Source organism: Squalius cephalus (assembly GCF_949319135.1).
Source record: "Squalius cephalus genome assembly, chromosome: 21".
Classification (NCBI taxonomy): domain Eukaryota; kingdom Metazoa; phylum Chordata; class Actinopteri; order Cypriniformes; family Leuciscidae; genus Squalius; species Squalius cephalus.
This window is the reverse complement of record NC_137142.1, coordinates 8,020,041-8,164,219: the sequence shown is the minus strand read 5'-3', so window position 1 is coordinate 8,164,219 and position 144,179 is coordinate 8,020,041. Positions and strand designations below refer to the sequence as shown.

At 39.0% G+C, this 144,179-nt stretch overlaps 3 protein-coding genes and 1 long non-coding RNA gene across 5 annotated transcripts in view; 2 read left to right on the top strand and 2 right to left on the bottom strand.

Annotated features, from left to right (window-relative positions):
- Positions 1-2,394: 2,394 nt before the first annotated feature.
- Positions 2,395-3,049, bottom strand: LOC307149786. 2 transcript variants are annotated; one of them, XR_013819623.1, is made up of 4 exons: positions 2,939-3,049; positions 2,827-2,842; positions 2,626-2,744; positions 2,395-2,493 (listed from the first exon to the last, which is right to left on the bottom strand). It is a non-coding gene; the product is annotated as an uncharacterized lncRNA (long non-coding RNA). The 2 variants fall into 2 exon arrangements; XR_013819622.1 differs by lacking the exon at positions 2,827-2,842 and having other exon boundaries at positions 2,923-3,049.
- A 42,019-nt stretch (positions 3,050-45,068) lies between these two features.
- myom2b (myomesin 2b) lies at positions 45,069-108,100 on the bottom strand. Its single transcript, XM_079854873.1, has 36 exons — positions 107,977-108,100; positions 106,628-106,731; positions 105,418-105,475; positions 105,035-105,189; positions 104,668-104,754; positions 102,722-102,810; positions 101,754-101,804; positions 101,495-101,659; positions 100,528-100,689; positions 100,201-100,342; positions 96,012-96,211; positions 95,870-95,923; positions 95,000-95,127; positions 92,993-93,176; positions 92,550-92,724; positions 89,139-89,260; positions 85,742-85,929; positions 85,486-85,612; positions 83,752-83,930; positions 83,501-83,615; positions 76,685-76,847; positions 76,412-76,518; positions 76,044-76,088; positions 74,531-74,667; positions 72,654-72,798; positions 72,475-72,537; positions 65,602-65,669; positions 65,378-65,491; positions 64,453-64,540; positions 64,311-64,349; positions 62,919-63,024; positions 61,988-62,151; positions 61,057-61,093; positions 60,884-60,906; positions 60,734-60,789; positions 45,069-47,171 (listed from the first exon to the last, which is right to left on the bottom strand). Exons 2-36 carry the CDS (start codon positions 106,711-106,713, stop codon positions 46,734-46,736), a joined length of 4,260 nt encoding a protein of 1,419 aa, XP_079710999.1. The 5' UTR covers positions 106,714-106,731; positions 107,977-108,100; the 3' UTR covers positions 45,069-46,733.
- A 1,418-nt stretch (positions 108,101-109,518) lies between these two features.
- Positions 109,519-116,378, top strand: rnaset2 (ribonuclease T2). The gene is made up of 10 exons (XM_079854871.1): positions 109,519-109,752; positions 109,908-110,005; positions 110,811-110,865; positions 110,969-111,018; positions 111,566-111,623; positions 111,710-111,774; positions 111,855-111,968; positions 112,693-112,741; positions 113,169-113,243; positions 114,834-116,378. The coding sequence occupies exons 2-10, from the start codon at positions 109,908-109,910 to the stop codon at positions 115,017-115,019; spliced, it is 750 nt and encodes a 249-aa protein (XP_079710997.1). The 5' UTR covers positions 109,519-109,752; the 3' UTR covers positions 115,020-116,378.
- A 23,089-nt stretch (positions 116,379-139,467) lies between these two features.
- The window catches only part of rps6ka2 (ribosomal protein S6 kinase, polypeptide 2), a 74,315-nt gene continuing 69,603 nt past the window's right edge, over positions 139,468-144,179 (top strand). The window contains exon 1 of the mRNA XM_079855137.1: positions 139,468-139,819. Within this exon, the coding sequence (XP_079711263.1) occupies positions 139,721-139,819 (99 nt within the window). The 5' untranslated portion in view covers positions 139,468-139,720. The remainder of the gene's footprint in view (positions 139,820-144,179) is intronic.

Sequence of the window (144,179 nt, the reverse complement as noted above, 5' to 3'; positions counted from 1 at the left end):
CGAACCTGATGTAGGCCTATTATTAAAAATGACATTAAGAATTTTCCAAAAAGCTGCTACAGTTCAGATGCAAATGCACCTTTATTTTTTATTTTAATGATCAACATTTAGAACACATTTTGTTCTAAGCCAGTGCAAATGTAAACAGATTGTTGGTTACTGGCTTCACAGTAAACAGACAACGAGATGCGCGGATGGGCTATTATTTCAACCGCATCACAAAACTCATCCGTCCGCACCAACGTTTTTGACCAATTTTCAAAACAGCACCCGCCCGCCATCCGCTTAATGTATGCATATATTTTTTATTTGATTGGTTAACCGCCCGCCACCCATCCGAAAATATAATTTTTCGTCACGTCACCCGCCCGATCCACGGTTTATCCGCGGAGTCCGCGGCTGTAACCGCCAACCGCGCATCTCTATCAGAATGTAAATAAAATTTGAACTTACAAAACCTTTGCTTTTGTCAAGCTCGTTCTCTGCATTGCTTCTGAACCCGAAATGGTGCCAGATCGCAGCTTTGAGCGTTTCTGGAGTTTTCAAAGCAACCGCTTGCTTAACGTTACTGACGTTGTTTTAATGTCCTTCCACCTCGCGCGCATGCGTGAATTCAATGACGCGGAAAGTTAAAGTTCACGGGGAAAATCGATCCTCTGAGTTACGGATCGATCTTTAGAAATTAATATGAAAATCGATTCAGAATCGGTGAATCGATTTTTTCAACACAGCCCTAGAGGAATGCAAAGAGAACTGTGAAACATTTCAGAGAGAGGAACACATTCCTAAACCTTGCAGACCCCAGAGACGAATCAGATTGCCTGAAAGGTTTAGGGGCTGTTTACACCTGGCCACTTCATGCGTTTTCTCAGATCGGATAGCTATTGGATCGTGAAAAGACCAGGTGTAAATGCCTTCCGAAACGCATTCGAGACGGATTTGAATCCGATCGCTCAAACCACTTCAGGAGGTGGTCTGGGCCACATTCCTGACGAAACTGGACAAGTGTAAATGCATCTGGTTGTTGAAACCACATATGCAAATTGTACTCCTCCCAGAAATGCTAAAAAAATAAACGTGTGAGAGCGTGTTATATGCTATATGTAATGTTATAGCCAGATATGACGACGCTACTTCAACACGCATCACCACAGATGAGAAGCTGGGCATCTCTTCATTAAGCCAACGTGCAAACTATCGCAAATCAAAGTGAAAGTAAGTTGCAGACACTTAACACACAATCATCATCATTAAAAGTAAAGAAACGAAATGATCTTACCAGGGCTGTTGCCGCTCTCTCTTATTGCGGTCTTTGATTTTCAAATTTTAGCTGATGATCAATAAAATGCAGCTCATATCTGTTGCTTTCGGTGACGTGCACTCCATTAAATCTGCATATAGCGCGGGAATTGAAGATCAGATTTAAATCCGTTTCGCAAAAACACATTTATGTGACCAGGTGTAAATGGAATCGTTTTGATAAATCAGATAGCTATCCGATCTGTGAAAACGCATGAAGTGGCTAGGTGTAAACAGCCCCTTAGAGACTATGTTGTTGAGTGACTGATAAAGGCTAGGTTATGTAAGGAGGAAAATAAGTAAAAATCAGATTAAGAGTTATGTTGTGGTGAGGTGCACCTGTTCAGAAAGCATTGCTGATGTTCTATTAAGATGTACAGTGTTACATGTACTTTGAATGTTCTGAACTGTCTTAAGTTGTAAGAAAACGTGAATGAGAACTTGTTTAGTTGGGATAAGTTCATATTCAAGTAGAGGGGGGATGTTGTGTATTGATGCGACGTCATCAACGTCATTACGTACAAAAGTAGAGATAAAGGATGGATGAAGTTAAATCTGGTGTCTGGGTGGTTCGATCCGAAATAACTAGAAAGGTTATAACATTATGGGCAACAACAACTCAACCTGTAAGAAATCGAAAGGACACAAGTACTCGTTCATTCAACTTTCGACCTATAACCCATGTTGAACTTGCAAAACCTACAATCAAATCTGAGATTTCTCAACGGCAATCGGGTGAAAGAGACAAATTTAGCCGTCTAGCCCCATAGACTCCCATTCATTTTGCACTCGCCTGCGAGCGCCCCCAGTGGAACTCTGGTGGAACTACAACCAAAATTCGGTACAATAGGACTTAATAGAGAGTGCCAAGGCTCTCCGTAGACGGGCTCTGATGCAACACCGAGTGAAAACATCTTGACGTAACTAACTCCTCATTCTCTGTCAGTCAGTCTCCTCACTGATATATAACCTAAATTGCATGGGGCACGTTTGTCTATGCAAATACGTGAGAAAACACAAAAATATTAATTAATCTTCCACTAACAAAACTGTAGTTTACTCACAGCATTATAAATGAGGGAATATGTCAGCTTGTATTACATTTTTTATTTAGTTTTTTTCCGTTTGAATGACAGTCGGTGGATGGTAGTCTCATCACTGATAATGATCCAAAATTTGTCGGGACACATTTGTCTAAGCCAAAATGTGAGAAAACATACAGAAATGAATTAATCTTCCACTGAAAAAAAAATATTAATTTTCCACAGACAAATCTGTGGTTTACTCACAGAATAATAAATAAAAGAATATGTCAGCTTGTATTACCTATTTCTTTAATTTTTGCCGCTGTGTGAATTAGTGGAGCCAGTCAGTCTCCTCACTGATAAATATCCAAAATTGCGCGGGACACGTTTGTCTATGTGAAGAAAACTGAAAAACACGAACTGTGAAGAAAAATGTAAAAATGTGAGAAAACGCACAAAAATATAAATTACTTTTCCACTGAAAAAACTGTTGTGTACTCACAGCACAACTACTGCAGCTGATTTAAAAAAAAAATCGGAGTAAATGCAATATCGTGTTGGCTTGACGTTTCTATGAGTGACATAAATCATAACTTACTACAGAAGTAACTTACTTAAGCTAGTCGGTCTTCTTAAAATGAAGAGTCACAACAATACAATGTTAAAACTTATAAAAGTATGAAGGTATTTTTGGTGCAAATCAACTGAACGCCTGTGACAGTGAAATTTGTAGTTGTAGAGAATAGCCACGCATGTGTATCATTAAATTTGAAGTCACAGAGAGAAATGTTTTAAAGTTGCAAACTTGTAGACTTTTTTTTCTCTTCCACAAACACAACACAACAGTTACACCTTCTCAAATTCTTCATTGCAGGTGGACAAATCCTACTCTACAAATCACAAATTAAGAAACTTCACATTTTTGCTACAGTTGCTGCAGTGAATATGGTGCAAAACGCATTCACACACCTGCATCAAAAAATGTTAAGTCACGGACAGATTTTACTCATCCACAAATCAGTATGTGAATTCATCCGATGAGAGTTGCACACTTGTAGAATATTTTCTTGTATATTTTTCTAGCACAAACACAAGTACATAACCATAACTGCTTGAATCTGCTGCGACGAGTCTCAAACACCGTTTTGCACCATTGGTAAATGTGAAATGTGGAGCAAAAGTGAGTTGTGCATCTGTAGAGGCAGTGGGTGGAGCCTACATGAATATTCATGAGTTTCCCGGGCATTACTAATTGTTATCATTTGTTGATTGCAATAAATTAAATAAACCCTCATAAATGTATCTGTGGGCTAACATTTTTTTTTTTTTTTTAAATATATCCTGATGTGATTGTTCTTAAATTCTTGTTCATTTAAATAAGCCAAATCATTTAAGACCACACACAAGCATGAATGTGTTGCTTTAATACATGAGTCCAATTTGGATTACACAAAAGTTGTATGGACAAAAGTGGATAAATTACATTTGGTACACCTAGGTTACTGTAAATGAGAGAAAAAAAAAACACTTAACATTCTTTTACGGAATATAATAAGCAACCAATTTGATGTTCTAAAAGAATTATATTTACAAATATACATACTGGCAAAATAATGTAACAATTTTTTTTTAAATGTTTTGATTGCAAGGTGTGCTTGTGTTGGTTTTGATATAATAATATATACACTACTGTTCAAAAGTTTGGTATCAGTAAGGTTCTAAGGTAAGGTACCTCTAAGTAAGGCACCAAGACACATTTATCTGAAAAACAGTAATATTGTGAAATATTTTTATCAACTGTTTTCTATTTTAATGTTAAAAAAAAAAAAATTCTTGTGATGGCAGAGCTCATTACTCTAGATTGCAGTGTCACACAGCCCTTCAGAAATCATTCTAATACTGATTTGCTGCTCAAGAAACATTTCTGATTATGATCACAGTTGAAAATGGTTGTGCTGCTTAATGAAGTGTGGAAATCATTATGGAGCATATATGTTTCCAGGATTGTTTATGAATAGCAAGTACAAAAGAATAACATTTCTTTAAAATTATCATTTTTTTGTAACATTATAAATGTCTTTGCTGTCATTTGTGATCAATTTAAGGCATCCTTGCTTGCCTCCTACAAAAGTATAACATTTCTTAAATCGTAGTAATCCAAACTTTTGTCATGCAAATCTTAAGTGATGAAAATGCCAGAATGTCATGTTTTAACATTGATCCAACAAAGTTTAAAGGTTTCATTTTTCAAGAGTTCAAATCAGATGTGCCTCTAATTGAAGCCCAATTAAGAACATACATGTTTATGGAACTTTTTGACTTTTAAAAAATGTTGAATGAGTGTTTGTTGTGCAACAAAATAGATCATGCATTTGTATCAATGATCATCATTGTGTATCATCCAGGCACACAGTGCAACACATAAGGTCAAAGAAAGAACATGACAAAGAGAAACATCAGTGTAGTGTGCAAAATGTTTATTTGGACACTGATATGGTTGTGGTGTTATTTCCCAGAGATTATTGCCAGAGATGACACAGTTTTAAAGCTTCATAAGGTAAGGTATCAGAAGAGCTTAGCAATAAATAAATTATATGGTAATGGTTCATGTATTAGGAATATTCTATATCTGCTCTTCTGTTGGAAATAAGTGTTGCATTCAGGTGTTCTGGAATTTTTGGTTTTACGGTAAAAGTGGAACCTTAAACCGTGTGATATTTTTTTGTAAATTTATATTTTGTTTGTAATTTTTTTTTATATTTTTTATTGCAGTGACATTCAACAAATGATAACAAAAGACAGTTTTAAAGCATTGCAATGTACAAAGGAAAAGCACAACGAAATTAACAAGTTGAAGTTTGCTGTGCTTTATATAGGCCTACACGAAGTGAATGCCAGCAATCATTTAGTCATTAACGAATGCACAAAACGTGCAAACTAATAAAAACATTATGAACTTTATGAAATGATACACAATTGTATTTTAAGGTGCCGCTAAAACTATATCTTTTTTAAAATAATCCATTAAACCTGCTGACTCGTGCTGAGAAACGAGGAGCAAGAACTAAAATGATCAGATCCACGCGCATGCCCGGGAAACTCATGAATATTTATGTAGGCTCCGCCCACTGCCTCTACAGATGCACAACTCACTTTTGCTCCACATTTCACATAGATCAATGGTGCAAAACAGAGAGCGTGCAAAACTTGTCACTTGTAAGTGAAAAACAGTGTTTTAACTCGTCGCAGCAGATTCAAGCAGTTGTAATTATGTGTTTGTGCTAGAAAAATATACAAGACATTTGTGAGAAAATATTCTACAAGTGTGCAACTCTCATCGGATGAATTCACATACTGATTTGCGGATGAGTAAAACTTCTCCGTGACTTCACATTTTTTGATGCAGGTGTGTAAATGCATTTCGCACCATATTCACTGCAGCAACTGTAGCAAAAATGTGAGCATACGAGTTTCTTAATTTGTGATTTGTAGAATAGGATTTGTCCACCTGCAATGAAGAATTTGAGAAGGTGTAACTGTTGTGTTGTGTTTGTGGAAGAGAAAAAAAAAGTCTACAAGTGGCCAGCAGCCATGTCACCCTGTAGCCCAAGACTGGTTGCCCACTGAAGCTAAGCAGGGCTGAGCCTGGTCAGTACCTGGATGGGAGACCTCCTGAGAAAACCAGGTTGCTGCTGGAAGAGGTGTTAGTGAGGCCAGTAGGGGGTGCTCACCCTGTGGTCTGTGTGGGTCCTAACACCCCAGTGTAGTGACGGGGACACTATACTGTCAAAGAGCACCGTCCTTCGGATGAGACGTTAAACCGAGGTCCTGACTCTCTGTGGTCATTAAAAATCCCAGGATGTCTTTCGAAAGAGTAGGGGTGTAACCCCGGCATCCTGGCCAAATTTGCCCCTTGGCCTCTGTCCATCATGGCCTCCTAATCATCCCCATATACTGATTGGCTTCATCACTGTCTCCTCTCCACCAGTAAGCTGGTGTGTGGTGGGCGTTCTGGCACAATATGGCTGCCGTCGCATCATCCAGGTGGATGCTGCACATTGGTGGTGGTTGAGGAGATTCCCCCATCTATGTAAAGCGCTTTGAGTGTCGAGAAAAGCGCTATATAAATGTAATGAATTATTATTATTATTATTATTATTAAGTTTGCAACTCTTAAAACATTTCTCTCTGTGACTTCAAATTTACTGATACACATGCGTGGCTATTCTCTACAACTACAAATTTCACTGTCACAGGCCTTCAGTTGATTTGCACCAAAAATACCTTCATAATATGTGCTCTAAAGAGAATGAAGCAGTTTGCTGTGCTTACCTGTTAAAATCTCTTCATGGCCGCCATCCTGTTCCGAGGAGTGTGAGCTGTGTGTGGGGGATGGGCAGACTGAAATAAAGATGCAGGGTTTTTGGTGCTTGAAGGAGAACGCCGTGAAGAAACCTAAATGTAGGCTTCGAATAAAGCTGAAAACTTTAAATGTATTTATTTATGTGTTTATTTCATGAGCTATGAAAACTATAAAAGTATAGGCCTTATACAAAAGTAATTTCTTGAAAAAATTAAATTTAAAAGAAATTAGAACCCCCCCCATTTTTTTTTTCAACCATAAACATAAACTAGATTAAATTAATTAAATTCAACTTAAATGCTTAGAGCTAAAATAACAAATAGGTTATTCATAACTTATTAGGTTTAAGTTATGCTTAATGCATTGCAGTTTTTGAGTTGATATCACATTTTTTAATAAGTTAAATTAACTTAAAAAAATAAGTTAAATGTACTAGTGACTTTCAGTGTTAGGTTTTACAGTGTAGAGAGGTCATCTGCTGTACAATTTTGTGACCCAGCTTTGTACAAAATTTCAAAGTCAAATGGCTGGATGGCTAAAAACCATCTGGTGGTACGAGCATTTGTGTCTCTCATACAGCCCAACCAGGTCAATGCCCTGTGATCAGTCTCAAGTGTGAATTTGCGTCCCACCAGGTAGTATCTTAAAGCGTCCAATGCTCATTTAATTGCCTGACACTCCTTCTCAACTGTAGAATACCTGGATTCACGGGGAAGGAGCTTTCTGCTGATGTAGGCAATCGGTTGGAGCTGCCCTTGACCTTCCTGAAGCGGTACAGCCCCAATGCCATGCTCAGAAGGTCCTGGAAAGCCCTCTCACTGTCCTGAGTCCAGTTAACTTTTTTTGGCTTGTCTTTTTTAGTTAAATCAGTTAGGGTAAAGGCTAGTTCAGAGAAGTTGGGAATAAAATGGATTGCTCAATTCACTGGTTGAAGGTTCAATCACACCAAGGCTCTGCAAGGTCTCCAACTCCTCCTTCATAACTGGCAGAAGTCTTTCTGGGACCCGGTATACTGGCTGACGAATGTGTTTGGGATCTTTGAGAGTGATGTGATGGTGGATAACGCTTGTTCTGCCATGTGTCTCCATAAAGAGTTGGGCTGGGATGCATTGTAGAAGTTCTTGCCTTTGACCATCTTCCTGGTGCTCAAAGTTCAGCTGACTGTTCCCCTGACAACCAGGCAGGTATTGTTCCTCTATTTCCTCTTCTCCTTCACGGATCTCACAAACAAAGCGGTTGCGGTTCCCACTACTTCCTCAGATGTAGGAATATCACTTCTTCACATACCACTTCTTCAAAATGTTAACATTGAAGATTTGCAAGGGCTGGGTCCTGGATGGGATCTCTATCTCATATGTCACAGGACCCACTTTTATGTTGTAGAATAGGTTTATGCTCAACAGTTTATGCTCATTCGTTGGTAACAACAACAAGACCTTTTCACCTGGCTCAGATGTGGGGGATCTAAGGGGTGGGATCTGGCTGTTCGGTCGTACCACTCTTTTTGTCGTTTTTGAGACTGCAGGAGATTTTCTTGTGCAAGGGCTGTTGTCTTCTGCAGATGCTCTCTCATCTTTAGCACGTAGGAGAGAATGTTTTTCTTCTCTTGTTTATCAGTGGCCTCCCAACTCTCCCTCAGTACACCCAGAGGCCCTCTGACATGACGAGCACACAGGAGTTCAAATGGCGAGAACCCTGTAGATGCATGAGGCACCTCCATATATGCAAACAGGAGGAATGGAAGCCACTTGTCCCAGTCCTTGTTCGTGTCAGAAACATACTTCCTCAGCATAGTTTTCAAGGTCTGGTTGAAACGTTCAACAAGACCATCAGTCTGAGGATGGTAAGGGGTGGTTTGTAGGAGTACAATGGCTATTTGCTTAGCTGTGACCTCTCGTAATGGATATGCCTCAGGGTACCTGGTAGCGTAATCGCAAATAACCAAGATAAATCAGTTCCCTATGTGACTCTTTTCCATAGGCCCAACTATGTCAACTCCTATTCGCTTAAAAGGAGTGTCAACTACAGGCAGTGGTATAAGGGGTGCGTAGGCAGGAGTATGGCCAGTAGTGAGCTGGCATTCTGGACAAGATTTACAGAACACCTTAACCTCACAGTACATCTTTGGCCAGTAAAATCTTTTTGCAATTCACATTAATGTCTTCATAAAAGCCAAGTGACCTGCCCAGGGAGTAAAATACCCAAGTTCTAATACCTCCTTCTTGAATGCCTTAGGTACTACCAGCTGCAGTCCGTCTTCCTTACCCTGTCGGTACAAAAGACTATTTTGTACCACAAAAGTCTCACCAAGCAACGACACAGCACCCTCATTTTCCACAGCCTGCTTAAAACATTCAAAACTGTCCTGGCTGGGGCATATAACAAAGACCCGTTGTCTTGGGCTTTTTGAGTGGGCAAAGGGGGCCTAGTATGACCTTGCTCACCACTGTTATAACATACAATAATCTCTCCCTTAAAGGGTATCTAAACCCTAAACCAACTTTTTTTAGTTAATGATTTGTAAGAATGGGGCTTTATTAGTGCTGTTCATTGATTCGAGTAACTTTTTTGACATTTGGGTATAAAGTATTTTAATTCTACAATATATGGTGTAAAAATGTCTGAGTGCTGCCCTCTTCAGGTTGAACGGTGGCTACTGCAGTTGAATTTTCCTATTGGATGTTTGCGGTACTGCGTGACGTAAGCAGGTTCCAGCTCACCACGCCCTTGGTACGAGCTCACCACAGCCTTGGTACGAGCTACCACGCCCTTGGCAGTATAAAAAACATCTTGTTTCGTCAAAACCACTGTAGCGAGTCAGGAGTTGGAATTGCGAATATTGAAAACGATCAGGATAGAGAAATTTAGCATCTATTTAGCATAGCATTTATATAGTTATTTAGATTATTTTGTGTAGCCCAGGTAGTTAATTAGCATAGTTGTTAGTGTAGTATTGTTAGAAGCATAGTTAGTAGCATAGTATTGCATCAGTTAGGATAGCTTCAAGTTAGCATAGATTTATATGTATTTAGTACAGTGGTCAGGATGGTACGATGTAGGTGTTGTGTGGCTGGTTGCAACACCACTGCTGGACTGCATAGCTTTCCAGCAGACTTGGAAATTAGGCGCCAGTGGCTGCATGCACTTGGCCTGGAAGACCGTGAGTTCCCGCCTAGAGCTCAAGTGTGCAACCTGCATTTTACGCGGGATTGCTTCTCCAACGCAATAGAGGTGGAAATGGGCTTCTCCACACAGCTCGCACTGAAAAGCGACGCAGTGCCAAACGCTGCTCCTCCTGCATGGACTCCACCACCGTAGCAGCATCTTGATGTGAGTGATCATATATATGTTATCATAAATCACAATTTATGGTTAGGCTAAAGTTAATCCTCTGGGGTTGACAAACGTGCCGGTGCATTTTGCTGGATTTTTTCACATAGCGGCAAAATATGAATATTCCTACAGAGAACACATGCTATTGACATCAACTCGATAAAACTCATCTAATGTTTTACCACTCAGACACTGGCCCCATTCTCCCTTGCGCGACTGTTTCGCTAGCATCGTCAGATGCCGATCGCGATCGCGATGCGGGAGTAAAGACCGCAGTTTGAGCCAGCGGCTCGAATTGATATGGCTCTGGCCCTGTGTCCACAAACAATTCACCCTCCTCCACTTCAGGTGAAGGTGGGGGAGAAAAGTCCTTGACTTCAAATGACAGCTCTGTTGCAAAGCTACTTGCGTCACTCCAGTCACTCTCCATTTTAGAGTCTGACAGCAGTTGTCAATTAATCCATCACTGCGGGTCTCAGGTGCACGCCCCCCCGCTCAGCCCCGCCCTTGGTTCGTCCCCTCTATCTCTGCTGGGGTCTGCCCACTTTTCCAGCATTTTTCAAATATTGCCAGTGGATGGAGACAGGCTCTGACCAGGGGTTTAGTTACCCTTTAACTGTTGTCTGGGGCATTGTGGCCAATGTTGGGGGTTTAGAATGAATGGGCTTAAAGATTTTAGGGCCACTTTGAGAGTTTGAACCCACCCCCAACCCATCAGACTTACCCTTCGAGGAGTGGAGGATGCCAGCATATCGAGTAGTTCCAGGATCCTACCGTGCAGCAATGTAGGCCTCAACCAATGTTGGAGCCTCTGCACCGGTGTTGGGATCTCTTTCCTTTACCCAAGTCCTCACCTCAGGGTACAACACTCGCAGGTGCTGCTCCAGTACAAGGGACTCCATAATGTTCCTCTTATTACCTTGCTCATAGTGTACCTGTTTGGAGAACAAGTCCTTCAGTCGGATGTAGAGTTCCGTAGGGTTCTCATCAGCAGGGGTACTAAGGGACCGGAATCTCAACCGGTATGTCTCTGCACCGATTTCATTTATTTATTTTTTAATTGCAGCTTTCACTTTGTCATAGTCTCTGGTTTGTGAGGGGTTCATAGCCACAAAAGCACTTCGAGCCTTGCCAGTTAGCAAGGGATTAAGACGAATGGCCCAGTCGCCCCTTGGCCACTGATACATCTCTGCAAGTCTTTCAAAAGTTGTAAGGTAGTGTTCAATATCATCACTGTCCTCCAGCTTGGCTATTTGAGGTTCATGGTCTATCACCTGCTTTGGAGCTCCTTCCGAAGCTCCATGTCTTTTCCACTCCATGTCTAGCTGCATTTGTGTGACCTGGTGGCTGAGGACTTTGTAATTTTGTTCGCAGCGAGAAGCCTCCCTCCCTCTTCTGCCTTTCATCCTGGTCCTTTTGATACTGCATGAATGACTGGAACATTTGTGCCAGCACTGTGATGGCAGCATCTCCCCTAGTGGCTGGGATTTACGCAGGCAGCAATCTCTCCTCGGCAACACCTCCAACAGCACCTTGGTCCATTACTGCATCTGTGCCCTCTACAGGCTGACCCCTCGTTTTGGGTGGCATGTCAGCAGGGCATTACCTTATGCAGGCACGCCACTCACTGGTGGGAGGATCCCACTTCTGACACCATATGTAGGGAGGCCAACCAGTTGGAGTGGAAAAGGGAAATGACGTGCTGTACAAAAAGTTGATGCAAAATCCAAAAAGGGTGTTTTATTGGAAGGTGCTAAAATATTTACAGTGCAGGAGAAAACAAAAATAAATAAAAACTGTACAAAAAAAAGAAAACAGCTACAGTGTGCTAATTTTGGCTAATGGCCCAAGTTCGTAACATTGCTCAGTATTAGATTTCTCTGAGTCCACACTCAGAACTGAAATCCTTTCAGCCAGCAAGCCTAAGAGAAAGAGTTTAACAACAAATTAATTTGCAACAACAACTGTTTCTAAATCACTTTAGGAAAAACAATAAAATGTTGAAAACTATAACAAAACACAGCAGTAACAAACTTTAGACTGATCAAAACAAAAACTCCATAACACATTCCTGATGTGTATACACAGATGTTGATATTGCCAGCAATGCACAGTATCAGTGAAATGGGTGTATGTTTGTATGTTTGTAAGTCCAAGTTTATAGAGTCACCAGGTTAACCTGAGACAGTCAAGCTCAAAATTCACATGTGGTCTAGGAAATTTTTCCACATAAATTACATTTTTACAATGTGTAACAGAAAGAGGGTTAGGATTAGATAGTGGACCTTAACAGAGTGGATTTTTTTTTATTTTATTTTTTTTATTAAAGAAGTTAAATTGAGTAACCTTTATTTATACAGTGCTTTATACAATTCAGATTGTTTCAAAGCAGATTCACAGTGATAAACAGGAAATTAATTAACAATGCACATTTCATCAAATATAAGACAAATCCAGCAATTAGCAGCTCTACACAAGATAATGGTGTTATTCAGTTCAAGTAATTTCACTGTTGATTCAATTCAGTTCAGTAACAGTGCTGATGTTGCAAAATGTATTGTGTACATAAAGATATGGTGGAATCCGGCTTGTCCCATAGATGGTCTGCTTGCGCACATCGAATTGATAAAATAAAATAAAATTCTGAATCAAAACTATAAGGAAACACCAGTAATTTGTTTAGGCTTGGTTTGTAGGGAATAACAAACCTGCACACATATATTCAAACGCACATAACTATAGAACCAATTCTTAATGCGCATGTGACCGCCATCAGCGTTTCTTACAGGATCGCGTTTAAAGTTTGTGTAAAGAGAATGGTGTCTTCTTGGCGGCCCCTAATTTAATAACAAATGATCATTGCGATGGAAGCGAATCAATCAAAACTAACTTTAGCTGTAAAATAACTTTATTAGAGAACCGCTATAAAGCCAAAACATTCTCTGTTACCTTAAATTATACGTTTATTTCTGTAAAGCTGCTTTGAAACAATCTACATTGTTAAAAGCGCTATATAAATGAAGATGACTTGACTTGACTTGACTTTAACCTTGCGCACGAGCAGATCCGTTTGCGTTCTGGAGAAGCGTTCAGTCTTTCGGCTTGCAAATTCTGTCATGTAAATAGCAATACGCCATGGTACGAGCGCAGCTGGCTTTTAAAGGGAATGGGAGATGAGAGTCTGGTTGGTTTATTTCACGTTATGCTCAAAACATAGGATAGGAACAACCCTTTTAGACCATGCGCCGCATGCTGACTGTTTTTCCCGTCGTTAAACTAGCAAAAGTGGATTCGGACACGCCCTAAGTGAAATGCACCGTGCGCTTTAGACCATGCGCTTAGATCGTTAAAATAGAGCCCTCAGTCTTTGGCAAAATGAATGAACATGGTGTGATGTATTCCAGGCTGCATCACAAGTCAGATTGTGGATTTATGTAATTTAAAAAATTTTCATCTAGCTCCTGCTTGAAGATTAGGTCAGGATACGTCACACCTCAAGCCGCTGGCTGCTACTAGCTTGAAAGAGGCACTTTTGACAGAGTTTGAGCAGAGTAGTTTTATTTCAAATAGAAAGGATGTGTGCTCTACATGTGATTGTCAGGGGCTGAGAGACGATTCTGGGTGAGAGAGAGAGGGAGAGTGTGTTCCATTCAGAAACAATCACCCTGTTCTTTTCATCTTTGGAGCCCTGAAAACTGTGGGGCTCAAAGAATAATTCATTTTTTAGAGTTATTTTTATTTTTTATAAAAAATAAAAATAAAAAAAACAGTTTATAATGATTATAAATACTTCAGTGCCCTCCCAAGGCATCATTTAGGTAGTTTGGCATGGAATCCCTTTGTGTATGTGAGAAAATCTGGTGCTCAGTCATACAATACTACAGTCAGTCATATAAACTATTTTTTAAATAATGCCGATTTAGATTTTGTTATTCTCTTTAATTGCAGGCAAACAGACACAGATGAAGAATAGAGTTCCAACATAAAGTTGTAATAATAATAATCCAATTAACAGGCAAACAGGCTGAGCAACACACACTAAAAGCAAACATGAACAGTTACCAACCAACATAGAGTGAAGGTGAGGAACATAAATACACATGTGATGAACTAAATGGAAAAGCTGTGATGATTAGTATCCATAGGAACTAATGAGTGGGGAGAAATTCAAACAAAGGAACACATGTGATGAATGATGAATGAAAATAAACTAAAAGTCCATGAAAACAAAACTAAGAACAAACACAACTGAATGAGTATGATATAAATCCTATAAATAAAAAAGATTTAAAAATAAGGGGAAAAAATGTTAAATCATTGTGTAAGGTTAGCTAGTTGCAATGAATGATCCACACTACAAACTGGAATACAGAAGAGGGTATTTATGTTTATTGTTGATAATACACAATCACATATTCCAAACAGGAATGGTCTTAAATAAGAAATGTTTCAATACTCTTCCTTTCTCATCTCCATCACGATTCTTTCTTTCTTTTTCTCTGTCTCCTTATCTTTCCCTTTATTTCATCCCTCACCAAAGCTGAGCTTTGATTTATAGTCTTTTCATTTTCATCAGTGTCAGTGAAAAAAGTAAACATAGTTTGAACTGATATGTATGTTTTATAAATTATATCTTAGACAAGTAAATTTACTGAAGGCTACCAAGAAAGTTATATAGGCAACTAATTAACTTATTAAATTCGTTCACAATATGTCCACATTCCTTTGTAATCCTATGCTGATGAAAACCGCTTTGTTAATGTTTCTTGTGTCGTCACATTGACAGTTACAAATTAGGCTACATTTTATTAATCGTGTAAATGATAGCCTATATTTTCAAATCAAATGCCTAAATTAGAAATGTATTAGTTTGCATCCCTCATTATTTACAGTATGGCCACACACTTGCACAGAAACGTGTTGTCAGCGCTGCTCTGATGGTTTTGTCAGTAAAATAGTTTAACTTAAAAGCTACATGACGTTTCTCACTAGCAAGGTAATAATGGCGCTTTTGGAGCAGAAACGTACAGTTTTGCTATTAGTAGAGATGCTGCTGCCGAACACTGTTGAGAGAGTCACAGATTCAGGTAATTACATACACATACTGTACATGCTCGCTTAATCTCTCTCTCTCTCTCTCTCTCTCTCTCTCTCTCTCTCTCTCTCTAATAACATCAATAACTGCATTAGTCTGCTATCAGTGGGTCAAGCCTCTGTTACTAGCTCTAAAATTACGTTTTGGAATTAGCATCGGAGGCTTGGGATTATCCTGGACACCTTCCCAGGAAGATGTTCCGGGCACGTCCCACTGGGAGGAGACCCCGGGGAAGACCTAGGACACGCTGAAGAGACTATGTCTCCCGGCTGGCCTGGGAACGCCTCGGTGTCCCCCCGGAAGAGCTAGAGTAAGTGTCTAGGGAGAGGGAAGTCTGGGCATCTCTGCTTAGACTGCTGCCCCCGCGACCTGGCCCCGGATAAGCGGAAGAAGATGGTATGGTATGGTATGGCTTGGGATTAGATGCGTAAGACATTAGTCCAACATACCGTATTTTAAGGACAAGACCCTGAGAAACGTCTTGAAATAAATCATCTGATCAATGTTTTGATGTGTGGAAAAACGTAGTATAAGCAGAATAATTGACTTCGGGCCATTGAATTATTAAAAAATAATGCACACCTGAGGTGCCCGTATTACCACCTCGGGTATGCATTATTTTTCTAATAATTCAATGGCCCGTCGTCAATTATTCCTTACTCATTTCATTATTGCCTATTGTCCGGACCTCGGGGATCTCAATGGTGGGTACACAACCACCCATTAATGGTAAAAATCCACCGACTCCTTTTTATATTCCCCATAAATCAGAAACAGTGTCTCAAAATGAGTTGTTCATGTTTTCTATGTGGTGTCACAGTGGGACAGGCCCCATCCATGACTGGTGAAAGACTCTCCATTAGCATAGCTCCTCCCCTGAGTGAATTGCTCACAGTCCGTCATGTTTGTGTCCTTACTAGTGCTAACACAAGCTATGTAGTAAACAATCTAAATATTCTGTTGTTGCCTGTAATGAACAGGTCTTTGGTGTTTTATGCCCCCAACGTCGCCTTTCAGGCAGCGAGGGGATGGGTAGGTTTAAGGTTGAGGGTAGGGTTAGCTGCCTCTAAGGAGCCATTGGGGGCATAAAACACCATCGAGCGTAATGAACATGAGTCTTCATGTAATCCAGTGAGCCAGTGAAGACGCAGTGGTGTAGTTTTATTTTTGATAGGAATGTGCTAAATACTTACTATTAAGGGACATTGGTACATAGCAGACTGTCGTCACTAAATGACTGGATGTCTATGTGGTGTCCTCAGAATAATGTAGGTTTTGTAGATAATTGGACAAATATTTTAGGTTGAGTCAGGCCATTGACTGTTGTCAGTTCAGAAACTGTTGAAAAGAGATGGTCTCCATCTTTTCTGGGGTTTTTGTCTACTGAAAATCTTTTAGAAAGATTTTGTCAGCTGAACAACTGGCATGTTGTTAAAGGTGCACTATAATAATTACGTTTCATCATTAAAATGTTACAATGTCTAGTAATCTGTTGGGTTACATTATTTAGCGAATAATTTTTTAGTGTTGAGACAGTAGAACTTAGCGGAGTTTCCCGAGCTTCACAACACAGACGATAAAGTCCCACCCACCCAAAGCTGGGCCATGATATTTGGTGGAAGGTGTTTGTCCCAGATCAGTCCAGTGATAATGTGGCCCAAATCCGGCTTGTGACCATAGGGCCACATTTTAAATTTCAATTATTTTTTTAAAGGATTCGTAGATACATTTTTGTTAAAAAAGAGAAATGTATGTATTTCGCAAATGTACTGAGAATAAATGATAATTAAATGCATAATTGAATAACAGAATAATTAAGTGCACTTTAAGGCAGATGACTGAATTAAATTTGATAATTTCAAATGAAATAAATCAAAGATCTCAAAGACAACACTTTAAAATCTTAAGATGTATATGCAGAAGTATATGCTTTTAAAAGTACTTAAGTATCCCCGAAAAATAAAATAAATAAACTAACTAAATAAATAAATAAATAAATGTACTGAAATCATTGAATCAATGAACTTTATAGATCTTGCCTCTCTTTTAGATCTAGTCAAATAATTTCATCAACATCATAGCATATATTTTCATGAGTCGTGGGGAAAAAAAAGCAGTGAATGTTGGATCCATTCTTGTGCCTCAGCTTATCCACAGTCCTCTTCCATTGCTAGAAGAAGACTTACTTGGTTGTAAGGGTAATACTTGCCATCTCCAAGAGGAGAATATGCTGGAAGGAACACCATCCTGAAATGTGGGTGATGTTCAAACCACTGAAATTGGAAATTGTCCCAAACATCTGCAGAATTTGCTCCTGATCACCCTGCGGAAAATGGATTTCATTGAGGCAGTTTAAAAGATGTAGAAGCCTTTCTGTGTTGTGCGGCCCCAAGACAGCGTTGTGTGCCACAACACGGATGGCAGCACTTTAGTCCAGGGACATTGACTGTGGCACGATGTTCATTTTGGGCTGAACGCTCTGTCCAGCTTCTATCAAGGAAAGACCATAATTTATGACATGGTCAATTAGGGTGGCTCTGATTTCATCTGAAACCTGTCTGTACCCTATCCTTCTATCTCTCCTCCCTCCTCTTATACGTTGCTCTCCATTTCCCCTCGGTCCATGTCTTCTTATATTTTCTTGTCTTCTCAGTTATACCATTCCACTCTACCATCTATTCTTCCTTTACTCCTCTTTCTACATCCTCAGCTCTTCTCGCTTCTCTTAAATCCTCAACTCTTTTTGCTCCATCTCCTATTCCTACACCATTTATTCCTTTCCCCTCATCTCTTTCTACCTCTTCCACTGTTCTTCTCCCTCTCAGTATTACCCTTACCCTATCCTCTCCAAAATCTCTCACTCTTACATTTTTTCCCTTTCCCATTCTTCTTCTTTTTATTTTGTTGTCATTTTTATTTTCCCGTTTCCTGTGTTGTGTGTATTATTTGGGGCTAATTGACCGTTCACAAAGACCCGCCCTCTTTAGTTACTGTTTCTAAATCCATGGCGCTTCCACACCACACATCATGTTCTCACGCAGTGAGACAGGACAGACCAGGTTACTTTTGATATGAAACAAAGTCTCAACTTTCAAATTTGTATATTGTATATTTGTATATAAAATACTGTTTTGTAACTCTTTAGTGTGTCGTGACAGATCGCTGTAGCGCCTAGTTAAAGCTGCTTGTAAACTGATCATCTCTTCCTTCTAGTTTATTTATATTTATAGCATCAAATAAACATGAATGAACATCATAAGTAATGTTGTTTTAACCGCAGAAAGACGTCAGTAAACACAGTTTTTCAAGTTCAAGTTCACTGTCAAGATTTGGCAGATTATGATTGGTCAGATCGCCTGTCAATCAAACTCCCGGCTAAGGGTGAATTAAGAACATTCTAAGTGCAACTGAGAATTAAACAAATAACAGAGTTTTGTTTGTTGTGTTTGTAAAAAATGGTGTACAAATGATTGTGATTTTTGCAAAATAATAAAAAGAGAAATTGTTTTTTTTCCTGATATATTAAAGTTTTGGTTGGCTGTATGAACTACTTTGAAAACATTTGAGAATTTTGTGCACAGTGTTTTGAAAAATTGATGCATGTGATTTGCAATTTGCATGAAATTAAAGGGATACTTCAGGATTTAGCATTAAGCTTTGTATTAGTAGAAAACGTGTAGTATTTTCGAATTGCCGTGCTTTCCACCCTCATATCCCCCTGAGAGGAGAGATTTATGTATTTTTTGTCTGGAAAAAATCCTCCGATGACGCAAAAATCGTCATTTTGCGTCATCGGAGGATTTTCTGTCCTGAGGCTAAAGACTACAGCCAGTAGAAGGCGTTGTTCCGCATGTTTTCAGCCCGCCCATACAGGGTGGGATCTCACTCACAGAATGTACACACAGTCAGCCGTCTTTCTTTGGAAGCTAAGCTAGCAGGCTCTTGTTCTGTGGAGAAAGCTGAATAGTAGGAGAAAGCTGAGTAGTAGGAGAAAGATGAGTAAGTAGGGGTTACCATCCTCCTTTTCCCTGACTTGTCCGGCGGGCGAGATCGTTCAAAATGTCCGGGATTCGGCTTTTGCTTTCTGCGGTCGCCATTCATTGTTTACATGCACACCTCTCGTTTCAATCTAACTGAATTCATTCCGATCGGTGAATCTGAATGTAGTGTTTACATGAACGCTAAACAAGTGATCGGTTGATGTGCGTTTTAACATTGCTAAGAAAATTCCCGCACCTCCGTTGCGAGACTGGCGCGTCTCAGTAATGACGCCACCGGCCTCGCGCCGTTCTCCCGCGGCCGTCAGACTCGTCCTGCTTGCCACAGTAAACATGATGAATGGCGACTGTAGAACGCAAAAGCCGAATCCCGGACATTTTGGGCGATCCCGAAATCCCAGGCAGACTCGTCACGGAGACTCACTGGTAGCCTAACCTTGTTTTAAACTGCGCTCTCTTACCAGTAGGCGTGGCCTCCTAGGGCAGCGAAGCAAGTGCATTCTGGGAGTTGTTGTCTTTCATCCACATGAGCCAAAAATACATTTTCTGGCTTTTCTCAGTCTAGAAAGCTCCAAATTAAAATATTTCTTCACATTTCTTCTACATAAATGACCCATTTTAAATACACATTCATCTTTCCAGAGGTGAAGTATCCCTTTAAGGAAAATTTACTACCTGTTTAAGACAATTACAAAGTGTTCAGATCTCTGTGTTAACTTTTTTGAGAACAGTGACATAACGTCTCTGTTATGTATGTAACCCTCATTCCCTGAAGGAGGGAACGGAGACGTAGTCGACGTGTCGCGCATAGGGATCCTGTCATCTTCGAGTATTGATAAAACAAGCCAAAGCACACATTGGCGTGCGAGCTTTGCATCCATGCTCCGCCCTGCAGCGCGGATATAAATATGGAAGTGGATGCACGGACCACTTGTTTTTCGCTGAGAAGCCGAGAGGGGCCCAGAGTCAGTGGTGGTCCAGCAATAGTGGCGATGGGACTACGCCTCCGTTCCCTCCTTCAGGGAACGAGGGTTACATACGTAACCAAGACGTTCCCTTTCAATCGCTCACATTCGACATAGTCGACGTGTCGACTGATTGGGATCCCTATTAGTTCTTCCACTTCCCTTCCACTTCCTGCTCAGCTACTGTTCGGACGCCCTTGCTTACTGCTCTATAGCTTTTACATTTTATATCCTATATTTTTATATTTTATTTCCTTTTATCACCTAATTTTAACTTCAGCAAATCAGCACAGTGCTCATACGACAAAGTTTGGATTACTACAAAAACGCAGAATTCTTTTACCCGACCAGCTTACATTCCGGGAAAGGAAAACACAACTGCCTACAAGGATAAGAGAAAATCAAGAGTTCAAGAGTTTTTATTTGTCATTGGACAGTCTCCTGCACAACGAAATTTGCAAACAGGGCCACCCAGGTACAATATCAACATCTACGATAAAAAACATGTAAAAAAAAATAAAAAAATTAATAAATAAAAAGAAGATTAAATGAACAACAGTAGCAGCATCATTGGCAACAGTAGCAGCATCATTGACAACAGTAACAGCATCATTGATTAAAAATCGTTAACATACACGTGCAGACACACAACAGAACGGCTGTGAGAGTGCAAAGTCAGTCAGTGATCTGCCTCATTTAAAGTTCTGACTGCCCAGGGAAAGAAACTATTCCTCAGCCTGTTGGTCTTACTTTTGAGGGATCTGAACCTCCTCCCTGAGGGCAACATAGTGAACAGGTGGTGGTCGGGGTGAAGATGGTCTTTTACGATCGACCTAGCTTTGGTGAGACATCTGGAGCTGGCGATGGAGTCCAGGGATGGAAGTGGACAGCCAATCACCCTCTCCGCGGTTCTGGTGACCCCCTGTAGTCTCCTTCTGTCAGCCAATGAACAGCCAGCATACCACACAGGGATGGCATGCACCAGTACACTCTCAATTGTGGCTCGATAGAAGGAGACCAACAGATTGGTCTGCAGCCTGTTCCATCTCAGTACCCTCAAGAAATGGAGGCGCTGTTGGGCCTTTTTAACTAGTGTAGTCGTGTTGGCAGCCCACGACAGGTCCCTGGAGATGTGGGTACCGAGGAACTTAAAAGATGACACTCTCTCCACATTGTCACCTTTTATGCAGAGAGGAAGGGGGTCAGCTTTGCTCCTGCGAAAGTCCATGACCACCTCCTTAGTCTTTTTAGTGTTGATTGTAAGGTTATTCCTATCACACCACGCTGTCAGTCGCTGGACCTCGTCTCTGTAGGCCGTGTCATCATCTCCAGTGATGAGTCCTACGAGAGTGGTGTCATCAGCAAATTTTATTATAGTGTTACAAGAGTGTTTGGGAGTGCAGTCAGAGGTGTAAATGGTATACAAGAGGGGGCTCAGCACACAGCCCTGTGGGGAGCCAGTGCTGAGCGTCAGGGTGGATGAACTCCTGTTGCCAATCCTGACAGACTGTGAACGGTTGGTGAGGAAGTCTTTGATCCAGATGCACAAGGTGGAGGGAAAGTCCAAGTCGGCCAGCTTGGTTACGAGGATGTCCGGGATGATGGTATTAAAGGCCGAACTAAAATCAATAAAAAGCATCCTTACTGATGTCCCAGGTTTTTCCAGGTGTTGTAAGGCAGTGTGGAGGGCAGTGGAAATAGCATCCTCGGTAGACCTGTTGGCCTTATAGGCAAACTGGTAGGGGTCGAAGCTATGGGGGAGGCAATCCTTGATGTATTTTAGAACAAGCTTCTCAAAGCATTTTGCCACCACAGGTGTTAGTGCAATTGGTCTGTAGTCATTTAGACTGCTGATGGTGGTGGACTTGGGAATGGGAACTATTATTGCTGATTTCAGGCAGTGTGGGACGGTGGCTTGAGACAGGGAGAGGTTAAATAATTTGGTGAACACAGTAGACAGCTGGTCAGCACAGGCCTTGAGCACCTTCCCAGAAATTCCATCAGGGCCTGCTGCTTTCCTCTGATTCACTGCCCTGAACACATCGCAAACCTGTTGTGCCTGAAGAGTGAGTGTGTGTGGGCCGAGCTCTAAAAGGGGCGTCGTCAAGGATATATGTGTAGTGGAGATGGTTGTGGTTTTCTCAAAACGAGCAAAGAAGTGATTAAGTTCTTCTGCTAATGAGAAAGTTAATCCTGTATTTATACTGTTGCCCTTATAATTTGTAATGCATTTCAGACCTTTCCATACCTGCCTTGGGTCGTTGTCTGAAAGCTGGTCAGACAGCTTATTTGCATAGTCCCGTTTAGCCTCCCTGATACCCCTCTTGAGATCTGCCCTTGCACTGCTGTACATGGCCTGGTCCCCAGATTTATAAGCAGAATTTCGTGCTTTTAGCAGAGACTGGACCTTACCCGTCATCCATGGTTTGCGGTTAGGATAAATCAAAACACGCTTTTCTATGGTAACAGTGTCCATGCAATGAGCGATGTATCCCAATACAGCCTCTGTATGACTCTGTAGGTCCTCATGCTCAAAAACACTCCACTCTGTGAGGGCGAAGCAATCCTTCAGCTGAGCCAGTGCTTCATCAGACAAGGTGTTAATAGTCCTGATGATGGGCTTTGTTTTTCTCCTGAGTGGTATGTAAGCCGGAATAAGGAGCAGGGAGAGATGGTCTGACATACCCAGGTGAGGGAGGGATACGGATCTGTAAGCTTGCTTGATATTTGTATAAACATGATCCAAGATGTTATTACCTCTAGTGGGGCATTTGACATGTTGGACGAATTTAGGCAACACAGTCCTTAAACAAGCTTTATTAAAATCCCCTGCAATGATGTGTACTCCCTCTGGATATATACGCTGCTGTTCAGAAATTAAGTCGTGTAAATAAGCAAGGGCTGAGCTAACATTTGCGGCTGGGGGTATGTAAACCGCAATAATTAGCACTACAGACAGTTCTCTGGGCAAATAAAATGGCCTGCATATGACAGACATTGCCTCTATGTCCGGGGAGCAGACTGTGGTGACAATTTTACTGTTCGTGCACCAATCATTATGAATGTAAATGCACAAACCTCCTCCTTTGCTTTTCCCAGCTGAAGCTGTTCTATCGCTACGGTGCATTGTGCGGCTTGCTAGCTGCACTGAAGCATCGGGGATGTCCTCCCGAAGCCACGTCTCCGTCACAACCAGGACACAACAGTCCCGGACAAATACATTTCCTGCGAGTAGTAATTCCACTTCGTCGATTTTGTTCACAATCGAACGGGCGTTTGTCAGAAAAATGCTGGGGAGCGCTGGTTTAAAGGGCTGCCTCCTTAGCCTGGCTAGCTGGCCTGACCGGCACCCCCGCTTCTGTTTGCGCTCTTTACGCCGCCTGCGCCGCTTCACAGAGCCGACAACAGTCCATAGAGCATCCGCTGGTCTTGTTATCTCCGGTGGGATATTGTTGGATCTCTGGTAGTCATTAGTTATGGGAATCTGGCAATTGTATCCAATGTTGTACAATTCCAGTTGACCAGACGGAGCACACAACAGAGCTTCGTCATGGACACCCTCAGCATACCGGTGAGTCCCATGAAAATAAAGCTAGCGCAAGTTCTGCCAGGGAGACTCAATCATTTACGTCACTAATTGCCTTTTCAACTACCCTATCATTTCCTTGCTGTAGTATAAAAGGGCAGCACTTACTCATATCTGAGTCCGCAGATGCTGTTGCTCCAGCCACCACCTTCCTCCCCACCACCACTAAGACGGATCTTCTCCTCCATCCCCCCCATCACGACCACCCAGGTGTCCACCTTCACCATCCCTAACATCACTAGATGGGCTCTTCTCTCCAACCTGAAGTCTTCAAGACGCCCTCCCTTCCATCCACCCCACCACCACAAGAGGGCCCCCTTCATCGCCTCGGGGGGTGAGCGGCGCCCCTGCCTTCATCTTCAGTCAGCAGTCGCTGATTCAATACCCCTGGAATTCGAGTCATGAACGGGGCCTCCGCCAAAGAATTTGATTGCTTGCTGAGCTTATTAATAAATGTCTATGCTACAGCATTAATTCTCCCGAGTCTTTCTGGCAGAACTAGTGCTCCTCGACAGGTAGAGAAACAAGCCGATCGATGGCACAAACAGGGAGCGAGACCTAAAGGCATTCGAGACATCAGATTGTCACGAGCATCACATATTGCCGCAGTAGCATCCTCTACCCCAGATACAGCTCTGACAAGGATTGCAAACACTGGTCTCCTACCACCGCCTATACATCTTGAGAACAGATTTGAAGTACTAATGAATGTAAATGAGGAATCCCCAAATGTGATGAATGTGATCGAACACAGACTGAATGGGCCAGTAGCTAACACTGATGCTAACTGGCGCTCAAGGTCGAGCAGACAGCGGCACTCAGCTCAGAGCGCAGCCGAGCCCAGGACTCTGATAGTGGGGGACTCCATAATCAGAAACATTAGCAGCATGGATACAACTACGTGCTGCCTTCCACAAGCAACAACTTCTGATATAAACAGGGAACTTCAGAACATTCTGATGAAACATAAGACTGCAAATCGACTCATCATTCATGTGGGGAAGAATGATATTCATAAAGAGCAGTCAGAACTCCTTAAGAAGGATTTCAATGAACTTTTTGAAACACTTAAAAGACTGAAAGTTCAAACATTCATCAGTGGACCACTCCCAGCAAGAGGAGCAAACAGGTTTTCACGGTTGCTTGGGCTAAATACATGGCTGCAAAAAACCTGCAATATAAAAGGAGTAAACTTCATTGACAATTTCAATCTTTTCTGGAGTCAGAGACAACTTTTTCATCGGGATGGCCATCACCCAAACAAACTTGGTTCAAGAGTGTTAAAGGACAATATCTACTTCTCCCTCAATCATCCTTCTGCAGTGTGTGCCAATCCACTCAATCTGAACGGCACACACACACCTGGACACAGTATGAGTGACCACAGGACTTCACTTCAGCAGCAAAATGGACATGCGGTTGACATATCACACAAGGAAAATGATAACACCACTCCGCCACAACAACCTCTGCTCACGGACTCAATCTCAGCTGAGCCCTGCCCACAGAGCTCACCACAGAGAGACATATTAGAACTGCTCGAAGATTCAGCACCCAAGGACGATTTCCTGGAAAATAGCCAGGGAAGCCAGGACAGCATATCACAGCCTCCGATAACACCAGAGCAACAGCCCCTCTCACCAGACACTTTTTCCCTCTCTCCAGCATCGCCACTTCTGTGCTTCTCACAGAAAATGGAAGAACTGGTGTATGCTGGAACCAAACTATCCCACTCTTTTGCTGCAAGCCCCCAGATACCAACCAAAAAACGACAGGCACCATTACCACCCGCACCAAAGCCTGCGGGCCCAGCTCGCCCTCCCCCTCCGGTGAGAGCTCTTCGGCCTCTGCCACAACGCCAGGGCCCACACCCTCCTCCATCTGCTCGAGGTGAACCAAAAACAACTGATACCAGCTCTCAGTGATGTGTGTTGGGTCCCCGCTATGATAACAGTAACTTTCTCAAATGTTTACAGAACAAGCGGGAACCCAGTGTGCCTGTATCTTTCTCTATTGCTGTTCTATTACAAGATAGAAAGTCTAAGGCCTTCAATAGCCGTACAGCAAACCCAACTAATCTGGTGCCTATTACACGTCAAACTAAGATTGATGTGGGGACAAAAAGTAAGACTGTTAAGTTAGCACTTTTAAACATTCGTTCACTTAAAAATAAATCACTTCTAGTCAACTACTTAATAACCACAAACAACCTGGATTTTATGCTTCTAAATGAAACCTGGCTAGAAGACAGCTGCAGTGCAACAATCCTCAATGAAGCAGCCCCTCCTAACTTTACTTTTATGAGTGTCTGCAGAGCTGTTAAGAGAGGTGGGTGTCTAGCTGCTCTTTTTAAAGATATCTATCAATGTAAGCAAATATCATTTGGGAATTACCCTTCTTTCGAATATCTGGGTATTGTGTTAAAAGGTGCTCCACGCATTTTACTTATCATTATTTACAGGCCTCCAAAATACTCTCCAGCCTTTGCTGAGGACTTTACAGAACTGTTATCAACAATTACCTCAGAATTTGACTGTTTTGCCATTGCTGGATATTTTAACATCCACATCGATAGTGCAGAAAACAATATGGCAAAAGAAATCAAAACTGTTTTAAAAACTTTTGATCTGACTCAGCATGTTCATGGACCCACACACAATCGTGGACACACTCTAGATTTACTTATCAGTAAGGGTCAAAACATTTCACTGATTGTTATTAAGGATGTAGCACTGTCTGATCATTTCTACCAGAAAGACTCAGAGAATAAATACTGTGACAATTATCCATTTATTAACAACCAAGCAAGCAATAAGATTCTTTGGCGTAGGCCCCGTCCGTAGCTCGCAATCTGAGGGTCCGGACTCTGCATATCCTGCCTGAAGACCAAGGCAGGGGCGCAGCCGACCCCCTGTGAGGTATGGCAGGGACCATCCTGGTGGTGGTGGGGAGGATGGAGGGAAGGATTTGACTTGGAGGTGGTGGGGAGGATGGTGGCGAATTGGAGCGTCAGCATCTGCGAACTCAAACATGAGTAAGTACCGATCTTTTATACCACAAGTGTTGGAATGTGATTGGATAGATAAAAGGTCAAGTGACGCACCAATTAAGTCTTCCTGGCAGAACTTTATGCTAAAGCTTCCATTTCTGTATTTTCTTTGATATATTGATCTCTCCTGCCACTGAAGCTAGATCTGTGTCTGTCAAGAAGAGATGCTTAAATGAGAACACTAGTGTACTATTTATGAAGGCTATATCCTTAACACCAAGCATATCTGCGAACTCTGTTGATTTTCTCCTTGATTCTTTTAACTCAAAAGTTAAAAGTGTAATTGATGATATTGCTCCTGTGAAAGTCAGGAAGAAGAGTGGCAGACAAAAAGCACCTTGGAGAAACTCAACAGCAGTGCAAAATATGAAAAGACAATGCAGAAAAGCAGAGCGCATGTGGCGGAAGACTAAACTTGTAGTCCATTATAACATCTACAAAGACAGCCTTCATGCTTTCAATATGGAACTAGGCAAAGCTAGAAAGACTTTCTTCTCAAATATTATAAACAGTAATTTAAACAACACATGCACTCTTTTTGCTACTGTAGAGAGACTGACAAACCCCCCAAGCCAGATTCCCAGTGAAATGCTCTCAGACAACAAGTGCAGTGAGTTTGCTTCTCTCTTCTCTGAGAAAATCAATAATATCAGAAAGGTGATCAGCACAACCTTGAGTTGCGCTGGGGTCAGACAGATCAGACCACCTGAGAAAGTAGTTACTATGTCTGATTTCAAAGAAATTGATGGCAAAATTTTGCAAGAAACCCTACAGCACCTTAAAACATCAACCTGCACCCTTGACACACTTCCCACATCTTTTTTCAAAAATGTGTTAAACAGTTTAGAAGCAGATCTTCTAGAAGTGGTAAATGCCTCACTTCTCTCTGGGAGTTTTCCACCCTGAAAACTGCAGTTGTCAAGCCCCTCCTGAAAAAGAGCAATCTGGATAAGACCATATTAAGCAACTATAGACCGATCTCAAATCTTCCCTTCATAGGCAAGATCATTGAAAAAGTTGTCTTCAATCAGCTGAACAAATTCTTGAGCTTGAATGGATCCTTTGACAATTTTCAATCTGGTTTCCGACTGCACCACAGCACAGAGACAGCGCTCATAAAGATAATAAACGATATTCGCTTAAATACTGATTCAGGCAAATTATCAGTGCTGGTACTAATCGACCTCAGAATCATTGTGTTTGGAAACAAAGATGAAGTTCTCAAGGTGAACGCATACCTTCACTCTAGGGGTCAAACAACTAAACATCAAGTGAGGAATCTCGGTGTGACACTAGAGTCAGACCTTAGTTTCAGTAGTCAGGTCAAAGCAATAACTAAATCAGCATACTATCATCTGAAAAATATTGCAAGAATAAGATGCTTTGTTTCCAGACAAGACTTAGAGAAACTTGTGCATGCTTTCATCACCAGCAGGGTGGATTATTGTAATGGACTCCTCACTGGCCTTCCCAAAAAGACCATAAGACAGTTGCAGCTCATACAGAACACTGCCGCCAGGATTCTGAGCAGAACCAGAAAATATGAACATATCACACCAGTCCTCAGGTCTTTACACTGGCTCCCAGTTAAATTTAGGATTGATTTTAAAGTATTATTACTGGTATATAAATCATTCAATGGCCTAGGACCTCAATATATTGCAGATATGCTCACTGAATATAAACCCAACAGATCACTCAGATCATTAGGATCATATCAGCTAGAAATACCAAGGGTTCACTCTAAACATGGCGAGTCCGCTTTTAGCTATTATGCCAGCCGCAGCTGGAACCAGCTTCCAGAAGAGATCAGATGTGCTCCTACTGTAGTCACATTCAAATCCAGACTCAAAACACTTCTGTTTAGCTATGCATTTACTGAATGAGCACTGTGCCGCTGTTCGTCCGACTGTTTGTACTGTACTGTATTTTATTTTATTTTTCTAAACTGTTTTAATTATTCTTATTTCTTTTTATTATCTTAATTTCTTCTATGTAAAGCACTTTGAATTGCCATTGTGTATGAAATGTGCTATATAAATAAACTTGCCTTGCCTTGCCTATTAAAACGCCACTAGTGTTGCCACCTTCCAGTGTCTAGACAAAAGCCTCCTGATCCCCCTGCATTATTGAGGTGGAGATGGGACAGGGCTTAGGCCAGGGAAGTCACTGCTGTTCTGCAAGACCCACTCAGTCAGACTTGTTAACACTGGGAAAGCGTGCCCTTTCGTTGGAAGGAATACGCTGCGGAAGCCACATCCTGCCCATAGGGAGGTAACGTGGGGAATAACACATATGGACTGGGCAATTTACCGGGCAGTACAACATGGAATGTCACTGAGGTGGCTCCAGCCTATAACGGGGGGAGACGCAACTGGTCAGTGACGGCAGAGCAGGCTCTGCCAAGGGAAGACACGGGTGGACACGGTGCAACTTGGGTAAACACACCAAGATGATAGCAAACACTATCCAGTGGGCCAACCTCTGCTTGGAAACAGCCTTCCCTTCTGCTGGTTTCCGTAACAGACAAGAGCTAGTCTGAGGTCCTGAGGCTTTGCATTCTGTCCTGTTATAACCGCAAGGAGCGGAAGGGACAGAGAAAAGCCAGGGCTGGGTCTGCCTCCTCAGAGGCACACTTGCAGGCTCACCACCTGGTCCTGTGTTAAGGGAGAGGTAGGAACCTTGGGCACATATCCAGGCCGGGGTCTCAGGATATCGTGAGAGTTGGCCATTCCGAATTCCAGGCACGATTCGTCGACCGAAAATGTGTGCAGGTCCCCTACCTTCTTGATAGAGGCAAGCAAGCAGGAGATTTGTTTCTTTAAAAACAGGATTTTTAAATCCTTTTTTTTAACTCCGCGATTTTTGCCTGCAGGCTCAAGGGGAGGTCTCTGATTTTAGTAGCACCAGAGAGAAGTCCCAAGAAGTTATAGAGGGGGCGCAAGGCGGATTCAGTCTCCTTACTCCCCTCAGGAACCTGAGGATCAAGTTGTGCTTCCCCACGGATTTGCATCCACTGCATCATGATGTGCGTAAATATAAAGGCAACATACATTTTGAGGGCGGAAGGAGACAGCCCTCGCTCCGACCCATCTTGCAGGAAAGAAAGCACGGAAGTGATTGAATACCTTTGGGGGTCTTCTCGGTGAGAAGAACACCACTCAATGAACAGGTTCCACTTCATAAGCAAGCCTCATTTTTTAGAGGGTGCTCTCGCAGAAGTGATGGTATCTACGATCATTTTGAGGTAGATCACACATGGAGCTTCCAGAAGTCTGACGCGGGTGCCAACGGTGCCCCGTCCCTGAGATGTCTCAGAGGAATGGGTCAGGAAGGGGCTGTCGAGAGGAGCATAAGTTTGCGTGGACCCGTGGATGAATTTACTCTTTTCCCAGTTGACCTGAAGACCCAGCTGGCTATGTAGCACACGAAGGCTGGGACTTTGTACTGAGACTTCGATCCCTCGAATGCAAGAACACAGGCATGGCCTGCGTTGCAGAAGGGTAGAGATCTGAAGTATGTGTCCTTCAGGTCGAACGCTGCAGACCAATCTCAGGGACGGAGCACCTGAAAATGCGTTTCTGCGTTTGCAACTTGAATGGAAGCTTGTAAAGGGCTCGACTCAAGAGACGCAGGTCCAAGATGGCCGTAACTCACCACGTTTCTTGGGTACAATGAAGAACTGGCTTTTTTAGAAGCTCGGTCTTCATATCGTCCTCATGTCGGCTGGAGGGACTGGCTCAATCGCTGACAGACACACATTCGCTGAACACCAAAGTTTAACGAATAGCGCTGAACTTGGGCGGACGTCAGATGAACTGAATCATATAGCCGAGTCTGCTGGTACGGAGGAGCCAGCTGGATCGGTTGGGAGCACTTTCTAGGCTTCTACGGACCAGCTCAGGGGGACCAACGGTACCTACAGACGTACCCGGGGTGAGGCAGAGAGGTAGAGGACAGGGATCCAGCTCGGAAGGCCCGAAGGCGGCCCGAAGCGGGGTCTGAGTGTGTAGTACAACACTTACCTGTCTCCACGGGTCGGCAGGGGGGTGCGTGAGAAGGCGTTTAACCGGGTCCTCTAACCGCACCCAGTTGCCGGCTGGCAACACAAGAGGGGGCTGAGGGGTGCAAGGCTTTACAGGGTTGCACACTGCCAGTCTGGCCCTCTTGGAACCCAGGAACAGAGGAATTTGCTCTTTCTTCAACAATTCGGGTACCGCTGGACTCCGGGGAGCCAGCGGCTGAATGGTAACCAAGCCACAACGGCCGTACCCCGAAGGGCAGGGTCGGTTGTGGTGCGGAGCTCACCTATGAGCGCACGGTCTGGGCTACCCTCGTGCATGTCCATGAGTGCCTTGGCCTGGTAGACCTGTAGCAACGCCATGGCATGCAAAGAGGAAACGGCTTACCCACAGGCTTTGTAAGCTCTGCCCGTAAGAACAGACGAAAACTGACAGGCCTTAGAGGGGAGATGAGGATCCCTCGTCCAAGAGGTAGCAGCTGCCCTACACAGGTGTGTCGTGACAGACTGCTCCACTGAAGGGATAGCCTCGTAACCCTTCGCCGCTCCTCCGTCAAGGGTTGTGAGGAGGGAGGAGCTACTCAGGCAGTTTCTGGCAGAGAAAGGTGCTGTCCACGACCTGGTAAGCTCTCCATGCACTTCAGGAAAGTCTCAGAAAAGTGTCTGACGATCATAAACGACAGGCTCCGTACGATAAAAGGGTATAAGAGCACATAAAAACAGCCAAATATAAAACATAGTAGAGAGTGATAGACGGCATGCCACTCGCACAGGCACCATCTTAAAAATTATCTGAGAGGAAAGAAAGCCAGGATGAGACAACTGAGAAACTATAACAAAAATAGGAGAGATGTAACATTCAAAAGCAAAGATTGAGTATGGTTGCGTAACTTTCCACATTCTAATGCACAGCGTAAATTTAGTGCAAAACTAGCCAAAAAATGGAAAGGTCCTTACCGTATTCTCAAGCAGCTGGGTCCGTTGAACTATCAAATAGCCCTTGAAGACACTGGAGAAGATGTACGTACAGCTCACGTTTGCAATTTAAAAATGCTTTCTGAGTTTTATGTCTGGTGCGTTGCGAAGTTCGACTTAAGCGTTGCACTTCCAGACCAACTGATTTTGAGCTGTTCTGAAGACAAGTCAAAGCTGCTTATCCGCCTATCTTGGTGTCTGAAAATGACCCGCGATACTCTAGTTGCCTTCATACCTGCAAACTTGGTCAGTACCTCTGCGCCGCCATTACACACACTACTACACACGCACACACCCACTCGCATACAGTACATTGCACATTCACACATTCTGTGAGCTTAGTGTTTTGTTTTTCCTAATTGTTGCTGCCCGTTAAAATTGTTGTTTGATGTTGGTGATTTACAACGAAATGAATGTTTACTTTTTTCTCTTTTCTTTTTTTATGGACAATTTGTTAATGAATATGGACACGAATCTGCAAACGTGGATTAGAGTGACGCGTTTTCCTGCACGATTTTCAAAGACTGGATTTCTGGTTATCTACTGCTGTGTTGAACTTTATTTTTAGTTTGTTTTGTTTTATTTTATTTTTTCTCCTTTTGTTAAAAAGGAGTTTGTGTTATTATTATTATTGTTGTTATGAACATTATATAATTGAAGAATAAATCCCATTGTGAACTTAATTTTTCTGGGATTATTATTTTGATTTGTTGTGTAACAGGTGGTTATTTATTTGTGTTTTGCTATCCTGGGTTAATTCAAATTTTGACAGGTTTTAATCCTGTCTGGCGCCCGAAGTTTTTCTTTAAAATAATTTAATTCATGTTAGGGTGGCCACCACCATTACACACTGCTGGACTCGTGCTGTAGAACCACCAGCACCGGGAGAGACTTCCAGAAGAAGCACCGACACACTCGCTCGTTGAATAAATCAACATTCTTCAGAGACACCATCATGAAGACTGATCGGCTCCGAAGCAAAAGACAAGTGGTGCGTGCATCCACTTCCGTATTTATACCCACGCTGCGGGGCGGAGCGTGGATGCAAAGCTCGCACATCAATGTGTGCATTGGCACGTTTTATCAATACTCGACTTATTTAACTTCACGCCAACTTTTGGAGTTTCAATTTTGTATTTAATGATTATGATTATGTTTTTGCCATGATTATGTTTGCTTGCCAAAACATTATTATACAAATCTCCCTGATAATGGCTCCCTAGCAATTAAATTACAACTTATATTGAACATAGAAGAGAGGTAACAGTTTACTGGAATGGTTATAAACGAATAATGGAAAATAAGAGAAATATACAACACAAAAATATATAAAAATACCAAATACTAAGATTATGTGTTGCCAATGGCATATTGGACTAGATAAGGCTCAGGTGTGGCTCAGTTTTGGGGTTTCTGGTTAAAGACTGGTGTGGATATGGTTTAAGGCTGTGAATTAGTACCAAAATTACAATTTGTTCTGGCCCAGTTCAGGGCCGGTTATTCGTTATTAATTACTGAGACTTGTGCCAGTTATGGCCCATGTGTGGCCTTTGTCTTTAATCCAGATCTGGTCCACACAAGGACAGTAATTCATTGCTGTATGTGGGCCGAGTAAAAGCTGGTTGTGGTGTGGGTTCCGAGAAAATTGCTATGTAAACACATGGTTGCAGCCCAGAAATGTCCAGTACAAAGCAATACAAGAAGAAAGTACAGACATAGGGCAATTTCTCTTTAGACACAAACATCACCACACACTTAGTGGATCATAAGCAATGATTTAGAGGATTATTTTCGTGCCTGTGCTTTTTTCTTTCTTTTTGATATTCTGCATAGTGCACCTTTAAACAACAGTACAATCCATTGAACACTCTGTACTTCTCTCCCTCACTGCCTTGTTTTCATTCCTGTCAAAAAACTTAAATATGGCACTATCATGACTAAGGTCCATAAGATCATGAATATGTTTTAAGAAAGTAAAAAGGGTGAATGCTGATTTCATGTTGACTCCTGTAACACTTAATAACACTTCTAGATTACTGTTTAACTTTCTGTAACCTTTAAGTTATGGATCCTGAACAGACCCAACACCAATTGATCAACTAAAGTAAAAGCAGTCACTAGCTCTGCAGATGGTGAGCTCTGAGCACCTGGTGTGGAGGCCCTTTGTTCCTAGAGCGGGAGTGCTGTCAGATTGGAGGGGTCGTAACCAAGGGAGATTGGTCGTAATGGGCACCTAGCCAGGCCCGACATGAGGACAGCTTTTCCACTGGCAGGTGCTGTTAGGTGGCCATTCGGAGTGTGGCTGTGCTGATTGACGCACCCTGGAAGGCACTGCTGTTATTTTGCTCTAGTGCATGGGTGTGGTGGGCTCATGAAGCAGAGTGCTTTTTCTGCCAATAAGACCCCCATTGACCAGTTGTAGCCTAAAAGATTTATGAGCCTACGTTATAATTTTCTGTCAGTACAATAGGACATCTATCTATCTATCTATCTATCTATCTATCTATCTATCTATCTATCTATCTATCTATCTATCTATCTATCTATCTATCTATCTATCTATCTATCTATCTATCACTACTTGTAGGTCTGTTTTTTTATAACATAGTGTGAATAATGTTCATCATCATCATCATCATCATCACCACCACCACACATACTCAATAAAATGTACACTCTCTCATTTGAAGCATTTGAATCAAATTTCAAATTCACAGGTTTGTTCTAAATAAAACAATTCAAATAATTTACACTATTCAAAATTTATTTCGTATTGTCTTTCTTTGTGGCAAAATATTATAATATTTCTTGCTTTAATTTTACTAAATAATTTCTCTTTGTTTTATATCAGCTATATACTGTGAATAATGATGGGGCATTTATGTAAGAATTTATATAAGACCCAAGCGTATTTGATTAAGATGTAGAAATGGGAGAACAATATAAAGGGGTTTTAATACCAGAGGAAAATATACATGTACTACATTTGGCAACCATATGGCTAGTCAATTAAGAAATGCTAATTATATGTACAAGATGTAACATGCATATTTTCTTGGATTCGTCTACAACATCTAAACATGGTATGGCTTATTAAAAACCTCTTGTTTGATTAGCTTTTTCATTATTATTGTTCTCTTTACAGTTTTTCTCAATCACTTTGGCACATTTTTTTAAACAGTCTTAAAATTCTCTAAACTGTAAGTTCAATTGTCAACTGCTTGCTTGAACATCAGAACACTATATGTGTGCAAAAAATGAAGTAACTCACCCAAAACATTTAATTCATGGTTCAAAACCGACTGTAACCTCTGTTCCCTGAAAACAGGGAACGAGACACTGCGTCAATGACGCTATTGGGGAACGCCCTCCATGTGAACCGGTGTCTGAAAAACTATCCAATCACAGCAATCAATATTGACCGGCGACAGCCTATGACGTCACTACTACTGCGACCCAGAAGTATAAAAGGGGCGCTAGAGAACATGTCATCCACTTTCGTCTGAAGGGACTGTTCAGCAGGCATCCCCGAGGCATGGCTAATGCCACAGTGTCTCGTTCCCTGTTCTCAGGGAACAGAGGTTACAGTCGTAACCTAGACGTTCCCTTTCGAAAGGGAACTCTCACTGCGTCGATGACACTACTGGGTAACGATGTACAATCCCACCATGCTGAGAGGAGTGCATGCCAATTATGGCTCGTGAACAAAACATCAGAACTGGCAGTTTCATCTTGAAATGCCATGAACACACTCCCCTGGAAGGGGTTCCTTTAAGGGAATATGGCCGGGGGGTCCGAAGGGAGTCCCGTCCAGTCACTTTCTGAGGGGAACGCCACATGCCACCAGGGAGGCTGACCTGGTCAAATTTACTGACCTAGTCTTGCCAACAACCTGTCTGTTTCCTGAACAGAGTTTCTCACAAAATCCAATAGGGAAAAACAGCAAATAATGGCAGTAGTTCACTCACAAACCGGATCATAGAGACGGGCATCCTGGAGAGTAGAACTCAGCATAGCGCTTGTTAACCCTTGCAAACGAGGGGAGTAACTCTACTCGATCCTGGATCTACACAGTGCTTCAAAGCCCTGTGGATACTGGGCACTCTAAATGGACCCTAATAAGGGGGGTGCCCCCTCTTTGGCTGATCTACCAGGGAGGCCTCGTAAGAGTCCTTCGACCTTCCAACCAGGCTTAGGGAGTTATGTATTCAAACAGAGTGATCCTCAGATAAATTCTGGAACACTATGCTCAACCTGATAAGTACTGATCATCCTCTGGGCTAAAATCAGGGAGGCCCCATGGGCCCTGCAATATGATATTTAATGCCTTTGCAATGCTAAGCATCCAACTCGCATGGGGAGCCGCCTTCAAGGCCTTCAAGGCCTTCAAGGCTATCAACTAGTTGATAGTGAGGATGTATGCAAAGCCATCAGAAGCCTAGGTGCTCTAACAGACATTTATGTGGGCCTGGTTATACTTATTTAACATTGCCAACAGGCAGTGTACTCAGCAGAAGTGTTATCAATCCTTTAAAGCAAGGAGAGTACAATCTTATGCTACCAGAGTATCAAGGAGGCCTACTGTAAGGCCTACAGCTTCGAAAGTCACGGGCGTCAGCCTGGGCAGTGCTTTGGCTCTAAAGGAGCATACTCAACCATCCCAAGTGGGAGGGAGTCACTAATCTGTCTCTACCTGAGCCTGGGTGGTGAAGGGTGATTACATATGAGCTATGGGTAGCAAAGTGCTCTAATTAATGACCCTAACAAGGGTCGAGGCCTATTATCTTGTAATTTTACAAGACAAATTACATTTCTTTACTAAACCCAACGGAATGGAGGCCTCAGTAAGTGGCCAACGACATTCGACTTTATGACTTGAATTCTTATATTCAAGGGGCTCAGAAGAAAAATCCTTTTTTTAACTTAAGGCCTTACTGCCAGCTACCACATTCAATGCTTTAAAGAGCGGAGGCCTGAGCCCACTGCTTCTTACTCTCTGGATAGAAAGACCTGACAACGCCCATAGATATCTGCATGGGAGGCTTTTTGAAGGTAGCCTGCTACCTATGCTGCTATCTACCCTGATACACCACTAGCATTTACACCTAATGCAAAAGGCGGGCCTTGGCTAGTACTAAGAGGCCAGTACTAGGAAAAACTAGATTTACAGGAATGTTTATGTTTAGAAATGTTTAGCAGACCGCCACCAAAAATCCTAGATACTAAGCCTAAGCCAGATGTCGAGGCGGCCCCATGAGGGCTGACACACGAATATTATATGTCTGAAGTTCAGAGCTATAATCTCAAAATAACTCTCAAAAGTGAGAGGAGAACTACTGCTTAGTTAGTTAGTTAGTTAGTTAGTTAGTTTAGCTTTATTATCCCCCATGGGGCAATTTAGTTTACAGCCAGCAGTGGCCTCAGTAGAAAAACTCCCGATAGGGAGGAAACCATCTCACGCAGAAATGTCTGTTTGATGCTCGGATGAACGATGACTATAACATAATTATCATTTGACAAAGTCAAAGCCTGACTTTGTATAATACGGCCATCCTGTTCACTACCACAGATTGGCACTACCCACTATATAAGCCTGCCGACTCTAATCAGAGGACGCCTGTGGAAAGGGTATGCCTAGCCTACCTATATATGGGAACTTCAGGGCCCTATCTCTACTCCTATAAGAACCCTACCAAACACACCCCTTAATGCTTTCTAACAGGGAACCGAGGTCTACTGTACAACCTTACTAAAACTCTTGTAAAGGGAGGAGACCTACAGAGCTCAACCTGCTGCCCGAAGAGCGATGGCCTAAACGACATTCACTAAATGGAGGCCTATCACCATAAAGAGCTCGAAAGAGCGCACTTACTACCAAACCCGACGCCAGACCAACAGAAGGGACCAACAATCAATATCGATATCGATTGCCGTGATAGTTTTTTTATACACCAGTTCATGTGGAGGGTGTTCCCCAATAGTGTCATCGATGCAGTGCGAGGTCCCTTTCGAAAGGGAAATTATTGTGTCAGTAAATTGGACAATGCCAATGCCACGCATTTCTTCAAAAATAGATGTACTGTATGAATACAAATGTATTTTTACAGTACCGCTTTAGCTGCTGCTGTGTAGGCTTGTGATGTTCCTCCATGTTAAATAAAAATAGCAGTGATTGTGCCGGGCAAATCCCATATATATGCTTCCAAATTTGATTGGTTGATTAGTAAGATTGTGCTTACTATTTCAATAAAATGTTAGGCTTTTTGCTAATTTAACAGACATTAACAAACATTCCATGTCAGATATTTATGGAATATACATGCATGATCTGACATATTTTGATAACTAAATGCATCATGTTGCTTGTGATGGCTCACACAATGAAAGAATGTTTAGAAGTTGTGAAGAGTTTAACAATTTTACTGGTAATCAACATCAATTTTGATAAACAATCCATTTGCATTTAGTTATTGTGAAAATTGTAGACAATTGTACTTACTCTTTTGCCAAAACACATGCAATTTTCTCAAATCAATAAGAAATTCTAATCTGATGTGAACAAGAAAGTAATTGTTCAGAGATCTGAATTTATTGTTTTGAGAAAAGAAAGCAAAATCGATTGAGAAAAACTGTAATATTGTATTCATCTGACAATATTTTCTTGGAGTAATAAGTTTACTTATTAAAAAGTTTTCCTAATTTTCTCAGTTTTGTAATTTATATTTAATTACTGGGTCGCTGGATTGTCCAGTGAAGTTCATTCCATAGAGGAACCTAAATTATATGTAAATGTCATGTCATGTTACTGTCTCATGGGTTAATCTCAAGAAGCCTTTAAATACTTTGTTCAGTTCAAGAATAATTTATGAAATTTTACATTATTTATTTGAAAGAATTTTTTTAGACTAACTATACCCAACACTGCTTCCAGTACTGCTAAACAATGTCACAGTTTCACATTACAGTAATGAGAATTTTTGGAGAAAAGAATTCATCAAAATAATGTCACATAATAAAAAATAAAATAAAAAAAAATCTCAACAATCCTAAAAATAGGCTTAATTTTCATATAATATACAATTTATAATGTAAATAATAATATATTCTTCGTCTTCTTCTTTTGATTTTGGAGTGACTGAGACATTTTCTTGACAGGTTTCACCCCAACGCAGTTTTGTGCAGTAATAACGAATTAATTATTTTATAAACCCTGACATTAATTGAGCATTTGAATTGTCTGAGCAGTGCCTGCTGATGTAATGACTTTCCTGTCCCAAATAACACTCATATATGTGCAGCTAAAAATGCTAATTTGAGTCCTTTTAAAAACCTGTTTAATTGACTGAGGTGCTGGTCTAGTTGTCTGTTTATTTGTTCGCTTATCAATCTGCCATTTAATGAAGGCTTTTCTTCCTCTGTCCTGAGTGGATGTTTCATTTTTCAAGTGTTAATTGTTTTGTGGCATTTCTTCTAGGTAAAAACTGAATAAATAACTGATAAGCAAAATGCAGTCATGTTGTAGGCTTCTGTGTTACAAATGGAAAGGTTCGCTGAACCTGAAACTGTAATTTGCATATTATCATGGTCCAAATGGAAATAATTATTTTAAATACTAAATGCTTATTCACAGCTCAGCTTCCCTCCTGGTTATTCTAATCAATGCTTCACAGACTTGAACTTCTTTTTCTTTTTTCTTTTTGCAGAATAAATAATGAATCCATTTGGGTGTACTTTTTCTGTGCATAACCACTGTACGGAGCTCAACAAATATATTTACTCTGATAAAACGACCAAACACAGTTCTTAAGCTTGTGAAATTCTGTATAAATAATTACTATTCCCTCTACGACTTTCAGTTATTCTAAAATAAGAGGACAGAAGGAGAGGAATCTTTTCTCCTGTATGTTGTTTTAGTATCCCCCCGATGTTATTACGGCTGAAAGCATTCTCTAAAGCGCTGAGCAGGGGTTTAGCTTTGGGGGAACCAGAAACCAGAGGCGTGTAAGTGGAACTCAGTTTCTGGCATATTTCCATAGCATTCTGGGATCAAATCCTCTGGATGGCGAGTAGTGTGCACCATTGAACCACTGTTGATTCATTTCAATTGGTTTGAAATTCAGTTTGAAAGCTACTTGTGCTGCACTCAAAATACATTTGTGGACTGGACCAAAACTGTGTGAAGATATTTATATTATATACATTTAATATGATTGCCAATGGTTAACATGAGCATATAAACATAGGGTTTGCCCATACCATGTTGAAAGCGCTCTCAAATTGGAATAGTTCACCCTAAAACAACGATTTATCTAATTTAAGCATTTACTCACACCCTCACGTCATTATCACACTTGTCTTTCCTCTCTGAAATGCGAAATGAGAGCTAGACAAAATGTCTGAGTTTCTGTTCTCTAAAAAGTAGTTGAAAGTAGCATGACAGTACTTCATAAAAGCATGAGCTATATGTCAAGCCTTCTGAAACCATACAATAGCTTTGTGTGAATCACCACACACACACACACACACACACACACACACACACACACACATATATATATATATATATTTATATATATATATACTGCACACTTTACCTTTAAGAATTTAGTATTCCCTATAACATTCTATAATAATTTTGCACATCATTTGAAAATTTATTTCATTATCTATTCATAATTCTCATCATTATTTTCTCATTTTCTCAATTTACTTAATGGCAAGCATTGCTTGGGGCAAGACTGGACCTTTTGAAATCAGTTCTCTTTATGTAGTTAAGAAGGGAAAGTCTATCATTTAGGGATTTGAGTTGATTAATAAATGTTTAATGGTGTGTCGTAGTTGAGAGACAGTTGATTGTCATACACACCTGGAGTCTGGAAAAGGTCTGACTGATTAACAACCAATTTTGTAAAATAAATAAATAAATACAACAAAAATTCCAGTAAATGCAGTAGCCATTCTCATTTGGGAATCTTATGTATTTCATGAATTTGTTCAAGGACAACAAGTTACAAATAAGAAAATGTCATTATATTTCAAATGTGATGGAAAGTGTAAAACCTGAATGCTGCATAACTCTGTGAAGTCAGTCATTTGTCATGCTATGCGGTTGTTATGTGTCATTCTCTTTCACTGTGGGTGAATATCTTCCTTATTTCCTTATTCCTTAAACTCAGTCTTGAAAACCACTCAACACAGAGGACGCCTTTACATTTTACACGTTCTTAGTGCAGAAGGGCAAATAATCACTATCTATTCCTTTCAAACACAAAGAGGACATAAGTCATGATGACACATTATATCAAAAACTACCATTGATTATATCAAAAGACATGCTTGCAGTGTTTCTTTTTATGAAACATTGAACCATCAGGTTTATATCTGACTAAATGAAGATTGGATGTCAGTATATCTGTGGTTCCTGAATAAAATGAATGTGAATTCAATGTTTATCAAATTACTAATTTACAAATGTTACAAATAAATAATTGAACTTTTTTACCTCTGTTTTACTATCAAAATCTTTTAGTGAACTGAGTCAAATATGAACTTATGTATTGCTAAAATGTTAAAATGAGCCCAAAATGGGTAGTAAATAAATTACAAAGTTGCTTTTTTGAAAAGTTCACTGAACAATGTTGAATAAATATTGGATAACTTTTATTTTAGTCACACTACAGCCAAAGCCTCACGCTTTGAGTGCCGCCAAGAAACAGATATACTGAAAGCTTGTAATAAACACTAATAGTCAGGAATAAACTCCATTAAAGCATTTTATTCACTTCTCTCAACTGCCATTTCGGCTTTTTCAGATCCCACTCACCTGTCATCACTCAAGTAATTTTGGTGGAATTCTCATTGAAGTCAGTTTTAAAATACTTGTGTGATGTGCCTGCAGTCTTTCATGTCCATATTCCCAACCCATATAATTGAGTTACTGATTGGTCAAATTAAGCCCGCTTCCTTACTCAACAGTCTCAACCCAGCGTTTGGATTAAAAAAAAATATAACTAAGCATTTTTTTGGAGTGTGATGTGGTGCCATCAACCAATCAAAGCTGTTGTGATATGTAATTAGTCACATGACATTTATGGCTCAGGTTATTAGTTAAAAACAAAACCTTTTCTGTAACTGAGTTCCCGTGAGGGAAGATGGCAGAATTTGAGATGAATGAGAATGCTGAGAATTCCAGGTATTATACGCGTTCACGATCAACAAAGAAAATAACACCTTGCTTCTCAAATCAATTCATGGGGTCTTCTGTGTTAGTTCTCTTACAACAAGCCAAAGAAGAAATTAGAAAATGCCTTCTCTTAGTTATAGCACATGAAACTATACAGTAGGTCTATAACATCTTGAAACATGCACTAAACCTACTGGTCCTTCATGTGTGTGATGATGAAAGCCACGACTGCTCTCTCTGCTCTCTTTAGAACAGCACGTCAAATTCACCAATAGTGTAAGACGCCTGGACAGCAGACGAGAATAAGGCTGGTTGTTAAACAGTGTTTTCTGCAAGATGTAAGTACTTTTAATGCATTTTGTTCCCTTAGATGTACATGCTAAATGCACATAAATATGACCCTTCCATTTGAAAGCATAAGTGGTACATGGGAACGACAGCCATGTGAATTCAGGCCGTAAAAGATAAGAGAGATAGTTTGAAAGGAACTTTTAATTTTTTTTAATGAAACGTGGTGTAGTGTGAACGGCTGACAAGACTCACAGCACTACCGCTCTCATTTCAGGCAGCCCGTTGGTGTTTATAAGAATCTCGACAGTTTCTGTTGGCATGGTTTTTTTTTTTTCCTTTTTCTTTTTTTGCTCAGTGCAGTGGAAGCTAACACATCTTCAAAGCACGCTCACCCACACTCAGATTATCTGCCAGTGAAAATGCTGTGTGCACTCGACAGTGATAACAATAGCAAACTTTCTTTACTTCAAAGTAGTCTCAGATTCTATTATGTATATATATTTTTGTTGTGGGATTCCCAGGGGGCTCTTTAATGAAACACTAGTTATAACTTTTTTCAAATTACATGCTGGTTATTCAGAATGCATTTAGCAGGAAGTAAAATCATTTCAAGATGCTTTTGTGTGTAAAAACACATCAGTGTGACCACTAGATAATTTTTTTTTTTTATAAAAAATAGAATGCTGACATGATTGATATGCCTTGTGTTTTACACAGTGGTATTATTGTTAGTATTATGACTTATTATTAGAGACAAATTTAAGAGAGATTCTTATTATATAGTTGGTAACACTTTAGAGTCCAATTCTCACTAGTTGCTTAATAGCATGCAAATTACTAGGATATTGGCTGTTTATTAGTACAAAGCACATATTAATCCTACCAAATGTAACAACTACCTTACTAACTATTACTAAACAGTAATTTGGAGTTTATTGAGGTTGAAAGTTGTAGTTAATAGTTAGTTAATAATGAGAATTAGACCCTAATCTAAAGTGTGACCAAATTGCTATAGACACACAACTGAACTGATCAAGTTTCTCATCTTCTGTGTACATAGCGACAAAGAATGGATTTGCAAGCATTTGAAATGAATGAATTTCGATGGATTTGTAAGCATTTGCATACTCAGTGTAAGCGCTAGTATATAGTAACCTTTAAACCTAGAATGAAATATTGTGTTAAGTTGGTAAATTTGATTCATTACCTTGAGTCAGTTTAAACCAGTGCTTTCAATTTCAATTAGTCTGTTCAAAACTCGTATTCAATTACATAATGTTCACAGAAGTCCCAATCTGGTATTTTTCATGTATACAATGTTGCAATGAAAATATACATAGTGAAATATTGCCTTTTTATTACTATGCATTGTCATATAGGTGCATAAATGAAAATTACTAAATAAACTAAATTAGAAATGTCTAAGCAACTGTAAGAACTAAAAACCAGCACATGTCAAGTCAAAAATAGTATACCATTTTTTCACACAAAATTTAGAGTAATAGTTTGTTTTGTTTTTTATTTGATTTGATTTTTTTTTTTAAATAAGAATTCCTCGGCTATATTGTCCAGTCTTATCATATATGACTTTGTGTTTGATGTTCCCCAAACTGATTCCTCAGACCCTCTGAACATTACATAGTTTTGTGGTTTGCCTTCTTGATAGAACTCAAAGTCTAAAACTGAGCCCCGTAATCTGGTATTGTGTCTTTTTTTCTTTCATTGGGGTGACAGCAGCTTGCAGAGGTTTCGTAATGGGACATCAGTGCCACCATGTGGTGTTCAGTCTTAAAGATTTGTACTTGGTGGTCAGCCTGCCATGCCAGCTCTGGTCAGCAACAAGACATGCAACAAAGACTCCATTAGAATTCACCGCGAATGATCGATCATGCAGGAATGACATTTCCAAGCCGCGTGTGATATTGTCAATGATTTCTGTTGCATAAAATTATGAACTGATGCGTCTTGTGTCTGGGAAAGGATTTGCTGAGATTGTGAGTTGCCATAGAAATCTGAGTTCAAAGCAAATAATTCCACTGATTAAATTTTCATATTTTAATTAAAGTCACATTTGAAATCAAAACAAGTTAAATTTCCTACATTTTAATTATTCCAATCAAATTCCTATTGAAGTAAACTGATTACTGAAGTAATTCAATCTGAGAAAAAAAAAAAAAAAAAAAAAAAAAAAATGAAACAGTGTCACTGCTTGTTTAAATTATTAAAATGATGATCTCATTATTTAAATATTACAGGAGGAGACAAATTCTGAAAAGAAGCACCAGGAACATAGATACAGTGGCACCAAAAATAATTTGGACAGTTAAGGCACACTTAAAATGTATCTGTGTCTTAACATTCTATAACACAATCAAACAAGATACCAAAACGACCACACACACACACAGACACACACACACACACACACACACACACACACACACACACACACACACACACACACACACACACACACACACACATTTGCTATTTTTCTTTGGCTTGGTATAGTGTCATGTAATGCAACAAAGAGTGGTTTAAGTGTCCAAATACTTTGTGGCCACTGTAAACTAAATGCATTTATTTCAAAAGAAGAAAAAGTGGTTATGATTGGAGATTTGCCAGGCAATACAAATCGCCAAGTCATGCATTGTGAATAAGGAAGTATAGCAGTGCATTCTTGGCAGCAAAACACCTCAAGCTAGGTGTTCCATATACATGAATTGATTTGTGAAGTACAACTGGTCCAAGAACCAAAGAAAAGTGCTGATGCGTTTCAGATGGGGTGGTAGCTTTTCTAATCGCATTCATATTTTACAATAAGTGTGTGTGTGTGTGTGTGTGTGTGTTTGTGTACAATGTAAAGGCAGATATGACACTGGTAGTGATTTCCAACTCTTTTATTAACACAATACCAGCAGAAAAAGGCAAGGATGTGAGATGAGGTTGAGAGGAGCGCTGATGGGCTCATGGCAGCTGCTGGGGGCTAAGTGGAGGTCCTGCACTCTTAGGCCATCCATCCACTCGAGAAAGCAAAAAAGCCTCTGGATTTCAGTTGCTAACTAAAAGAACAGCTTTTAAACAGAGATTTAATAAACTAACATCAAAGCTTTTCCCCCAAGCAAAAGGGAGCCAAAATCATTAGGAGCCCACTCAGCTTAGGCAACCCAGATGACAAACTGTTTCGCACATTTTCTCATGGCACTAAATATAACTCGCCCAACCCTCCTTCACACAAACTTCCTACTCTCTTTCTTTTCATGCTAAATGCTTGCTCATTTTACGATATGACGATGCATTTTTGGAGGAAAATACTACTTTTCTATTGTACTTTTATTATTTGTGCACTATAGTTAAATTACTGTTTGCAAGGCAGCATAATGTTGAAGGGATGCACAATTTATTGCACAATATATCTGTTATGACAGATTTTGGTTTATTTTCTTGATCAATATTGGGTATGTACTGTAGGGTTAGGGTTAGGAATTCAGGTTGATTGGGACATATTTTCCCCAGTCATCTCAATGGCAAAAAGCCACTGAAGAGAGAGCCATTGAAAAAGTCAACCTGAATGCATCCCTAATTGTGCATGTTCATTTTCATCTATTTTTTATGTAAATGTTGCCATCTTCTAACGCTTACTTAAAGTTAATTTTTAATAACACTAACAATTTAATTTTTCATACTTTCAATTACAATATGATGCCTAAATTCACTTGTAAACAACTTTTGAGTTTACTTCAGTGTTTGTTTATTAATTTTTGACACAAAATAGAATTTTACTATCAGCTATTTTTCGTTTATCAGCTATAACATCAATTAGTGAACAGCTTATTGGTATGAGCCAGAATTTGAATATTGGTGCATCCCTGAGGGTTTGTTCTAAACCTCAAAACCTAAGAATTAAACTTTTGCAATTCGTTCAGCCCAAACCGCTTATCGTACAGATGTTTTGTAGAGAATTTTCAGCCAATTTCTGACAGTCTTATTTGCAAAAGACAAAAAGATACCCCCATCCCCTTAACTCACACCATTGGTTGTGCCTAAGTTGCTGTATCAGGCTGGTCAGGATGCTCAAACAAACAGCAACACAGTGTCAAACGTTACTTCCGAATTTCATTCATAATACCCTTATTCAAACGATTACCCTTATTCATGGTCATGAAGTAAGTTTCAAACCAAATGTAATATCTACAGACAGTATGCGATGCAGCTAAAAATTGTTTACACTTTTTAGGGCAATGAAACTATGAATTATTTATTATACATGTCTGTGCATATTATGCTGACAGAAAAAAATGTAACATCAGAAAAATGGCATCACCTTCACTGATTTATACCCATATAATCAACTATGTAAATTTCTGTGTACAGCTGAAAGAAATCAAGATGTGTGCTGAGTGTCATGATGGCAGCATTTTGTTTACATTAAACCAAAACCTAAACTCAAACGTATTTTGCTGCCTTGCAAACACTGATATTTCTTAGTGGAAATGTAAATCTAGTCGTCTTTGTGCTGTTGGGGCAAATGAGAGCAAAGAGCTAGGCCTTTACTTCTTCCTGGTGGGAGTGGGAGACTTCATGCCGCGGGGCGGAGTGGGGGATTTGGCGTTTTGGGGAGGAGCTGGAGACTTGGCCGCAGCAGGTGCAGTGGCAGGGGTGGCAGCCTTGGTGGTGGGAAGTACAATCGGAACTGTGGGAGGCATGATCCTTTTGGGCGTGGGTGTGGGTTTGATTTCTGGAATCTTGTCGCCGTGTTTGTACACGCTGACGATGATGTCCACCGACTCGCCACCATACTTGTTTTGCACCGTCATGGTGTACTTGCCGGAGTCCTCCAGGGATACGCCTTTGATGGTGAGGCTGGCGAACTTGCCCGAGTCCATGGCAATGACGTACTGATCGCTTGGATCTACTTCTTGATCATTCTTAGACCAGCTGACCAGAGGTTTGGGGTCACCGCAGACTGTGCAGGTCAGACTCAGAGTCTGAAAAAAATGAAAACCAAACGAAAGATTTGATAAATGCATATGTAATCCGAAACATTCCCAGAGGAAGTATGTTGTCATTATCACACTAATGGCATAAATATGAGAAACATCATGACTGCATTAAGTAGATGCACATAATTCCGAATGATAGTACGATATTCTGATGGTGAGATGCTAACTAAAAATGCTTATGTATCCCTTAATGATACTAATTCACATGAATATAGGGAGATTATCATTAATAAAGTGGCCATATCATTTTACTGAAACCTTTTGTTTTTAATTGTTATTAATTCAATGAAACATGTATGGTGAGAAATATAGTTCTGAAGAAAGTTTCTAGCCTCTACAAAGATGGTAGTGATAAGCCTTTGTACCCATATAGGTAGAATTTTGCCACTTTTTTTTGAGTGCACATAAATCTAACTTTGTTTTCAGATTTATGTTGCATTTTTTCCAGTTAACATGACATATTTCACAGTAATAGGTATCAACAAAATGGCTCAATAAAAACTAAAATATACAGTACGGTCAAAGCCCTGTGGGGAGCTCTCACTGGAAAACCAGTGTACATGACCTCAGCAGGTCATCATGTGAAAGGTTTCCTTTCCCACATGAGTTCACCTCATCTTTCCTTTAATGGATCTGAGAGCCACTGACCTGCTATGTCTATTTGATCTGAAAGAAAAAAGGATGTCGGGCATTTCCGGCATCAACTATTCAGGCGAATCATAATCCCACCAATATCCTTTCACAGTCAGAATACACCATATTCCCCAAGCTGGATTCATGCTGCTAGCAAGCAACGGATTATGAGGCAGAAGACAATGGACATGGATCTTAGGGAGCGGAGGAGTATGACGCCCTCCAACGCGCACTCCCAGGGTTGAAGAGAAGAGCCGCAGAACAGCACTCACCGGCACGACTGCCTGCGGCAACACAGATCACTAATGCGTTGGCTACAGCCCTCCATGGGCGTCTGAAAGGACTGCTCCATTTGCAATACAAGTTTAGGTCTATTGACAACACTTAAGGCATAATGTAGATTATCACAGAAAGTAATGTTGACTCATTGCTCAGTTTATAATAGCAAACAAAAATCGTGTGTACAGTAAAATTCTTACACTTGGGAGACAGTTACAGTAAGGTACTTATGATGGACATAGTAGTGGATCCTAACCATAAATTTAGGTGGAATCATTTCTGTATTACAGTAAGGCATCTTAAGTCTATGGTGTGAGATGAAATTACCTAATTAAATAAATGATGATCTGAACAATGACACAATTTTCTTGTAAAGCTGCTTTACAGCTCAAATGAACTGTTTGCATCATTGAATCATTTACCTGAATCATTTTTACTTGATCGATTGCTCCTGTCTGCCTTGCTGCTGGTTTGTGTCTGTAAGCTCAGTATAGCTTTCTGTTTTGAATCTCTATTTACTATTATTCCTTGTTGTTTTTATTTACTAAATTTAACTTACTCATCAACATATATTAGATATTATCTAATATTGTCTATCACATTAATCAGACATCACTAGCTTTTAAATAAATCGTTATCACTAGCACAACACGCTAGTATCTAGCTAGCCTGTTACCTGCCATCCGTGCTTGCCGTCTTTATTTCTCGTGCGCACTCGCGCCTTTTAGTGATGTGTCGTTCATGAACGATTCGTTCATTTTGAACAAATCTTTAATATGACTCGGGACTACCGTGTTGACCGCGCATGCGCGCAACATCCCATAGGTTCTGTACATGAAACAGAAATTATTATCGAGTCATCGGGAGTTCGGGTTCAGCTCGGCCGGGTCCTCCGAGTCTTTTGTTCTTCCTGTCAGTCCCATAGAGACTATGCTGTCAGTACCGGAAAGACAAATGATTAGTTCATCAAGTCTTTCGGGTCTGAGTCTTCATTCTTTTGTCACGTGACACGTATCTCGCTACAAATACAACATTAGATTCGTATTATTGACTGTGTGTCTGAATGTATATTGTTTTATATTTAGGAATTAACATACAATTATCAAAATATGGGCCCTATTTTAACGATCTGAAATGCAAGTATCAAGCGCGAAACGCAAGTAACTTTGTGGGCGGGTCTTGGGTGCTGTTGCTACTATTATACCAGTGGGATAAATGACTCTTGCGCCCGACACAAATCTAAAATGGGTTCGTCTGAAGTAGCTTCATTATTCATAGGTGTGGTTTGGGCGTAACGTGAAATAAACCAATCAGAGCGACATCTCACATTCCCTTTAAGAGCAGGCGCGCTTGTTCCATGGTGGATTGCTATTATAACGGCGGATTTGCCAGGCGCACACCAGGAGCGGTTCACAGCCGAGGAGACCGACGTTCTCGTCAGGGCCGTAAAAGACAGAGAAGTGACATTGTATGGGGATGGGAGAAACCCACCCAAATTAGCTTCGGTTAAACAGACGTATAAAAATTTGGGTAAATGTGTAAGCTAGATTTATGCCTATTTTTTCACATCTTCATAGACACAACAATGATTTCCCTCGTGTGTTAATATTTTTCCTTGTAATAATGTATGGTTTTCTAAAAATGAGAACTGCTGCGTCTATGTGTAGATGAGATAAGCAAAGTGCATGCGCGTTATGCACACGCTACATTGATTATGGCCAAGCATGCGCCCTTAAAATAGCATATGAATAACATGCACAACGCACCACTGACTTTAGACTAGGTTTTTCCTGGTCAGTGGCGGAATTGTTTTCTAAACCTGCAAAATAGCACCAGGGAACGTTTGCGCCGGAACACGCCTCCTCTTTGCACTGAACCGCCCCCGGAGCGCAAGTTAATTTCCTAATTTACCGACGTGCGTCTGTGGAGGGAAAAGTCCGCTGTGCGCGGGTGCAAAATAGGAATGATACATGCGTCGGTGTACAAAGTCAATTGCGCTGGGTGCAAGATAGGGCCCAAAATGTGCAATAAACATTATCTGAAAAATAATACATTATCTTTTGTCCCTGTCCTTCTCTTTTTTATTGTTAAATATATATATATATATATATTATATATAATCTAATAATAACAACAACAATTATATATATATATATATATATATATATATATATATATATATATATATATATATACATATATAAATAATAATAACAAGTATAATAATAATAATAATAAAATCACACCACATATGCACAAGAAACATTTAACAATAAAAAAAGAGAAGGACAGGGACAAAAGATGGAACTTTTTTTTATTTTTCAGATAATGTTTATTGCACATATATTTTGATAATTGTATGTTAATTCCTAAATACCAGATACCAGCGGTCACGTGACAAAAGAATGAAGACTCAGACCCGAAAGACTCGATGAACTAATCATTTGTCTTTCTGGTACTGACAGCATAGACTCTATGGGACTGATAGGAAGAACGAAAGACTCAGACTTGGCCGAACCCGATCCAGATGAACTAATCATTTCTCTTTCCGGTACTGACAGCATAGTCTCTATGGGACTGACAGGAAGAACGAAAGACTCGGAGGACCCGGCTGAGCCGAACCCGAACTCCCGATGACTCGAACTCATCATTTCTGTTTCATGTACAGAACCTATGGGATGTTGCGCACATGCGCGGTCAACACAAAATGAACTGGTACTTCAGTGCGTCTCGAAGTTCGAATGGAATAGACGTGATCAATTTGAAGTTGTATAAGAAAGAACGTCTCGGATCAGGAGGTGAGGTCAGGTGAACTAAACAGACTGCATTAGCCTGAACTTAAGACCCAACTAATCAATTAATTTCTATTTCTTATCATTTGGATTTGGCTGCATTACCCAATAGTTTATTTTTGTTTTTTCAAATGTAATCAACATTTTCGTAAGTACTAGATGTGTTGGGCTATTTAACATGACATTTTAATTATATTCTGCTGAAATGAACGAAATGACTCGGAAAAAAGATTAGTTCATTTTGCTGAATGAGATTCAAAGATCCGTGTTGGGCTATTTAACATGACATTTTAATTATATTCTGCTGAAATGAACGAAATGACTCGAAAAAAGATTTGTTCATTTTGCTGAATGAGATTCAAAGATCCGAGTCCGTAAAATGATCCGAACTTCCCACTACTAGCGCCTTTTTAAGAGTCTATCAAACACCCTGTGGTGAGTAGGATCAGTCAACAAACACGGTGAGTAATGTCTTCTCCTGTTATTGTCACTTGCACTTCGTGTCACATGTATAGTATAACATTCTCTGTCAGCAATGAGGGATTTAAATGTGATAAATGCAGGAGATTTCAGAACTAGAGACACACATCCAAACTTTAATCAAGGATAGTAAGAGTGCAAGGGCTTTAGATACTGCTTTGGATGCGACTAGCTTAGTAAACTCTTTACATTGTTCGGTTCCGGCTGAAGAGCCCGTGCAGTAGGGCAGTTAGGTGACCGTGAGACGCTGTAGTCGTGGGACAAAAAAACAGATATAATACAGATGAACAAATGATAAAGCTCGGGTTGCTGAATAATCGATCCCTTCAAAAGCACTTATTGTTAATGACATGATTACAGATTTTAACCTAGATATGCTGTGTTTGACAGAAACCTGGCTAAAACCAGACGATTGCATTACTTTAGTCCACCCCTCAAGATTACTGTTAGTCTCTCTGTTTATCCAAGGTTTACTGCAGACCGCCGGATCCAGGTCGTATCCAGATCTGATGAAGGACCTGTGCCTGGACACGACGACAACGCAGTCCTGAAGTGTAAACTAGTCTCTCCCCTGTAAAGGCCTCTTTCCCTTCCTTTTACCTCTATACAGATAAAAAGTTGTCGGGATAATTCCGTTGATGTGGCTACGTGGAAGCGATAAATAATTCTTTATAATAAATTTTTAAGGCCAGGCAAGTAGTTTGCTGAGAGCTGGTTTGTAAAGAAGGACTACACGGCTGCACACATGTACTGTATATTCAAACGCGCATACCTATAGACTAAACACGTGATGCACGGCGTCTGTGTTTTCACGTGTTAATATATAACCTTATATAAAGGTTAATAAGATAACCTTTTTTTTTTTTTTATTCAAGGCTTGCACCTTGGAATATATTTCAGGGTTTGCGTTCTCGAGCCACCAGGCACTGTTTTGTGCTGATGAGCGGTCCGGAGCGCGTTGAGTGTTTTCTGTTAGAACGGTGTCGTGTAAATGGCCCCTAAGTAAATAACTAATGATATTTGCAACGGAAGTGAATCAATCAATCAAAACTAACTTTAGCTGGACAATAACTTTGTCCTAGAGCTGCTGTAAAGCCAAAACAATCTCTGTTACTGTAATTTCCTATTATCACTGTAAAGCTGCTTTGAAACAATCTATATTGTAAAAAGCGCAATATAAATAAAGGTGACTTGACTTGACTATGTGGCCCAGGTCTTTGGGTAAAGACCTTAACATTTTTAGTAAAGACTATAAATTATTCAGTAAAATGTCTCAGGTTGCGTATGCAACCCATTTCCCTGAGAATGGGAGTGAGGAGCTGCATCATGGAGTTCACGCTATGGGGAACGCCATTACGCCCGTTTCACACATACTCCGTTTGCAGTGCGTATGCAGTGCGTATTTTTTTCCATACCCATGTTAACAGGTTAGAGCTTTCACACTGCACGCAGATGCGGTCTGGCGATACATTCCAGTAGCGGTGCGTATACAGCAGTGCAGCGATCGTTTCCGCACCGAGTCTATTTTTGCTGTGCTGCACGTGCTGAATTAAAGTGACAACGCATGGTTCGTGGTCAAAATGAACAGATTGACATGAAAATATAATAATCTCACCATAAATGCATTTGATTAAATAAAATGTAGTAATCTCACCATAAATGTATTTAATTTAATTCTACTATTTTTCACAGTCATCTTTTTTACTTTAAGACTATAGAACTTTAAGACTATTTTACTTTAAGACTATTCCGTAAAGCACAGAAAACTACAATTTACCTCAACAAGACGTCATAATGAACAACACTCGTCTCATTCATGGAGGTGGAAAAACAAGTTCTTTGTGACATGCAAGTTTTATTGTATTAAAATTTAAAGGAGAACTCGGCAACTCTAGCGAACTCTAGTCACTTCTTCGCTGATTTTTCCGTTTGTTGTCGCATGTTTTCCCCACGAGCTCCCCCTACAGCTGTGGTGGGGCGTATATTTCACAACACGGTCGTAAAAAACTCACTTGCGGCAGCCTCCTCCCCCTCTCTACCGCTGCTCATGTGCGTTTGTTTTGATCGGAGCAAGCCAACTGTATCGTGTGGAGCTATGTCTACCGAGGTGGGTAATCTGGTAATACATCATACATGCATGTGTGTTTATGTCGAATTGCCGTAAAGCAATTCGTGTTTCGCGCTCGTTCTCGTTCTTGTTCTCGCTTCTCACGAGACTTCCAATTTCTATCTTGCCGGGACGGTAGTCCCCAAGTTGCAAGGTTGGTTTTCCGCCTGGGAACGCTGGGGGGAGCGGGGAAAGTCACCAATATCACCAGAACAGGTTGTTTAACCATCCAAATGAATTCTAGACAGTTTTATTAAGTTAAAAAAGTTACCAAGTTCTCCTTTAAATGCAAAGGCAAAGGCACGAGAGTCGGCTGTTTTTGTCAATTTTAAGTTTTAATTTAAAATGTTTGCGATTTTAATATAAGTAGGCTACATGGTTAAATATTTTACCACTTGCTTGAGCAACTTAATATGTAAATCTATATAGAAGTGGCACTGAATAATATGTTGTTTAAATTGTGTTTAAATGTCTATTAAAGGGGTCATATAATGCCATTTTTGTACAAGTTAATATGATTCTTTAGGGTCTAAATGAAAAGTTTGTAATATACTTTAATTAAAAATTCTCATTAGTATTGTAAGAAAACACTAATTTTACCTGGTCAAAAACAGCTCTGTTTTCAGCACGCCATTTAAGTGCATGTGTCTTTAAATGATAATGAGCTTTGCTCCCGCCCCTCTGTTCTGTGGGGCATTTTGACACAACACACGTGGAGTGTTGCCTTGACAACAGTTGAGGGTATATTTTAGAGAAAGAATGGCAGCGGGAGTCTCTGAGTCATCTTCATTTATATAGCGCTTTTAACAATGTAGATTGCTTCAAAGCAGCTTTACAGAGATAAGCGTATAATTTAAGGTAACAGAGATTGTTTTGGCTTTATAGCAGAGTTACTGTAAGTTATTTCCATCTAAAGTTAGTTTTGATTGATTTGCTTCCGTCGCAACGATCATTTGTTATTAAATTAGGGGCCGCTAAGACGACACCATTCCCTCTACACAGACTTTAAACGCGAACCTGTGAGAAACGCTGATGGCGTTCACATGCGCATTTAGAATGGGTTCTATAGTTATGTGCGTTTGAATATACGCAGGTTTGGAATTCCCTACAAGCCAAGCCTAAACAAAGTACTTGTCTTTCCTTATAAATTTTGATAAAGAATTTTATTTTATTTTGTTGCTTTGGGGTAGGAACGCGAAACGAATTTTCCCGACAACGCCTTATCTGTATAGTGGTAGTGGGATCCTCCATAGGGAGAGACTAGTTGGCACTTCAGCACTGCGTTGTCATCGGTCCAGGCGAAGGTCCTTCGTCAGATCTGGATACGGCCTGGATCCGGCAGGCTGCAGGAAAACCTCGGGATAAACACAGACACTAAAATTAGCGTAGATGCCATTCTTCTCATGATGTAACGAGTACATCAGGATTTTTGGGAAGTGTTCCCGGTTCCGGCTGACCTAATATATGCAGCCTAACATTAAATTATAGAAGTCTATAATGTATTATGTGAAAGCTAGGTCAAAGAGATGTGTCTTTAATCTGGCTTTGAACTGACAGAGTGTGTCTGCTTCCCGGACAATGGTAGAAAGAATGTTCCAGAGTTTTGGTGCTAAATAGGAAAAGGATCTACCGCCAGCAGTCGATTTTGATATTCTCGGTATTAGTAACTGGCCGGAATTTTGAGATCGCAATAGACGTGACGGACTATAATGCGTTAAGAGCTCGCTCAAGTACTGCGGAGCTAAACCATTTAGTGCTTTGTAAGTGATCAGCAATATTTTAAAATGTATGCGATGTTTAATAGGGAGCCAATGCAGTTTTGACAGAACTGGGCTAATATGGTCATACTTCCTGGTTCTGGTAAGAACTCGAGCTGCTGCGTTTTGGACCAGCTGTAGTTTGTTTATTAAGCGTGCAGGGCAACCACCCAGTAGGGCATTACAATAATCTAGCCTTGAGGTCATGAACGCATGAACTAATTGTTCCGCATTTGTCAATGAGAGCATATGGCGTAATTTAGATATATTTTTAAGATGGAAAAATGCAGTTTTACAGATACTAGACACGTGACTTTCAAATGAAAGATTGGTATCAAAGAGCACACCCAGGTTCCTAACCGACGACGAAGACTTAACAGAGCAGCCATCAAGTGTTAGACAGTATTCTAGGTTATTACGTGAGGAAGTTTTTTGTCCAATAATTAGAAACTCTGCTTTTTCAGAATTTAGAAGTAGGAAATTACGAGTCATCCAATTTTTTATATCAGCTATGCATTCCGTTAATTTTGTGAATTGATAAGTTTCGTTAGGTTTTGAAGAAATATAGAGCTGAGTATCATCGGCATAACAGTGAAAGCTAATGCCATGCTTCCTAATGATATCTCCTAATGGTAGCATGTACAGAGTGAACAGCAGCGGTCCTAGTACTGAGCCTTGTGGTACGCCATACTGAACTTGTGATCGATGAGACATCTCATCATTTACTGCTACAAACTGATAACGGTCAGATAAGTATGATTTAAACCATGCTAGTGCATTTCCCGTAATGCCAACATAATGTTCTAATCTATTTAAAAGAACGTTGTGGTCAATGGTGTCAAATGAAGCACTAAGATCGAGTAACACTAATAGCGAGACACAACCACGATCGGATGATAAGAGCAAATCATTTGTGACTCTAACGAGAGCTGTCTCGGTACTATGGTACGGTCTAAATCCGGACTGGAAATCCTCGCAGATATCATTTCTTTCAAGAAAGGAACACAGTTGTGAGGATACTGCCTTTTCTAATATCTTTGACAGAAAAGGTAGATTCGAGATCGGCCTGTAATTGACTAATTCTGTAGGATCAAGTTGCGTTTTTTTAACAAGCGGTTTAATCATAGCCAGCTTAAAGGTTTTTGGTACGTATCCTAGAGACAAAGATGAATTAATGATATTAAGAAGAGGATCTAGGACCTCTGGAAGCATCTCTTTCAGTAGCTTAGTTGGTATAGGGTCTAACATACATGTTGTAGATTTAGATGATTTAACGAGTTTAGTAAATTCTTCCTCTCCTATAGCAACGAATGAATCAAATTTTTCCTCAGGGAAACTACAATGCACTGCCTGATGCGATACTGTAGTAGACGGTTGCATAGTTATAATTTTGTCCCTGATATTATCAATCTTATAAGTGAAGAAATTCATAAAATCATTACTGCTGTGTTGCTTGGAAACTTCGGTGCTTGAAGCTATATTTTTCGTTAGTTTAGCCACCGTTTCAAATAAATACCTAGGATTATGTTTATTTTCTTCTAATAGGGTTGAAAAATAAGCAGATCTAGCAGCTTTTAAAGCCTCTTCTGTAAGTAATTGAGCTCTCCTTCCATGAAATGCGAAATACCTCTAGTTTTGTTTTCTTCCAGTTGCGCTCCATTTTTCTGGCTGCTCTCTTAAGGGCCTGAGTGTGCTCGTTGTACCACGGCGTTGGACTATTTTCTTTAATCTTCTTTAAGCGCAACGGAGCAACTGTGTCTAAAGTGCTGGAAAAGAGAGAGTTAAAAGTTTCTGTTGCAATATCTAGTTCTTCTAAGCTATCCGGGATGCTGAGATGATGAAACTGATCAGGAAGATTATTAATAAAGCAATCTTTAGTGGCAGAAGTGATAGGTCTCACATATTTGAAACACGGAGTTGGCTTTGCAGCCTTGGCTAAATGCAAATTACACAAGACTAGGTAATGATCTGAGATGTCATCGCTCTGCTGCAGAATTTCAACGGCATCAACATCTATTCCGTGTGATAATATTAGATCTAGAGTATGATTACGACGATGAGTAGATCCTGACACGTGTTGTCTAACTCCAATTGAATTTACAATGTCTTTAAATGCCAATCCCAATGCATCTTTTTCATTATCAATGTGTATATTAAAATCACCAACAATTAGTACTTTATCTGCAGTCAATATTAATTCTGATAGAAAGTCCACAAATTCTTTGATAAAGTCTGCATGGTGCCCTGGTGGCCTGTATACAGTAGCCAGCATAAATCTCAAACGTGATTTATCGTTTACACTATATATTTTTACATTAAGCACCAATGCTTCAAAAGAATTATATTTAAAACTTGATTTCTTAGTGGTTTTGAAACTATTACTATAAATTACAGCAACACCATCCCCTTTGCGTTTCAGACGAGGCTCATGTTTATAACAGTAATCTTATGGAGTTGATTCATTTAAAGTAATGTAATCGTTTGGTTTTAGCCAGGTTTCTGTCAAACACAGCACATCTAGGTTATTATCTGAAATCATATCGTTAACAACGAGTGCTTTAGAAGTAAGCGATCGAATATTCAGCAACCAAAGCTTTAGCATTTGCTCATCTGTAATATAGCTGTTTTTTATTTGTTGAACATCAATTAAATTTTTAACCTTAGATGGGTTTAAACGTTTTTTGGATTTCCAAATTCGGGGAACAGACACAGTCTCTATATGATGATAGCTAGGTGAAAGAGGCTCTATGTGATAGGATTTATCTGACCTTGGTGACGCGAGGCCGCTAGCAGACGGTCGGTTTAGCCAGTCTGTCTGCTTCCTGACCTGAGCCCCAGATTGTCATGTTTGAGCTCTAAGACTATGAGCCATATTACTAGAGAGAAGAGCAGCACCATCCCAGGAGGGATGAATACCATCTCTTTTCAACAGGTCAGGTTTGCCCCAAAAACTTTTCCAATTGTCTATGAATTCTATATTATTAAGCGGGGGAATCATGTCTGAGGACACATCTGTGCAACCAACCGTATCAATTTTAACCGGAGTCGGACCCTGAACAAGATGACGGCCCTGAAGAAGTTCGACAATTAAAGTAAGCTTAGTGTAGTGTTAACACGTTAACTTTAACACCTGCGTACACAGTTTGTAATAACACAATAACCATAACACGTTGTTCATTATAAACTTGGGATTATGAATTATATTGAGAATGACGTACATAGAAAACATGCCGTAATGTACCCTGAGTGTAAACCTTAGCATTCATCGTAAAGCATGCAAGCGATTTGCAAAGATTAATATAAAGGTTAATAAAACGTTACTCTCACTTCTTCTGGAGGTGCAGCAGGAACACGAATAGTTGGTACTGATCATTTTTTCAGGAGCAGCTTCTTAGCAAAACCAGCTTTATAATGACCCTCGTTTATAAAGCAGTCTGGTGAGAAATGATTCGCGCAAACATGAAAGCATTGACGTTGATCGTGGCAAATATTCCCTTCGAAAACAAAACTCAGCCACTGCGTCTTCAGCGGTTCGGATTTAGGAACATCAAAATGACTGCTGTGTTCATTATTACACCCAAGAACAGAACACCACAATCGCTTAGACGCCATTCTGCTTCAGCGTATCAACAATGGTGGACTATGATGACAGCTCGCTCGGGTCTGTGTTGAAACGCTGCTGTCAATTAACAATCGTGGGAGGGGCGTCCGACCGTGTGACATCACACGGTCAGATGGCTTGATTTGAGACAGGGGAAAACATATAAGGAGATTAAAAAAAACACTGGATGGATTTTTATCATTATATGATGGTTGTGTACAGGCACTGCCAACACACATTTCAGTACAATCAACTTTCAAAAGTACATGTACCATTATATGACCCCTTTAAAGAGTGTATATGTGTACAAAGAGAATCGCAATGCTGACAAAACTTTTTTTAAATAAAAGTTGCTGATAACTTCTGGATTTGAAATACAAATAGAGAGTATGTTTTTGTGGTACAGCCGTGGATCAGTTACGCACTGCAAACGCAGCATATGGGAAAGCACTATAGCGCGTGCTGCTCCTGCACCGCATACGCACTGCAACACGCACCGCATACGCACTACACACGGAGTATGTGTGAAACGGGCATTAGAGTGACAGGTGTCTGAAGTATGTGTTCACGCCAATATTTATTGGTTGACAACAGTCCATAATGTCACAAGCAGAGCACCCGTGAGTATAAAAGGTCACCAGCAATACACGTCATCAACTCATTGAAGTCGCCCACTCCCACCCGCAGCAAAGGTAAAATTACCCGCTCCCGCAAGATTTGTGTTGGGTCCCCAATCCCAATGAAGCCCTCTATAGCCGCTTTCCGACCAAGTAGTTATAGGAACTTAGTTCTAGGAACTGTCCACTTCTAAACAGTTCTAAGAACTACTCTCCCCCAAACTCGGTTTTGCTGTTTGCGTTCGCACTGGCCAAGTGGCCATAGGAACTGGTAGGAGGGGTAAGGGAGTGACGCAAGCACGGTGACTTTTATTTTGACGGTGCGACGGACCTTTATTTTGGCGGCGCTGAGAACGCCAGAGCAAACAATGCTCGCATTCTCTGTGTTTATTAGTTAGCAATCTGTCTAACAGTACTGTTTAATATCTTATTAGATAGAACTGTTATAGAAAGTAGACAGTATATGAAAAAAGGTTATTAGCCTATGCAGTGTGGTTGATGTCCAGTGTTTCTAGCTGAGCAGATAAACATAATCATGTTTGGCTTGGTCCCCTCAAAGTTGCGTTGGATTTTCTCTTCAGCATAAAGGTTTAGAGACCCATCTATCACTGTTTTCCATGTTTGTATAGTTAGTTTATGGAGTAAATATATAGGCTATAATCTGTGTGTTTACATTCTAGCTGTTTTAAAAATAGCGGATGCTGGTGTTCCGCGTGCGTTCGGTCAATCAGCGTACACTAACGTCACGGGTAGTTCCTATAGTGCTGGTTTAGACCCTACTCTGAAGTAGGACCTAAATTAGTTCCTACAAATGGAGTTCCTAGAACTAAAATCGTTCCTAGGTCCTGCCGACAAGGAACACGCCGACATCCGGGTACTTTAGCCAATAGTTCTAGAAACTGTGAAAAGGTTCCTCCGGTCGGAAAGCGGCTTATGTTGTACTGAACCAATCAGATGACAGGTCATAACTATTGCGACACACCTCACATATTATCAGTCCAGTATCTGAGCCTGATGTAAGTGCTTACCAACCTCTCGTGCTCCAGCACCCTCCTCAGAGGGTGGGGTGTGGGGAGTAGTTGGGATTTTCTTTTCTTTTGGGTCTTTTCTTTCTTTTGATATATTGCATGTTCATACAACAAAATATATGTGTGTGTACATTTTGTGGTGTTTTTGACATGATTTTCTTCAAAAGGAAAGTAAGATCAGATTCCAATTTCTTTATGCATTGCATCCATTTTTCATATTGTTATGGCTCACACATAACGAGCTTGAACAAACCTTCTTTTCCATGATAGTCACAACATCAGGAAGACCACCAACCACTTTGCCACGATCTGATAAGAAAACATTGCAAAGTTAATTTTAGGAATATAATTACATTTCAAAGCAGGACCCCCGAGAGTGTTGGGAGTGATTGAGTATACTCACTCTTTTCAGCATATGCTTCCGCTCTGAAAGGCAAAAGAAGAATAGCATTGTTTAGTTCATTAGCAGACCATTATATTTTATCCAAACACTAACGTGCAGCTCACATGCTTTGCATCTCTAAACATTTAGGATGTGGAAAGCCATGTGGTGGCCTGATGCACTGGTTATCTTACTTGAGTCTCTGGAATTCTGCGTAGGCGTTGTCGTAGACTAAAGGGGGGAAAACAGGAAAAAAAGAATAAAAGTTAAGAGCATATAAAACATGAATACATTTTTGTTGTTTTTTAAAGAAAACTGCACTGTGTCTCTACTTGCCGCGTCTTGTCCCGGAGGCACAGCATAAAAAGAAAATCAGCTCTCATTAATTTAATAGCATTGTTTTCCTGCTTCACTGGAAATAGCTCTTCTTCCCCTACTCATTACTGTCACCATTCAGCAAATTGCATGACCTGTCAGACACCAGCCCTTGATTATGTTTGTCATCACACAGTCTATTGACTAACTGAAACCACTGCCAGTATCTGCACCTTTGATACTATGATGGCATTTTTTCATCCCTGGATTTCCCTTAATACATTTCCTGTGTGCAGCTGTAATACTGGCCTTTACTTCCAGTAAACACAGGATCTACACAGGATCAATGCCAGAACACGCGTTTCAGGTGACCATTTTGGTTATAACAAATGTCGTGTAGGAGTGAAAAAGCCTTTGAAAATAGACAAAATCACTTTGAAAACATGAGTCTTCAGTGTTGATGTGGCGTTTTTCATTGGAGGTGATTTGAAAACTATTTGAGCTGTAAAGTATTTCACTTGATAATTAAGTTCAAATATAAAAGGGTTATTTTCCACAATACTTTCCTTTAAAGGCATCATACATTTTGAATTAATTTTTTTTCCCCTGAGGTCCACTTAGTCAAGGTTGTTTTATGCTAAAACAGGCATAATTTAGTTTTCCGTGACTATTTACGACCCGCTCTGAAGCCATTAGGATTAAACGAGGAGGACGTTTTATGTCCAGAAGGTTTTTAGGTCAACTATTATTAAATGCCCTTAAAAATGATCAGAAAGCAGTATTAAAGAATGACACATCCAAACAACTCACGTTGTCCAGAGAGGTCCAGGGTACGAGTGTGCGTCTTCTCAGCATCCATAATCTCAATAATATACATTCCTTTATCCTTATCAGTAGGTTCGACTATCTCCAAAGTTGCCATTGCTGGGTTGCCACCAATTCGCATTCTATCTGATGCAGTGACTTTAGATTCCCTTGAAACACAAAGAGCAAATGAATGCACAGAGACCTGATACAGTAAATATCTGTTCATCAATGAGAGAATTACAAAACCAATACGACCATGTGCAAGCGCAGCGCATGCACATCAATGCTTTTAAAATGTTTCAACGAAGGCTTGTGTAATCCCTTTTTAAACTCAATTGTTTGCTCATTTTTCCATAGATTAAATGTTAGACATGCCTTTTTTAAAAGTGGAGCATCAAATTAGCATGTCCCTAGAGTAAAATTAGACACGGCGGGCATTTTTTTGTGTTGCAACTGAATGTGAAATCACCCCTGCATTAATACCTGCCTTGCGTAAGATTCAAAACGTGCAACACGGGGAGGAAAGACCCAGAATAGCCACTTCAAAATGCTAATACAGGAATTTGAGAACCCATGCGAGCAGGAAGAGGCTTTTCTCTCTATGTTAGTATTCCACATGCTTCTGAATCACCTCCAGGGCAGAGCATTAGGCAACTGCAATCAGAATGATTTGTTTTGTGTCGACAACAGAGTGTGGAACAAGACAGACTCTTTATTCTTGTCATTTTCTGTAGTTCAATAATATTTTTTTTTATACACCTCACACTAAAACAACACAAAATTATAGACCAAAATCAGAAGATCATGTTTACATGTAGTGTTGTTGTCACGCCTGGGGACATGAAGAGGCATGTGCATTTCATTTTCTAGGCTATTTGTGTATTTTTTTTTATTCTAGGAAATCTTTTCAAGTGAGAGTGGAAAATGTGTATACTTTTGTTTCCAATGGATCTTCATCTCCTCGGTGTAATATTTCATATGGCACACAATCATAATGCCTTCCGCAGTGCACTGAATCGACAACTCGGAGGCACTGGATCCTGTCCAGGTCAAAAAAGAAGGAAAGAGATCTTAAAATTCACCAACAGGGGCTGGTTGGACAAAAAGCTGCATTGCTGATATTCACCACGTGTTTGAGCAGAGCTTCTATTGTTATTTATACATAGATTTGCAAGTGCACTCATCTAAAATTAACAACTGTTCTTCTCACAGTAGCAGTAAAAAAAGTGTTGGTAAGTAATTGCATCATAAAGATTGAGAATAGAAACTGAGCTCAGGTGGTAGAAATTCATCGAGTTGGTCAACCGCTGTAGTTCACATTGATTATGTATAAAAAAATGTATGTGAAAATATGCGGAATATGTCAAGAACGTGGACAGTAAAAATCAGTAAAAAGTATATATATAAATATATATTTTGCATTGTGACATTATGTCCATGTCAATTTAGCAATTTTTCCTCCCAAATTCTCTACTATAATTCAAAAAATAATATCCATCCATCTATCCATCCATTCTCCAAACCACTTGGAAAACACCCTGGATGGATAGACAGTACCTTACGGGGTTCTGAAAAAATCATATATATTATGTTTCAATAATTTTTATGTATTTTAGCAGTTAAAAGTTTCTGTAGCACTTTAATTTAAAGTCCTGTTCCCCATGTACATACTATGTACTTATTATAGTAATCGCAATAACTGGGTAATAACTAGGTAATAACTAGGTACTAACCCTGAAACAACCCCAAACCTAACCTTAACCCATGTAGTTACCTTATATTACCCAGTACATTCTTAGGTAAGTACACTGAGTATGTGTAACTGCACGTACTGTAAAAAGAAAGTGCAACCAAAATTTCTTAAGATTTTAAAAACTTTAATAGCGTAATATTAGTTTTGTATAATTGTAATACAGTATATACTGTAGTATTTATAATTGTATTTGTATCTACTGTAGGTATGAATTTCTTTTGATGGCTTTACTAATATGGTTTTTCACCTAGATAAATTTTCATTCACCTAAATAGCAGAACAACATTGTATACTTTTTAGCATAAGAGTATCAGAGTTACAGTCTAGGGTTACAGTCATATAATTCCTCACCAAGACCCTGACTGCTAGAGCAGCACTAAAAATGAACTATGGGGAAACATAAAAAGTTCATAATTGAATTTCTAGCCCATTTAAATGTTAGACTCCATTTACAGAGAAGATGAGAGAGGGGTGAAAGAAGACTGATTTAAAATCAGTTGGGGTTAACACAGGGAAAGACATACTGGCTTTTGAGAGCCAAATGAAGAGCACAATGATACATGTCATACACACCAGAGATACGACTGAGCTCATTTATGATGTCATCAAAAGCTGTGGGTGACAAAAAAGACATCTTTAACACATTTTGTGGAACATTTTCCAGCACACATTTACATTTTTCTGTATTTGATAAGACAATCCTGAGAGACGGTACCTTTGCCAAAAATATCAATCTGTGACACATCTTGACCTCTGTCATCGGTGATGGTTGCTTTATATAGTCCCACATCCTTCTTGGAGAACTAGAATATCAGGATAAAAATAAAAAAATGGAAGAAAAAAATTCAGCATCTCACAAAAACAGGCCACCTGAGTGATGCTTTTTTTAGAGCATTACCGGCAGAACAGTTTCTGTGCTACATTGTCTTGGGAGTAATTTATAGCTATTTCAAATAGTTTTGCAAAAATACATTTGACAAAAAAGTGTCAAAGAATAACCAGCATTACATAAAATTACTACAGCACTCAATTGATTCACACCTCTGGTTTCAATCCTTTGGGAGTCAAAAGCTCTTAAGGTTATTTCTCATGTGAAATGTTCTTATGTTATTTTTCAGAAGATGTCAGGAGCGATTACATCAAATACAGTATAATTTTGTCATGCATCAAGCTTTACTGTATTTATTGAGGTTGTACAAGCTGTTTTTGTAAATGGGAAGAATATTGACTGAAAAAAACCCTAGAACAATTACCCTTAACAGTCCAGCAGGGATTATTTGTCTGTTTACTGAAATAACCTTAGCTAAGGTACTTAACATTGAAGTATGCTTCAATACACTTCTGATATATTTTAAACTTTGATTACAGAAAACACAAAACACACATACTGCCTGTTACTGACTAAACTAGTGGCCACGACCCAAAAATGGGTCACTAGTCTCTTTGTTCTGAGGGCAGCATGGAAAAAAACAATGGTAATTGCTAAAAATATATCACAATAATTAGCCATATACACATGTATAGCATTGCAATATTAAGATACCATGCATATTAAGAGAGAAGTAGAAAAAATGTACGGCTGTGCATCAAAGTTTATTTTTATTTTTTTAACTCCAGTGTTTATGAAGTGAAGTGCTCACATGAGTTATGGCGAACTTGCAGACTCCTGAGTTCAAGTCAGCAGGCACCTCAGGAATCACCTCTACACTGTCTTTATACCACTGAAACGCAGACTCCTTCTTCAAATTAGCCACCTGAAAGTGGTCAGACAGAAGTGGTCAGACATGCAAGAAAACACCAATATATCATCAGTCAGTCCAAGACGTTCAATTTGCTTGGGCTAAATCATTCCCATTCAACTTGCCTTGCAAACAAGAGCGACTGAGGCGTTATCCCCATATTGAATGGAGAGGAACTCCGTAAAGTGAGGGCCTGGAAAATAAAATTGGTAAACAAACATTTTGAAATGATGGGGAACTTGAAGAATCACATAGAATGCCTACTTAAAGAAACTAAAAACTTAAACCAGCCTATTGGTGGTTTAGCTTGTCTTACGGCCTGACCAAGATGCCCAACATTTGGGATGCGTAAAGCTACAAATTTTCAAAATCTACTAGTTTGAGTAGAATCTACAACATAACGTCTCGGTTACATATGGTAACCCTCGTTCCCTGAGGGAAGGAATGGAGACGTACGTCATGGTGACCGACGAATAGGAATCTCGCTAGAGAGGCCAATCTACTTCGAGTGAAACTAAAACGAGCCAATACACATTGGCGTGCAATCATTTGCATCAGCTGTTCAGCCATGCAGCACGGGTATAAATGAGCAGCAGGTGCGATTGCACCTCATTTTTTTGCTGAGGAGCCGAGCCGGTGAGCTGGCTGCCCCGGTGGGTCGCAGCAGATGTGGGGACGGGACGTACTCCCTCAGGGAAAGAGGGTTACCATATGTAACCGAGACGTTCCCTATCGTCCGGTCACTATGACGTACGTAGGGGTGACCGATGAACAGGAATCCCTACCAAAGCGCCACAGCTGCTGCACCCCATCCAGCGCCCTGTGTAAGCCTCTACACCTTCTTGCCTGGAAGGACGATAGGAGAGGGCTTACACCAAGTGTATCTGTCACTGTTGTTCCGTGATAACCCATACAGTGAGATTATTGGATAACACTGGGAAAGCGTGCTCGATCTGAGGGAGGGGAACGCTGCGGGAGCCACATTCTTAAGGAGAGTTATGTGGGAACACACATATGGACTAACCCGAGGGTTATACTGCATATGAATAGTGGGTGACTTAGCCCAAGGGAAGACACAGGCTTCCGTTTAGGAGCAACCGTGGAAAATATACACCAATGGGATCCCCGTAGGGTCACACATATGGGACCCAGCCTAGACCCGGTTCTCAAGGATTCAGCGGATAAAGGCCTGGCACCAGACGCTCCGCCATGTCCGGGCCGAGGGTGTTGGAGGACTCAACAGGTTTGACTCTGGAGCAATAAGCAATCACAGTAGGGTGCAGCAAGCCGACAGAGCCGGTACTCACAGTGCTTCTACCCGTTTAGGGTGAGAACACGGGAGGACACGGGTTCTACACGTAGGCTATAGTATCTAGCGAACGTGTTAGGTGTCGCCCAGCCCGCAGCTCTACAGATATCTGTTAGCGAGGAGTCACATGCCAGCGCCCAGGAGGATGCAACGCCTCTCATGGAGTGTGCATGCAATCTGAGCGGGCAGGGCACGCCTTGAGCTTGGTAAGCCAAGGCGATGGCATCCACTATCCAGTGGGCCATCCTCTGCTTGGAGACAGCCTTTCCCTTCTGCTGGCCTCCGTAACAGACAAAAAGCTGGTCTGAGGTCCTGACGCTTTGAGTTCTGTCCACGTACATACGCAGAGCACGAACGGGACAGAGCAAAGCCAGGGCTGGGTCTGCCTCCTCCAGGGGCAGCGCTTGCAGGTTCACTACCTGGTCTCTAAAGGGAGTGGTAGGAACCTTGGGCACATAGCCAGGCCAGAGTCTCAGTACAACATGGTTGTCACCCGGCCCAAACTCTAGGCACGATTCGTCGACCGAAAATGCTTGCAGGTCCCCTACCCTCTTGATCGAGGCCAGTGCAATCAGCAGCAAAGTCTTCAAGGAGAGAAGCTTTAAGTCTGCTGACTGCAAAGGCTCAAAGGGAGCATCCTGAAGTGCTCGAAGCACCAGGGAAAGGTCCCAAGAGGGTATGGAGGGGGGACGAGGAGGATTTAATCGTCTCGTCCCCCTAAGGAACCTGACGACCAGGTCGTGCTTTCCAACTGTTTTGCCATATATGCTGAAATAGCGGCAGCATGTACTTTGAGGGTGGAGGGAGACAGCCTTCGCTCCAATCCTTGCTGCAAGGAGGAAAGCACTGACCCTATCGAACATCTTCTGGGGTCATCTCTGCAAGAGGAACACCATTGGACGAACAGGTTCCACTTCAAGGCGTACGTACATCTCGTAGACGGCGCTCGCACAGAAGTGATGGTGTTAAGTACCTCTGGGGTTAAATCAGCTAGAACCTCCGTGTCCCGTCCAGGGACCAGACATGGAGTTTCCAGAGGTCAGGACGCGGGTGCCATAGGGTGCCCCGTCTCTGAGTCAGAAGATCTTTCCTCAGAGGAATGGGCCAGGGAGGGACTGTCACGAGGAGCATGAGTTCTGGGAACCAAGTCCGGGTGGGCCAATAGGGAGCCACCAGAAGTACCTGCTCCTCGTCCTCCCTGACTTTGCACAGGGTCTGTGCAAGTAGGCTCACTGGGGAATGCATATTTGCAGAGGCCCCGGGCCAGCTGTGTGCCAGTGTGTCCGTGCCGAGTGTTCCCTCGGTCAGGGAGTAAAACAGCTGGCAGTGGGAGGTCTCTGAGGAGGCAAACAGGTCTACCTGATCCTCCCCGAACTCTCTCTAAATCAGCTGAACCACCTGGGGGTGGAGTCGCCATTCTCCCGGGAGCACAGCTCCTGACAGCTCGTCGGCCACACGGTTGAGCACACCAGGGAATACATGGCTCGAAGCAACCTCAGATGCTTCTGACTCCAGAGGAGGAGATGGCGGGCGAGTTGCGACATGCGACGGGAGCGTAGGCTACCTTGACGATTGGTGTATGCAACGGTCGCAGTGTTGTCCGTACGGACCAGCACGTCTCTGCCCTGTAACGGCCTCTTTAAGCGCCTCAGAGCGAGACGTACTGCTAGCAACTCGAGGCAGTTGATGTGCCAATGCAGTTGGGGGCCCGTCCACACCCCTGACACTGCATGCCCGTTGTACGTGGCACCGCAGCCGGTGGCAGAGGCATCTGTGAATACCACAGCATGCCTGGACACCTGTTCCAAGGGGATTCCTGCCCCAAGGAATGAAGGGTCTGACCACGGGCTGAAGGTCTGGCGGCACGCCGGTGTGATTGTCACAGGGTGAGTGCCGATATGCCACGCCCATCTCGGGACTCGGCCGTGAAGCCAGTGCTGAAGCAGTCTCATATGGAGCAGCCCAAGCGGAGTTACCGCTGTTGCTGCTGCCATATGCCCCAGGAGCCTCTGAAAGAATTTCAGTGGAACCGCCATCCTGCCTTTGAACGTGTTCAAGAAGTTCAGCACCGACTGAGCGCGTTGCTTTGTGAGGAACAAGGGCCCGAAAGTCTTCACGAAAGTCACGGGGAGACAGGGAGAGCCGAAAGGGCAGGACCTTGTACTGATATGCTCGACCCTCGAACGCAAAGCGCAGAAACGGCCTGTGTCGAGGAAAAATCGAGACATGAAAGTATGCGTCCTTCAGGTCGATCGCTGCAAACCAATCTCGGGGACGGATGCATTCGAAAATGCGTCTCTGCGTAAGCATCTTGAAAGGTAGCTTGTGAAGGCTCCGATTTCAAACTCGCAGATCCAAGATAGGTCGTAACCCACCACCTTTCTTGGGTACAATGAAGTAGGGACTGTAGTGTCCTGACCTCATATCGGCTGGAGGGACCGGCTCTATTGCATCCTTCGCCAGTAGGACTGCGATCTCCGCGCGCAAGACATGGGCATCGGCTGCTCTCACTGTAGTGGAGTGGATGGCCCGAAACTTGGGGGGGATGCCGGGCGAACTGAATCGCATAGCCGAGCCTGATGGTCCGAATGAGCCAGCGAGACGGACTGGGGAGCACTAACTAGGCTTGCAGAGACCGTGCAAGCGGGACCAAAGGGACCGTAGGTGTACCCGGAATGGGGCAGCGAGGTAGAACACGCTCGGGAGGCTCTCTCTGGGAGGCGGCCCGTAGCGGAGTCTGAGTGTGCTGATCAACACTTACCTGGTTCCACAGGGCAGGAGGTGCAGGAGGCAGCTTGGTCGCGTTCTCGAACCGCACACTGCTGCCCGCCGGCGATAGAAGAGGCGGATGATAATGGTGAGGATTCTCTCCTCCCACTGCTCTCATGGCCCTCTTCAGAGCCAGGGATTTTTTTTTTGTGTGAGAATTTAGGTACCACTGTGACTCCAGTGGTGGAACAGAATTTTTGGGATTTTTTGAGGTTGGCCTCTCTAGCAAGATTCCTATTCGTCGGTCACCACGACGTACTGTACGTCATAGTGACCGAACGATAGGGAACTGAGGGGAAAAGAGTGACTGGAATATTATTTAAAAAAATGTCGGTAACACTTTCTATGAAGTACATGCTTAAAATTAATTATAGCCCCATTTATACGTGAGTATATTAAGTATTACTATACAATAAATATATTTATAAAGACTCATTAAGACCTATACTGCATTAAATGAACAGTTATAGTTACATTTATATAATTTAAATTTCATTTAAATAATTTATAAATGATCAAATATAAAATAGTTTCAGAGACCCTTGTTTGCTGTACCAATTAGTTATCGATTATGTCTTTAATGGCTAATGTTTGCATTAGAGGTCATGAAATAATTTGTTAAAATCTATATCTCCTCAGCCATATGCATGTTATTGCTTATAGCAGTTTGGAATTATACTTTAAAAAATATTGTTGCAGTGTTTTGCTAGTATGTAACTTTAAAAAATATTTTTTTTTAAATGCAACTGTTTGTATTAATGATTTCTGTTTTTCTTTTAATTATTTTATTACAGGAATTATTGTTCATTAATTACATTTATAAATAAACTATTTAAAATGTATGATGAGCACATCTTCATGATTTCTTAACATTTGCATTAGGAAAATTGCATCCTATGGGCCCTATCATACACCCGGCGCAAAGTGTTTTTTGCTAGTTTCAGCCCTACGCAGTTATCATTTTCATGTCCTGCACCAAGTTGTTTAAATAGCAAATGCATTTGCGCCCATTTGTGCGCCCATGGGCGTGCTGGTCTGAAAACGAGATGTGTTCTGGCGCATTGTTGGATTTTGAGGCAACTGAAATAGACTGCGCCATTGACCAAATGAAACCTGGTCTAAAGTCAATGGCGCACTATTATTTTTTTGTTATTTAAAGAGCTCGTTAGTAACATGCGCCTATAGGAGGATCCACAACGGGTACACTCTGCTTATTACACACTCAGATTTGACAGCAGTCAAACATGGCAAATATTAAAATTAAAAGGATTACAATGTAAAAGATTATCATTCTTGTACATATTTTGTTTATAAAGATATTTTGGAATCCGGCTTGTCCTGTAGATGGTCTGCTTACGCGCTTTAACCTCGTGCACAAGCAGATCTGTTTCCTCTCTGGAGAAGCGTTCAGTCTTTCCACTTGCAAATTCCGCCATGTAAATAGCAAATCCGCCATGGTGCGAGCGCAACTGGCTTTTAAAGGGAATGGGAGATGAGACTCTGGTTGTTTTTTTTGCACGTTACGCCCAAAACACTCATTACGAGAATAGAGACAACCCTTTTAGACCATGCGCCGGGTGCGCCGACCATTTTCCGTCATTAAGCTAGCAAAAGTGGATTTGGACACGCCCTAAGTGCACTTGCACTTTAGACCATGCGCTAAGATCCTTAAAATAGGGCCCCATGTTTTCACTTTACTTAAAGCCATCAATGATGCATTAGTAACTGTATTATCACTCACAATAAGTATTTATAAGAACACAACACGGCTATTAATAACAACATATTCACTTATTTGACAGAAATAAATCTGAATTTCTAAAAAGTCATTGCAACTATAATATAATAACATTATAGCAATGCAGGCTACATCTTTATTAATACATTCATGGAACCATATGACTGACTTATTAATACTTATAAATTAATGTATGATGGATTATGAGCATGCACATTGAAAAAAAGCAACACTAAAGCAACGTAGACCGAACAGAGAATAAATGTGAGGGACCAACTTATATTGCAAACACAAACGAGGATGATTAATAAAACACAGCTGACACAAATAACCAAATAATGAGGAGCGGGAAAACTGAACAAAGGAGCACATGATGAGAATAAAAACATCATAATGAAAAAAAAATCATAATATAACTAAACTGAACATAATGGTGACATAACTGTTTTTTTAAAGCAGTGTAGGTCTTAATTAGTCTTTATAAATATATTTATAAAATAGTAATACTTAAATTGAGCTATAATTCATTATAAGCATGGTCTTCATAGAAAGTGTTACCAAAATGTCTTCTTCTACAGAAGCAAGATAGTTTGGAACAACATGAGAATCAGTAATAGGGATGGGCCCAAAGCCGAATACCTTATTCGGAAAGGCAAAGATAATGGCTTCAAAAGAAATAATGAATTCTACCAAATAACAGCAAAAATAATTGGCAGACAGTCACTCCTCGTTCTTTGTGGATAACAGTTGAGCCAGGGGATAGCATGCTATTATAGCTATACTAATGAGTGTATGTAGTGAATGTGTCTTAACACTATATATCATATATAAGCATATTTTAGAAACTCCATTATTAAATGTATGTTTATTTAACAATTATATTAACAGCAGTAATAAAAAACTCCTGTTGTAAGAACAGCTAATAGACACCGCTCTGCAGTGTCATGGAAACATTCCAGGTGAAGATATAGGAAAATATCATTTTATAATTACATAACTATAACTTCTGTGTGAACTATTCATTGAAGCCATTTTTTCAGCAGGGAACCAATAAGACATTCTGTCGATGATGCAAAGCTTGTTTGTAAACCTCAAAAAGTAATAGCATTACAAAACCACAGGGTCTAATTCACTCTATCAGAAGTTTATTCAACAGCTACATCAACTCGATGAGTGCAGTACCCTCTTTCACACGAATGTACTCCCTCCTTTGGTAGTCCGCCTCAGCCAACGCTGCCTTGAAGGCTGGAACAGGAAAATAAAGCAGAAACTATAAGAGGTCAGTGAATAGAGTTCAACAGAAGAGCACAATATCTCAAGATGTGAGCTTCTGCAAGCCCCAGGGCGATGCTGGCTCTCACCATCTCCAATCAGCACCAGAGAAGACTGGGCCTTAGCTCTGCCATCTTGGATCTGCACGGTGAAAGTGCCCTCGCTGTCTTCGGTGAAATGATCCATCACCATCTCAATAATGCCCGTAGCTGCGTCGTGACTCATTTTAGTTTGCTGTGAAAAAGCCAGAGAGGTAAACATTTCTCTCCTGGGATTTTCTTACGAGGCTCAAGCAAATGAACATAACAGATGGTAGTATTGCAAAGGAGATGAATCTATTCATTTGGATTGGCTATGTTTTTTGCACAGCATCAGTTGGAGCTAAACTTAAAGGGATAATTCACTCAGAATGACAATTCTGTAATCAAATACAAAACCGGTATGACTTTCTACCACAGAACACAAAATAAAATATTTATAGCAGGAAGTCCATGCTGGCCTTTTCAGTTCAATGAAAGTGAATGGGGAACAATTGGGGTCAATTTCTGTCTAAAACAAAATAAAACAATGAGAATGGCAATGACAATTATAATGTATAGTCGTGTACAGTAAATGTATATTTATTTTGAGATCTGCTAAAGATTACATTAAACAATTTCTGTCAGGACCACTATCGTCAAGTACGGTTGACAGTTAGCATACAGTTTGGATTGGCGGTATGGTTTTGTTCTGGGCAAGAACTCCCTGCGCATCCATGCAGCAGGGAGAGCAACAATAACCCCCCTTTGGGTAAACAGAACAGAACCAACATGAATGTATTGCAGATATCATTAATTCAAGATTTTAAAGTACAACATAATTCGAGAATTTATTCTGATTCAAGGGGTAATCAGAATGCCAAATCCTGACTGACGAGAGGAGGAGCTGGGGATGGTGGAGGGTAATTAGCTCCTGAGAAACGCAATAGCTGCTGATAGTACTGAAGGAGCTTATATATGAATACAGTGATAGGCGTTGTATTCCTATAGGTAGACGCGGATCAGCTGACAGTCAGCTGATGCGAGCTTGACTAATGTGACCTGCCAGAACTGACGCTACGCTTAATGTTATTCAATTATTAGTGTTTGTAAAGATTAACTTTAAGTGAGAGTTATTTAACAAAATAAATACGAATATATTAATTATAGGGTTGTGCAGCAATTAATCGCACCTGAAATAAAAGTTTGTGTTTACATAATATATGTGTGTGTACTATGTATAATTATTTTGTATATATAAATACACACATATGCATGTATATATTTAAGAAAAAATTGTTATGTATAAAATACTTATATTTATATATAAATTATATACATGCAAATATTTCTCAAATATATACATGCATGTGTGTGTATTTATATATACAAAAATAATTATACACAGTGCACACACATTGTACACATTTACATATTATGTAAACAAATATAATTTTAATAGAAAAATACAATTATAATTATATATTATATTATATTATATTATATTATATTATATTATATTATATTATATTATATTATATTATATTATATTATATTATATTATATTATACTGGCCAATATATATACCAATAAATGGCCAATAAATAATCAGATAACTAGTATGATACTGATATTTTGTGTAATCCCTAATGGCCAATTGGTGTCATGCCAAGTAATATTTTCAATGAATAATGACTTAAATTGTATAAAATAGTTCAAAAGTAATATGGACCATGTTTATGATACTTTTACTGTGATGTTAAACATATTTTATGTTCCACAGAGTAAAGAAAGTATTGGGGTTTGGAAGAACCTGAGGGTGAATGAATGATGACAGAATTGTCATTTTGGGGTGAACTATTCTTTTAATATAAAACTCCCTGATTTCTGTTTATGAAATGAAGGCTGTACAGTATTTGTCAGTACCATTCTATTTGACAGTTATTTACCTCACAGTTGACAAGCTCCTTGTTATTGGCAAAGAATTTGTAGGTCACAGAAGAAGAGATACCCTCAGCTTGCAGCCAAAAGCGCATACGGCCTCTCTCTAGAATCTTATAGGCCAGTTCAGTCTTCAGAGGAATAACTGTGACACAGAAGAAGTGACGCATGACAAGCTGACGTGTGTTGTGTCACAGTTCATACGCACCTTAGACCTGTACACACATGCTGATTCTATATAAAAACCATCTAGTTTATTTTAAGCAATAAGCCACGCTACATGTTCCAGTGATTTTAACATGCTTAAATGGTGTTGTCAGGCACAGCGTGAATCTAAAACCCCTTTAACTTTGATAAAATCACTGTAATAGCCTCAAATGTTTTATAATACAGCAGCATTAGCAATTTTAAAAAAGACACTAAAGTTCAATAAATAGTGACACTGTTATTAATAATATGTCATGTAATAAAGTTCATTAGTATAGAGCCATTTATGGTTGCCAATGTAGCAATTTGCTCAGATTACAATTCAGGGTTCCCATACCTGAATATTCCCATCTATGGCTTTTCTAGATAAGGACTCCTAGGCCTGGTTTCACAGTCAGTACTAGGATTAGGCCTTAGTTCAGTTAGGACATTTAAGTAGCTTCTTTGAAAGTATTTCTATAAATGTAAACATTACTGGTGTGCATCTTGAGACAAAACAATGGCAGTGACATATTTTAAGATATGTCAGTGCAAGTTGCTTTCAATTAAAACAGCTCAAACGTGCATCTGGGACTAGGCTTAAGCCTTGTCTGTGAAACAGGAGATCAGAGATGAATTTTTGCACTCACAAAGAGTTATTTTAGACGATTAAATATGTTAGAGCTAAGCATAACTAGAAAAACAAATATGCACAATGGACATTTCAGAAACACGTTTTAGTTTTGCAAAAGCTAATATTTATAAATTTGTAACAAGACAAATTGTATAACAATAATTACAAATGAACATGTATTAACTATTGTTAACAAATTAAAGAATATTGTGAAATTACAATAATTCCCATGACCTTCGAATTCCATGACTTTTCTAGTATAATGGATCATTTCCAGGTTTTCCAAAACTGTGGGAACCCTGAATACACTGTTCAATTGATGTGCATTTTGAACATGGTTCATTCAAGTTGAGTCTGAACACCATTTGACAAAATTACATACTGGACAGATTGTAGGGTAAAAAACAACAGTATAATAATCTTTACTACAGAGCCCCTTAGGGGACATAGTGGTGGAAAAAAATATGAGAGGGTAGGAAAAATAATATCAATACTTTTGGGTTCTCTCGCAAATGTTTTGTGTCCTCCTGAGAAACTTTGCGTTCAGGGGAACGCAAAACATTTTGCAGGCAAACGCAAAGTTTGTCAGGGGAAAGAATGCAAAAGCATTGCCAAATAATTTTTCCTCCCATCTCCTTTTTCTTCTTCACCATGTCCCTTTAGGGGCTCCATACTCTACTCCTTCATCTGGGGCCACTTACTTGGGTTGCGTATGTCATAGCTGAGGGCCAACATCTTCTCCAGCTCTAAAGGATAGAGGTAACTATCATTTTCTATCAGCTATCATCATTATCAACACTTGTTAAGTACATTACAGCAGACAACACAAATCTTTATTATTATTAAAATTATTATTATTAAATTAAATATCTTTGAAATATCTAATATCTTTACTGCAGATGATGTAACATCCATGTCACACACCAACATATATAGTGTACCGACTTCTGAATCAAATATGATTCGAATCTGTCAATGGAATGTTTTGATAGTGTATTGTACTCTATATAACTTTGAGAGAGGGCATTAATAATGAAGCTGATGGTCATTATATATTAAGAAGCCTCACCTTCAGCTGAGATCTTGTAGCTGGCCGAGGCACCATCAGTATTTGTAACAGATACAGAGAATGTGCCCAAATCCTCTTTGTCAGGGTTCTTAAAAACCAAAGTTGAGCTAAAGAAACAATGAGCAAACATTAGTGTCTGTTCATTGGGACAACACAAGGAAAACAAATAGAATTAAATATGCACAGACTGTGGCATTGCCCTAAATATGCTTTGAGCTAATATGTATCTGGACCAGATCAAGTTAGGACACATTGAGCGTGTGTTGTGCTTACTTGCTGCCTGACGTCTTGACGATGATGCCCTTAGAGAAGTCAGTAATTTCTTGGTAGGACTTCTTCCACACAAATTTTGATGTTTCTGTCATTTGGCAGCTCTCAAAAGAGAGATAAATGTCACCTGATTCCTCATCGACGCCACACTTGATTTCCTGGGTGCCTTCAAAATAACAGAACCACAGAAGAATTTGCACACAAGTCGACAAGTACTACTAAACAAATGCTGTAGGAGTTATGGTTGGAACACAGTGGGATGCTGTTTCATAGGAATGATTTGAAATGTTGGGGACACAATATTAAATTGATCAGTTTTCTAATAATAAGTACACTTTGATATTAAATTAATTCATATATTTATTTATTTATTAATATTACTATAATCTAAATGTAATTTAATGCTATTTTGCTCCTCTGAAGCTTTAAAATGGACAACAAATGTCACATATAAAACACATCCGCTGATGGCATTTCACATCACTGACGTCAAATGCCATTTGCTCCAATGTGTCTCGAAACCAAATGTCAAACCTGATGCAGCACCATATTTGATTTTCAGTGAAAACCAGCATTTTGGTCTGTTTGTCACGCAAAGCTATATTGTGGCTCCAGAAGATATATATATATATATATATATATATATATATATATATATATATAACATACAGTATCATTAATATGGTATATGACTGCACAATATTTTATGTATATATGAGACTGTGTAAACAAGTCATATGTATCATTTTAATGATACGTTACTGGTGTTTTTTGTCATTTTGTGGCTTTACAAACCAGTTCTAATTCACTTTCATTCATATTCAGGGGATTTCAACTTTTCCACACATACAAAAAAAAGTTTAAAAATAATAAGTTTCAACCAAGAAAATGTATATCACCTTAAATAGCTATTTATTGCATAAAAAAAAATAGTTTTTTTTTTTGTCTAAATCATTGTATTTAGGTCGTCAAGTCACCTTTATTTATACTGTGCTTTATGCAATACAGATTGTTTCAAAGCAGCTTTACAGTAATAACTGGAAAATGATGCATTTCGGCTGTTGTTCAGCTGAAGTCAGTTTAGTGTTGATTCAGTTCTCTTATGTGGATTCAGTGATGTAAAATAATATTTTTGACTCGAATAAAAGCAGTTCCTTTAGATGCTACCATTTTTAGGTTATCATTTTTCTCAGAATAGTGGTATCTAAAAGCATACTAAAATTTGTAAAAAAAAAAAAAAAAAAAAAACATCAAATTAAATAATTAACTAATGAACATGTAACAGGTGTGCAGAAGGTTGTGAATGATGGGTGTTCAAGTGCAGAAATCTGTGGAGATGATTATGACCAATCAGCAGGGCTTCCCTTCTCAGCTGTACTGTCGAACATCTCACACAACATCACACACATACTTTCTATAGACACACGAATCCACAGTGCACTCTACTGGCTGATGCCATTTTTATCAGCCACAAACCTTTCGGGCTACTCGGAATGAATAATCTTGGATCATCCCGTGGCTGCTTTTTGCTTATCTGTGAATGTGCAGGCAGCTGCTCCCCAAGACACTCCAGAACACCTCCCATGGTGCAATCCACACTGCCCTGAACAGCTCTCTCTCAGCCCCACTGTGAACTCCTCCCATTTCCTCAAAAATAAAACCCCCTTCTTTAGAATTCACAGATATTCTGCTATTCTGGATGGCTGTGTAAGTTATTCAGGTTTAAAATGTAAAACTGACAACTGAATGCGACTTCCTGGTCTTACTGTGCACAATTCATCTGTGCACAAAATAAAACAAAAATCATGAAAATGAATACCAATACCATCACTGTAATAACAACCTCTCAAATCCATCCATCCGTCCTCGAAACTGCTTGTCTTATGTAGGATAGCAGGGATGCTGGAGCTGATCTCAGCATCTCGGGCCAAAGGCAGGAAAACACCCTGGATGGATGACCTCCTCTGAAATGACTTTCCTCTTTTTTTTTCTGATGTCGCCAAGCCATTGAGGTCTATAGAATTTCTGAGGAAGGCTATCCGTTCATCAACTGAAGCAAAACCCTCAGAAGTGTGTGAACTGAATAGACACTCAGTTTTCTCTTCTCAGTTCTGGGAACAGACATTCTGAGCCAATCACCTGAGTCATCATAACTAATCCCTGATAACTCTGGAGCTGCAGGAAATTAATGTCCTATTCAGTGTGTGTGTGTGTGTGTGTGCGTGTGTGTGTGTGTGTAGTATTGATAAAAAGAAAAAAGAACATATTGCAAGAGCAATATTGTTAAATATTATTACAATTTAAAGTCCCTTTTTAATGTAGTTTATATGTCGATGTGGTGTTTTTGATATGTTTTAAGACAAACCATGTGTAAATGTATAAGTCAACACCACTGCTGAGTATTTTCTCTTTAAAACTGCAGTGAGTCAAAGACAGTCTCAAAAACGCAGTTTGAAATCGCTGGTGTTTCTGACGTCACAAACTACCTTGTAACCAATCAGGTGTGATCCTCAACGAGTGGATCTCTGAGCTGGTGCGAGTGAGTGGAGATGGGGCTAATTTGCATATTCATAGAACCGCAAATACTATAATATGAGGCAAGGGTGTAGAGTTACATTCAAGCTATTTTAAGACATGAAGAAATGTTTTTCTTTCAAGGAAAAATGCTTCAAAATTTATTAATAATAATTTTGGTGATCAAAGATGAGTTTTAATGAATAAAATTATTGTACAGGGTATTATTATTATTATTATTGTATTGTATTATACTATTTGAATATACTTATATTTAAATTTATTTCTGTGATGATTTTTTTTTTTTTTTATCAGCCATTACTCAAGTCTTCAGTGTCACATGATCCTTCAGAAAACATTCTAATATACTAATTTATTATAGAGGTTGGAAAAGGTTGTGCTGCTTAATATTTTTTTATACCTTTGATACTTTTTCAGGATTCTTTGATGAATAAAACGTTTTTTTTAAAAGAACAGAATTTATTTAAAATATAAATCTTTTGTAACAATATACACTACCGTTCAAAAGTTTGGGGTCATTTTTTTCTTTCTATTTTTGAAAGAAATTAATAATTTTATTCAGCAACTTGCAATGATGTATTAAATTGATAAAAAGTGATTGTAAAAAAAAATATATTGTTAGAAAAGTTTCTATTTTGAATAAATGCTGTTCTTTTTTTAACTTTTTATTCATCAATGAATCCTGAAAAAAGTATAAATAAATAAAGAAATAAATATATGTTTTGTTACTACTATTATTTTGTCGAAATACACTTTTAACTTTTCAAAAGCCGTCAATGGAGAAAAACAGTAGAAAAACTTTGTTGGGCCATGCTAACCAGTTAAAATCGTGACCCCTTCCAACCACCCGGTGATATCAATAAATCACAACCAATCAATATTTTTTTCTTGTTAAAAATCCTGTTTCACATTTAAATTCATCACGTTATGGAAGTAAAATTTCATGTTGACAAAGTCCCCTTAAGGCAGTGGTTCACCATATTTAACAGCTGGAATATCATTTTCATTAGTTTCCCAGGGAGAAGTGATGTGAATAGATGTGAATGTGAATAGAATAAAAAAATTGTACGAGTGTTAAATAAATATATCAAAATATTCTAACTTTATTTAGGTAGCTTATCACAAACAAGAATCATTGTTATTAATATTGTTATTACGTCTGTTAATTTGTTTTTGGATGCTAAACACTAAGTTGCTTTCACAGGTCCAACAGCTGCGCTACAGAAAGATGACAGAAAAACTGAAGAAAAGAGTAGTTGCTATGGAAACAATACCTCGTCTCGTCTAGTCACACTGGTGTAAACTGGTAGGTTTTAGAATGTTGCATTTAGAATGACTACATTATTTTGCAAGTAGTTAAACGGTTCAGCTCGTATCATTGTGAATCTTTGCTGTAAACTCGCCTTAAACAAAACCCCTTTCAAAAATATTGCTACAGCACCCAAAATGTTCTCTCATTGAAAAATGCTGCCTTAAAGGGATAGTTCACCCAACAATTCTAATTATGTCATAATTTACTCACCCTGATATCATTCCAAACCCATAAGACTTTGGTTAAAGTAGGGGTCAAAACTTTTTTTGTGTTCAAAATTTACAAAAGGTATATAATAAGCGAGTACATCATGAATCCATTTTCCAAACCGTGTTTTTGTCTTATCCTGAATCATTAAAGGGATAGTTCGGCCAAAAATGATATTTAACCCATGATTTACTAACCCTCAAGCCGTTCGAGATGCATATGTCAATCTTTTTTCAGACGAACACATTTTCAGTTATTTTAGAAAATGTCTTAGATCTTTCAGTGGTTATAATGTGAAGTTATGGGGTCCACCTCCTTCAAGTCCCCAACTTCACAAAAGTAATCCATCCGGCTCCAGGGGGATAAACGAAGGCCTTCTGAGGGTAATCCGTGCGGTTTTGTCGTAAAAATATACATATTTAAAACTTTATAAATTAAAATATCTTGCTTCCGGCAACGGTTGACGCGCATTCACGGCAGATGGATGCCGACGTAGGACGTAGCGTTTGATTTAGCTGTACTTCGTTCTACGTCACGACGCTTCCTACGCTACGTCCTACATCATACACCGGCATCCATCTCCCGTGAACGCGCGTCGACCGTTGCCGGAAGCAAGATATTTTCATTTATAAAGTTTTAAATATGTATATTTTTACGACAAAACCGCACGATTACCCTCAGAAGGCCTTCGTTTATCCCCCTTGAGCCGGATGGATTACTTTTGTGAAGGATGCATGCACATTTTGGGACTTGAAGGAGGTGGACCCCATAGCTTCACATTATAACCACTGAAAGATCTAAGACATTTTCTAAAATAACTGAAAATGTGTTTGTCTGAAAAATGATTGACATATGCATCTCGAACGGCTTGAGGGTGAGTAAATCATGGGTTAAATATCATTTTTGGCCGAACTATCCCTTTAAGGTACACCTATAATAAGTCTTTATATTCAGACTATTTTAGACTGGTTCGGGTTGTAACACTGCGGAATAGCCCAGTACCTGCGTGACTCGTCATAGACATAAAAGCCATGATCCCGAGAAATTGTCGTAAAACTGCTAGAATGCCTTCTGTGTGAACGCAAACACGTCCCAGGATTGATGCCGGGATGGGGACCTAGTAACATTGCCGGTGTTGTGGCGAATTTCGACCCCTGCCAAATTATTACCCCCCTCGTTGAAGTCAGCACCTTATTGCCTAATCCTAACCCCTCCCCTAATCCTAACCCCTCCCCCACAACTAATCCTAAACATACCAATGCTGGGGGGGGGGGGTAATAATTTGGCGGGGGTCGAAATTCGGTACAACACCGGGATCTGTCCCGGAACGCGCCCTGTGTGAACAAAAGCTAGGACCAATGCCGTAAGGGGTGTGTTGTAGTGCTTTTCAACGTTAGGGCTGTCAAAAAAAAAAATTCGAATTTCGAATTTTCGACAAAAAACAAAAACAAAACAAAAACAAATTTGAATGCAAAAAACGTGCATTCGAATTTGTTGTGTGTCAAGAGGTGTGCGAGACATGATGATGACGTAACTGACGCAGGTTTTTTTCGAAATCGCTTACATTTGTTCATTATTTATGAACAATTGTTTGAAAAGTTAATGCACTTTAAAAAGTGAATGTCATTTCATTTCAATAAAAGATGTGATGCTTGATTTGGTTTATATTTGTTTATTGCGTTCGCTTGTGCCCTCTTGTGGGCGTAGGAGACAATACAGTACTATTTAGTATTCATAATCAGTATTGCCTTTAGAAATCGAATGTACTTCGAATTTTGCTAATATTTAAGAAAGAAATTCAAATTTAGCTTTTCAGCCATTTTGACAGCCCTAACGCACGTGCCATCGCAATGACATCCTGATGCCACGTGTGTTTATGGGATTTTTACGGGATGTGTGTGAACGCACACACAGATTCCGGAAAATCACTGGCAGTGTGAATGAACCAATCAAACGATCCCGGGACAAATCCCGGAACACATTATCCGTGTATTTTCCGGAATCTCTGTGTGAAAGGGGCTATAAACAGAGAGAAGTAGCAATGTTCTTCCACAAGACGAGTGCAGTTCTGTTTATTAACCGCTATAGAGCGCCACAAGTTAAAAACTGCAGCTTTAATCTTTGAAACACAAATTAAGATTTTTTTTTATGAAATGTGAGAGGTGTTTGTCCCTCCATTGAAAGTCCATGTAACCAAAAATTAGAAGACTATTAACAATAGTCATAAAGGCGTCATTAAATAATTCCTTAAGAATCGAACAATTTAAGACTTTGGGTTTGGAATGCCATGAGGGTAAGTAAATGATGAAAGAATTTTCCTTTTTGGGTGAATTAACCCTTTAAGGCAAGTCATTTTTCAGTGTCCGTTTGCGTAATGGCAGCTAAATCTAGCATAAATCCAGTATTTCCTATCTACTATTTTGACAAACAATCTATGTAATTGTTTTTCGAAATGACAATTCATTTACAAATGACATTTATTGTCTCATAAATTGTGATTCTTAAGCTCAGAATAACTGCAAAAAAAAATAAAAATGCATGCTAGTTTTTTCGCACACAAGTTCGAGAGTAAACAAACTAAATTAATTGTCGCTTTGAATTGAAAAAGGGACATCTATTCTTTCAGCTGACACATTCAGCATCACAATGCATCCATCAAAGAAGCAACTGACTCTGTAAGGCAGAACCACATTGATTTTTTTTCCCCCCATTCAGATATGTATCTCTATGTCTTGAACAGTGTCTGCTCTACATTACATGTTTACCTGGCAGTGCCTTGACACACACAGGGTCAGAGGGGGTTGAAGCCATGCCAATGCCCTTGGCATTCTCGGCCAGTACGCGGAACACATAAGATGCGCCTGTCTCTAGACCCTTGACCTGTAAACATTGAAACCGTACATTTGATAAAGCCACAGAGAAGTGCACACGTTTTCATATTTCTATGTCTAGCATACTGAAATAGTAGTACAGAAAATCTGAGAATATGAGCTTGTCTGCACTCACAAATCAATACCTTGAGATAGCAGTGGTTGACTGAACTTTCGTTGACTTTGCTCCAGGTATCAGAGCCTTTCCTGGATTTCTCAATGAAGTATCCAGTGATGGCACTGACCCCATTGTAGACAGGAGCCTTCCACTCCACCACCAATGAATCATCCCTTACCTCAGTGAAGGTCAGGTCATAGGCTGGACCTACCAAAGCCAAACACAAGGCAATTAAAGCTCAAGTTTTTCATGCTTTCAAACATATTTGGGTAAATCTCTTGAAAACATGTTCAGGTGACATTTCACCTTAAAATCCAACAAAACTGTGGAATGTGAAATGATTTATGTAAATTTCACATTCCAAATCTCTAAATTTCACATTCCAAATTTCACATTCCAATCTCCCAAATTCTAATCACTATAGTAAACAATGGGCGTTTTTCTTCTGATGTTATTATTATTATGCATTTTTGTAAGCCGATTCTCATTTACACAGTACATTAAATACCATGATGTATAAATACTTCAAAATTAAATGTGAAAAAAAGTGCATTTATTTTTTATCTAGGGTAAAATATAACATGTCATATTTGGATCATATTCTTGAAAACTTCTGTGAGGATCACACACGTCTTTTGAGTTTCTTGCAGTTCTTGACTGTCCAATACACTAATGTCAGAATTGGAGCATTACATAATGCAGGCTGGATTTGAACGTGTCACTTTGATAAAAAACAGCTTTTTTGTGTGTGAAAACAGCTATCAATCACTTTACTTGGTTCACTTGAAACACAGTAACAAGGATTGAGACATGTATTAATCCTTCATTTTTAATGATGCTGATGTAGTCTAGAGGTGACTGGCAGGGTCAATATATAACCAAACAGAGCTATAGAGACCTCATATTCCCTTTGTAGCCTTTAACAAGGGTTTTTAACCACCTAAGCAATACATCTTACTGCAGAGGATCTGTATCTCCAATAAAAATACTGTAAATCTGCTGAACAAAGTATTCAAGTAATGTTTACCAAGAGTTGTGGGTTGGTCTCAAGGATGAGTGTTTAGCACACATAAGACTTTTACTTCCTCTAAAGTGTTCTTAGGGCAGCACATAAAACAAAATGAACTTAATGGAGATTTGTTTTAGTTTGTTAAAGGAACAGTTCACACAAAGATAAAAATTGCCATAATTAATTCACCATATTCATAATGTTCCAAACATGTATGACTTTCTTTCTTCTGTGGATAACAAGATTTTTGGAGAATCTTCACATACACTGAACATCATCTGTTCAACGTTACCATGACTTTCAAACTCCAAAGATGGCAAAATAAAAAAAAAATTAAAAAGAAAGAAAGGAAGAAAAAATCCCTATAAAAAAAAGGCCATGTGACTTTGACTTTGCAGAACTGTCAATTGCTTTTTTGGGCCATTTATTGATCTTGTAAAAGCCTTTGTTATGCCTTGGTTTCAAAGTTTCAAATTCAGCTGATTCTGCAGTAACATTTTACAATAAGGTCTCATTAGTTGACCTTGGTTAATGGACTAACTACTGTATAACATTAACTAATAATGAACAATACATTTGATACAGTATTTATTCATATTTTCTGATATTAGATCTCAAAAATATCTTTTAATTTCTTCTTTTGTGTTGCACGGAACAAATAGCAGCATGCAGGTTTTGAACGACATGAGGGTGAATAAATAATGACATAATTTTAACAGTACAAGTAAAAACTATGTACACACTTCACATTACCTGGCTCAGGCATGGTCCAAGCCTCACATTTAAAGGACATGCTTGGGGTTGAGGCACCACCCAATCCAACCAAATTAGCTCCATAGATCCTAAACTGATACACTGACCCAGCTGTCAGACCTCCAACCTTCAGAAGATACAGCTCATCTTAGTAATTATTTTACAAGTTAATATTATATTACATAATATTATTAGAATTATAGAACAGTATAACCTGATGTAACAACATGCACAGGATGCTGCAATAAATAGACACCTTGTGCAGGGTTTCCTTAATGGGTGGGATGTTGACCTCCTTCCACGTCTTCTTGCCCACATTGAATTTGTCAATGTAATAATCAGTGACCTCTGCTCCTCCAGAATGGATGGGCTGCTTCCAGTTGAGAACCATGGATTCCCCGTCACAATACAGAAGAGAGATGTCGTAAGGGGAAGAGGGCAACTCTGTGGAGAAGACAGATTGCTGTAGCTGACCGTTCATATTACTCAGTATCTTCAACAAAGAGGAACATGCGCTGATGTGCAGGCCACATCTCTGGCTTGTAATATGCACATTTCAGAGGAAAAGATGTGTCCGGAGATATAACCTAGAATGGTGAAATGCATTTTGTTACACATTACTGTTAGCCTCAAACTATGAGAATGCTTTTCCATAAGATAATGTAGGGCTTTGTCCGTTTAAAACAAACAGCATTTCAGTTATGTTAGATTTGGAACACTGGAACAATGTACATAGGCAGCAAAATGGGCATCATATACACTACCATTCAAAAGTTTGGGGACAGTAAGATTTATTTTTAAAAGAAATTAATACATTTATTCAGCAAAGATGCTTTTTGAAAAAAAAAAATCTGAAAAAGTCCACAAAAATATTCAGCAGCACAACTGTTGATATAAGTAAGGTATAATCCACTGCTAGCTGTGCTTAAAACCATTTTAATGCACGACGTGGAGGCAAAGAACGGCACAACACGAAGCAAAGCTTTAAAGGATTAGTTCGCTTCAGAATTAAAATTTCCTGATAATTTACTCACCCCTACATCATCAAATATATTGATTTCTTTTTTTCTTCAGTCGAAAAGAAATTAAGGTTTTTGAGGAAAACATTTCAGCATTGTCAACTTGTTTCTGTGCTCCTGTTTCTGTGTGTGTGTGCAGCGCGATCTCCAATCTCTGTGTGCGAGTGACATATGTATGTGTGCGCTTCAGTGAGAGCAGAGCATTAATACAGAATGGCGATTAAACTGACTTGGAACTACCTGTGCATTAAACAGTTTTATTGCAAATTTTCGTCGTGTATTCAGACAGGCCATGGTATAATAAGAAATGTTTCTTGAGCACCAAATCAGCATATCAGAATGATTTCTGAAGGATCATGTGACATTGAAGACTGGTGTAATGTCTGCGGAAAATCACATTTTAAAGGAATATTACATTTTAAAATATATTTAAAATAGAAAACAGCCTTAAACATAAGTCTTCTTTCAAAATGTTTTTTTTTTTTTTAAATCTTACTGACCACAAACTTGAACAATGGTACAAATAGTTAATTAAATAATTAATTTAAAAAATTGTTTATTTTTATTAGACTGAAGTATTTTTATCAGTATTATTTGATAATTAAATAATTATTTCTATTGTTTGTCCACCATCACGATTTATCTCAAAGCATTATGGGATTGCATTCTGCACCAAAGATTCCATGCTGCCTTATAACTGACCAAAATATCTTTGAAAGCAGCATTATCATAATCAGCATGTGATGCTTTAAAATGTTTCCTATAAAGTCAGCTCACTAGGCTTTAGAACAGAGCCTATACATTTTTTTTTAAATAATTGTGTGCTATCAAAATGCTACAGAAGGGAGTTCTGAGAGGATTTCAGCACTTTGTGCGGTTTGCTATGGTGTTCTGAGTTGTTGCTAGGTGTCACCATTATGTTCTGTTTAGCTTTAGTTTCATTTTCATGGACTCTTATTATGTTCCTCTTTGTTGCCGTCTGCCTATGTTCCTGTTTGGATGTCATTAATCAGTTGTCATGGTGATGCAGTATGTTCCTAATTAAAAGCACACCTGTTCATCATTTGAGTTCAATCACCCTGTGTATTTAAGTTCCTCCTTTACATTCAGTTGTTGTCTGGTATTGTTTGTGTATTACATGTTGTTATGTTGCCTTCTTGCTATTAGATTACCTGAGTGTGTTTTATTAAAGAACCTTTTGTTTGTGGAAACTTGTTTGAACCTTTTTCGTCGTCTTCATCTGAACCTGATCGTGACACTAGATGGTTTGCTCTGCCTGTTTTTTGTTTTTTTCACCACCAGATAGACGATATATTCTCCTCAAAGAATCAATATTGTCCATAACAAAAATGGTATGAGACAAGATATACTACTTCATAGATGCTTGTTTGAAACACTTTGAGAAATACTTTCATCTGATAATTTCATCTAAAGAACTCATCTATTTTAATTTAACCACTGTTTTGACTGGCTGTTTCTTACAGACACGCCTGCACTCTTAGGACAAAAATTTTCATCTTTATTCTCATCTTTTGAAGTCTCCGAGTATGGAATAGTCCCCCTGAGTCCAAACAGAGGATTGCTGTTAGCTAAAGCTAAAGAGTTACAAAGTAAACCGCTCTACAAATCATCCAGATCTGTAAAAATTTAATGGTCTGCTGGCTGAAATAACTTCTACTTGTTGATTAAGTGTCCCACAGAGATAGAGAAGACAACAAAAACACATTCTGACTCATTTGGTATAAATTATTAAACCAATTTAGCAAATGGTGCAAGGTTTGAGGGGAATAAAACGATTTTTAAAATCTTTTGCATACAACTGTGTACGATCATATCTTATATATTCATAGTGTGATGGCTATATATTTCATACTATGAACAATCTTATAGCATGGTGACTGTATATAACACACATAATGTGTATACTAATATGTAGCAATATAAAATGCTTTTCCATATCTTATTTTGCAAATCAAGCATCATTTACAAAGGAAAGGTATGACTTGATTAAATGATTCATCTGATTATTTTCTTTTTATTTGTAACTTGATGGATCCAAAAGAAAAGATTATGCATAACTAATGAGTCTCATACTGTAAAATAGTTGTAAAATAGCGGGCAATAATAAGCAATCTACAGTTACACTTTGTTTACACATGATGTGATTTGTAAAAACTAAATCGCTTCCATTATAATTAACAATGTTGTCTACAGTGCATTAATCATGGTAAAAATCACTGTAACACACATTCTCTTATGGTTTATTGCTTTAATAAATAATATAGCAGAATCTAATGGCTGACACATTTCACCGCTCAACTCTACTGTATATTAAAAAACATTTGACTTGTAAAATTAATCTTTTCTGTTGTTACTGTGTGGCACCTTTCCTAAGCACTGCCTATGAATAAAGATAAATATACACCTTTTCCAACCTGTTGTTGTCATTAAGGCTGGTGGGCCATTTCTGGTGGGTACCTTACTTTTTGTCATTTACTACACCATGGGCTATCAATAACAAACACCTAACGCTGAGAAACAGCTTTTGAGTGTGTTTGGAAAAGGTGCAAAATAAATTGTAGTTGGCTTCTGGATGGAATGTAAAGGAGATTGGGTCATGAGAGCCAAACTTACTGAGAGCGGCTCTCACAGAAAGAGGAGCCGATTCCTGGGATTCATCGCTGAGGCCCAGCTCGTTGATGGCTTGTACACGGAAGACGTACGTCTCACCGGTTGTCAGTCCATGCACGACAAACCTGTGAGAACCCAAGAATGAGGTAGTGAAAGAGGAAGTTTCTATTCCGTTATTTATCCTTTGCAGGGAATAACATCATCAAAAGAAACATGTCAGCAATACGAAATCCTGATACAAGCTTTCTGGCATTTCAGTTGTTTTTATGTTGTAATGTGCAGTCACATTTTGATTTGGTTTAAATTACCATATACACTGTCATGCACTTTAGGGCACTTTCCATGAATCGGATTTACCCTGGTGTCCCATGACTTATTTAAAAGCATAAGAGGTACAAATGTAAAGTTAAGTTAGTTAAAAATCTACAAATGTTAGTAAAAGCAAAAAATAAAATACATGTAAAATATAAAAGTATATATTTTTATATAACCTCATAAAAAAGCAACATTTTAAGGAAAAAATGAGAAAATCACGGTTTTGTAAAACACTACATCTGGATCATATTCAGAATGATGACCAAAACATAGATGGAGTAGACAGAGTCCATCAACACCCCCAAAGCTTCACAGTCCTATAGCTCTTTTTTCATTCAGTATCATTAGGCAGTTTTGATTTATAGAGTTTAATGTTGATGATCACATTATTTTGCATGTGCATATGATATGAGATAGCTTGTTTTTATGTACTTTTATGTGTCAATTTGTAAAAATAAGCAAATAGCTGGAAAAGATAAGAGACCACTGCAAAATTAGCAGTTTCTCTGGATTTACTATTTATATTTATGTATATGTCTTCCAAATTTCAATTAAAAACAACTGGTCAAAATAACAAAACAGATGTCATGTTTTCGAATAATGCAAAGAACACAAGTCTATATTCATTTTTAAACAACACAATCATAGACAGAGGGTGAACCAACTCCAGGGTAAGGATGGATGCGCTTCCTCCTTAAAAACACAATAGAATGTAATGAAATAGTTTCAAGGTGAACTGCTTGAATTTTTGTGCCAGGAGTGGCATAAACTCACCAAACAGGAATGTGACTTATTGGTAAGAGAGCATGCCAAGACGCATGAAAGCTGTGATAGGAAATCAGGGTTATTCCGCCAAATACTGATTTCTTAACTCTTCTGAAGTTAAAACAACTGTATTGTGTTGTTTAAAAATTAATATAAACTTGTTTTCTTTGCATTATTCAAGGTTTGAAAACATTGCATTGCTTTTTTGTTATTTTGACCAGTTGTCATTTTCTGCAAATAAATGCTTTAATGATATTTGGAAGAAATGTTGTTAGTAGTTTATAGAATAAAACAAAAAATGTTCAAAGTGGTCTCTTAGTTTTTTCCAGAGCTGCTTGTTTTACAAATAGGTTACGTTAAAGGAGAACTCCGGTCAATTTTAACATTGAGCTCATTTTTTTGTACATTTGGAGTGCTGTCAATACAGAGAACAATGACAAAAATCGGTGTTGCCTACACCGTGTTATCCTCTTTTTAAAATTTGCACCCTGTTGACTTCAATGGGGCAAGTTTTAAACCTGCTTTTAGCCTCTTAACATCCTTGATGTGTCATTACAAGTGCACAGGTCATGTGAGTGATTCCTTCGGAGTGAACACGGGTCAATCTGACTGCAGTAGATGTGAAAGATATGAATAAAAATGATATTTATTTAGCCAGCGCTCATACCTGTATTTACATCCTGTTTTCGGTCAAAGTCCATAGTAATCGATTGTCGAGTTCACGCGCATTGGTTTAGTACCTATGATCATGCGCGTGAACTCGACAATCGTAAATACAGTAAGAGCTTCGTTGTGCAGTGTAACAGCGTCATTGATTTCATAACGAGTTTTGGCAAGTGTCCATATAAACTCGCGCTGTGTGTCACAGCTTGGCCGATTGGAAAGGGATTGTTCTGTGATCGCTTTCTGTATATTAATCACAGTTTAAGTAAGATTATTTTCATCCTACTAAGAGAAACGATGTGAAGTTGATCGCTACTTCCATATTAAATCACTACTTGTACTTACCGCTTGCTGGAATATAGTTGAAATTGCCCCCTTCGTCAGTATGAAACGCTGAGAGAAGCCTGCTTGATATTATCCCAGGTTAGAAAAACAGTCCGTGGTGAAATGGACAGAGCAAACTAACAACTTCGAATTAAACTTTTGCGGTATCCGATTATAGATAAACATCAACCGTCTGTTGACATTTCGCCATCAATACGCCTGTGTTCCTGTGGGCGGAGTTTAGTCTAAACACGGTTCTGGTGATGTCACTAAAGCAGGATGTAGAGGGGTGTAGTCCAATCCAGGCGTTTTTTGTAGTCAACTTCTGTTAAATAAAATATCTCGCTTGGCATTGAACTTTGAGCGTTATAATTTTACAGTTTATTATTTATACTCTAACAACAACATTACACACTAACTAAACTTTGAAACATGGAATCGCATGCAACGGGACCTTTAATTGTCACTCATAAATATAATCATGTTTAAAGTTCTATTTTGTGTAATATATGGATTAATGAATTAAATATGTATGTAAATATAATTTAAAAAAAATTGTTATAGGATAATATTTAAAGTTACCGTCATAGAGATTAATGTTCCTGTGAGCTAAATGCTGCTGAATAGTAAATGTTGCATTTTAAATATTTGAATGGCTCAATGTTTTTTCTCTCAATAGTAAGTTTGCTGAATGACCATATAAGAGAAACATGAGGCAAGTTATTAAAACCAATGGCTTTCCTAGTTCATCAAGTGTTTGACCAGTATATGCTTTATTTTTCACGCCTTGTGATTGGCTGAGGTAATGTTACTGAGGTTACTCACTTAGGGTTCCACTTTATTTTAATAGTCCACGTTAGACATTCTACTAACTACAAGTAACTTTGCAACTACATGTCAACTAACTCTCATTAGAGTATAGGAGGAGTGTCGTAGACTGTCAGTAGACTGTTAGGTTATGGTTAAGGTGTTAGGGTTCGGATTAGTAGAATAAGTTGACTTGTAGTTGCCAAGTTACTTATAGTCAGTAGAATGTCTGTTGGGGGACCATCAAAATAAAGTGTTAGCAGATATTAAGCAGACAGTCTACTAATAATCTAATGACAGTTAGTTGACATGTAGTTGCAAAGTTACTTATAGTTAGTAGAATGTCTAAAGTGGACAATCGAAATAAAGTGTTACCCTAATTTAATTTCTTTGAATATTTTCTTAATATTTTGTTTTATTTTATTTACGTTCATTAAATGTTAAACATTTTTCAAGAGTTTTTCTGACCTGAGTTTCAGACCCTTTTGTCTCTATTCGTGGAATTTGCCTCAAATAATTTCACCTTGACTAAGCACATACCTGGTATGCTTATTGGGTTTGTGATTGGATGAGGTCCAGTCCTTAGATCCTTTCACGCAAGAATCAATGTAATATCCAATCAGGTTATTGGGATCCTTTGGAGGTGCCCACTGAATTAGAACAGAGGTATCTGTCTCCCTGGTTGCAACAACTTGTCCAGGAGCTGAGGGCACACCTGAATGAACACAGAGCTTCATTTCAGGGGTGACTTCACCAACCAGCCTAATCAATCCCTTAATGACCTATCATGCATGAATTAGTTCCACTACAGAAAGGCAGATAAAAGTTCATTACTGCCTTAAAACCAACATCAAAGTCACAACCTGACCAAACTTCAAAGATCTATATTCCATTTCATATGCAACAGTTTCAACATTTTAATATCTTTACTAAATGCATCAGTGGTGTGGTGGCCTTTGACATGGTGGATTTAGAGCATTTACCCTTCAGTTGAAGTGTTGTTATGGCATCGGTAGGCTCGGAAGCATCACTGATGCCGTACATATTAGCGGATAGCACACGGAAGAGATAGTCCTTTCCCTCGGACAGGTCGAAGACGGCATAGCGAGGTGATCTGATGGGTACTTTAGTGTTCACTCTCTGCCACGATCCTGCTCCGACTTGAAGCTGTATGAGACCACAGCCATTAAAAACACACGATTACACAAATATGTATTGTAAAATGAGATGGCAAAATGACTGCTGTGCTCCTTACTGTGAAAGGCTTTTTTAAATCGCAAATATTCCTAGACAGTAATGAGATTAAATAGAGCAATAGAGCAAATGATTGACAATGGATTTGCCACAATATCAAAGTCTACAATCACAAGTCAGAGTTCCCAATATGAACTCAACATTTCTCATTGAGTAATTTTTGTAAATCTGTGTGTTATGTGTCATGGTAAGCACACACGAAGATACAAGTGAAGAGTCTTTATTTTAAACCAACAAACACAGGAACTAAATAAACGCAAGAAATAAACGCAAACCACTTAAATGATAAACGAGAGCCGACACTGAACTGGGCTGCGTTCTCCGAAACTACCTTAATGCTACGTCGTTCTTAAGTTGTACCTTAAGAAGTACCTTATCGTTAATACGTGGTTTCCGAAACCTTCTTAGTTAAGTATACCTTCTGTAAGTCATACGTTCGTAAGGTTGGTCTGGAGCGATCTTAGCTATACCTTATCGCTGCTGACGGTTCATACCGCTAGTGGCCACCACTACGCAAAAAGCTTTTTTACATCGCAGTTTAATTACACATAGAAAATTTTATATGAACATTTAATATAAAATCTGATTTAGTATTAAAATTACATTTTTACTTTACTTTAAAAATTTACACATAAAATACTTAAGTTGTTATAGCCTACACCCAGTGTATGGAAGTGTTTTCATTAATAAAGTTTCCATACACTAATGGTTGTTAGCTTTTTTAATTACTATCCTAAGGCACATCAGCTGGCGAACCATTTGACAGAAAAGGCTTAGGAGTCTATATAAAGAAAGATGAGTTTACACAAACTTTATAGCTATGGCAGCAAGACAGCGAGTACTTGTTTTAAATCAAAGACGGCGCCGTCCGCGGAGCCAGTTAGTGTATGTCAACTACATGGCTGGTGGATAATCAGCATACGTTGTGGAGAACATTAACACACTTATGGCCGTGAGGGTTTGGGATTGCACACTTGCTAAATTATAAACACATACTCATATTTATTTCTGCATGTACATATTTCAATGAGCCCCGATAAATGCAGTTTGTAGGCTACTATTTCTAAAACGCTTCTTTATAAAGAACATTGTTTTCTCAATACTTTACCTATACCGCTGTGAAGGAAAGAGCGCACAATCGATCATCGAGGCATCGATATCAACCTATTCAGCGCCTCCACCATGGACAGCACCTGCTAAGGTCGAACTTAAGAAGGTTTACCTTAAGCAACATCCTAAGGTATAGTTCGGAGAACACACGTAGGAAAGGTATACCTGTAGTTAAGGTGTACCTTTTGAGTCTTCGTAGCGCGCTAAGAGACAACGTTATCGGAGAACGCAGCCCTGAACATTACAGGGAGTATAAATACCAGACGAACATAATGACAGACAGGAGCAAATCAAACAAATTAAGACATAGATACATAGTATCCAAGAAAAACTAAACTAAACAGAGCCGGGAAACAGGACCTAAAGGAATATCACAATAATAGTCCATGACAGTGACACTCTGCTCTTAGTATATTGACTCATTTATTTGTTGTTTTTGTTTTTTGAAGGAAGAGAATCTGAAACAACTGATAACTGGGATAACTGAGAACTCCATATTCTTATTTTAGATGTTAGATGTTTCTTAATTGATTAAAGGTGATGTAAGAAGAAAACCAACCAAACTGCTGAATTAAAGTTTGTGACTATTCGGCTGGGTTAATGTCTGGAAGTGAGCTGAAACTAACCTTCTCAATGTAATACCACATGGGGGCTTTGCTATGGTAGACTGGAGGGACCCAACTGAGCACAACATATGTTCGGTCCGTCTCTGAAGTGCAGACTTTAGAGGGAGGTCCTGGAGCTTTTCCCTCAGCTGCAGGCAAACCACATCAAACAGAATTACTGTTCTACCCTGAACACATAGACACACACCAATACGCACGCACACACACACACACACTAGGAAATATCCCACCATTTTCACTAGCTTTAAAAGCAACTTTAATATTATGGACTGATATAAATATCATCTTTGCTGCTGCTGCTGCTGCTGACACTGTTATCTGTACACACATACACTTATATATGCACATGGGTGACACTGGTTAATGTGTTCATTTCAACTTGAAAAAGAACCACAGATGTTTGTACGTTCCCTTCCTGATGGAATTCTCATCAAAAACTAATCAGTATCTCTCCGAAGAGAACCAATTGTGGGCTGGATAATTATTGCTAATTTTGAAAGCGAAAACCATGAAAAGAATAATGGGGAAAAGCACAAAGTGACAGCTGTTGTCATCTATTACAGATTACATATGCAAAGGTAGAGTGACTGAGTGAACAAACGGAATGATATCAGTTCCGCCACACAATATTTAAGGATGCAGTATGGATGTCATTTTTGAGCACTTGAAGGGCACTGAGGTACAGGGACATTTTCTTAGTTAGGTCGTTCCAAATGAAAGAATTAACTATTATTGAAATATTATTGAAATTTCCAAGATCGTTCCATTATTTTAATCGATTACATACATTTCCATGACTTTCACAGACATACAAATCACACTTTAAAATTTTCCAAAATTTTCAGTAAATAAACCAGGATTATACAGTACCTTCAAGGTCATCATAGTAAGTCACAACGTCAAGTCTCCCACCAAGTTTTGTGGCTGTTGAAACAAACACCAGTACATAAGGAGCATTATTAACACAAAATCGAGTAAATAAACATAACCGTATGAAGACGTTTTTGCTTACTATGAAGTCTCTCAAACTCTGTGGGGTCCAGAGCGGCAATGGGTTCAGATACTCTGGAGGGTCTGCCAATGCCACGCGAGTTGACGGCACGCACACGAAAGTAATAAGAGTGTCCCTCAAACAGACCCTGCACGGGATATTTGCATATCTTAATAGGGGAGTCGTTACACTGCACCCAGTTCTCTGTTCCAACTTCACATCTGCCCAACAAAAGTGAAAGGAAAAACATGAAAAACAACAAATATGGACAGTAAACAAGATGTTCCTATCATTACTTCCACATTACTCTGAAAGACTGATATTTACAACCCACTTTTACATTCTGAGGAGATGATTTGAGCTAAAGAGCATTCATACATAATTGCTGATCCATGCATCACTTAAATTTCGATCTCCGACAAGAGTCAATTTCAGCTCGATACTAGTGCAGTTAAAAGTGACAGGGAACAAACTAATCACAGGCTGTACTAGCATATGCAAAGTAACCTATGTTCCAGGAAAAAAATATGTGTTTGTATAAGCAACTTGGAAGAAGGGACTTTCTTTTGTATTACAGAGAACCTGCAATTAAGCTACTTCAATTTAATATAACACTTAAAGCACACTTTAAAATGTATGAATGTCTTTGTCTCAGACAACAGAATATCAAACCAAGGTAAATTTATTTTACAGAAACCACGAGCACACTACCAGTGTTTCTCAACTAGGACCAACATCCCAGAATGGTTTTTATATCTCCCTTGTGACACTGTCACATATGCCACGTTTCAACCGCTCTATATATTATAATGATATTATGCAAATTAGAGTTTAAATATGTTTACATGCTGTCTTAGTCATTTTAGTCAATTTAATTTATCTAATCTGTTTTATGTGTGTAATACTTTATATGATTATGGGTCTGCCTGTCATGTGAGTGATCACATGACAGGAAATAGGAAGTAAACTGCATAAAGGAAGCAGCATGGCAAACAATTAGAGGTCACTAACAAATGCGCTGATGATCACCGAACCCGGACTGAGGAGTTGTATTCTTACCTTTCCAGTTACAAGCATTTTGACTATCACTTGGATTGTATTTACACTGTTGGACATTTGCATTAGGACTATCAACACACTGGGATTCATTCGGACTGTTTAAGGGTAAGGTGTTTTAAGTCTCATGAAAATATTGTAAATACACCCTTGCTTTTGCAACAACTGTTGTCTGTCAATTTTTTTTTAAACACTTCTAACTCTGACACAGTATAATCTGACCCCATTGTGACTAAACCGAAACGGCCGAGGGTTACACCCTATTTAATATACCCTATTTAATATAAAGTTGATGAGTTGAATCAGGTGTTTTAATTAGTGAGATATCTAAAGTCAGAAAAACACCAAGCCAACATTCGGCCATCGGGCAATGTTGGGCCGTTTTTGAGCGTCAGTCGGTTTAATTTCTTCGGTGTGTTCCGCAACGTTGGCTCTAGTCAGTGCTGCTTGCTTTGTATAACCACAGTACTGATGCACGGATCGCGGTTATATCAGCAGACACTGTCAAGTAATAAAAAATTACATTCCAATTAATTGCGGGTGGGATAAATCATTAATGTGTTGATTTTAATGAAGACACAGAACTCTCATTTCACAGTAAAATGCAACGAATGTGCATCACTCTTTTACTTTTGTTTACAACAACAACGTATAACATTCCATAAAAACCCTCATTTGTCCGCATTTCATTACGGTAGGGGATACACACGTAGATGGGCCACCAAAGAGACAGCCCCAGCTATCAGTTCCGGCCAGCAGCCATTTCACCATGTAGCCCAAGACTGGTTGCCCACTGAAGCTAAGCAGGGCTGAGCCTGGTTAGTACTTGGATGGGAGACCTCCTGAGAAAACCAGGTTGCTGCTGGAGGAGGTGTTAGTGAGACCAGTAGGGGGTGCTCACCCTGTGGTCTGTGTGGGTCTAGTGATGGGGACACTACTGTATACTGTCAAAGAGCACCGTCCTTCGGATGAGATGTAAAACCGAGGTCCTGACTCTCTGTGTTCATTAAAAATCCCAGGATATCCTTCGAAAAAGAGTAGGGGCGTAACCACGGCATCCTGGCTAAATTTGCCCCTTGGCCTCTGTCCATCATGGCCTCCTAATCATCCCCATATACTGATTGGCTTCATCACTGTCTCCTCTCCACCAATAAGCTGGTGTGTGGTGTGCGTTCTGGCGCAATTTGGCTGTACAGTATATATAAATACTATACATAAATAGTGTATGGCAACACTATATAAATGTAACAAATTAATTATTAGCCGGTCAATGGCAGCCCTGGTGGCTACGGAGAGGCATTTATTGTTAAATTGATCTGATATAAAAGAAAAGGACGTCCTTTTTGCTGGATGCCCTGCTTTCCCCTGGTCTCTTCATTGATGCAGTCGTCGAAAATTTTTAGGAGGCAAAAAAAACAGGTGGCAGCATTCCAGAGATTCTTCCCTCGCCGGACTCCGGCCCCAGCCGTCTACTAGCTCCTCACATCGGCAACAGCAAAAACAGAGTGTTGCTTCGAGCTCCCCCTCAAAAAGAATGGGGCTCTGGATGGCTCTCTAAGCCGATGTCTTTGTGGGGCGGTCGGAACTGAGGACCGGCTTCGGCTAAGAGGCCCTGATGCCAGATGGGTCAGGCCCCATCCAGGGAGAAGTGGTCTATACCAGTGTGCACTCTCTTTGGTGCCTTTAGGGAGACAATCTGCCAGTTAATTTTTTCAGTGTCCGCCCAGTGACATTGCAGCTCTGGGAAGCTCCCCCCTCTGAGGAGGGTACTGGAGAAGTATGTTTGCTTATTCCCTGCCGGTCAACCGCTTCAGGGCACCGAACTTATAACTCGAAATGCACTCGCTTTGGCTCTGTGTTCTCAGGAAATTAATCGGCCACCTCTGGTGTTTCGGGGCGCAGTGTTTTCCAGCGAGTTAACCCTCTCATTTCTGAGGTGTTTTCTGGGCCCTGGAGGTGTTCTGATATGCCCTGACATTTGTACTTATTTCTGTAATAACATTTCCATGGCTAAAGTCTGATTACACTGTATTCAGCACAAACTCTGCTACAATAATATGTGAGCAGCATGTATGTAAAAGTTTGTAGTTTTGAGAAAATGATGCAGAGGAATGATGAAGTTTGATGCTTTGTTTTGAGGTGATGGGGTGTTTACAGGTTAGCATGGCTCACGCGTGGATGATTAGCGTGGGTGTGGACACATTATGGATAATGAGCAGACGCTTGAGAAACTGTACCTCTCATTGGTACCTCTCAAAGAAACAAAGTACCTGACTCAAACATTTGGAAAAAAAAAAATATTCTGGGGGTTTAAATTAAAATATTGGTACATTTGAGGGTAACAGGAGGGTTAAGCTGGACAGTGACTTTTTTTATAGAGCTACTGTACAGCCAAAACAATATTTGTTACATTAATTTCCTATTATCACTGTAAAGCTGCTTTGAAACAATCTGCATTGTATAAAGCGCTATATAAATGAAGGTGACTTGACTTGACTAGACTTGGACTCCACACCGGGTTCTGAAGTGCTGATGTCCTAAGCATGTGCTCGCCATGATTCACACTAGGACAGGTACTTGTCAGTATATCGTAGTGGGTATTAATGTTCCCATAGCATTACCCTCAGACGCAGCATAGAGTTGCCTTGAAAGGGAATGTCTCGGTTACGACTGTAATCCTGGTTCCCTGAGAAGGGAATGAGACGCTACGTCACCTTGCATTCCTCCTCCATGCCTGTGAGCGACTTCCTTCAGACAATCAGAAACTTACGATGTTTGGTACGTGTATCCCTTATAGCTTCCTGGTTATGAAGTCATGTGTCACAGGATGATGTTCCACCAATAAGTGATGTGCTTCAGACACAATCACGCAGAGGAATTCCCATATCATCATCAGCATCTCGTTCCCTTCTCAGGGAACCAGGTTTGCAGTCATAACCGAGATGTTTTGCAGTGACTAAGCTAGTGTTTAGTGGATCCATGTTGTGTTGATTAAAAATCATTGAAAAACTGGCTCAAAAATTAGCTCAGAGCAACAACATTCAGACATTTTAAAGCGTCCAAATACTTTTTTGAGGACACTGTATCAAGATCATTTAAATAAATGTATTCAATAAAACAACTCCCAGACAGACACCTTAGTCAGCGCAGTCACCTGTCAACAAAGAATCCAATGATGGGTCCTTCAGTGGTGGTGTTAGGAGGTTTCCAGGACACGATGACATAATCTCTATTAGCGTCATGGATCTTGATGTCCATTGGGGCTCCGGGAGCTTGAGGAACTGGAGGTGGACCATCTGTCAAGGCAAAACATGATGACTCCTACACATCACTGATGCACTAAGGGGAATCACTCTGAAACAGATGTATGTTCTATATGAGATTGTCAGAGATGAATTATGCTAATCTGGACCTTTAAAGGCCATCAAAAGAATCACATAAGATTTTCCATCAAGCCTGGGAAAAGTTCATAACTCTTTACCATCAACGTAGACGTAAGCCCTGTGGACCGCATCACCTCCCTTTGTCACCATGCGGAGGGTGTAAAGACCCTCATCATCCTTAGCGAGTTGAGTAAGCGTGAGCTTGGCAACACCTCCCCCAGACTCCATTTTCACCCACTTCGACTCTTTCAGGAGATGCTCTGGAGGGCCAAAAAAACAACATGGGGTATCAGAGGAGAGAAAATGAAACTATTACTTTTGTAGAATATAATGAGATTGGAGTGAAATGAGTCATAAACTACAACTAGACATAAAAAGCTATTTCTTTAGTACATGACTTAACTGCAAAACAAAAACCTACAAAACAACTTGAAAATTAATATCTGACCGGAGTGAATGACTCAACAATGAATCAGTTGCAGTTGTCATTAGGACAGTTAAATAGCTATAAAAATTTCAGCAAAAAATAAAAAAAGTTTTAGTATTATCCAGCCTTTCACCAAAATATATATTTCATTATTTATGCATTTGCAGAAGTAACATAGTATCTAGAATAAAAAAATAATAAAAAACAAATTTTCCTCACTATCATTAACTATCATTAAAAAACTATCATTAAAAGCAGGAATTTATATTCATCAGTATAACAATAAATAGCAGTAATTACTTAAACACATTTATTTTAAAAGCAATGTCAACAACTGCGCCAAAAATGTGAGATGTATGCTCTCACATTCCTCTGTTGCTTAGGTCCAAAAAGTTACATCATATGATAAATCATATCAATGAGCGAAGTGTGTAATTTCTGTGCCACTAGCAGCACAAAAAACGGACTTAAAAGACTGGCTCAACCAACTGGCACGTGTTTGTCAGTCAGTAAATAATAGGAGATTAAAAACAGTCATTATGTTTGCAGTGCACAAAAATGACATGCTTAAAAAGGGACCTATGAATTATTCTTAACAATAAGAATAACTGGTGTGACTTTTGGTGGCCACTTCCTACCATCTCGGTACCACAGCGCCTCAGGTTGCAGGTTGGCAAGGTTGGGGTTAATGGTCATCTTGCAGGTCAATGTGGCCTTTTCGCCTTCTTTTCCAAAGGTCACGCCAAACGTTTCAGTGAAGGTGATGTTAATCTTTGTGTACTTGATTTCAGGTAAAATGGCATCTGAGAAACAACAAAACAGTTCCTTTCTTTCATGACCTGTTTTTAAATCATCCCAGTTATTCACTCTTTATTGAAAGGAGGCTTTCCCACTTACACTGGTAAGGCATCCAGGAATAAGGACTGGACTTCTCTTCCTCCTTGCACCCTATAAAGCAGACACAACCAGAAGTAAAGGTAACACTTCAGAATACTGTTCCTTCATTAATGAATAACTACGCAGGAACAAATGTGTAACGCACCATTAACATTCTAGTAACTACTATTAACTAACAAGAAACTGATTAATGAATTAGTAAGTAATAGCGCTCAGTCGAATGTGGTAGTTCATATTAGCTAATCAGTAACTACTATTTTTCATACCTTAATGAAGACTACTAAGAACTACTATTAACAGGTTCATAATTAATATTAATAATGCATAATGTATAATATAAGGTAATGGTAACCAGTAATGAATCAAGTGTTACTACATCCTTCTAAAGGAACTACTAATGGGTTTTTGTAAGGTTTTGGATAGTAATGACTCAACTGTTACAACATCTTTCTAAAGGAACTACTAATTATTTGGATCAGTATTCTAAAGTGAAGATCATGGGAACACATCGGAAGGAATTACTATTCAAAATCGAATAAATATCTCAAAAGTTTACAATGACTTGAGTCAATATTAGGTAGTTATCATGTTTTTCACTTTAGAATACTGATCCAAATAATTAGTAGTTTCTTAAGAAGAAAAAAAATAGTTACTGATTAGCTAATAGGGAACTACCACATTCAACTGAGCGCTATTACTTACTAATTCATTAATCAGAGTTTCTTGCTAGTTAATAGTAGTTACTAGAGTGTTAATAGTGTATTACTCATTTGTTCCTGCGTAGTTATTCATTAATGAAGGAACGGTAAAGTGTTACCAGAGTATATATTGACTTTTTAAAGAAAGGGATCATAGTCTACGTTTGGATAAAAAACACATTTGTAATTTGTAGACTTTTTGGTTCTCCTGCAAATTGTATCTTATTGTAAGGATGCTTAGATACCAGAAAACAGGAGAAAAAAGCTTACTCTTCACAATGACGGAGGCCTGGGAGGAAGCCTGTCCGTGCAAGTTTGAGGCTACAGCCGTGTACATTGCAGTGTCATCAGTTGCACACCTACAGAAAACATGTATAACTCATTCACAGGTGTCTACAACTTCAATCAATACACGACTGGACCGCAACACAGTCTTCTCCCACTCCACTAATTAATCAGTCAATAAATAATCAACATGATTGCTATTTGATTGGATATATGCCACAGTCATTTCCTAATTGACATTTGGAAAGCACGTAAAGTGCTTCCCCATCATGATGGATAAATTGGCAGTTAACTAATGCTCTAATGTCAAGAGGATAATTGCTCCAAACTAAATGCTAATGTAGACTAGCGCCTGCTTTCGAAACGTGTTCAACACGGGAGCCTCTAAGGCTTGAATGGCAAACACGAGACGCAAGGGAAAGGAAAATGAGAAGACTGTAATGTGACCTTCGGCGTGACCGTACTATATTAGAGACGTTCTCATAGCCCCTGCGGTCTTGAGAAGCATGGCTGTCTGTCAAAAAGTGAAAGGTTTGGTCATTTTAGAGGAAATGTGGAACACCAAGATTCACCTGTGAGATTTGGCCTCTGAATGCAAGAAGCCATCAGGAAAGTGACATAAGGGCCAGGGTGAGTTTTTGTGGGACTGACAGGGTGACAGCAGTGAAAGTCATCTCTCTGTAAGGCGCCGGAGTGTCAGATGACACCAGACTCAGCACTTTGACATGAACAGCTGACAGCAGCTCAAGACGTGGGCGACCAGCCCTGGACTAAATTGGAAAAGTTCACATGCAATCCCATTGACATGACTTCCTTTTGTGGAAATTCACTTGTTAGTAACATTTAAATGTATTTTAGAGGGTGAATCTCATGAAATGTCTAAGAGCATATCCTTTGAGGTCAAATTGCACCACAAAATATTTTATAAAGAAATAATTATTTGAACTAAAAAAATTTGGAATATTTTAGAATTATTAAAATGTTTTAGAATTGTTTGACAATTATGCATATTTCCCTTATTTTATTACTGTAAAAAATGATTAATTATTTTCACATTATTTATGTATTTCTTGTACCGCTGTTAATTTAATTATTATAAACTGTTATTACAATAATTATTTACATAAAGGCAAAAACATTTTTTTTTTTTAATAACCACTGGGACTTGCACAAAAAAAAAAAAATACTAAGGCACATTGCAAATTTGGTGGGAATTAACTTTTTTGGTACAATAAGGTTCATTAGTTAACAACATTGGTTAACATGAACTAAGAATGAACAATTCTTCTTCAGCATTTATTAATCTTAGGTAATATTAATTTCACCATTTACCAATACATTATTAAAATCAAAGGTTGTATTTGTTAACATTAGTTAATGCACTGTGAACTAACAAACAAACAATGAACCAGCTGTATTTTTATTAACCAACATTTACAAAGATTAATAGATACGGTAACAAGTGTATTGTTAGTTGTATGTATTGAAAATGTATTGTTAACTCATTGTTAGTTCATGTTAGTTAATACATTAACTAATGTTAACTAATGAACCTTATTGTAAAGTGTTACGACTTTTTTTATTTGACTTAATGGTCATGATACAGTAGTAATGTCACAATGCAACATCCTACTGGATTTAAAATGTTCTATGCAAGTGTATTTATTTATTTTGGGAGAAATGCAACCTGGACATGTTTTTCCTGAGATTCCTACAAAAGTTTTTCGAAAGTTTAATAACTTGGAAGTTTCCTGCTTTCTGTGGCCATCCAATAACTAAGTGAGTATGTAATGAGCACTCAACCTGAGTCTTGTCACTTATTTTGTCCCCATTCAAGTTTGTCACTCATTCTGTTCAATACAGATCATCAGTAAACCACATTCTGTCATTGCATCCCTATCCAAAAAAGTACACCGTAAAGTTTGAATTACTTGAGGATGGTGAGGGCATGGAATCCAGCGTTGTTCTCCACAAAGTACTTTCCAGAGGAAATGTCCAAGATGACATCATCCTTGAACCTGTAGAATGTTTGTGATTTAAAAACAACAGATCTACTTAGCGTTTCTTTGGCCTGTTCCATATATGATTAAAAATATTATGAAGTGTTTGATGCAATTAAAATATTTTTTTCTTTATTTAAAGAACCACTTTCTTGTAGCTGGCCACATATACTGCTAGACCTGTAACTTTAAACTCACAAGTTACACTGTATGACCACAGACGATATGTGAGAGCAACTAGCACAGAACCCAAGTGTGCAGGAAGCACGGCAGGCCTGTTTGTGAAAAGTAACCTCACCATTTGACGTGTGGGGTGGGATATCCCTCCACCGAGCAGAAAAGTTTAATGGCACTGTTTTCAAACACTGTGTGGGACCTCAGTCTAACCAAAAACTTGGGGCCCCTGATCATGGACTCCTCACGGATGTATTTTTCAGGCATCTTCCTATCCACCTATTGAAAAGAGACAAACAATTCCATGGCCTGTTGGATCATAAAACGTCTATGTATGACAAAATATATGTCCTAGAAAAGAGTCAGTTCTATTTAACCTCTGATTTGCTCAGCACACTTTAGCTAACACACAATAAAATGCATATTGACTAATGAAAGAACTATTACATCAGCAGGTCAAAAAAAAGTTTGTTAAAAAGAAAGGAGTGATTATTTAAAGTGCTTTACCACTCCCTTGATTCTCTTCTGTGTTTGGTATTGATATTTCACCTCTTCAGCCGCAGAGCTAAAAACACACATTTTCGTATATTAAAATGTTAACGGTACAAACAGCATGAAAGATTCATCAGAGAATTCATAATATCTCTGTGGGTCAGTAATGCTTCATGTCATCCCAGGTTAATCAGTTTACTGATTTTGATATGCGTTCAAACATGCATATTTCATGCATTTCAGCCGAGACATTTTAGGGCAGTCTACAGTGGAAAGAAACAAGTAACAAAAGAAACATGCACTTTAAAAAGAAAATTATAATAATAATCTGATAAAATACAAAATTTGACATTTATTATCTTTACCCATGGTTTGCACAATGGTTTCGAAACTGAAAACTGCCCATTTGCCCCTCAGAGGGGGTCAAAAGGGGCAAACAAGCCATCATCACAATTCTCTTCTCTATAACATAAAATGTTCTTTAAACCAGCATCTGCTTTTGTCCTGATATACAGTATATTACAATATAACTAGTTTTGATAACTAATTTTGACAATAATTTTAATGAAGATTTTTTTTCTTATCCTAAAATATCCAATTTTAACGATCAAATGAAAAGCTTGTCAAACTTAAAACATGTCTCTATAAAATGCAAAAAGTTTCCAGACAGTATCAGAGTATTTAGTGCATGTTCTGAAACCGATATGAGTGGTCAAGTGAAAGTGCATACATCAGGCCCTATAACTAATCCTCCTCTCTTGTCAGTTCTTCACTAGTTTTTATCACCTTCATTTTAATATGCTAGTTAATATTAAATGGTCCTGCAATGTGACAAATGTAGACTGTAGTCTCTCTCTCTCACTAATATAAGCTGCACGCATAATTAGAAAATAGTTTTACATGGAGTATAGCATGTCACACTGTAGGCCATGTCAACTTCCCAAAAGTTTGTCATGTCAACTACCCAGAGGAAATCAGTGACATGCACGACGGTATCAGTTATAGCTCAGCTACTGTTTATTAGAAAAGCTTCAACAGATAATGTTCTTATATGTTATAAATGATGTTGCTATTTTATTACAATTAGTTTTAGTATTGCTGTGAGCATCATGATTAGCTGTGACTTGCTTGAAACAATTCCATGGCCTGTTGGATCATAAAAAGTCTATGCGTGAAAAAATATATGTCCTAAGAAAGAGTCAGCTGTTGTAATTTTTCACCTTACCTGGAGTAATCGCGAACAACATATTTAGACTCAGTATTGAGGTATTCTTGATCGAAATGCTTGTGTCTGGTTACAACTGCAGCCATATTGAAACCTCAAAGGACCTATGAATCAAAACGGGAACAAAAACATGCACCATCTTTGCACACAAGACAAAACCAAATGCATTGATGGATGCACAAATTCCTATCCTCAATTTCCATTTTCAGTGCTTAAAGTTATTTGGGACATGGTGTTGCAGTAAACACAAATTGTGGCACACTCCTGATTAGACTTGGGTTAGGAAAGTGGAACTGTTTGTGGAGATGATGAGGAGGGGGTGTTCTGGAGCCTTGGGACATAGGGAAGACAAACATCATGGCAGTTTAAAATTAGAGTTTGGGGGTTGGGATATCGGACAGTCCAAGGAGATGGGTACAGTATTCCAGGGTAATTTCTACTGTATACTGAAGACACATGCTATTGTTGCATACATACTGAAATATGGAAAGATAACCACTCCTCATAAACGTGTATCTTCTAACAAGGACAAATAAACTACACTGCAACACAATCTCAACAAGAAAGCCCAAAAGAACAAGAACACATTCCTCACATTTCTTTAGAAAAATAATTAAACAAATAAACAGACAATCATGCTTACTCAAATGCAGCATTACGTCCTCACATTCACAAATGAACAACACATACAATAGCCTATAATCTAATGTGCATATCAAAAATAAGAAGAAAAAAATGGGTAACACTTTATCTTACAGTGTCCTTGTTGCATATGCTACATGTAGCCTACTTAAATGATGCATAATGACATGCAACTAACCCTCAACCAAATCCTAATCCTATCCTCCCTAACCCTATAAAAAAAAGTGCATGCAGTTGCTTAATATTACTCAGTACTTAAATATATAATTACACCGTAACAATGACACCTTAAAATAAAGTGTAACCAAAAAATGCACAATTTTCAATAACATAGCTAATATTTGGCATGTAAAAATTAATGGATCATAATGCATCTACAATCATTCATGGGAAGGGGGTAAATAGCCTATTCTAAAGGTCATTTCAACCAACACACTGTTTCAAAAAACAAACGAAACAATTTCAAAGTTTGTCCAGCTATTAATTCACCCATATTCACAAGCACTGAAAATGTTTTAACTGCCAACGTTTTATGATTCCTTTCAAAGTCAAGTGCAGCTCCCACTCAAGCAACATCATGAGATAGATCAATATCCAACAAGGGAAAGTTCAAAAGTCTTCTCCAGCCTCAACGTTTTTGTACCTGTTTCTACAACTCTGCTTTATAATTTAATAAGTGTGTGAATAAGGGGGCCAGACATACTCACCCCAGGAGAATAGAAGAGCGCGACGCGGAGGTAGATGAGCCTCTACCCGCCTGTATGAAAGCAGCTGATGAAAAGCAAAATATTACCCATGCGGAATGCTGCCTCTCCCGCATCCCATTTATGGAAAGGCATTAGACTATATATAGCATTTACACAAACTTTCCACATCATTTCGCTCAGATATTAAGATCCCAGACAGACGTTTCAAATTGACGCTGCATGGATACTGAATGGGTTTTTTAAAAAACAAGAGTTTAATTTAGTTAAAGGTGAGTCGAACATAAATCATAATAATGTATTAAAGTAGACGCATCAATTGCTCTGAATTAGCACAATTGCTAAAAAGACGAATTGCACTCGAAACTTTTAAAGCTTCTTAATGTATGTGTTTTTTTATTGCTCAACAACAATTTTGTTTGGATGATGATGTATGATCTAGCTTGCTTAGCCTACTAGGCTCCTAGCGGCATCAAACGGTATTACACAAATATAGGCCTAACATTTTAATATTGATGGGTGGGAGCTCAAAATAAAAAACACAAAATAAAATAAATAAATAAATAGGGTAATTTACAGTACGTAAATACTTTGTTATACAGCAAAAAAATATGCCTCCTAAAGTCCTAATGACAAATTGTTTATTTGTAAGTTAATCAAAAGGGGGGGGATTCAGAATACCTTTTTAGCAAGATACCCCCAGGTGAATAGGGTAATACAATTTAAAAAAAATAACTAGATATCCCCATACTTCCCCCAGTTGATTGATTACAATAAGAATTGCAACAACAACAAAAAAATGTATTACAAGTTTTCTGAAATGTTGTTTATGCAAATGCAGCATTATCTAATTAAATATGCACCAATTTGCATACATGTCTAGAACAAAAATCTAAACATTGGATAAAGCCAGGTTAAAAATTCTTGTTTATTTATTTTTTATTTTTTGACATACTAGACTTAAAGGTTTTTACATAGGGGATTTTGGATATCACTTATCACTCCATAAATCAGAAAATACTGTCAACAGCAAGAAAAAAAGGCTACATTGTCACATTTTTTTTGGAACAAAATGTTATAGCCTATAAAATCAGGCAAATTATAAATGAACAAACCCCCATGTAAAAACCTTCAGAAAGAAATGCATAAAACTGTAAAGTGTGGTATATGGAAGTGCTGCTGAAGTGGAGATTTCTGGCTCAGGGCATGAGAAACAATCTTTGAGAACACAGCCTTTAAAGATATGTACTGTAAATGAATTCTACATACGGAATTAGATAAAGGGCTATACAAGATATAATACACTTAAAAAAGTGTATTTTGTATGTTTTCTTTTACAAAATCTCTAAATTGACAGATGTATGAAAAAACAGTGTTTTGCCTGTAGTGTCTCGCCTTAAACAAATAGCCAACCCGAAATGAACTGTACAATGGCATTAGAAAACTCCCTGGTTTAAACCAGTTGAGACATATAGCTTAATCTGCATAATCCACCTTCACATGACATCAATTGCCGTTTATCACATGACTTGACAGCGCACGCGCAGTGACGTACCAACGTAAACATGATCAAGGCACACAGAGGCCGCAGTGTGTGTGTCTGACAGGAAAGGAAGGGAAGTGACTCCACCGCACGGTTTCTGAAACAGTGGCTGGGACAGTCCGATCTAACACATACTGTAGACTGAATAACAACCTTTAAAACGCTGCTGCTCTCTGATACTAATAGGACGTAAAAACTGCACAAAAATATCTAAACTGTATATCAGACAATAAAAGGTAAATGACTTCTTAACGCAAGTTTATGTTCAGTGTTTTTTGTTGTTGTTTGTGTTTGTTTTGGACGCCACTTTGCGTTATGCTCTGTGTTTTGACTGTGTCTTGTAGATGCTTTTTAAAATGTACGTTGAAATAAATCATTATTTTGTTCTTAGATGAACGGACTTGCTCCATCTGGAAGAATGAGATTCATTGCAGTTGCTGTCGTACTTTGTGCTGGATATTTCTGTTCAACGGCCTTTGCCCATCCTCGGTATGTCATTCAAATACATTTAGATAAATGTATTTATACATATTGATCCCTGTTTGAAGTTGGGGTGCATTAGCAGCCAGACAATCAATACTGTAAATATAGCCTTACTGTAAAGCCTCATGTTTGTATTTTCCAGAATTTATTGGACAAGATACTGTACATAGAGGACACAGTAAACACTACATAAAATCCAATGTGTCTAAAGATTAGAAAACAACGTTCAACTGAACTTAATGTACTGCCCTTATCAGACTGTTTCTTTTTTGTAGATGTCAACAGGACAGATAACAAAATGTGAAATAAATGTAATAAATTTAGCTTAATTCTTACTAAAGTTGTTTTTTACACAGGCATTACAAAGCTTGTGTAAAAACAACTTTAGTAAGAATTAGGCTAGGTTTATTACATTTATTTCACATTTTGTTATCTGTCTTGTTGACGTCTCAGACAGGATATCCTGTGACTTTTCACAGCAATGAAAACAAAACACACTAACAGTTCTTGGTTAATTAATATTGAACATGATAACTTAGAGAGTCAGATTAATTCAGTTATTTTTGATCAACTAGAAAGAACCGAACCCTATATATATATATCCGACTACACTGGTCGAACAGTTTTTGATTTACTAATGAACCGTCTCATAATAAGAATCACATTTTAAAGTAATGTTCTAAGAACTTGTTCTTGCTCAGCAACCATGATATGCATAATGTATAACAAAATGCACACTTTTTACAAAATGTATGTCAGATTGTAATTGTCACACTGAAATCATACATTGTGAATTGTCTGCTTCTTTTAGGGGAGAATGGACAAAACTCATCCTGACCCAACACTGGCCACAGACATTTTGCAGTGTAATGTATTTCCTTTGCTTGACATTATTTTATTGTTGACGCGCCATCTATTGCTCCTCCACTGGGTATCAGGTGGATCAATTATGCTGTTTTTCATTTATAGATGGAACAATGCAAAACAAATTTGAGCTATTGGACTCTGCATGGATTATGGTAGGTTTATCAAGACAAAATGCATCGTAATGTTTGTCAAAGTCTCACAAATATTTCCTTTTTTGAGGAGCACATGCATGATCGTGACTATATTGGTTTCTTATTTTTATGGAAGATATTCTGTATTAAAAAAGAAGGTGAAAAACATAAAAGTGTATAGATTTGTAAAAGCAGCCATCATGTTAATCAGCTGTAATAAATATATGCTTTTGGTATTAACTGAAGACACCTTTTCCTCAAACATTTAACTAACCCACAAGCATAAAAAAAATACATAATGCTAATATAACGCCTCTTATTTGAATAAAAAAAAAAATTATATTTTCTGCATTTCACTTCTGCTCCATCTTGTGTAACATAAACTTTATACTTGTCATTGTGTACTGCAAATATTGTTATGATATATTGTTTATGATAAATGTTTTATATTAGTGCAACCCTGGTTGTCATGTGATCTCAAAAATCATCCAATAATGGTGACAATGCCAGTTGGATGATTATGGTTTGTGGCGGTAGAAGTATTTGGAGAATATTTTTGTTATTACAGGCCCAACACTGGCGTAAGGTGCAACTCATCCTGGCATTTTAATGCCACTTTGATTGAGGTAATTTGCCCTCTTGCCCTGTTGCATGTCATATATTTTAATTCAACGGACATGTGCTTGACATGCTGTATGTGCATGTCTTGCAGGACTTATTACCAGAAATGGAGAAATTCTGGCCAGATCTGATAGTACCTTCTTCCCCAGAATTTTGGTATGTCAAAAACTTGAAAATGTAAAATACATTTAAGCATTACTATGATTTTATTAATGTATTTGTTTTTGTGCGCTTAGGAAATATGAATGGCAGAAACATGGAACATGTGCTGCAAAAGCAGAGTCTCTGAATAGTGAGCATAAATACTTTAGCAAAGCTCTTGAGCTGTACCTCAAGTATGACCTTAATAGGTGAGTTCTTGTCTTTCAGTGGTTCTTGTCACTGTATACTCTGATTGTGTGGCTTTCGGTAAATTAGGAAGTCGTGAGATGGAAGTTAAGTTGGTGGATTCAAAGCTAAAGATATACGTTTATCTATAAAGTAAATGATTGATAACTGTCACCATAAACAGGCATTATGTAAAACTTCAGCTAAATTAAAATACTCAATACAGTAAAGCTAGTATTATAAAACTGATAGTTCTGACTCAAAATTCTGATTGGAGCCTCATTCAAAGATTTTGTAAAATAGGTCATATATACTTGCATGACTCTTCAATTTAAATTCTAAATGAACCCTGTAAAGGATATGGCATTACAGAACCTTTAGACAAAATCTAAAAAAAGATTTTGGTTGTGTGTTGATAAAAAATATATATTGTTGCCCCTATTTTTCATGTTGATAATTTAGAGGCCTTAGAAAGCTGCATATCAAATATGATACAATAGGCTTTGTAGGGTTAATGTTGGCACGTCCCGCTTTGGATTTCCATATTACTCCATGTTCCCTCATTGTGTACATAAGTATATTAAAGCAATCCTGCCCATAATGACTTCACAATTATAGCTACAATGGTATAAACACTACCGCTTAAAACACTTCTGCTATCTCACAGAAATGTTAGCTGTTACTGTACCATCATGCCTCCCATCCCTAGTTGACATTGATTTCCTAATGAGTCTTTTGTGTTTTCAGTCTTTTAAGGAACAACAACATCGTGCCCTCTGAGGAGCATTATTACACTGTAAGTGGTTTAATTGTTCTCACTGCTGTAATTATCATTTATGAGATACTGAACTATTTGTGGTCCTCTGTAGATGATCACGTAAATATTTTACTTTGACCTTTGACCTGAGAGGTGGTCTGTGATTAATAATCCAGAAGCTGTGGTTGCGTTGGAGTGTATTTACTGTAATGTACCAGCTTTAAGTTTCACGAAAGTATCATCCATCTAATAAAGATGCCTCAAAGCATTATCCTAAACCGCAGCGTGTATAATTTGCCCAGTGTATACACTGCGATAGCTGCAAGATCAGCATTTCAATACACAGAGCCTGACTTCTTGCAATGTTCAATTGCGTTCATTCAACTTCTCCATTTTTGGCCTAGAGTAAAATCATGTGATTATGGTCACATGTGAGTAAATGTGTCATATTTCCTGTTTGTTTTAGCTTGATGATGTGGAGACAGCCCTTATCAACTTCTACAAAGTGAAGCCAAAGATTCAGTGTGTCCACCCAGGAAAGGTATGAATGAAAAATGTATGAATATTCCAAGCACCCTTCCATCAGCAGACAAGAAAAGTTGTTTTAGACTTTGAAGCATTTTTTATTTTATTTTGTCGTGTTGTGTGTATTCCTTTGAGACTGTGTGTTAAATATTCCTGACTCAGTCGACAACATAGGGGCTTTCGCACCAGAGGAATCTTTTCATAGTTCCTAGAACTATTGGCGGAAGTACCCAGATTTTGGCGTGTTCGCACCGCAGGAACTAGGAAGGATTTTAGTTCTTGGAACTCCTTTTGGAGGAACTTATTTAGGTCCTACTTCAGAGTAAAAAAAAAGAGCTCCTACCAGCACTTTAGGAACTACCAGTGACCTTGGCTGAACGCACGCGAAACACCAGCACCTGCCATTTAAAAAAAAAGCTGTGTAAGCACCAAGCGGCAACCTTCCGGTCTCTCTCTTGAAACCAACACAGAAGTGACTTAAACTACAATTCATCGACTGGCCGCTAGAGACAGGCTCCAAAAAAGAGTCAATCCCATATACCCCCATGTTAAAATGCCCAACTTGAATGTGTTTACAGCCTGGTACAAAAAGTGGTTTTGGTCTATATAGCTGCTGTCTGTTAGCGTCACGTCCCTTCAGCTAATCCTGCCTTTTTGCCCATTTTCGTTTATCCGGGAGTGACGTGCTGCCAAGATGGCGACGGCCGGCTCCGCCCACTTTGGGCTTCAAAAAAACTCTTCAGAAACCTACGGGTGACATCACGGACACTACGTCCATATTTTTTTACAGTCTATGGCAATCAGACAGATTGTAGCCTATATATTTACTCCACAAACTAACTCTACGAACATGGAAAACAGTGATAGATGGGCTGATTACGCTAAGGAGAAAATCCAACGCAACTTTGAGGGGACCAAGCGAAACATGATTATGTATTTCTGCTCAGCTAGCAACACTGGACATCATCAACCACACGGCATATGCTAATACCCTTTCATATACTGTCTACTTTCTATGTATAATAGTTTTATCTAATAACCAATGTGAGCCATGCAAGCACTATAAGCTCAGCCTCTGGCATTCTCACCGCCGCCAAAATAAAGGTCAGTTGCGCCGTCAAAATAAAAGTCACAGAAGTTCCTAGAACTACCCAGTGCGAAAGCCACTAATGACTGGCATAATGGTGATTTACCACAAAAATTTATTTAGACTCGTCCCTCCTTTTCTGTAAAACAATTTAAAATCCAGGCTACAGTAAGCCACTTCCAATGGAAGTGAATGGGTCAGCCTATAGCACAAACAATTTTAGAGTGAAAAACTGCACAATGTAAAATAAAATTTTGTTGCCATGAGAACATACATTTATGAAATTAAACGTTACGGCTCAAATAATACATACGTTTCAAAATAAAAAATAATTAATGTTTTTTGAATATGCTGTTGATTGAGCCTAACTTTTATTGAACCCAAAATATTCCTTTAAGAAAGTAAATGTAGCCCATTTAGATTTCCTCTTCTGCTCTGGGCAACAGTTAAATTCACTCGGACCACAATTTGCCATCGGTTTTGCTGAGGTGAGATCTAATTTCTTTCTGTATTTCTCAGGGGGGCCAGGTTCAGACTTTGGGCCAAATAGAGATCTGTGTTGACAGGGATTTCCAGCTGATCAATTGCGAAAAGTCAACAGATGAAATCTGGAGCAATGACATACTCATCAGTGGCAAATCAGACCTCAGTGTATGTGATCACTCCATGCAGATCTATTACCCTCCAGTGCCGAGCAGATCATAGAGGGCAAATCCAGACCTCTTTTGGGAGTGTGGAATCACTGAGAAAGAGACGAGAATTCAAGAAATCATTTGAGAGTTCCTGTCTAGCATTTGAAACACTGGAAACAGTTTTTTTTTCAAATAGAAAATGTTTTCTATTTACACCATCTTTTTAATTCATTGCACATTAAATTCCTTTATTTTAAATGATGATGATGCTGGAACAGTAGAGAACATTTAAGGGTGTCAAAATCACAGACTGCATGCTGTATTCTATGATTTGCTGGGTTCATATTTACAATTTATTGGTTTTACAGTTTGCTCAGCCAAACTTTTGTCATGTTTATTTTTAGGTGAATATCACAAAAATATATCAAGAAAAAATACAAGAAAAGAAAGATTTTGAAAGAAGCATGTTCTAAGAAAATAAAGCTTTTTTGGGTGGCATTTTAATATTATTTTCATGACAATTAAACATTATTCTCAATGATTTTCATTATTTATAACATATTAGATGTTATTATAGTATTAAAAAATAAACTAAAATTATTATTTTTTAAATCAGCATAAAGGCAATGCAACAAACACTACAACGATATAAATGACTTAACAATATAGATAATATATTACTATTATTTTCAAAAATAAGAATCACATTTGATTCTGAAATTAAGCCAAATCTTCTATATTTTCTTAAACATAATGTCAGTCTTTATTTTTTTTTCTGTTGAAATTGTTTTTGACAGGTTTTGTGATATTCACCCTTTTTTTTTTTTACAGGCCTAGATTTATGAAATATTTTAAAAATGTTTTGTTGCAGAAGAATTTGTTGAAATATGCTCTGTGTTATCTGTAATATTCTTCCCACTATATTTTTAATCTGATATTAGCTTTGCTTAGCATTGAAAGAGGCCATTTAGCCCTAAATTTGCAATCTTAATGTGTAAAATTTGTGGTAGATTTGGAGCTTTGTGCCTTATGGCAGCATGCAGTTGCAGATAATGCACATCTAAGCTCCTGCCACTGGAGGGCAGCACATGCATTCTGGCAAAGAAAAAAATAAAGCACATTGATGTTGTTTACATATGTTGTTCACATGTAATGAACAACATTTTATGAATGGGCAGTGGCATTTGACTACAGTTACCATTTGCACAAAATTTTCAGGTAAATAAACAGTGTCTTTTTAATGCAATTATCAGATGATTTTTGTCAGATGCTGCTTTTATCAATCAGATGTTTACTTATCGAAAGAGCCATATCAGATGTGGGCATTTTTGATATGTTGCTTGGTTGGCAACACAGTATGTAAAAATATGTCTAATTGTTCCTAGTTTGATTTTATACTGTTGAGACATTTATACTGCTGGTGAAAAACTTTTTACAGGTGTGTTACTTTTACAGTATGTAATACATGCCTTATTCACATAAACATGTAAGTAATTGAAGCTTTTTGTAATGCAGTGTCAAATAAATGCTGAACTGTCTTCCTGTGACATTACTTACTGGCCAATTCATGGTGTCAAATGACTGCAGTGTGTGGCCTTCAGTTTGTCTCACTGCTGTGTCCTTATCTTGATAGAAACAACAATGTAGACTTTTTACAAGGCCTTTTTGGTGTTTGTGGCTGCTGTGCCCAGTGCGTTAGGGAATGTGATGAGAAGGACTTCTTCAATAATCTGTGCATGTCTCCTCATAGCCATAACTTGTTTTTGCAATGCAAGGTTGTAAAGATGCTACTAACTTGTTTGCTTGCTAGATGTTCGCTAATGATTTTCTCTCAGTTGGTATGTGTAAATAACCTGATGATTCTACATTACACTAATTATTTTCCCACATGAAGGAGCAAAGGTAAAAGATGAAATATTTTGACAGAACTGCAAATAGAAGAATGCACGTGAAATATACGATTAAGAGGTTTAAATGATATAAGCCGTTGACATAAACCCTTCCAATCAGCCTGACACCAATCCTGACAATATGTGTGGCTCTGTAGTTTTATTTGCACAGATCCATGGTGCAGAGAAATAAACCAAACTCTGTCATTTATTTGTCACACTATTTTATGTTACACAGATGGTTAAAAAAATCTAATGAGCTGCCTATGAAAAATGTAGCATTTTAAACCATCGCAGGCACTTTTTTGGCCAACTTCTCAGGAAGCATTGCATGTATTTTTACATAGAATACAATCCCATGATGCATTGTGACAAGTTCATTGAAATAAATCCATCATAGAAAGGCGCTTAGAATTGGAAGGTTTTTTTTTTTTTCATGCTGATGCTAAACTATTGAAATGTATTGTAGTGTGAGCGGAGTCATGTGCTTTATATGTGGAGTGCTGTGTGATTTGCCAATAGAGTTCCAAATTAGCTCCATTAGGTTCTGACAGGATATTGTCAATATAGACAGCAAGACAACTCACTAGAATGATTTCTCAGTATGTTCGATCAGCCATCTTCATCAAAGATCCACAATTGATTTGTAAGAATGTTTCAATTAAGGAAAGACAGGTGAATAGGTTAAATAAAAATTAAAAAATACTAATAGAAATCACCATACTTTTAACATTTTTTGTATTACAATTTTTCTAAAATGTTATAGTATGTTTAAATATGCAAATTAGGCATTTTCTAATTAAATATGCACTCATTTAAATGCACTTTTTGAAAAAAAATCTGAACATTGGATGATTTTTATTTATTTATTTATTTACAAAATAATTGTACACCATTTTTTAGGAATAAACTGTTGAATTAAAATTAGGCAAATTATATATGAACAAACTCCTCTGTAAAAACCTTCAGAATGTAGATAGGAATAAAACTGTAAAGTTTTGTGAATGTAAGTGCTGCTGAAGTGGAGATTTCTGACTAGGAGCAGGAGAAAAAACTTTGAGAAAATGGCCTTTAAAGAAATGTACTGTAATTAAAATCTACACACACAAATAGATAATGTTATATATAAGATACACTTAAAAATGTATTTTGGATGTTTTCTTTCACTAGTCTGGAAAAACTTTCTGAAAAGCTAAAAGGCCTAAAATCTCAAAATTAACAGATGCATGAAAAAATTTTAGGTTACGTGTGTAACCCTGGTTCCCTGAAGAGGGAACGAGACGCTGCGTCGAGACACGGTGGGAATACCTCTGCGTGATTACGTCATGAAGCACGCATAGAATCAGTCCAATGATGTGATGAGACGTCATAGGCGGGTGCCACAGACCAGGAAACTATAAAGCATACCCGAAAACAGACCGTGCTAGCTTCTGATGGGCCGAAGCAAGTCGATCACAGGCATGCAGGGAGTATGGCAAGGTAACGCAGCGTCTCGTTCAATAGGCACGAAAGGAGCTAAAGTCAGGCCTTCCAGTACAGTGGCCAAATCCAACGCTATCTCACGACCAATTCGTACAAATTCGTACGAGTGATAAAAAAGTGGCTAATTCGTACAAATTCGTACGACCTCACTCGTACGAATTTGTACGATTTGTCTAAACCCATGTGATGGGTAGGTTTAGGGGCGGGGTCAGGAGTAGGTCATTCGTATGAATTCATACGAATTAGCCACCTCGTAGAATTTGTACGAATTGCCGTGAGATCAGGCTGGCCAAATCCCCTAGTGCGCAGTGCAGGCCTCAGCCTCAGAGTGCCACGGAAAAAAACTAGTAATAAGAGGATCGCTAGCCAAAGATGCACCACCCAAAGGATTGTGGTAAGCAGATATAGCTGCCACATACACCTTTAAGATGTAATTCAGCAGATAAATGCTCTTGCAAAAAATTGAGAACTGAACCAACAGGGCAGTTGACAGGATTCAACTGACGTTCTTTACACCAAGAAGAGAATAGGCTCCACTTCAATGCATACAGTCCTCTTATGGAAGGGGCTCTGGACTGGAGTATGGTCTCCACGACCTCGATCGAGAGACCTGATTCTATGAGCTGTGCCCCCTCAGGGGCCAAACCCACAGTTTCCATAACTCCGGGCGAGGGTGATAAATCATGCCCCCTGCTTGGGACAGTAAGTCCCTCCTGATTGGAATCTCCATCGGAGAGCCGTCTAGAAGGGAAACCAGGTCCGAGAACCAGACTCGGGCTGGCCAGAACTGGGCTACTAATAAAAGACGGGCCCCCTCCTGGCGGGAGCAAAGATATCGAGGGAAATGCGTACAGGTATAGCCTCGGCCATTCCTGAACCATTGTATCCAACCAGCAAATAGATCGACTTATGCTTGACAAAATTTCTCCCATAGGAGCTTCACCACCTCGGGGTGAAGTCTCCATTCCCCGGACCTCAGCCCCTGTCTCGACAGGATATCCGTTCCCTTGTTTTGGTGCCCCGGAATATATACTGCCCTGAGAGACAGGAATTTCCCCTGGGCCCATAGGAGGATCTGATGGGCCAGCTTGCATAGGTGACGTGACCTCAGACAGGGGGGTCTAAGGTCACGTCACCTATGCAAGCTGGCCCATCAGATGGTTGATGTAAGAGACCACCGATGTGTTGTCTGTGCGGACAAGCACATGATGGCCCCTCAGGTCTGGGAGGAAGTGTTTGAGAGCCCGAAACACCGCCATCATTTCTAGCCAATTTATGTGCCAAGAAAGTAGATGGCCCTCCCACAGACCTTTCGCCGAGCGACCACTCATGATCGCCCCCCAACCTGTGAGGGAAGCATCCGTCGTTAGCGTGACGTGGAGAAAACCCCTTGGTTCTGAGCCACCACTGCAGGGGTCTCATGTACAGAAGGCCAAAAGTTATTACGTTGGACACAGCTGCCATAAGACCCAACAGTCTCTGGAACTGTTTCACAGTGAGTGACTGGCCTAGTTTTACAATCTGTTTGAGTGTAAGCATCTTGAACTTGAGTTTCTGAACCCTGCGGTTTAGTTGGCACAGGTCTAGAATAGGACACAACCCTCCATCGTTCTTTGGAACAATGAAGTAACGGCTGTAAAACCCTGACTCCCTGCTGGGAGGAGGAACCCTTTCTATAGCCTCTTTTCATAGAAGAGTCTGTACTTCTTGCTCCATAACCAGAGCCTGCTCAGGGTCCAGCACCGTAGGGAGGACCCCTAAAAAATCTTGGCGGACGAGAACCGAACTGAATTCTGTAACCCTTTTCTATTGTGAGCTGGACCCAGCGAGATACGCTGCCAGAAAATCTACCAAGGGAACCAGTCTCTCGAGATTGGCCACTGATCCTCAACAAACCCGTCTCCATACCGATGTGATGACTCCGATCTTAAACCAGATGGAACTTGATAATATTCTGATTGTTCCAATCCAATCTGAATTCTGACCTATAATGCTGCCTGAATCATATTCATACACTGTTCGCTCGTTGGCCAGAGGAGAAACGGCCCCCGACTGAGCCTGGTTTCTCCCAAGGTTTTTTTCTCTATTCTGCCACCTGATGGAGTTTTGGTTCCTTGCCAATGTTGCCTTTTTCACCTTTTTTCACCTTTTTTGCCATTGGCTTTTGGCTTGCTTCGTTGGGGACATTAAATTTAACATTTAATTTAATATTCAACAATAATATTACCATTAATTCCATTATATGAGAACTGAACTGAGCTGGACGATGACATCACGGTTTTCTCCAGAGCAGCTATATATATAAATTAACTAAATTACTAACTTTTTTACAACAAAATTAAACATTACTGAACTTACTTAAGCAAGACTGTGACGCTATTTTCTTCTGGAAAGAAACTTTGTTGCATTATTTTCCCGTTATCTCTGTAAAGATGCTTTGAAATAACCTGTATTGTAAAAAGCGCTATATAAATAAATGTGACTTGACTTGACTTTACTTGGTATTGGTCGAAGAGCCACTTCGATGCCCTGTAACGGCGAAACCGGCAGGGAACAACCGAACTGACTGTTCTACGACCCTCCTCGAGGATCGTTGGGAATTGCAGGCACCTCGGCGCCCTGAAGCGGCAAACAAGCAGGGTACAACCGAACTGACTGCTTTACGACCCTCCTCGGAGGATCGTTTGGGGACGCTGAAATCTCGGTGCTCTGAAGCGGTGAACTAGCAGGGAACAACCGAACTGGCAGCGCTGCGACCCTCCTCAGAGAGTCGCCCCCCCAAAGGGCGAAAGGGCGCCGAGTAGAAAAGGGCACTGTGTTTTGATGAGGTGGATGCAGTTTCTCCTCAGAGGGGACTGCCCTCAGAAGTCTGACGGCCTCGGCGTCAGGACTTCTTCTTAGTCGAAGCCTTCTTGGAGATAATGACAGTCCTCAGATCTTGTCTATCTTTAGACGGCTTCCGCTACCCAGACCGCCACCGAGACCGCCACCCAGACCCCCCTGAATAAGGAGGAGCCAGAGAGGCGACGCTTTGTTTTAGTTGCACTTTGTGCTGTGAGGAGCTCGTAGACAGCTGTGACTGCTCCCACCCAGCAGTCTCGGGGACCATAGATCGGCGAGGATGAAACTTCTGAAACGCCGCTGCTTGTTTTTTCGCCTCCTTAAAGGAGAACTCTGGTCACTTTTAACAGTGAGCTCATTTTTTTGTAAATTTGGAGTGCTGTCAGTACAGAGAACAACAACAAAAATCGGTGTTGCCTACACCGTGTTATCCTCTTTTTAAGATTTGCACCCTGTTGACTTAAATGGGGCAAGTTTTAAACCTGCCTTTAGCCTCTTAACATCCTTCACCGTGTTCACTCTGAAGGAATCACTCACATTGGCTGTGCACTTGTAATGACACATCAAGGATGTTAAGAGGCTAAAAGCAGGTTTAAAACTTGCCCCATTTAAGTCAACAGGGTGCAAATCTTAAAAAGAGGATAACACGGTGTAGGCAACACCGATTTTTGTCGTTGTTCTCTGTACTGACAGCACTCCAAATTTACAAAAAAATGAGCTCAATGTTAAAATTGACCGGAGTTCTCCTTTAAACCTCTCGACTACAGAATTGACAAAGTCGCCAAAGATCCCAGAAGCCGAGACCGGAGCATCCATAAGAACAGATCTGTCTGTATCTTTTAGGTCAGATAGATTTAACCAAAGGTGTCTCTACGTGGCCACCAGAGCTGCCATAGATCGGCCAAATGATTTAGCTGTCTCCTTGGTGGCCCGAAGAGTCAGATCTGTAGCGTGACGCACTTCCTCACTCTCATCCAGGTCCCTTAGCAGGTCAGCTTGATATGCTTGTAATATCGACATAGTGTGTAAGCATGCCATGGCCTGAACTGCTGCCGAATACGCTTTACCCACCAGTGTTGTTGCATTAATTGTTCTGTAGTGCCTAATTGTTTTACTCTGTACAGAAATACACTTTTTAGTTGTTAAATAGTAATAATACATTTTATAAAACACTTTTCTTTAGCTATGTTTACAATGGTAGTCTACCATTGGTAGAAATTCCCAAGAGCTTTTCTGTTGTCAAGACATTCTATGTGCCTATACAGAAACTGGCCCACCCTGAAATATTCATTGGAGTAAAATGTGGATCAATGATTAATAACGATTGGTTTAATTAGTAACAAATACGATTTCTCTGACCCATGGGAGCAGATCTACAAGTGAAATAAGTTGTGCATTTACTTAGAACCCAAATTAAGGCAATTTCTTTAAAAAAAAACAAAAAACTACAAGTTCATTACACAGAGTTCCTGCCAATTCAGTGTGTGTGGTTTTTTTTTTTTTTTTAGGCAGATTACTTGCAAAATCAACTGGGTTCATGACAAGCTCTTTTTTCTTAAATGTGTGGGATGATTTTATGCTATGGAATAACACAATAGACAATGTCTTTTTGCTCCAGATTTCACTGTTTCTGTCCTGCTGTAAAACCACAAACCCTTTAAACACTCAAATTCCATGAAATCTAGTTAACCTCACTTAATCCCTTAACGTTAAATCATAGACAACGTCGGAGAGCTTTGAAGATTTTCAGACAAATCCTTTGGTGAACTAGAAAAATTACATAAAATAGAATTGTAAGGTAACTAGATACCAGTTTCTGATGCTCTACATCCATCACTTACATGTTCACTGTATTTATTTATAAATAAATTCACTGTTTATTTGTTTATTTACTTATTTTTGTCAAGCCAACATTGGTCTTTTTTGTATAACTGTAATATGTGATATCACAAAGAAAATAAGTATAGTACAGAATTAGGATTTACTTAATTTCATCAATATTTTATTATGAGTTTAAATGGATAGAATGTGAAATCCAATTTGTTTTCTACATGTGTATAGGCTACAGTAAAATCAAACAATATTTAAATATGTCTAATGTGTGTTAGTGTTCATTTATGATGATGGTGTTGTAAAAACATTTTTTATTATTTAATTAATTAATTTATTATTTATTTATTTAAAGATATACTTTATTTACATATTTTCTTATGAAGCATTGCTTATTATATGTTTGTGTTTATAATTAATTTACTTGTGTACTATTTTTACATTTTTAAAGCCACTTATAACTCATAGATGATTGAAGTTATGTTCCTCTTTGGAAAATTAAACAGACCTAAAAGGTACAAAACGATATCATGAAAGGTCCTCCATGTACTTTTTATGATACGATTAATAGAAAGGGATAAATGTCTTATTTGAAGTACAGGATTTGTCCACTCATGCACCTTTTGTTCTGAGAGAGCACAATTACTGAATAATACATTGTTTTTGACCTTGACTGCAACTGCAGATAAAAAATGTAACAGTGAGTGTCTGAGAATGAATGTCTGCTCTTGTATCCTGTCTCACTCTTTCACTCTCTGAGAGAGAGGGAAACAGAGATTATGTCAAAAAGACTGAATTAAACAGCTCTCTCCTGTCTGATGGATTACTTTCAATATGAATGGAAGCTTCAGTGCACCTGTAAGATAACCCATATGGAGCAGTGACAGACACAGTGGGTGGAGTTCTTTCCAGGCCTTTATCTCATCTGCCAGAACACCATCACTCTCAGGGATGTGCAGCATTTTGAAATGAGAAGGCCTTTAAAGTTCCAGTTCAACTCCTGAATTTGAATTTAGAGAGCAAGCCAAATGCAGATTTGTAATTCAAATTTGAATTTAACTTTTTATTACAAAAATATTTCATGACAACTCTCTGAACATTTGGCATTGTAATAGATATGACAATCTTGATATATTTGGTCTTGGCATAATTGATCTGATACACTGCTGCTGCTGTTATTGCTGCTGCTGCTTCAGAGCAAAAACAGGTCTTGCTACTGCCAATACATACACGTCATGCTAAATAATAAGATTATTATAACACCCCCCGGGAAGGTACGTCCATGCGTGTCCTCATAACTGATTATATGAGGGAGGGAGGCTGGGGGCTCTGGAGGTGGACGAGCGGCCGGCGTAGAGCAGGAACCAGGCAGGTATATGCCGACAGAAGAAACCAGGGTGGTTGGAGGGGCCGTGGATGTAAGGACCCATGGAGGAGCACAGAGCGACACAGGAGACAGCCAGGAGGAAGGTGACCCACGGCGGAACTGATGGAGGGAGGAGCTATGGTGAATTCTTGATCCTAACCGATAGAGGTGACGCCGGGAGATGTTGAGACCTAGACAGGGTCCGATGAACCGAGAGACCAGGCGACACATATGGACCAGGTGTGCTGGACTTACTTACGTCCAGCTTTCCGATGAATATTTACACCTGTTGCACCATCTAAAACTACGATTAGGCGCAGCTACGTTTAGCATAGACGATGCGCACACGCTGACATGTTCTACCACACTGATAGTTGAGACAACGTTCGCGTTACTATGGTTACAAATTTGAATTTATTGGCTTCAATGAATAGATGACACTGAATAATAATGAATGACCGCTGAGCCAAAAAAAAGAAAGAAAATTAAATTACTCATTAAAATCGAAGAGCACCTACAGTGTTGAGGACAGCGCTCCTTTCCCGTCTGTTACGTGTTGTAACTGCGGTGATAACTTGTTGATTAATTCTAACAATTCAACCCTGCTGAAAGGAAAACGTTCAATAAATTATCTGTCTCCATATATATCTAGAGGATTGGTACGATCTCTCATTACTCTTTCACACCGGAAAGCCCCCTAATTGTGTAGCCTGTATACCAGACGCGCCATTGTCTCAACATTTTTATTTATCTTTATTTTCACCATGGAAACAAGTCAAGACTTCTCACTTTACACCTACCTCTGACTAGGCGTAAGATTTAGTCTCAGACGTGCGCAATGCCCAGGTGGTGCAACAGGTATTAATTCTACGAAAGACTTAAAACGCATTTTACGTTAAGCTTAGTCTTATGACCGGGTGTATGACCAGCTGGTGCAACCGGCCCCAGGAGACCAAGATAGAGACGTAGTGATGAGTGGTCTGAGGTAGAGCCACGGTGCCAGATGTCTGAGGCAACACCGGTGTAAGTGAGGACAGAGGCAGAGCCGGAGAAAATGAGGAGCTCGACGGTTCCGCAGGGGTCGAGGGATAAGGCACAGCCGAAGACCCTGAAGTATGTAGAGATGGTAGAGCGATGACTGACCAAGGTGGAGCCAGTTGGAGCCGGAAGGATGATGGTTTCAGGTGAAGCCGAGGAGACGAGGAGCCTAGGAGGAGCCGACTGATCGACGGGCCAAGGTTGAGCTGAGGGCTCAGAGACGAGGCGGAGCCAGGGAATCCCCATGCCATGGCAGTGCTGGTGACTGGAAACCCAAGGGCGGATTCGAGTTGCATGATGGAGACAATAGGGGAGCCAAAGGGCTGAAGGGAGCCAGTGGAGGCGGGGCCAAAGGAGCCTGGAGCAGGCAGGAAAGGCAGGTTGGGTTACCAGCACTACCAACAAACTCCTCTACATAATCCTCAAGATTCCTCCAGTCTTGTGAGAATAAAAATCACAGTCCATTTGGGGCTTCCTCATCAGGGCAATATTTATGTATGCTAGATGCATTTCATTCTTGGTCTGGTATTCTGTTACGTTTCAGGGTGTGTTCACACTTGGCATGTTTGGTTCGTTTAAAACTAACCCTGGTGCGATTGCTCTGTAAGTGCGGTTCATTTGAACATGTGTGAAAGCTGCCATCCGAACCTTGGTGCGCACCAAACAAGCGGACTGAGATCGCTGAAAAGATGGATCTGTGTCCGCTTCCAAACGAACTCCTTTGCGGTTCGAATGATTTATGAACGCAACATGAACCAAACACATGTAAACGAAACAAAAACAGGAAGATGAGACCCTAAAAAGGTCAACTCATAGTCATGAGTTTGCCCATCACAGTTAAGTAAAGGCATCAGAAACGCATCTCCTCACAGCAGATCTTTGTTTGTGTGTGTGACGGAGGGATTCCTGCCACTGTTTTGACTCCTTTACACATTTGATAAGCTCTTCACAAAGTCTCAGCTGGTCAAAATAACATATGCAGGCTACGCACACACAACAAACGCATTTATCCCAGCACACAGCATTGTTTTGAATGTCCGGTAAGTTCCGTCTCAAAATAGGCAATATGTCATAAAAGCCGACCAATCAGGTTGTGAACATATCCCTATGCCTTTAGGTTCGGTATATCTTGGTTTGGTGATAAAAATGCCAATCTGAATGCTAATCGGACCAGGACAATGTTTATTTTAATTTACATTTTTTTGTCCGGCCCAAACGAGTCAAACTACAAGTGTGAACACACCCTTAGTCAGATGGGTTATTAACTAAAACAAAACTCAGGCAATCCAATATGATATAACACAAATGAACAGTGTGCATTGCACAAACAATACCAGACAATGAACTGAGAAAACTGAAGGGCTTTAATACACAGGGTGATGAACTCAAATAAATGAATATCCTGACGGGAACAAAAGAACACAGAAAACAGGTAGCTTAAAGAAACGAATTAAACAAAAGTCCATGAAAACAAAAGTAAAACACAGGCAGAACGTGAAATAAGAACTGTTCACTAAAAGGTTCTTTGGGGGTTTTAGTAACCTTTATTTTTAAGAGTGTTAAAAAAATAACAAAGACCGCTTCCACCAGTAATGCGACATAATATGCATAATAAGAATTAAAGTCACATTGTGTGACCCTGATACATAAAGTAGCATTTAAGTATAAAGTTGAAATGAGAAAGGCACTTTGTGAAATATTGTCACAATTGGGAGAATTAAAGTCGTAATTGCAGGCAATAAATTTAATTTGTGAGATTTAAAGTTGCAATTACCATTTTTTTTAGACTGAAAAGGTTTTCCAAACAGTGTCATTTTTTGTGTGCATAACAAAAAATATTATCTGCCCTTCTGGCTACTGTTCTTTGTAATGACATTTTTGCAGCAATAATACATTTATGCACACTTATTTACAGTTACTGAGATTAATCAACTCTGGAATTTTTCCCTGTGCTACCTTTGGAAAATAATAAGTGCACTGCCCTTGGTATAACCACACTACACATTATTGTTTGAGTAATTATTGCGTTTTCATACGCAGCATTTCTTACATTTACTGCTTGACTTCCGAGCTGAGGATAATTTACAGTATCCGTATCTTTAAATCTCAGAGCTATTACAGACAGACAGTGTACTTCCAGCCCCCACAGGCACATTACCCCACAGCAGGAGTTACACATCATTACACACATTAACGGCTATGAATGTGTGTGTGCTTCAGAATGGTCCACTTAGCGCAGGTGTTCTGTACAGATGCCTTTATGCAGCAACTTCACCAGGCAGAAGACCCCTCAAGGACCACTTCATTTCTCAAGCCTGATTTAACGGTGCTAATTGGCTTTTGTTCTGTAATACATCAGGGCAAAGAGTTTACTCTACCAGGGACTCAAACACAGTCATTTGTCCAACTTTTCAATTCTTTTTAAAAGTATGCATCCCCTTTCATGTACATTCTTAAATTTATTCAATGATAAATGTTGATGTTGGAAACTTTTGTTGGCGAAATAAAGCAAAAAAAAAAAAAAAAAAAAGTAGATATTGACAATATTGTGTTTAAAATTCATTAATATCAAACACTAAATCTCTTAATATCAACTTAATCAACCTATTCATTCATTCATTGTTCTAAACCATTGGATAAAGTATAAAATAGTGATGATCTTATAAAACAAGGACGAATGAGTGTCTGGCTCAAGGTTGCTCCGGCAGGCGGACATGATATTTCAAAAATGACTGTCCCATAAAATAGGTCTTATTTTTGGAGAGAATTGGCTTCTTTGCTGCCTTTCTTGACACCAGGCTATTGTCCAAATTATTTGCCTCACTTTGCTTGCAGATGCACTCGAAACCACCTGTTGATATTGAGCAAGCTCTGCACTAGTGGTGACACGATTCAGTTGTAGATGGTCCTCTGCTGAACACTCTGGGACGCCCTGAAGCCTTCTTTACTGCATTTTAACCTTCAGTTCTTCATGATCCAGTTAATGGTTCTTTCAGGGGCAACATTCCGATTGCAAAGCATTGATGGCTGCATGTCTTACTTTGGAGGTAACATTGCTGACTTGAGGGGCCCTATCATACACCCTGGTCAATGCAGCGCCAGACACGACGCAAGTGTTTTTCGCTAGTTTCAGCTCGACATAGTTATCATGTTCACGTCCTACGCCACGCTGTTTAAATAGCAAATGCATTTGTTCCCATTTGTGCGCCCATGGGCGTGCTGGTCTGACAACGAGGTGTGTTCAAGCGCATTGTTGGTGCGTGGCTATTTTGAGGCAACTGAAATAGACTGCCAAGGGCGCAATGTTTTTTTTGTTATTTAAAGAGCGCGTTAGTAATGCATGCCCATAGGCGGGTTCACAACGTGCCTGCACTTTGTCCCATAGATGGTCTGCTTGCGCGCTTCCTCGCTAGAGAGGTGTTCAGTTTTCCCGCTTGCAAATTCCGCCATGTAGAGAATCCGCCATGGCAGGAGCACAACTGGCTTTTAAAGGAAATGGGAGATGAGCTACAACTGTATGTATATGGGTGGCCTTCAAATATTGTGTTGGACAACAATTTGACACCCTTGAGTCAAAATGATAGAGAAGCACTGATCTAAAAGACATTCTAAACAAAGCACTGCATTTTTGTGATATGTAAATTTATTATAAAGTGATTTATAATGACAGTACATTTCATTCATTATCAATATGCTGCCTGAAACTGATTGCAATAGAATGCGTGCAAACAGCATTCTGTTGTTATCTTTATTTTCTCTGGAGAACGCCATTTTAAAAGCATCTATTTGGCGGCAGAAGAAAATGTGAACTCTGACTAACTTATTGACTGAAACATTTAGACCCTGTTGTAACCTATATATTCTCAGATAAAAAAAAACTAACTTTCGCTAACTAACTTTTGCTGTCACTGGGTTTGGGCACTCCAACCCAATGTCAACAAAATTCAACAAAATGATTGACAAAGACATTTCTATCAGCTAGAACATCTCTGGCCCTCGAGATCCACTTCCCTGCAGAGGTTTGCTCCAATCCTAATCAAACACACCTGAACAAGCTAATCAAAGTGCTGGGTCCCAATTCACCAATTCATCTACTATCCATCTTAACCCTTTCATGCATAGAGGTCACTACAGTGGACAGCTATTAAAAAAAGCCTTTTCTTGAATTTGCACCGGTTTTGATGGCATAGTTGCACATCAACCTCTACAGTGGATCCTGGTGCATCATTCTATACATTGCCACCAAGTGGCAAGCCGTTGTGTGTCGATTTTTTCCCCCTCCAAACCAAGATGGTCAGTGGTCAGTTAGAAATGCCAAGTAGCTCCGGAATATCCACCCATTTCTTCTATCCTTGCAGCATCAAGCAATATCTAATAAGTCATATCACAGTTAATTTTTCCAAGTTTTGATTTTAGATTGGGAGAAAATTCTGATTTATCATTTGTCCACTTTAGTGGATCTCATCATAGCATAATATAGCATCAATGGCTATATTTCAGCTACAATTCATACTTATACTGTGAATGTTGTTTTTGAAAAAACTTAATCTGCAGTAACTTATTTTGACTGTAAATAAATGTATTTGTATTATTAGAATGTAATTTTCACTGACATCAAAAAAGTAATGTGATTACATAATGTATGTGACTTGTAATGCATTACTTTGATCCAAAAGTAATCTAATTTCGTAATGCACGTTACTTGTAATGTGTTTCTTTACTCGTAATATCAAAAAGTAATCTGATTACGTAATGCACATTACTTGTAATTAATTACTTTACTTGTTAGATCAAAAAGTAATCTGATTGTGTAATAATGCATGTTTTCTCTGAGGAGGGCTATGCTACACTGGAGGGAGCATCTGAGTGGTTTCCACAGTTGTACCTTGACAGGCTGTAGAAATTTCTGATGGAATCACGTTCTCATGTTCTGATATCAAAGATCAACTTGTATGAAGTTCAATTGCCTTTGCAATATTTCACATTTATATTTTTGGTATATATTTTATAGTTTTTACATGATTTGAAATAATTGTATTGATTGGTTTGTTAAATACACATTAATCTGTATCACATATTAATATGAATCTAATCTGTTTGATTATTGTATTATGTTTAATACAGTATCTCTTCAGTTTAAACCATAAACGCATGCTGTCCACTCAATCTGAAAATCTCTTACAGCAATAAAAACACATAGGGAAAAAATCCTGACTGAGGTTATCATAATTCATGCATGAAATGGTTAAATAGTATTCAAATTCATTTTCCAAAGATACCCGGATGGTCTACTTTATCCGATTGCAATCTGAAGTTCAGATCCATGCACACTCTTACGGCTAATATTGCCCACAACCCATTGCGCGTTGGACGAGAATTTGATTAGAACTACAAACAAAAATAAAAAGTGTTTGAAAAAACTATAAACATGACAGATATGCAAGACCGACTGATAAATGGGGAGGTTTAGAGAAAGGGGTTTGATTAATAATCGAAATAAATAACCTGTCAAAAGCATATTTATTCTATGTCATCCACAATATATTTCATTTGCAACAGCAGTGTGAACTTTTATAAAAATTTGTTTGGTCGTTAAATTTTAAATGCATCATTATTCGCATGAAAGACCCATGACTGGCAGATCAACGTGCTACTACATTTTTCTCCAATAAGGTAGAAAATAAAAAGTGGAGGATTTTAACTGAAGATGATTGACAAGTATGTCCCAAAATTATTCTGCTATACACACTCTTAAGTATGTACTTTTTCTTCACAAAAACGGTACATAGGCCTACTTTTATGGCGTACTATATACAGGCAAATTGGGACGCAGCAAATGTCTTCAAGATTAGAAACTTTTTTGGCAGGCGAGTTTATGTAAGGTTGGATCAGGAAAGTGAACCTTGAGGGACATAGTTGAGAACCCTGAGCTATGGCTTTCTGATTGGATAAAAATAAAACAGGACACATTGCAATATATATATATATATATGAGTAAATCTTATACCATTTTTCCCCAGTACAGGCTACTTAACTCTTTTTTCGCTATCTGAGGTAAGAGAGGTGTAATATGTTATAAAAGAGAGGTGTAATATGTTATGTTATCTATCATGTTGTGATGATTTATTTTTAAAGAAAAGTTGCTTACAGCACCTTTAAGCATTGAGTAGAATGCACTACTGAGGCTGCAAGTACCACCGGGCGTCTGAAGATGTCCCTGCTCAGCTTTTCAAAGCAAGATTAGCCCATGAAGCCAGGTCAGTCGTTTCTATTTATAGAGCACAGCCAGCTCTGTCTTCAGTGCCGCTGATGACTCACCTCCTCATTTAGACAGTCAATATAAAACTCACGAAATACATTCAATCAGAGTCATGAACTGTTTATACTAATAATTTATAATATATATATATATATATATATATATATATATATATATATATATATATATATATATATATATATATATATATATATATATATATATATATTATAAATTATTAGTATAAACAGTTCATGACTAAGTTGATAATTAAGTTGAGTCATAATATATATGTATATATATTATGTGACAAATTAGGTGGGATGAAAATTCAGCTTAATGCTGTTGAATACTGTAGGTTATTTTCTCATTCGTAATTGGCAAGAAATACCTAACATCTGCTTATAAATTGACAAAACAATGTAAATGCAGACATGTCTTTTATGCAGCTTGATAAAATAGAGTAAAGTCAATGCCCAAAAAGCAACCAAATGAATGCAGGATAAAATAAGCACCACTGTTATAAAACAACATGTTTTCACCTCTAAACTGTTCAAAGGGGGTTGTATCAATGCAATCTCTCCTTTGCTCTCAGCACAAAAACCCCCGCAGCTAAAAAGAGCTGTGGACAGAGCACTTACCTGCCATAAACAGTTTAAACACTCCAGGCATCACCGAAAATCTGCTGCAATAAAAGAAAAAATCATTTGAATGGATTCAATTTGATTTTAGTACACAAACTATTGCTGTATAGTTTGCAGGAGTACTAGCATATAATTTCATGTAATTTACACTGAGTACACATCAATGGTCTCCTACTGGTCATATAGTCAAGTCAAGTCAAATCACCTTCATTTATATAGTGCTTTTAACAATATAGATTGTTTCAAAGCAGCTTTACAGTGATAATAGTTAAAGTAACAGAGATTGATTTGGCTTTACATCAGCTCTAGAATAAAGTTATTGTCCAGCTAAAGTTAGTTTTGGTTGATTCACTTCCATTGCAAGGATCATTAGTTATTAAATTAGGGGCCGCTAACACGACACCGTTTTAACAGCGTACTACAACAACACTTAGTTTGAAATTTTTTTTATCTTTGCACCCTGCATACGTTATATGGATAAATTGCTGCAGGACTCGTTTACAAAGCTGCAGAAGTTGTAAAATCTCAGAAGAGTTTCTTTACAAATGATATTGGTACGCAGCTAACATAATAGTTACAACCGTAGCTTTTGCATGATAATTGCTTACTGAATTTGATGGCATTACACTGTATAACAGTGAAGTTATTGAATATTTTTTCTAATAACGGTGAATTTATTTATTTTATTTCATAGATCAATTATAATATATATATAAAAATGTATTTTGCAGCCAGGGTAGTCTAGCAACTCTCCGTTGACTTTCGGAGCTGTAAAAACCTAAATTGGGTCAGGCCAATCGCATCGCGTATAGAGTAGGCGGGGCGGGCTTAACATAATGACGACGGAGTTGCGACGGTTCCCTACTACTTGAAAACAAAGAAGAGTTGCTGCTTCTGGCGAACAGTCTTTCAAATCGGCTTTGGCCGCGACTCTGGAGGACTTGGAGTTAAGTTTTTCTTTGAGAAAAGAGCAAAGAACGGCACTTAAGTCATTCTTAAAAAAGGAAGATGTGTTCGTAGTTTTGCCGGCCAGATTCAAAAGTTGAATCTATCAACTAACGTTAGCTCCGCCCCTCGGATTGAGCCGTGTCTATGGTGAGTTGCCAGACCTAACATCTTGATGTAGGTCTGGCTTGCCAGGCTACAATTATAATACTCGTTTTGAGGAAAATTAGGTTGTAGCTCGTTGTCTATGTTACTATGATTGTCACTGTTCGGACGCTCTTGCTTACTGCTCCGCGCTTTGCTCTATCGCTTTTACATTTTATCTCCTATATTTTTATATTTTATTTCCTTTTATCACCTAATTTTAACTTCAGCAAACAGCACAGTGCTCAGACAACAAAGTTTGGATTACTACAAAAACGCAGAATTCTTTTACCCGACCAGCTTACATTCCGGGAAAGGAAAACAAAACTGCCTACATTCATACGGATAAGAGAGAAAATGCCTCTTCAGGTTCAAGAATCTACTTGCTGCACTAACTGCCACAGGCAGTTAGTCTTGACACACTTCCCACATCATTTTTCAAAAGTGTGTTAAACAGTTTAGAAGTAGATCTTCTAGAAGTGGTAAATGCTTCACTTCTCTCTGGGAGTTTTCCAAACTCCCTGAAAACTGCAGTTGTCAAGCCCCTCCTGAAAAAGAGCAATCTGGATAAGACCATATTAAGCAACTATAGACCGATCTCAAATCTTCCTTTCATAGGCAAGATCATTGAAAAAGTTGTCTTCAATCAGCTGAACAAATTCTTAAGCTCGAATGGATCCTTTGACAATTTTCAATCTGGTTTCCGACCGCACCACAGCACAGAGACAGCGCTCATAAAGATAATAAACGATATTCGCTTAAATACTGATTCAGGCAAACTATCAGTGCTGGTGCTACTCGACCTCAGTGCTGCATTTGACACTGTCGATCATAACATACTTCTTGACAGGCTGGAAAACTGGGTGGGGCTTTCTGGGATAGTCCTAAAATGGTTCAGGTCATACTTAGATGGGAGAGGTTATTATGTGAGTATAGGAGACCATAAGTCTGAGTGGACATCCATGACATGCGGAGTCCCTCAAGGCTCAATTCTTGCGCCACTCCTGTTCAACCTGTATATGCTCCCAATGAGCCAAATAATGAGAAAGAACCAAATTGCTTACCACAGCTATGCAGACGACACACAGCTCTACTTAGCCCTATCGCCTAACGACTACAGCCCCATTGACTCCCTGTGCCAATGCATTGATGAAGTCAAAAGTTGGATGTGTCAAAACTTTCTTCAGTTAAACATAGACAAAACTGAAGTCATTGCATTTGGAAACAAAGATGAAGTTCTCAAGGTGAATGCATACCTTCACTCTAGGGGTCAAACAACTAAAAATCAAGTCAGGAATCTTGGTGTGACACTAGAGTCAGACCTTAGTTTCAGTAGTCATGTCAAAGCAATAACTAAATCAGCATACTATCATCTGAAAAATATTGCAAGAATTAGATGCTTTGTTTCCAGACAAGACTTAGAGAAACTTGTGCATGCTTTCATCACCAGCAGGGTGGATTACTGTAACGGACTCCTCACTGGCCTTCCCAAAAAGACCATAAGACAGTTGCAGCTCATACAGAACGCTGCCGCCAGGATTCTGAGCAGAACTAGAAAATATGAACATATCACACCAGTCCTCAGGTCTTTACACTGGCTCCCAGTTAAATTTAGGATTGATTTTAAAGTATTATTACTGGTATATAAATCATTCAATGGCCTAGGACCTCAATACATTGCAGATATGCTCACTGAATATAAACCCAACAGATCACTCAGATCATTAGGATCATATCAGGTAGAAATACCAAGGGTTCACTCAAAGCATGGTGAATCTGCTTTTAGCTATTATGCCAGCCGCAGCTGGAACCAGCTTCCAGAGGAGATCAGATGTGCTCCTACTGTAGTCACATTCAAATCTAGACTCAAAACACATCTGTTTAGCTATGCATTTACTGAATGAGCACTGTGCCAATGTTCGTCCGACTGTTTGTACTGTACTGTATTTTATTTTTTTATTTTTCTTAACTGTTTTAATTATTCTTATTTCTTTTTATTATTTTAATTTCTTTTATGTAAAGCACTTTGAATTGCCATTGTGTATGAAATGTGCTATATAAATAAACTTGCCTTGCCTTGCCTTGCCTATGATTGGAAAGATGTGTCATATGTGTTTTAAGTAAGGGATAATGTACATCCAGCCGGTTGTTATCATAGAATAAACCCTGACAGGGTGATCAGGATCTTGCATTTAGACACATTCACATTCGAAAGGTGCAATTGGACACATTCGAGGCACATTTTTGACGGAAGCGTTGTTGATTCAGAAATTCTTTTGTGTTATTTGTTTTTCTTGTAATTCTTTTTTTGTTTAATTTCTTTTGTAACTGATGTTCCAATGTAGAAGGGGACATTGTTGCGAGCTTGTGCAACGTTCCCTAAAAGTTCTCTAAAAATGACGAAAAACCAGAACCTTTACAGAACATTAGGGACATTCCTAAAATGTCCTCTTTTGGTTATAAAAGTGCTGCAGTTCAAGGTTCCTTTTTTGACTTTATGGGGACATTCCATTTTGGATATTTTATGATCACATAAGAACGTTACAAAGAGGACATTTGGGACGTTAACAGAACGTCCCCACATTGTTACTGATATGACAAAAAAAAAAAATTCTCAAATGATACGGCAAAATGCTCATGAAGTGACTCTCAGAGTGGCTCTGGAGATGAAGTTATGCATTCATGTCCTCATATAGTGAGGCGGCAGAGGCTGAAAACACCGTGAGCGTCACACGTTCTTCAGTGTGTGTGTGTGTGTGTGTGGTAAATGAAACACAAAGACAAGCAGAACATGAGGATTCATATTTAATTCGTCTTTTTGCGGTTTAATATTCAAAGACACTAGTATACAGTATATCGCAAAATATATCGGCTACAGTGCTCCAATAGTAAAAAGAGTTAGTCTGGAGCCCTGCGCTTAGATAAACACGGAAGCGACTGAAAGCAGCTCCCTATTAGTGGGTACCGAATATACCCGGTACTCGGTACTACAGAAATGCTGGTATCGTCACATTTTCAAAATTTCAGTACCGACTTTGTACCGAAGTATACTTTTGACAACCCTAGACCTATAGTAATAGTCCCCTAAACGTTCAGAGATCATCCTGAATGTTCCCTGAAGGTCCGCCAAAAAAGTCCCCCAACCATTAAAAGTGCACATTGTGACCGTCTCGGAATGTTCTGGGAACATTACCAGGTGACGTTGTTGACACCAGAGGGAACACTCTGAGAAAGTTCTGGGAACATCAAAGTTCCAAATAAAATATGGTGCCCTAAACCTTCTGAGAACGTCCTGAATGTTCCGAGAAGATCCGCCAAATTACGTCCCCCCAACCCTTTAAAGAATTCTACATCATGACCATCTCGTAACGTTCCGGGAACGTTACTAGGCGACGTCCTTGACACCAGCAGGGACATTCTGAGAACATTCTGGGAACGTGAAATTTCGATACTTCCTTAATTGTTACTTTAATAAACATGTATTTTTTTAGTTAATTTAATCTGCGTGTGGCCTATACCCGTAAATTGTTACACCACTCTGAGCCATGCGGGTTAACAAATGGTAATCAATCCGCCCAAATATTTTATAAAATAAACATGGTTACTATACTTTTACTATAATAAAACCAGGGTTAATTTTCGTAAGGTAAAAATATGACTCATGATAATGCAATAACATGTTCAGTATTAGGATCTTTCTATAAAGATACTGCCATGATGTAGTTATTATTGTAGGCTACTAATTTTGACATTTAGACAATTTAAAAAATATAGTAGCCTATTGCTAAATCTAGCCTATTTAAGTAATTTTAAAATAAAACAATAACGCATGGTAGTAATGTATGAAGGTAAATCAGTAGCAAAACTCGAGAGCACGTAGATGTGAATTTGAGAACTTGTACAATAAATATTCGTACTTGTACATGAACATTTACACTCACAGCTCCCATGTGAAAACCTGTAAAATAAAAATCTGAAGTTGAATGTTGAAATTTGCACTCGCATACAATAGTCACAAACCTGTATTCTGAATCTGAAGCTGCTGACAAGTAGACACAAATGTGTAAAATGCCATTCACAGAAATACAACGACAGACACAAACTTGTAATATATATTTTGCGTTTAATCTTACATTCACATTCGCGGTACAACCTCAATTAGGCACTTGCAACTTCTCAAATCTGTCACTGCAATTTCAAATTTCGCGCCTTGACTTTTGCTACTCTTTTCGCGATATATCAGGTGCAAAACTAACTTGTGCACTTGAAACTCAGAGGCGGTGAGAGAGAAAGGGGGGCGGGAGGAGGGGGGGTCAAAGGAGCCGTTTTATTGGTTGGCACCTAGCCAATGAAATGGGACTTCGATGATGTCACGAAACCCACGTGCACTGAAACGCTATTAGACTGATATTAAAAGAAATAAACAATATTATCAAACTCAGTAAACACCATGCTAATAATGCATACTACAGAAAAGCAGATGAGCACAGAATATGAACACAACGTGTTTAAATGAGACAGTGGTATTAAAAGACCAAACTCAGGAAACACCATACAAACAAAGCACACAGAAAAGCAATTGAGCACAGAATATGAACGCAACAATTGTACGTTTTCTTCCCATAGAAAACCAAGAAAACGCTTAATGAGGCTTAATGGATCAACAGTTATATATATTTAAAAAAACAATAACAAAAAACATAATTCGTTGCATTATTAATAAAACACAGGCAGCAAGTTTATTTGCACTGAACACACATTTGCTTTCTTTCGTCATATTCTGTGCTCATCTGCTTTTCTGTAGTATGCATTATTAGCATGGTGTTTACTGAGTTTGATAATATTGTTTATTTCTTTTAATATCAGTCTAATAGCGTTTCAGTGCACGTGGGTTTCGTGACATCATCGAAGTCCCATTTCATTGGCTAGGTGCCAACCAATAAAACGGCTCCTTTGACCCCCCCTCCTCCCGCCCCCCTTTCTCTCTCACCGCCTCTGAGTTTCAAGTGCACAAGTTAGTTTTGCACCTGATATATCGCGAAAAGAGTAGCAAAAGTCAAGGCGCGAAATTTGAAATTGCAGTGACAGATTTGAGAAGTTGCAAGTGCCTAATTGAGGTTGTACCGCGAATGTGAATGTAAGATTAAACGCAAAATATATATTACAAGTTTGTGTCTGTCGTTGTATTTCTGTGAATGGCATTTTACACATTTGTGTCTACTTGTCTGCAGCTTCAGATTCAGAATACAGGTTTGTGACTATTGTCTGCGAGTGCAAATTTCAACATTCAACTTCAGATTTTTATTTTACAGGTTTTCACATTTGAGCTGTGAGTGTAAATGTTCATGTACAAGTACGAATATTTATTGTACAAGTTCTCAAATTCACATCTACGTGCTCTCGAGTTTTGCTACTGATTTACCTTCATACTATTGAACCCGTTCTTAATGCGCATCTGAACGCCATCAGCGTTTCTCACAGGTTCGCGTTTAAAGTCTGTGTAGAGAGAATGGTGTCGTCTTGGCGGCCCTAATTTCATAACAAATGATCGTTGCGACGGAAGCGAATCAATCAAAACCAACTTTAGCTGGAAAATAACTTTATTAAAGAACCGCTATAAAGCCAAAACAATCTTACGTTAAATTATACTGTACATTATCTCTGTAAAGCTGCTTTGAGACAATCTACAAATTCTACATCAAGCGCTATATAAATGAAGACTTGACTTGACTTGACTTGACACACGTGAGAGACAGCGATATCACTGAAAATGAAGAGACTGCAGGGGAAATGGAATTGAATGTGCACTGGTGGAGTCCAAGAGAAAACTTTTAATTAGCTATTTGCACGGCCCCAGCCTAAAACTTTTTATGTGATAGCCATTTAAAAAAAAATAGGGTTGTCCGTGGTTTCAGAATTTGTTGGGTGAGAATGACCTGGAGTGTGAGATTTATAATGTATAGGCATATATATAAATATAAAGATATAAAGATCCTATATTTAAAATTATATATTTGAACATAAAAAACGACGCTTCAGCTTTAAGGATCTCAGTGATTGGGGAGGGCTCTTCAGTACAGCTCGAGTGTAAAGGTGGTTCTGAGGAGGACAGCTCCCGTCATCTCTCCCGTGCACAACCGAACTAACGGGTCAGCGTCAGCAACCGTGCCCGAACCTGCATGCTTGGCTTGGTCATGGCCTCACCCCCTCATAAGTGAGCATTATGGATTAGGCTAGTGGAGGGGAGGCGACTGTAAATCCCCACTGCTGTGCTGATCTGGATTTAAACGCTGGACAGCAAAATTGTCTTTTGAGTATAGCAGCCGAACCGGGACAATGGATACGAACATGCGCAAATTTACTGTTAGAAGATGGTTTTCCGTCTACCTGCGCAGAAAGTCGCGATCTAAAAGCTCGAGTTTATGCAAACTAGAGGTGGGTATCGCTTTATTTGTTTCGAATACTACCAACATGTGTGTTAAATCATTTAATTAAAGGTGTGGAGACAGACAGTGCATGTAAACAATGTCGAAATGTGACCGTTGCGGTGTAAAGTTGTGCTGAAGTGCAAAATGTGAAAACGCAACGGCAAATATTTCATTGTTCATGATTTAACAAAGCTTTTTTTTTTCCAAACATGCGTTGCATTTTCCATCAGATTTCTCATTGGTTTGGTTGGAAATAGCATGAACTGGTCAATAAAACCATAGGAATGTGTACAGGATTCCTGTTGAAATTTCATAATTTGGAACCCATTCTATTGGAACCCATTCTTAGCAAATCAAATAATTCGCTAAGAATAATGTTACAAATCCACTGCAGTTTTTACAGTTTGATGTTGTTTATCTTTGCACCCTGCATACGTTATATGGATAAATTGCTGCAGGACACTTTTACAAAGCTGCAGAAGTTGTAAAATCTTAGAAGAGTTTCTTTACATTTTCTTTACATTTGTCCGGGATCATTTTATTGCTTTTTGTATAGGCCTAGTGGTTATTAACCTGATAGTGTGATTGGTACTGTATAAAAAGGAAAGAAAGGAAAGAATGCGTATAAGAGCAGTATGTTTATTGTATATTACAATAAAAGATTGGTAAACAAAAAGTTGTTTTTATAGGTAAACATATGATTTGTGTCCTTAATTTGAGAAAGGGCTATTTCCCTGCACAAAAACCGTCACATTTGTTTATGTTGTATATTTAAAAAGCTTGTTTTTATTATTATTATTATTATTATTATTGTTATCATGTAAATTTAGAGTGTTTATGTTGTGTGTACTCTGGTGTTTTGTCTTCATGTGGGCATCGCTTTTACACTCACTATAATCTTATTATTATTGCCCACAATTTCTGGAGTAATTGTCCACTGTGAAGCCTTATACCACCTTAACAGTACAATTTACTGTAACAAAGATGATTTTAATAGCTGAAATAAATTGTTCTACTTACATTATACAATTTAATAACATATACAATTAGGATATTTACAATATGCTCCTCAAAAGTATTTCCCACAATATCACTGTATTTAAATGGGGAAGTTCTGTGGGGTTTTCCTCCTACTGCACAACATTTTCATTTGGCTAAAACTTATGATAGATATTCTTGGACTATAATTCGGCTCAAGTCTAAACAATTTTAGAGGCACTGCAATGTGATTCTCATCAGAGGCATTACACACTAACATCAGCAGTAGCAGTAAACATCAGCATATCTTTAAAACAGCTGTGGACCTGTGTTGTTTTTGCTGAACCCTCAAATGTCTGCTGGCAACAATGATCAAACCTGACATACCTGTCTCTCAGTATTAATAGTCAAGGCCTCGAAAGAGTTCCATTCTATGAAGCATCTGTGACTCCAATGGATGATAAAATGGACCTAACTTTTATTTCTGATGTCTCTAATACCTGCACGCTAAATTGATGAACGTGTAATGTAATGTAATGTCAACAACAGAACACGTTTAGGCTAGCAGATTGTTACAAATTATGTACACTTTAGCATCTCACAGAAAGATACTGGAAAACTGGAAAACAATTCCAGTACGACTTGAGTAAAAGTCTTAGAGTATCTGATTTTAACAGTACTTAAGTATGTTACTCATACTAATGTAGACTCAAAGATGCACTAGTCCTCAACACCTAAGAGACACGCCAGTCAAAAACAAGAAACAGTTAATTTGTGAAGAGAGAAATCACATTTATTTTCAAAGCCTACTTGCACTGTACGTGCTGGTTTCATCCTCATCTCATAAATTAAAAACCTGCGATTCAGCAGCTACCTGCTAATGCACTAGCATTCGCGTAAAGTAGCTTTGTTGACAAGTTTGGGTGAGTAAGGGCAAAAACGCACAAGATATAGTACCTTAAATACCCTGTAGATGGCGACATCACTTCTTTTGTAGCAGAATAAACAATGCTATCTCACAACCAATTCGTACAAATTCGTATGAGTGAGTACGAGGTGGCTAATTCGTACGATTTGTCTAAACTCCAGTGATGGGTAGGTTTAGGGGTGGGGTCAGGGGTAGGTCATTCATACGAATTAGCCACCTCGTAAAATACGTACAAATAGCCGTGAGATCGGGTTGGAATAAACTGCTGCAGAAAAGGTTAGGTGCCATGCAAAATGTAACAAGTAATTGCAATACTGATCATAAATGTGTAGGAGTAAAGAGTTGGCCTATATTATTATTCAAAAATGTTAAAGTTGCTAATATCTTTGATACTCAGTAAAACTCCAAAGTAGCCAAAAAGATAATTCAGTACAGTAACAAACTTCATTTACTCAAATACTTTACACCCACTGAAATTAATTTCTGATGGACAGATAGCCCTCTTTTGATTTGATGGGGGAAGGTTAAAGCTCTGTGCACCACTGAACCCAACAAAACACAGCCTTTTGAAATGACAGGTCATGGAATGTTCAATTGCCAGAACAGGATTGAAATATTGGAAATCCATATGCTGCTTATTTTTAGATTGGCATAGTACTGCATGTACTGTATTTTACTGCATTTACAAACTCAGTGATCACATTTAGGCTACATGCACATCATTTTCATCAAGATGCATATTTTGATGCATATTTTTGCTCAATCATACGTATTTTACGAGTTGCCCAATTCATATGAATTTCGTACAAATGACCTACCCCTGACCCGCCCCTAAACCTACCCATCACTGGGGTTTAGACAAACGAATTCATTAGCCACCTCGTAAAATATGTACGAATTGGTCGTGAGCGTTGTTAATTCTCATTCAACATGATACAGAATTAAGTATCAGATTATAATAATCCGATTAATACAAGCATAGCCTATGTCTTATTCAGATTTCTAAAAACTGGAATATTAATCAGTTATGTATTTACAAGGCACACTATACAAAATATGAATATGACCAAATTGTTAAATGCATGTTAACGTGGTCATGACAGTGGATTTCCTCATCCATCCATCAACCAATAAACAGCTATCTATGTATTTCTGACACCATTAGGAAAAAAATATTATTATTATCTTCAGGCTATAATAAATTCCCACTGTGTACAAAATATATTTTTCACCATCTTAATAAATGTATTAATTGTAGATTTGAAGTGTCAGTAATTCTGAGCATTATGAGTTTAGATGCTCATTCTCAGTGTTTTAAGAAGGTTCTGGTAACCTTTACTGCAGATAAATACAGTGTGCAGTCAGAGAGCTGATTTTATTTCAACACAGTGATAAGTCAGCATATAACAAAGCCCGGGAAATGAAATGGCTGTTGTGATTTAGTTAGTGCTAGCACAGGCCCAGCGTCACTAAGCTTAGCTTTGAAGTCATCAGGTTTGGCAAAAGCAGCCATGTGGAGGTAAACTGATAAGAAGACAGGTTTAATTAAATGTGAGATCAGTAATCAACATTGCACACTGCAAGAGGAAAAGATCAGTGATGTCAGTCTGTGATGTCATTGCAAATAAAACGGCACAATGTGATGCTTAAAGGGATGGTTTGGAGTAAAATCAACCTAGGGTCCTTTGCACCATGACCTCGAGCCAAACACCCCCCCCAGAAGCCTTTTTGTCCTTGGTCGAACATTATTAAAGTTAGAGCTTATTTAGAGATATCAGCCGAATGGCTTAGTGCAGGCGCTAATGGATCCTATGATGTATCTCGTAAATTACCCCACTAATAATGCCCGGAATGGTACCAAACTTCAACAGTAGTACAAAAACACATAAAAGTCCTGTCAGAAAGCCAGTATATCCAACATTTTTTATTATTATTTTTCCGAAGTGTTGACAACTTAGTGTTAACTAATAATTGTTGCAAACCGGTACTACCAAAAAAAATATTAGTGCATTCCTGGAACGGGGCGTCGTTACACTACATCCTTATGCATCGCTTTCGGCCAGGACTTTTACGGGCTTTTCTGAAATCACTGAAGTGACCTCGACGTGCGGGTTAGCGGTAGCATTAGCCATCAGGCAAGTGTTATTTAAATAAACTCCTGATGTACTTACAAACTTTCCAATGCCTCGTTTTATGAGTACAGGACCTATTTGTACTACTGTAGAAGTTTGGTACCATTCCGGGCATTATTAGTGGGGTATTTTATATTTTGATACATCATAGGATCCAATAACGCCTGCACTAAGCCATTCGGCTGATATCTCTAAATAAGCTCTAACTTTAATAATGTTCGACCAAGGGAAAAAAAGGCTTCTGGGGGGGTGTTTGACTCAAGGTCGTGGTGCAAAGGACCCTAGGTTGATTTTACTCCAAACCATCCCTTTAATACATGCAATATATA

Excerpts from the sequence above, each read along its gene's own strand:
- myom2b (XM_079854873.1), bottom strand. The coding sequence starts at position 106,713 with ATGGCTGCAGTTGTAACCAGACACAAGCATTTCGATCAAGAATACCTC. Across the intron at positions 105,190-105,417 it reads AGAAGAGAATCAAGGGAGTG|GTGGATAGGAAGATGCCTGA; the intron begins GTAAAGCACTTT and ends TCTTTTCAATAG. Across the intron at positions 61,094-61,987 it reads CCTGGACCTCTCTGGACAAC|TCTACGACAACGCCTACGCA; the intron begins GTGAGTTGTTTG and ends TCCCCCCTTTAG.
- rnaset2 (XM_079854871.1), top strand. The coding sequence starts at position 109,908 with ATGAACGGACTTGCTCCATCTGGAAGAATGAGATTCATTGCAGTTGCT. Across the intron at positions 111,019-111,565 it reads TGGACTCTGCATGGATTATG|GCCCAACACTGGCGTAAGGT; the intron begins GTAGGTTTATCA and ends TTGTTATTACAG. Across the intron at positions 111,775-111,854 it reads CCTTCTTCCCCAGAATTTTG|GAAATATGAATGGCAGAAAC; the intron begins GTATGTCAAAAA and ends TTGTGCGCTTAG.